The 113,043-nt window shown below is 31.7% G+C and overlaps 3 protein-coding genes across 8 annotated transcripts; 1 reads left to right on the forward strand and 2 right to left on the reverse strand.

Annotated features, from left to right (window-relative positions):
• The first annotated feature begins 9,807 nt into the window (after nucleotides 1-9,807).
• LOC127708499 (carbohydrate sulfotransferase 15-like) lies at nucleotides 9,808-12,942 on the forward strand. Its single transcript, XM_052213390.1, has 5 exons — nucleotides 9,808-9,874; nucleotides 10,210-10,366; nucleotides 10,938-11,097; nucleotides 11,422-11,569; nucleotides 12,562-12,942. The coding sequence occupies exons 2-5, from the start codon at nucleotides 10,224-10,226 to the stop codon at nucleotides 12,744-12,746; spliced, it is 636 nt and encodes a 211-aa protein (XP_052069350.1). The 5' UTR covers nucleotides 9,808-9,874; nucleotides 10,210-10,223; the 3' UTR covers nucleotides 12,747-12,942.
• Nucleotides 12,936-23,362, reverse strand: LOC127708487 (lysophospholipid acyltransferase 7-like). The gene is made up of 7 exons (XM_052213375.1): nucleotides 23,145-23,362; nucleotides 21,754-21,880; nucleotides 19,738-19,897; nucleotides 18,341-18,492; nucleotides 17,885-18,093; nucleotides 16,931-17,110; nucleotides 12,936-16,087 (listed from the first exon to the last, which is right to left on the reverse strand). The coding sequence occupies exons 1-7, from the start codon at nucleotides 23,351-23,353 to the stop codon at nucleotides 15,742-15,744; spliced, it is 1,383 nt and encodes a 460-aa protein (XP_052069335.1). The 5' UTR covers nucleotides 23,354-23,362; the 3' UTR covers nucleotides 12,936-15,741.
• Nucleotides 23,363-34,725: 11,363 nt separating this feature from the next.
• Nucleotides 34,726-99,396, reverse strand: LOC127708474 (myosin heavy chain, non-muscle-like). Of its 6 annotated transcripts, none has more exons than XM_052213345.1 (39): nucleotides 98,812-99,396; nucleotides 97,412-97,568; nucleotides 89,432-89,459; nucleotides 81,735-81,858; nucleotides 79,269-79,286; nucleotides 77,028-77,120; nucleotides 75,980-76,043; nucleotides 75,158-75,256; nucleotides 74,579-74,722; nucleotides 73,691-73,786; nucleotides 73,182-73,300; nucleotides 72,736-72,888; nucleotides 63,770-63,940; nucleotides 63,045-63,209; nucleotides 62,625-62,739; nucleotides 56,595-56,776; nucleotides 55,728-55,919; nucleotides 54,964-55,124; nucleotides 54,465-54,573; nucleotides 53,753-53,956; nucleotides 53,231-53,379; nucleotides 52,185-52,455; nucleotides 51,031-51,179; nucleotides 50,087-50,231; nucleotides 49,656-49,868; nucleotides 49,153-49,359; nucleotides 48,349-48,453; nucleotides 47,457-47,609; nucleotides 46,870-47,037; nucleotides 46,474-46,586; nucleotides 45,463-45,643; nucleotides 44,868-45,080; nucleotides 43,404-43,783; nucleotides 42,841-42,964; nucleotides 41,588-41,796; nucleotides 41,234-41,342; nucleotides 40,384-40,553; nucleotides 38,849-38,881; nucleotides 34,726-35,931 (listed from the first exon to the last, which is right to left on the reverse strand). In XM_052213345.1, exons 1-39 carry the CDS (start codon nucleotides 99,163-99,165, stop codon nucleotides 35,820-35,822), a joined length of 5,952 nt encoding a protein of 1,983 aa, XP_052069305.1. In that variant the 5' UTR covers nucleotides 99,166-99,396; the 3' UTR covers nucleotides 34,726-35,819. The 6 variants fall into 6 exon arrangements, with proteins under 6 accessions (XP_052069305.1, XP_052069304.1, XP_052069309.1 ...); XM_052213344.1 differs by lacking the exon at nucleotides 79,269-79,286 and adding an exon at nucleotides 79,841-79,870; XM_052213349.1 differs by lacking the exons at nucleotides 38,849-38,881; nucleotides 79,269-79,286 and adding exons at nucleotides 37,048-37,062; nucleotides 80,932-80,964.
• Nucleotides 99,397-113,043: the final 13,647 nt, after the last annotated feature.

Below are 113,043 nucleotides of genomic sequence, written 5' to 3' on the forward strand. Positions count from 1 at the left end.
TACAAGACAAAATGTTTGCCTCGCTCTCTGTACTGTACGGTACGGAATTGTTTCAAGTGTTCATTAAAGTACATAGAGTGGGGCACCAGCTTTAACGCTCCCATTCTGCCTGCACGTGAATGCGTATTCATACATCCCGCAAAGCCAAACGGACATCTTCTTTAACATGGGTTTCACTGTCGAATGTAATAGGGGATTACAATATTTTTTTTATCCAAGTCAGCCTTTGGGGTTTACTATCAGAGGCCAATGCTTTGGTATGGCATAAATTCAATGAAAACAACCATGGCTCTTTCTAAAAGTCAACATGAATAGCAGCTGGTTTAAAAAAAAAAAAATTTCGGTCTTCACAAATTGAAATCAGTTAAATAAATCATGATGGTACAGTTCCTCGGACTATCCATGCAATAGGATGGACATCAGAGGAATATAGTTCCTAATAATTATTAAATCCACGAATTGTATAAAGCTGCTTGGTGAATTTAGGGCAAACTTTAAGTGTTCGTCCATAAAAGTTTCGTTTTTTCTGTCGTGTACCCTTATATGTTTTATTCTGATTTTGTCGTATGTTCGGAAGAACTTTCTAAAGAATATGTGAACATCTTTCCATGACTTTGGTAAATTTGATTTAGATTACAGGTAAACTATCATAAGTAAAAAGCGCAAATGTTAGGACGTTTGGGCTTTTTTACCTGTAACGCCAAAGGACATTTGCGCTCCAACCACTCTGAACATTTGCGCTTTAAACTTTGATACACCAGAACTTAATTGACCGGACATTTGCGCTTTTTTACTTATGATACGTGTGACAAAAGAAAAAGACCACTATTGTATTTTGCTTTAAAGAGTAAATCATTATTAATTCACCACAACACCAGATGGAAAGATTTATATCAAGTTTTATTTAGCCAAATACAAAGATCCAAATGATTTTTTTAAATTTTCTAACTATTCCACAATTAAAAACTTACTATTTTGAAATACCTAACATCTTCTTGTATTCCTACTTTAAGAAAGATATACAAAGTTCATACTGTCATAAAAAGGTACTTATATATGAGGAGAATGTTATTGAAGTTCATAATTATAAAGCGTTTATAACTATGCAGATTTTTAACTTGTCAACCTATATTAGAGCTAGCTGTACAATGTGCTGATAGTGGTTATGACTGGTACCCAGATGAAAACTTTTGTTTCAAACTTTACACCACGACATTATTATCACAAACTGCTGCAATGGAAGACTGTATCTCAAGAGGTCAACGGCTTGTTAGAGTTGATACTGCAAGAAAACATGTACTATTGAAAGAGGGTATTCGTCAGCTAAATATGGGTAAAACATTATTTATTTGTTCTCTTTATTCTTGTTATTTCGTTCCTTCATTGTCCTTTATATTTCCTTGATTTTAAAAGTTCCGTTTTTCATATGAATAAATGAAGATGTGGGTTCTGTCAATGAGACAGCAACCCAACAACACAAAAAAGACATCTAGACGTCAACATACAGTCTAGAATAATTGACAGGTGCCTATACAATATGTCACGCTCATATCGCCCAGAGTCTAGACGATTCAGTAGATTTATTTATCACCCAGTTTTATCTCTATTTACATGGTATATGGTATACATTATTTTGCCTTATAGTTACCTGACGAACGTGAGATGCGCACACAAAAGATTTAGTACTTGTTAAATTCCACCACTTGGTTGATAACTTCGTCGTTATGGATTACTATTGACAAAAGGAAATATCATAAGAAACGGTGGATATGGGTGGCTGAACAGTGATACTATTCCTAGATAAATTGAGAAATTACTTTATATAAACGAACTAGGCTTTTTTTACTGTTATGGGAAAGGCTACGCGTAATCAATCTCTCGAACACTTCACGTAAATTTAAATTGATAGTCCTATCACACTTTCTTTAAGACTGGTCTTTTGTTGTTGTCTGTCATATTTGTTATCGTTGAGGGTATTAGCACGATTCAGGTTGTTGTTTTTCTTTTTTGAAATGTTGTCACATTTTGTCTTGCTGTAGCCTTTTATCGCTTACTATGCGGTATTGGTTTGGCTCATTGTAAAAGGCTTTACGCGGATCTGGTGCATTGTTGTTTCATTGGTAATCCTACCACATCTCCTTCATCCCTAACTACAATGTGGAAGATTAGAATCTCTTTTGTATAGTTGTCCTTCCATTATATATAACCAGTATCTTTGTATATCTAAAATTTAATATCAAATCTTTAGAGAAATGAGTGGTATGTTAATGAAATAGGATGTATTAAGAATGAAGATATTGCTATATTTTCTTAGGCTATCCTAAACAAGTGCAAAGTAAACGTTCATTAAATGTAAGCGTATATGCATATAGTTTCTTAAATTATTCAATTTTGAATATTTTTTATCGACTCCTTTCGTATGTGTCATAACTCCTTTTGTATGCGTCATTACTCCTTTTGTATGTGTCATTACTCCGTTTATGTGTGTCATTTTAGCCTTTAATGGATTTTGGATTGATGGATCTGATGAAATCACAGAAAATATTTGGATGTTTGCTGATGGTACTCCAATCACTGAATCTCATTGGGGTGCAGGAGAACCATTTGATTATGGAAATGAAGATTGTCTGCTCATGGGAGCTATATCCGACTTCAACTGGAATGACCTGGCTTGTAGCGAAATGAGAGAATACATCTGTGAATTTTTTTAATTTATTCTGTCGTCGAGTACAAATATTTGAAGGAATACCACGGTATGTGTGAGATCAATAATGCCCATCCAATCTTAAATTGCAACATTATAATTCTAACACCTTCATAAGTAGTTTTGCAAAATGTTTATCTAAATTTAAAAAAAAAGATAGCAAATTTAAAAAATAATGCTAATTTTGCTATCATTATTCAATTATTTCCTTTAGAACAACAAATATTTTCGTCTATTATAAAACAAACATTAATGATGAATACATGAGAATATTGGTAACTGTATGTTTTTGAAAAGGCATTTCAGAATTATTTTCCAAGGAAATCGACACACATGCATATTATTCTATGAACTACTATTTGTAGAAAACTAGTCTCTTTCTGAGTTCTTTTGTATTTTAAAAGATTTCAGATACGGAGAGGTACCATAATATATCTATATAATTGAATTATAGAGAACTTAATAAATGTAATTGATTCGGACCATAGAGTATTTAGACCATATGCGTAAGGTCCGGGTAATTAACACGATGAATTTGAAAAAGTTTCTTTTACAGGTGTCATAAATTAAGAGTTTCTAATAATTACATTATGACTTATTTAATCGTAAGGTATGAGAAGGTTGTGTGTTATTCAATTCCGTCTCAACCCACGGTAGTTTGTATACTACATGACTGGCATGTAGCGAACAGTGTTATTCCTTTGACTCAACTTGAAATTCAGATCGACAAAAACAAAATCAAATACATGTGGAAAAGACAAGAAATGCTTTTTTTTACCCTTAATGTTTTAAACTGTAATTCAACAGACATGTGTTTTACTTAACCTGTATAGTTCTATTGTGTTAGATTTAGGAATATTCACATTTCGGGTAAGGTGCCATATTTCTGGAAGAGCTTAAATTCAGACAACGGAACCACTAACTCCGAATTACGGGGTTCACTTGAGAACAGACGACTTTTAAATGTTGTGAAGTTGTATTGGAACTCAACCGTTAACAGACCGTTCTTTGGATTTCATATTTAAATATTAAACATTACAATTGTTTATACAACTTTAACCAAATGAGAATGAACAGTCGTATTGTATTCTCTTGGCAAACATGTAACAAAGGATACTAGTAATAAAGACACAAGTTTTCCAGACTACTTCCTGTACGCTGTGTTGTTGAATATAGCAGATAAACGAGAACCGTGATTTGGAGCACGGAGAGCAATTTCTTGAAACGTTCTTCTGCTTAAACTATAGCTTCTAGAATTTACTGTATATATTTTAATATTGTATTGTGTTATCTGTTTTGCAAACTGTTGTTACTTATAGTCTGGTTTCAGAGCTATAATGACCAGTACGACAAAATACTTAGTCTTTTTAGGATATGCTCTTGAAATCATTTCCATTTCCCTCAGAAGAAAACTGCTTTTTTATTGCAACTGTTAACAACATGCATATTTCGCAGTAGCAGGATTCGTTTTCAACATTTCTCATATTTCACCAGCTATATTGAGGGTTATTGACTTAAACATAGCTGGTAAAACATAAGAATTGTTAAAAACGAATCCTGCTTCTGCGATATATGTATGTATAAATTATTCACGTTTTATCTGTGATGAATTTTATGAGCTTATAAACAAATGTTTGCCTAAAAAGCTTTCAAGTGTGAAAAGTCATACGGACTCCAATTTAGCCGCAAAAACATAGAAATTATTTTTGTACAATATTCTTATCAAATCTTTGAATAAAAGGACATAAAACTATGGAACTAAGGCTAAACAAATTTTGATTTGAAAATATTGTTCTATACACTTATTTCCGATTGTAACAAATAATAGCAAATCCAAAGTCACTTTACAGTTAACATGTACTGTGTTACAACCCTAGATAAAACCACTGGGGAAGCTTTCGGCAAACTAACGAAAGGTATACATATTTGTTGTTGGTATTACCATTAATCACCTTCAGGAGCAAGATCGTCAACTCTCCGAATTTTTACGAAGTTCTGTGTTCCTTGCTGACATGATTTATAACAATCCTTTCTAAAATTGTTCGTTTATAAATTTTGAAATTATAAAGAAACTAAGGTTTCATCTCCCTCAGGTAAAGTTGGCCTTAGATGGATTTGGCTATTTTATTAGGTTATTTTTGGTCATATACCTCTTCAATTGTTTCGGTTCTTATAAATCCTTGGATTTCAAATATTTGGCTTTGAGCGTTTCTGATGAAGGTAAATCCAGAAAAGCGCTTCGGACGCATGAAATTTATATAACGTGTTGTTTTCATTTTTGCAAGTAGGTCGTTCATTTTTTTTTAATCCTTGCGCTGTATTGCTGTGTATGTTTATTTATTTGTATTTTAAATAAAATATTGTTTATTGGCCGTTCATTGATGTCTCCACTGCCTTTTTGTTCGAACTCTCGCGGGATCGAAAACGATATCTATTGGCAAGTTCCGAAAATGCCGTTCAAACATCGATGAGCTGAATCCAAGAAGGAAAGGATATATATACATAACGAAAGCCCTCTTAAGCCGTTTCTGTGGCTATCTGATAATTAAAAATATATATCACATACAGCGTTGTCGTCGGTAAGAGTTGAGTATAAGAAAAAAAAAACTGTATATGCCTGTGCGACAGATAAAATATTGTCAACTTGTACGATATAGGTATAAAAACGCACTTTACAAATACGTCATCTCCAAAACAATGTGCATCTTTTAACGTGTTGCATTTATACATTCCATACAGACCAACAGGTGCCTCTCTCATATGAGTCTTACTTCAGTCCTTACCGGAATTGTCTATGTATATTCATATTTTTACACCAAAATCGGCCATAGGTTACTGATGGGAATAGTATAAAGTCAATATATATATATATAGCATGTACTTGCAGCTTGTTCTCTGTAAAGTACTAAAATAAAGTAATTTTTGTGTTAATCCATGTTCGACATATTGGTCATTGTATTTAATTGTAGTCTTACATTTTCTTTCTTGTTGACCAAATTTAATCAATTATATAACATCTTGTTCCGACGAAAAACTAGATAAGGTTAGTGTGTCCTGTTGCAAAAGGATAATAATTTATAGGTCACCAAATACCGTCTTATCAAATTCACGACAAAGGCACCATTAGTATTAATAATGAACCGATTGCAGTTTATTAAATTATTATTTCAATGTGTCTTCGTTTTCAACTGCATATTATTGTACGGATTTCTCATGAGAAATAATCCAGAACAAGTTAGAGCATTGCATGCTAGAAAAACAGATACCAATGTATGTTATTTACCAGTGAACAATGGTAAAGGAAGAAAAATGGAAGATTTACTATCGATGGTGAGTATAAATTTTCTACCAGGTCAAATAGATCAAGCTTCCTTGGTTATCAAGTTCTTTTTGTCCAAAATAAAAAAATTTCACATAGAACATTTTCACGTTTAAGGCCAAGACATAATAGATGAGATGAGATTGTTTAAATCAACATTTTTTGTATTCACAGAAATTTCAGTATAATTGTGATGTTCTAATATCAATTATGACCTGCAATTACTCCTTTTGGCAGCAAGTATACAGACCATTTGAGCCGAAATACTACATAGCTACTTCTGCACATGTACTTTGTCAGCACTATAACTTCACATTTCTGAAAATGTAGTAAAATAGTATAGTACTTGTATAGTACTAAAAACATTTTTACTGTTTTAGTACAATAATTTTACAGTACTATATTTGTTCTGCAAATTTGCAGTACCAGTAGTTTTGTACCTCCGTTATGTAGTACAAAAAAAAATGTACTATAAAGGTACACAAATATATAGTACTTCATTTTCACTATAATTTGATAGGATATTTTAGTAAAAGTACAACAATTTAAAAGTACTGAACTGACAAAATAGTTTTTTTTTTCTGAGATGTACCACACATCAAAAATATACAAATCTAGAACTGTAAAATAATGGTATTAAATAGTACAATAATTTCGAAGTACTAAAAAGTACTTCATTAATTAGGTATCTTTTCAGTACTTCAAAGTTAAAGTACAAAACAAGTACACATGTCAAGGTATCTATGTAGGGATCCACAATATATTTCTTTAAGACGGCACCTGATTATGATAACAGATACAAGAACCCATGCTTCTATGAAACGTGCAAAACAAACGAAACAAGAACAAGGTTCCGATGTTTGCCATACTTCCATTTACTGGGAGTAGATAAATGTGGGTCAACGGATCTTTTCCTTCGTCTATTAGAACATCCACATATATTGGGCAATGATGGATCCCTGAACAAAGAGACAATGTGGTGGTCATGGAGAAGATATGGTAATATATTTAATATACAAAATTATTTACTTTAATTTTCAATAAAACAATAATAAAACCAACGGTCTAATCTATATAAAAAACGAGAATCGAGAAACACTTATGAACCACATCAACAAACGACAACCACTGAACATCAGGTTCCTGACTTAGGACAGGTGCAAACAAATGCAGCGGGTTTAAACGTTTTAATAGGCGCCAACCTTCACCCTTTTTCTGACACAATAGTGTAACATCACAACATAGAAAGACACACTATAAAATATCAATTGAAATGGCTTAACTCAATCAAAAGACAAGTGAACATACACTGAACGAATAAATTTAACTAATTCTTTTTTATAGAAAATTACAATCAATGTCATTATTCTTTCGGGTGTTTTGATCATGATAAAAGACCGATTTATTATATGAAATGATACATTTTTGGTAATCAATGTAACAGCGATTCCTTTGAAAATATTATTCATACAAATATTTCAATTATTGCAAGAAATTGTAGATGTTTCTGTGTTTAATGGTAACAATATCTTTCAAATCGGACAAGGAATAACTTCAGGACAATTTTAAAAAGTACATGTTTTATACAGACACTAGCCTAGTTCAATAGAAAATGAAAGGATATGGAGTAAATGTACATGAGACAAAATCGCACACAATACATAGAAAACATAGAAAATTATCAATGAACAGGGCTTTTATTCCTGTTCTTCATCTTGGCAGTTGATGCAGGGTCTTCAACAATGAACGAATCATTCATACCCTACAACAAGGTCAAGACGGCCCCTAGCGTCGACTTAAGCGGTACTATTGATAAAAATAAATCACATGTAAGTAACACTTTTAAGGATGTGAGGTCGTTGATACAAATCCGAATTAAGAAACTAAATGGGCCTATCAATACCCACGCTAAGTCAATTTTTAAAGACCCAAATGTTGCAAAACACTTGTCCTACCTCCATGACAAATATGTTGTTGTACCCGCAGATAAAGCCCCAAACAACATCGTTCTTGTGTGTAAATATCATTACATAAACTGCTTGATAAATGAATTAGGTATTGACAATTCACTTGGAAACTCAACATATACCCTCACGACACTTACCAAAGAGGAAATCCTGGATAATCATAGGTCTGTTCTATGTTCCTTTGGAATTTCAAGCAACGATGAAGAACTGGATCTTCCATCACTGTATACCTAAACTACATAAGTGTCCTTACAAACAACAGTATATTGCTGGGTCTTTCAAGTGCTCCACGAAACCTCTTTCTAAATTATTAACATCTATTTTATCATCAATCAAAGCCGGGCTCCAAAGTTATTGTGAAACTGCCTATTCTAGAGGTGGCGTGAATCAGATGTGGATACTAAAAAATTCCAAAGATCTTTTAGAGTACATAGAATCTATGACTCTCTCATCATGCAATAGTATTAAAACATTTGACTTTTCTACACTTTACACAAGTATTCCCCATTCCAAACTAAAAGACAAATTGAAAGAGTTGGTATTACTTTGTTTCATTTAAAAGAATGGCGAACGTAGATACAAGTATCTTGTCCTGGGGAGGGATAAATCCTACTTTGTAAAGAATCACTCTGATTCAAACAAAAAATTCTCTGAAACTGACATTATCAAGATGCTTGATTTCTTGATTGACAACATATTTGTTACGTTTGGAGGACGTGTTTTTCAACAGACTGTCGGAATTCCAATGGGAACCAATTGTGCCCCTCTTCTTGTCGACTTGTTTCTTTATTATTATGAGGCTGACTTCATACAGGAACTTCTTAGGAAGAAAGATAGGAAGTTAGCAATATCCTTTAACTTTACGTTCCGCTATATAGATGATGTTCTCTCACTAAATAATTCAAATTTGGTGACTATGTTGAACGAATCTATCCCATCGAACTAGAGATAAAGGATACTACAGATACAGTTAAGTCTGCCTCATATCTTGACTTACACCTAGAAATTGACAATGAGGGTCGGTTGAAAACAAAACTTTATGACAAAAGAGATGATTTAAGCTTCCCAATTGTGAACTTTCCATTTCTATGTAGCAACATTCCAGCAGCGCCTGCATACGGAGTATATATCTTCCAATTGATACGATATTCCCGGGCTTGTATTTCCTATCATGATTTCCTTGATAGAGGATTGCTGCTCACAAGGAAGCTATTAAACCAAGAGTTCCAAATGGTGAAGTTGAAATCATCCCTTCGTAAATTTTACGGACGCCATCACGAGTTGGTTGACCGTTATGGAATAACCGTTTCACAGATGATATCGGATATGTTCCTTATGTCGTAACTACAATACCCTTCCCTTTTCACGAATGTGACCTACCGAATTAGACTATTTACCGGATTTGTAATAACATAAGCAACACGACAGGTGCCACATGTGGAGCAGGATCTGCTTACCCTTCCGGAGCACCTGAGATCACCCCCAGTTTTTGGTGGGGTTCGTGTTGCTTAGTCTTTAGTTTTCTATGGTGTGTCATCTGTACTATTATTTGTCTGTTTGTTTTTTCATTTTTGGCCATGGCGTTGTCAGTTTGTTTTCGATCTATGAGTTTGACTGTACCTCTGGTATCTTTCGTCCCTCTTCTTTAATGAGCAATGTTTAGTTGTTTTAACGTTGAGAATTGTTGTATAAAGTTTTATACTGTTAGTGTCTCATATAAACTTAAGTCAGATTTTTAGGGCTGGATATTGATTGTTTCATGTGTAAATATTGTAAATAATGTAGATGTTTTATGACAATCAATATTCGACACTTTTATTTATGAAAATGTTGCTTTCAACGTTTTCGCGTGCAGTTGTGCTTCAGCTTCTAAGAAAATTATAGGTATTGGTGTTAATCTGTTTATTTGATATATTTTATTTTAACTATATTTTTTTATGTGCAGGTTTATGGTTAAGCCGGTACCAACACCCACGTGAATCCTTCGGCGATTATCTGAATTACTTCGATGGTGCTGCGGCAAATATTTCAAGCAACAAGGAATATAAGTTAGTTACAGGTATAGTTCATTGAACTTGTTTATATTACAGTAGTAATCTATTTTCACCAGGATCATTATACTAACTTTTATTAGTATAATAGTCACAGGTTTTCATCAGTTTACGGGTCAATATTAGTTTGTATGAATTTTTAAACCAAAATCTGTATTTTCAATACAGGTGATGGGACGCCCATGGATTTTTGGGATTTCTCAGGCTGGAAGAACATCAAACAAAACCATCGGTTAAACCATCCCAAAATATTAACACCTCACTTAATGCATCATATGAATCCAAAAGTCAAACTGATTATTATAGTCAGAGATCCAACCTATAGGTATGTATGCAAGTTCATGCAGTTAAGGCTTACTACAGAAATTGAAGATGCGATTTATGTTTGCCTACAAAAAAGCAACAAAAGATCTATATATGCATTAGTACAGAGAAAAATTGTATTCAGTAAGCAAGAAGTAGGTCGTAATTAAGCAAGCATCCAGGTGTCTTGTAGAAAAGAATTAGAAGGGCTTTTTTTTCTAAGAAAACGGATAATAAAACTGTATACTGTTGATTCGTGCACTGCATTGTCATATTATAAACATTTTAGTGGAAGATATGTACTTTACAATAAAGCATATAAGATGTAGTGGGAAAAACATGAACACAGTTACAAGAGCAAACCGTTTTTAATTGTTCCCAAACGGAATTTTTAGGGAAAAAAACAGTTTAAGGAGTGGATGATGAACCGGAAAAGATAAGACCTACATCTGATAGTCTTGATACTTACAGACAGAAAAAAATCATCAGCATTCAAAGTTAATAAACAAACAAACAAACAAAAATTTCTAAATAAAAATAAAAATTTAAATATTAAGGACAAACACATTAACCAGTACTATTTTTCCTTGCAGATTATATTCTGATTACATGTTCCTAAAACTTGGACAGACAAGAACAAGTAAAGGATTCCATGATGCTGTTCAGTTTTCTATTACTTTTCTCAAGTTTTGTATAAAAAGGAGAACGCTGGAATCGTGTCTGTATGATAGAAAACACATTGCGATGTATAAGGTAACGTAGATTCTACCGATTTACGAAAAATAAAATATCTTTATTTTCCATGGTCTGTCCTTTATTTTGTGTGTTTTTATGATTGGTGTTTGTATGTTTTATCCATTCTTTTTTTAATTTTGTTCCTAATATTTTCAATATTTGATTGTTAGCTTTATGTTATACCAATAAGATAACCGAAAATATTTTTTTCTCAACTTATATTTTCAATCGATTATTCACAATCTATGAATTGGTATATATCATCTATTACTAGTTCATTAATATACAAATCATACCGGAAACCCCTATAAACATGCCAACATTATTACTGATATTTTTCAGGCAAGAATACACGTAGGAGTTTATGCTGTCTACCTCAAAGAATGGCTGAAAGTATTCAGTAAAGAACAAATCTTGGTACTTAAGACTGAAGATTATGCAGAAAATATTAAAGGAACATTAAAACAGATTTTCAAGTTTCTGCAACTTGGTAACATTTTTGTCTAATCTATTATACATTTTTGCACATATTATTGAATGACTTATTACATATAAAAGGCTTACCATAGTTGCATCTTAGAAACGAACGTTACCAAAATTCAACCTTCACATAACAACTATTATTTAAATGAGGTCAAATTCAGACGAACACTGTCAGATTGACATGTACAACTTACAATCATTCTTTGACCTCTTACTTACAGTATCTGAGAAATGGGACCTAATCATAAAAAAATAAGACCGTTGTACTATGAAAATGAGGTCAAGGTGGTTTCTATCAGATAAACAAAATTATAAACCTTAAAACCATTATTTACACACTCATATAGTTAAACTATTGTCTAAAGAATATGACAAATGAAAAATGAGAATGAGGTCAAGGTCAGATTAACCCTGTCAAACGGACATTTAAACCTTACAACCATTATTTATACCAAATATATTTCATCTATTGCTTAAAGTTTCTGAGGAACAGACCTAATTACAAAAACCATGTTGACCAACAATTCCTATTGCTCATAACTGAAAAATCACATGATAAATTTTTTTTTAAGTGGTCACTGAACCATGAAATTAGTGTCAAGGACAACATATATATGCCAAACCAAAACCTTAAAACATAAGCATCTATATACCAGATATGGATAATCCTGCACTTCTACTTTCTGAAATATGAGCTTTATACAAAGAGCTACGGTAATAGCATTAGCATCCCTGTCTATCATTCAGTAACCTTTGTCAAAGTCAACACAATAAAAAAGTTACTTTAAAACATGTAACTTGTCTATAATCACAGTTAGTGAAGCAGTCATTACAATTGTCCATCATTTTCATTCTGTCTATGAAAAAAAAAATACCATAAATAACTAAATATAGCTTACTAATAAAACCTTATATTAACTGAGTGTAAATTTCCAGTTATCCTAATTCAGACACATCTGAAAGCCTTGCATGTAAATATAAATTGAATTGATTTTTCAGAAGAACTACCAGAACTAGATCTTGACAGAATAGTCAAAATAGAAAAAGCTCATAAAACAACACTTAAGACAAAACAGGGACCAATGCATAAAAGAACAAAAGATTTACTAAACAAGTTTTACAAGCCATATAATGAAGATCTAGCACATTTACTGAATGACTCAAGATTTTTGTGGGACAGCTGATGGACAATTGACAATGCATCACATTTACTACTATGAAAGAGGTCACTCCAAATTGATTTTCAAAGAATAAAAGTCCTTCAATGAAGGGCGAATAATAGTGGGATTTTATCATTACCTTTCCTCATGAGCAGAATCAAGGTTGATGACTTGTAATGTTCCTATATAAACAAATACAAAAATAAACTAAGATTAGATGTCTTGAAATGTCTTTATTGTTCATTTAAATGCCTTTCTTTCAAATAATCAACAATGTTAGTGTTACAGTACAAATGTTTTGCAATAATCAACAATATCAGTGATACTACATACAATAATCATATAATACCATGGTGTGGAAACAGAACTGTAGGGTATGCTGTCAATGTTTAACAAGAGGTGTGTAGGTACTTTCTGTCTTCTATGGAAAACAATAATTCATGTAGCTACTATACTGTAAAACAACCAGACATGATTGAAATTTGGAAATTGTGGTATATATGCATTTCAAATAGGTTTACAGTGATATGATTTGAACATGTTATTATGACCTATATTTCTAAACATTAACATAGTATTCTATTGAAAACAATGATTTTATGCCAAACACATTACATTATACAACTGCACAATTTTGCAGAAGAATTGACTAGTGAAGAAAAATGCAAATTAAACACATGCGGCAAGCTTAAAACAAACATAAATATTATCTAGACTTTCAATCAAGCATTATATGTTAACATGATAAATATTGAATAGCAAAAAATACACATTCGGCTGTTGTCTGCTCTTTGGTCGGGTTGTTGTCTCTTTGACATATTCCCCATTTCCATTCTCAATTTTACATCAATTCTTATAATTCCACGATGTAAAATGAAATGATACATTTAAGTTTTTATGTTTTCAGTTAACTCCAATACTTGAACCATTTACTCTTTCACCCCTATATTGCGATAAATTACATTAAAAGTGAAAATTTCCTTATTCATCTAATACAAAACTGAACTTAGTAATATGTGTGTGTTCTCTCACAGTATTTCTGAAGTAAGAGTAAGTGTTGCAATAGACCACTTTCGAGTACGTTGCATTTCCGTCAAAAACTTTGGTTTTAGTGAACATCATTTGTGTGTTTAGGGGCATCGTCACTTCCTTCCCATGTTCAGCGAGCGCTTGAAAAAATATAATGCTATATTGCACGAATTATTCGGCAAACTAAAATTCTTATAATTGATAATCAGCACTGCTGTCATTAGGGAATTGTGATTAAGTACCTACAGAACAAACATTATTTCTAGTTTATCCTGCATAATGATGATCACAAAAAAGATTGATGAACTTTAAAAGTGCAGGGATACAGGCCGTCCCCTCTATCTGATAAATGACGTCATAAAGGCACGCATAATTGACGAACTTTTCCCGTAAAGGACATAACTCGAAAATGGTCTATTGTTTTATTTTGTTCTGCAAGGCTTTAAATAATTTATTATCAAAATAGCAGCAAATATTTCATCTATTTCACCCCCATATTGCAGTCAGGTATTTCACCTGATCTCAGTCTTCATTTGTGCTCAAGTCATTTAGGCACAATAGATAAATGAATTTATTGACGTTAATACTTAGCCCTGTTAATTTGCTTGAAAAAAAAAATGCATGATGCCATTTTTAGGACAATTTTATAAACTTTTTAATTAATTTGAGTAATGTCATGTGGAAGAATATCAAGATCTTAAAAGCAAAAAAATAGCAAAACCTGAGTATTTTGACATAGTGCACGTACATTGGCCAAAAGTAAATAGATAAAAAAAAATCAAAATGCACCTCCAACATGTCAATATATTTTTGGAAGAGGGTTGAGCTCATACCTGTCAACCTCTGAAACTGAAAATACAGTTCATGATCTGCATTGAAGAAGAAAATGTCAGGTCATAACGCGTACAAACTTTTTTGGTCCAATATTAGTATTGAGAGGTTTTTTTTATATACTATAACATATACATGTACCACTGAGTTTCCTAAAAATAATCACTTTTGTATTTGTTAAGTATATAAATATTTATCATCAATTAAATATCTTTATAAAGCAATGCCCTTTTATTGTTTTATTCACACTAGTTTACTTCTTTTTATTAATGAATGTCATAAATCCCAGCTACACATATAATTAGAAATCAATTATAGCTAATGTGCTCCTATACACAGGAGGAAGATAAATAGAAAGAAGTTAATTTGTTTCCTTTCAGTGTAATATCTAGAGCATATGGATTTGATTTAAAGCTTTTACATTTAAGTGATAACAAAATTATTCTCTCTAACAGAAATGTATTAAAAGGTTCAAATTGTTTTCAAATGGTTTTTACAGGATATTTGATATTTGCAAACAGCAAATCTTTTAATCAGAACATAGATTGTATGTCAAGCTTGACTGGCTTCAACTTTCTGGGGTACAATTAACAAACAATCCTTGAATTGTTACTGTTCAATCAAATGTAATGTTTTGATAGCTGTCATTGGCACGGTAAATAAGCAAATTCTAATTTCAATTGTTTACTTTTCAAAGGAAAAACGCTGAGAAAACCCGAAAGTATATTTGACTTCTAAATACCGGAAAAAATACCGGTCAGAAATAAGGGTGAAAACAGGTCATTTTCTTAAATCTCTGGTTATTTGAATACCCGGCGGGTATTTAAATGTTTGCAACTTCATCTACAGTGAACAAACTTCAAACTTAGTTTCTTAACATTTTTCTATTACTTTTGCTGATTTCCCATAAGTCCAATTTTCCATCTTTCATTATTCATATTGCACAGTACCATATACTTATTCCTAGTCTTGTGTTGCAATCATTAAAGGCTCTGATAACCTTTGTTTGTATTCTAAGAACCGTTTCTGCAATACATGTATTTCTTTTTAACAATTTAAAGCCTGATATATAAGTGTATATGTTTAAAAAAATCTATATTAACAATTGTATACAGAATAAAAAAAAATAATATTCCTGTAAAAAAAAAATTCATAACATTTATTCTTTCTTTTCTTCTTTTTTCTTCTTAGGCTTAAATATTTTACAAATGATAATAAATAATATGGGAACTAAATGTCCTATAAAAAAGATGGATTTCCAATATGCTAAAGTTAAGTCAAGTTTAAGTAACAAAAATCCCATACACATGTAATCAAACCCTCTCATTTTAAAAAACAAACAAGCCCAGTCAAACCAGTACTGCATTTGTTCAGAACTATTTTTGCGGAATGTTGATATCATAGCATCCTCTGCATATACTATAACAGGAACTAACATGAAACTGAGGTAATATCCAGGATGTATACCATGCCAAAAGGCACTCACTGCCATTGTTATTGCAACTCTAAAATAAGATCATATTAGATCAGAATTAATCAAGTGAAGTTTTATTGAAAGCTATCATGTTCAATCCACTGTTTCCTTTAAAGGATCAATTTCAAGTTTTTTTAACAATGAGTTACATCATACAGCATAAATGACATCATTGAACAGTCAACTCTAATTGTTATATAATAACATAAGCATTGTGACATGGGAAATGTACAGGAAATGCACGAATGTGAAAGTCTTCTATTGTAAAATTTCAATAAGTTTTTTGTTTAAATCAATTCAAGGTATAAATGGAAGTTCGCGTTTTCTTTGTAATTAAACAAATTATCAAGAAAAGGCTAATGTAACCAAAGACAGCTAATTCCCTTGCTTGTCAAATGGAGGACAAAAGTATATCATAATATGCCCCATCTGTGAATATAAAAAGTAGGTCTGACAGTGTCTAAAATGGGATCATGACAAAAAAATGATCACTACTGTATGATACTTAGTTGTTTAGATCTGAAAATTTACCAAAAATTACAGACACAAAAGACGGCCCAACAAACAAGCAACTCAAGTTTCTGCCGGACGTAAATAATAGGTAAGTCAAAGAGTGCATGCTTAATTTTTTCTTCACATTAAGGAGTTTTTCTTCATGTTAGAGTTCTATAAAAGATTCTCTTTCAAGTAATTCATTTTATATCACTTTACTGCAGTTATTCTGTTTTTTTATGATTGCTTTCTTCAAAATGTTTTTTTCTATTTGCCTAGTCCTATTACAAATGTAAATGTGTGTACCCTGTGAGAGTGTTTGTATAATATACATATGGCAAATCTTCCTTAACTTCATGAAATTATTCAGTAAATAATTTACCCATAATTTTTAAGATGTTTTGGTATTCTTCGATGAACAAATGCTGCTAACCAATACTGAACTGTCATATTCCAGCTACGTAACCCTTCTCTGGTTGTCCTTCCTAATTCACACCCATAAATACTTAAATTATACACTGTCTGGTAATCATACTTCTGGTCTGATTTAGACATTGATAAACTAAAAAAAAGTTTTCATTTTTGTTGGCTTAATATACGTGGCAAATTTTCAAATATATATATGAGACAAGGATCAGTCATACAAAATATTCAATAGGTAAGTTATGGCCTGTCATTAAAAAATTGTTACTATTAATCCTTATGTTTTTTTTGTAAAATAATATTAAGTGGTATTTAATTTAAGATAATTAAGGGGAATAACTCTTGACTGGTAAATGTCACAAATGTCAAAATCAACTTGACCTGTATTTTACAGAATATGACATTGTGTTAAAATTTAAAAGGCTTTTGTCAAATTGTACATTTATTATCAACCAGAAACCTTAAAAATTTAGTATATTAATAAATTAATGGGGAATAACTCTTAAATTGTAAATGCCAAAACTATCAAAATAGATTTTGACTAGTATTATATGGTCTATAACAATGGTATTTGTAAATACTGATATATATTTTGTCATAATACTGATCATATGATATGCATTTAACTAGTTTCATGTCATATAACTGAACTTTATCAAGGTCATTTATTATGAGAATGTAGTATTTCTAAGGTTCCAACTCCATCAGGCAAAGTTGTTTTATAAAAATTTGGCTATTCTTTTTAGGTTTGTTTGGATCATATAGCTGTTTTTGTATTCAGATATTAATACATTCTTGGCTTTCAAATATTTGGTTTTGACCATTCCTGATGAAGGTGTTAATTCAGAAAAAGTGTTTTAGGCATACACAATTTATATAGTGTTATTTTCATTTCCTACAATGCATACACTACCTTTTGTCTAGACCTGTAAGATCAGTTGGACCCTGGCCATATTTTGCTTTTGCCTCTACTGGGTAGGCCCCTAATGAAGAAGTCATACACATACTTTCTGATACCAGCCAGGCCATGTAAAGTCTGGTACGGAATATCATAAACATAGGCACCATATAAAATAATCGGAACCAAAATGGATGCTCATAAAATTCTTCTGTTTCTACATACTGCAATAAATTTAAAACATAACATCATAATTAAGTAGTTTTTTTTCCTCTTTTAGTTACAGATATACCATAAGTCACCTCCATCTTTAAGAGATATAAAAAATATGCCTAATACAGATGCCTCTGGCATACTGCCACATTTAACAATTTTTTAATGGTTTTTATTAGAATAACATTCAATTTTTTTGAGTATCTGACAATATCTTCTACAAGTCACACATTTATCTGATAAATAAACTGAAATTACCTGTATACTGAAGAACTGGGACATACCCAGGAATGTTAAAGCTATCACAGGGATATACTTTAACCTCTCTATAACAAACTCTTTCACTGGTATATTGGGAGAGTTCCTATTTTGTATGAAGTCTTCATATGTTCTGTACTTGTAATACGGACCTGAAATAACAAAAATCTTTTACCTACATATCTGAAAATGTTTTCAAAATGTAAACAGAGATGCTAGAACTCAATATATCTACTGTACAGGTATTCTGTTCATCACCACCTGAAACCAGGTATCTATTTTTTTTAGTATATAATAAGTTTTATAACATTTAATTATTTCTATTTCCTATGCATTCTTGTAGTAAAAGAAAGCCATATACAGATATTTTTCTTATAAGGATTGGATGAAAATCATAAAAGCCTCTGATCAATAGCTTCACTTTTCTTGGTCATTATTGCAATATTAATTCACCCTGGATTTTTAAAATTTGTCAAGAAAGAAATCATTTATGTGATAAACTAAACTTTTCCAATAGACCCATATTGTTCACACAACTTTTAAAGATTTATGGTGAATCAGAACAGGACATATTAATAGTCTATTGTTGACTTTTACAACAGGGATCTAGATAACATAAACTGGCCAAAACTTTAAGGAAGTCCTCTAAATCTTTTTGACTAAATTGACTTGTTGCTAAAGATTATAATAATACTTGTTCAAATATCTAGTCTAGTATTTTTGGGGATGAAAATCAATTTGGTATTTTATTGTTAAAACAAAACTAAAAGTTTCAGTTATATTTGTGTATGAAGTCCTGTTCAGGTTTGTTCTGGGCAAAGCACAAGATCATGTCTTCCTGTATATGTTTATGACATTGCTGTGCAAAATCTATTCTGCAGTACAGCCACTGATATTCATGTGTAGGAAAGTATGATTTCATATCAGCAGGTTAAGCTTGAGCTTTCTTTTGGTTACTGTTAGCATACTTTGATATGGTATTGGGTTTTTTTCTTGTGTTTTTTTTCTTCGTCTATTTTACCTTTATTACAGATATTATTTTTTTTCAGAACTAAATTTATTTGTAACTTCTTTAATGTACCTTTTTGTAATTCCACTGATTAAACTTAAAAGGGGTAGACTTGATTTGTTTAATTTGTTCACAATTTTTTAGACTCAAATGATGTAGAGCATGATATGCTGTTAATACACCTGTCTATTGTTAAGACTGTTCAGACTGTATGTATGTTAACCTTACGATTTTTTGGAGGTTATTTTTATTGTTGGTATGTTATCATGCATTTATATTCTTTCAAGGAAACATAGCTATGTGCAAATCATCTCCAATCTCTCTGTAGAAAAGCTTCCTTAAAATTTACAGTGTGCATGGACACAAAAACACAAAACATTGTACTGACCTGTAAACAGTCCTATATAACAATATGAATATTGTAGTATATCTATTGATGATGGGTAAATACTTCTGTACTTTCTCTGTAAAGTCGATTCTTCTTCTGGAGTATCACCCTTCTTAGACAGCTCATGAGTATCATGTATCTCAAACCCTAATGCAACCAGCTGAAAATAAATAACATTTTCTTAGTTCCCCTTACATATACAAAACAATCTCACAAATATAATCATACATATCAAAATACTATTTATATGATTTTTTTAATTCAATTTCCCACCAGTGGCAGTAAAGTGTTTCCTTACAAAACATATCCCTCATTGCCACTATCATCTTATCTTAAGAGTAAAATAAGTCTTAACTTTGTCTTACTAATAAAACACAATTAATATTATGTGAAATAAATCTTAAATTTCCGGGCTTTGTATTAGCTTATTGATTGGGTCTGCTCTGGATTAGGGTTTGAATAAAAAGGGATTATTTGAATGAGACAGCAAAAATACAAAAATATAATCAAAATGAATGCAATAAGTCTGAAAGTAGATAAATCAGAAAAAAACTTGCATGACAGTACACAATTGTGTACAAAATATCAATAGATAAGTCCCAAAACCATCATTAAATCTTAATTATATCAATCAGTTCAACACAAATATCATATCTGAGTACAAATAAACTTTTAAATATCAAATAGCAGTATGATATTCTTGACAGTGGCTGAAAGCTTCAGTATAAAAATTGAAATGGTCATATGCAAAAACTAATCATGATAATGAAACTGTTGTGATTTGATTTTGATTTTTGGTGTTTTAACTCCACTTTTAAGCACCGCTTTTGGGCTATTTCGTGGCGGCCAGTTTTTATTGGTGGAGGAAGCCGGAGTGCCCAGAGAAAACCACCGACCTTCGATAGGAAAACTGACAATCCAAAGTCAATTAAGATTGGAGTCGAGTGCACCTGCACGAGCGGGTTGGAACTCACAGCCTCAGTGTTGACTGGCTAGTGATTACAGTAGTAACTACTTAGACCACTCGGCCACCGAGGCACCTGAAACTGTTGTGTAATTTGTAAATTCTCGTTATCCTATTATAAACTTGATACCAGCTGAACATCTGCTAAGGGGGCTAACAACAGAGGTAATTATTTTATTATAATGAAAATTCTACATCAATGGCCATAATTATGACAAAAGTATGTCAACTGGAATTATATTTATAGAATAATGTAATGTTTAGCATTGACTACCTAAAAAAAGTAGCTTAGGTTGAAGAAAAATTGCACGACCCAAAGTGACCTTCTATTATGAATGTGCTCATTTCATATTTTTTAGTAATAGTGCAATGTCAGCTGGAGGAAGTAAGTGTAATCAGGATAATTTCCTAAATATTCTTTTACCTGTCAAGGAAGTTCCTGTTGGTTATTTAAACCTATAACAAAACACCTTCTTACAATCCACAATGAGGTTAATAAATAGACAGCAACTTAAGAACCCAAAATTACAAAATAAGATAAATACACAATATTTGTACAGTGTAGGAAAATATAAAATTTATTTGATGAGCTTTAGAAACATAGAGAAAAGCGATTAGACATACTTTGAAATTAAAGATCATTAGGATTGTTATGGCTGAGGTTTGTGTCAATTTTGTTTCAGCCAATAGACAGGTCACTGATGCCAAGTGATGGCAACAGCTCATAATAGCCATTCAGCCTATGTGAGCTACATGTAACAACCAATTAAGATATTTTAAATCATTACCTGATCAATCATGTTTTGTGTGTTTTTGATTTGGTCAACTCCTGTGTAGGCTTTTGATCTGAGTGTCTACCATGTCTACTGAACTCTATCCTCTGGTCTATTCTGAATATCTATGTGAAATTTGTGGCCAATTGGGAAATTATTTTTTTTAAGTTAAAACAGTTTATGTTGTACCAGTATATTGAATGTAGATGACATGTTTGTTCTTTAATATTTATAAGGTTTACCTTGGAAACTTAAGGATTTTTTTATGCAACAACATACCTTCAATGTTAAAAATAACTGCAATGCATTGGACACTGGTGATGGCTTAGGTAAACCAAAATGATGGCAAGTTCTGAAGAAAACAAGGTACCCAAAACACCATATATATCCATACAGCTGACATTTTCTGTAAAAACAAATGAATATTTCAGTTACAGATTGATAGTTCATGTATAACCTGAAAATTTGAAATGCTAATTAGGAGATTAAATTTACTCCATTATCCATGAATAACTAACAACTGAGTACCGCTACTTAAAACAAGAGTCACATACTGGAGTGTCTTGCCTACTGTAATCAATATGATTTAATTTTAAGTTTGAAAATTTAAAGATCAAGGTTTTTCATAAATTGAAAATTATCAACAAAAATGAGGTCAAGATCAGATTTAGCCTGTCAGATAGACATGTAAAATGTACTTTAAGTAGCAGATGAGACAAAAACTAGCTAGTTTAAGCCTGCAACATGTAAATGTGGCTATCCCCCTCAGTGGTTGGTCCTTTTTTGGAATTTGCCGTTTGTTTTGATAGCAGATCTTTCATACTCTTGTTTTTAAATATATTTACAAATTGTCTTTAGACTATGGGTGATTTAGAGCTTGAAATAGGGTATAAATCTATTGTTGAGGATTGTAAATAAATGTGTATTGACCTATCACAGATGTGTTATGAGGTTTTATTATGTTTTTATATTGCTGTCTCTTTGACAATATACATCACTTTTTTATTCACAATTAACTGGCAACAAATGCTTCAAAGATTACACATGATCTACACCTAAGAAAATAAATATTCCAATGGATGAATTTTAACAAATCCTTTTTAAATGCACAAAACTTCATTTAATACTAGCATTGTTATAATTTAACACATATAGACACTATAAACATGATAAATATCAAAATTATATTCTATAATGAAAATATTCGTGGGTTCTGTTGGCAGGTTGGGTGAATCAGTTTACACCAATACATGTATACAAATTCTCTTCATCTTCCCCCTAGATGTCTTATGCCCATCTAGATCATATGTTGTAAAAGTATAGCACACAATACTCGTCAATAGAAAATCCTGCATGTCAAGCTACCAACAGAATCACCACTTCCCTGAACAAGGAAATAAGCAGACAGCACATAATTTGGAAAGCAGGGTCAACATGTGGTGGCTGCTACATTTTTCAGGTCATTAATAACCACTAATTGGTGCATTATACCTCAATTCAGGTATAATTCACTATTTGACATATAGTGAGATAGACCAATTAAGGTATAATACTGCTTTTAACCAAACAAAATTGAAGAGATATTGAAGCATCTTTATGGTTTTCTATACCAAGCTTTGAAATTTCGAATAAATGGTCCCAAAAACCCATATTAACTCCTTTTTTTATACCTGGGTCCACAGATTTTTATCAGTAGACAACTTCCGATGACCAATACCAGGGAGTGGTAAATATGTACGTGGCAATTTACAACAGCAAGAACAGCGCCTGCTATACTACATATTAGTCTCTTTCTCTCTGGGTCTGTTATTTGTCGAACAAATAGTCCGATGCCAAATGACACGACCAGTATAATTCCATAAATCACGTCGTCCTGCATTTTCCAAAAAACGCCTCCACACTGGAGATTCTACTGTACCTTAGTATTTTCCTCCTAATAGGAGCACTACCTAAGAGACCAAGGACTGCAGTTCTGCAGACCTAGCACATGTTACTGGAGGTTCTAGGGTAGATTGCTTTGATAAGAGAACGACCATTGGATTTTCTGGGGGGGAGGGAGGAGTTTTTGACGGTTGCTCTACCATTCTTATATTTTGCCGCGTGAAGATTTATTTTCACTTTTGTACACAATCGTTTCCTGTAGTTAGTGTTGCCGAATATTCGTTTCCATCGCGTCATATACAAGGTTATTTATTTTCAGCTCTGACCAGACCAGGATATCAATTTTTTAACCCCCCCCCTCCCCAACCGGGAAATCAAATGGCCTTGTCCTAACTAAATAAGCCCCCCCCCTTTTTTTTTAAAGAAAAAGAGCAATACACCTTATCGCTAATCCCGCTTGACCCGAGAATCAGTCCCGCTCGAACTTTTGACGTCATACAACAATCACTTTTCCATTGTGGCGTCAGATATTTTCTATTATGACGTCAAAATTTTACGGGAACTTGTGTGATGTCCAGTAATGGCGGACAAATAGCGATAAGGTGTATTCAAATGCAGTTACTTATAGAAGTCATCAATGAGACTATTTGCTTGTCTATCAATTTCTCTGTTTACAATTTCTCTCAATGATTTCTGTTTTAAAGACAATGATACAAAGGTGTTCCTCGGGGATATACGTACACCATGCCAAGAAATTGCCTCCGTTGAAATTTTGCAAACATCCCATAGAGCAAATTACTCGGATGATTAACAATGACCATTTGGTACATGGCCGTGTTCTAAGCGACACGTACATGCAGGTCATAAATCAATTTGTTGAATGAAATCAAATCTTTAACTACTCAGTAATGGGTGCCGTAGGAGGTCCACCGGAGTTTTGAGCGAGGATTTCTTGGCATGTAAATAAACTCATGTAACAGATAGAAAACTCAGGGTTAGAATTCCTATATAGAACAGACAATGTGCAGTGGCAAATTTTTTATTCATATTTTGAACACAGACATATGCTTGTGCTTCTACTAATGCTTTATTTTTTAATGGGTAGTGGGCATTCTTATGTATGTGTTTATTTGAATATGCTAATTTGCTTTATATGTTGCATGTGCTTTTTATTTATTGACATGTGTTACTTGTGTGGATAGTATGTGCTGTTTGTATGGATTGCATGGTGTGCTGTATATGGATCTGTTGCTATTCAATGATTGATCCTGTTATGTTATTATATATCAGTCGGTAAAAGAGCTCTTGATCTATGTTGATGGTATATATATGTTAAGCCCAGATCGACGTCAGGTCTCTAATCGACGTCCGTTCCTCAAATCGACGTCTGTTCCTCAAAGCGACGTCCAAACAAATCTGATATCACATCCTCAAATCCAATATTTTGACACTCTAATCGACGTTCAATGTGACGTCATGTATTGCCAAAACGACGTCCGGTCGACTGTAGTCTTCTCTAATCGATGTCCAATATCAATAAATAATACAATTACTGCACGTATACATGTACATATAAAAGACTTTGATTGATTTTGGAACATTCAAATACGAAATAAAAGATGAATTTTGGTCTGATTTGTAGGGTTCTTATAAGTCTTATAACAACTCAATTTTTTAAAACAGTTACAGACTTTCCATAGAGATAATTTCAACCCGAAATAGGTAACAGATGTATTGATAATAATTTGCATAAGGTCGATTTCTTTCCGATGCAGTATTATTGTTTTTAGATTGATCTTTATTTATATCATATGTATTGTTTTGTCTTTATACATTACGAATCGTAATGACTTCGTAGACGTATGAGAAGGAACAACAAAGTCTGTTACATCTCTTCCCACAGAATCAACTAAAACAAAATAGAAGGACTCACATCGATAAATGACAAGACAACCATCGACATCTTATAGAGCTATTTTCCTAATGCATGTAATTTCAAGGTTTGGGTGGTTTGCTTGCTTTGTTTGTATAAATGTTTGCTCAAGCATTGTAATTAAGATTGACATCTGCAATCAATAAATAGGCGGTGCTTCAGCTTGTATACATTATACTCTTCATTATACGTAACACCCAATAACATTGAAGTATAATGGATACAAGCTGAAGCCCCGCCTATCTATTGATTGCAGATGTCAATCTTAATTACAATGCTTGAGCAAACATTTATACAAACAAAGCAAGCAAGGCAACCAAACCTTTAAACTACAAGCATAAGAAAATAGCTCTAAAATAAAAGTGCATATTAATATTTATCTTGATAGAAGTTAATCCAATCGATCTACGTTGTCGTATGTCATTCATATTCATATTACTAGTAATAAATGACATGTGAGTATACGTCAATGAGAAAACAACCCAACGACAAAGTAAACCAAACGACATCTAGAGTGCAACATTCAATCTTCAATAGACAAAACAAAGAAGTACAGACAATGTTTTGAGAGTATTATAATTCGGACTGTAAGATATTTTTCAAAAAATTTCTGAGTTTTACACCTGGAGTGAAACAAATACAAAAGAAATGGGAATTATGTTTTTATGTTGTGCTGTTACACCACTGTTCCAGGTTAGGGAAGGGTTTAAGTGCTCACAACTGATATGTTTAACCCCGCCTCATGCTTGATGTGCCTGTCCCAATGCAGGAGCCTGTAGCTATATAGTTCAGTGGTTGTCGTTGGTTTATGTCTGTCATATTTGTTTTTCGGAATTGTTTTGTTATAAATAAGGCCGTTAGTTTTCTATTTCATCCTCTTCATTTGAACTCTGATGGATAGTTGTCCCATTGGCAATCATACCACATCTCCTTATTTTTATATAATCTCTTAAATTTTAAAATTGTTATCACAATCTGTTTGCATCGACAATAAATTTTAGAAAACATTTTTTTTTTATAAGATAACTTATTTCATTTGCCGCACACAATATGTTAAAAGTCGTAAAATTTATGACGTCATTGCGGCAAGTTCATAAAAGATAAGAGAAGCCAAAAATTGGGCGTCGATTTGAGAACAACAAAAATTATGTCGATTAGAGGGCCATAAAATTTGGCCGTCGATTAGGATCTTATTTCTTTGTGACGTCAGATTTGGACGTCGATTTGAGGAACGGACGTCGATTAGAGACCGGACGTCGATCTGAATCTTACATATATATACTCGAATTTAACACTTTAAATAAAGATTTCTGTCTTTTTAACTTACTAATTAGTTATTCAATGTCGAAAAATGATAGGTGGACGTACTCTAAAGGTTCATAAAATCACAATTAAAGGGCAATGTTATCTGATAGTTTTGATGAATTTGCCAAAGATCTTGACTTTTGGCATGTTAGCCTATGCCAGATTTTTTTCTGTTTACTACAGTTTTCAAGATATTAGACACTTATTTGCATTAAAACACTATGTTCTATAATTAGTAATTGTGGTCATCGAAAAATGGTTCACAAAATAAAGTACCATTCGTGTCAAGTTACGGCATTTGAAAAAGCCAAATATTGAAATAATATTTCGCAATTAGCAGTCAGTATGGTTTAATATTGTCACAGCATACGGATTCAGGGGGCGTAGAGGGTGTAAGCCCCCCTCTTTTGATCGAAAAAAAACCTTTTTTTTTAAAATCGTCAAATTAAAATTCGACTAGCTACGCTCAACATTGTTTTTGGTTTTTTCCAATTATGTATCCCCTTTTCCTCATACCATGGATCCGCTCCGATGTCTGCCTACTCGCGTTGCAGATACATTTGTAAACTTTGCATACTGGCAAAGATATTTGCTTTCAAATAAACTCTATGCTATATATAAAAGATATTTAATAAAATGATACCTGTCTCGAGAATGTCAACATATTATAAGTTATATGGTTCGCTACTGACCCCTTTACGGATCCATAGAGGGTTAGTAAAATCCATAGGGGGTGAGGTCGAAGGCCGAATCTCCTTTGGATTTTATTCACCCTCTATGGTCCGTAGGGGGTCAGTAGTGAACCGTATAACGAATTTATCGCACGCGGGACTTTGTCTGCTGCGTTTTGTAGAAAAATAAGCAATGAAACACAACATTAATATAGGTGACGTCACCATTAACAGTAGACGTGACGTCATGAACCCCCTATGAAATTTACTAACCCCCTACGGACCCATAGGGGTCACCACGTGACGGCATTAAATCAATCACAACGTGATAATTTACCCGCGGTGCGATAAATTTATAAAGCCATGTTCACTGCTGGTGATTTCACATGCAAGAACAACATGCCTTATACGCCCTGAGGCTTGAAAAGAAAAAAATATAATTTGGCTTGATTGTAGTAGAGAAAAAAAATCCAAACCAATCAAGGATTTGTATTGTATACAAATCCTTGAACCAATATAGAAAAAATATAACCCCTTTAAGTTTAATGGTTGTTCACTTATATTTACGCTTATACCGGGTCATATGACCATCGGTAGCCTTCGGACGTCATCTTGATCACAGGCACTTGTCTCTGAAAAAATTACTTATATACTTTATAGGCAAGTGCTTGTGATTTTGATGGTTAATTGGATGGTGACTAGTTTAAATACGCACAAAATTCTGCCGGATACAATTTAACGAGTCCATGTATTGTAAACTGTTTCTTTTGGGCTTTTTGTAATTTGGTTATATGATCATATATGTGCAATTATGTTACATATCAAATATAAGAATTTGAGTCAATTTAGTGAACATCAATATGACAGCTCATTGTTCTTTAAGGGAGACCGCTTCAATGAGTCAATTGATGGTTTCAGCCACATATGTATTTTTGTAGTTCATTTTTGTTGTTTACAATTAATTTCTCTCTAAATATGTAGATTCAAGATTATAGGCGGAAATGCCAAAATTCGGTGAAAAACCTGTATATTCTATAAGGAGTCAATTGATGGCCAACTTTTTTAATTCGAGCGCCACCGATGAGTGTTGTATTGACGGGAAGGGCGTCTGACGTGCAAAATTATAAACCTAGTATCTTTGATGCTTTTTTTTTTATGTCATATTGCATAGACATTTGTTTATTTTTTAAACTGTATGTGCCTTCAATATGTCGCTTGGTTAGTTTTGTTGTTGGACGATACCCTACATCTCTTTTTATTCATAGTAAAAAAAGTAGACAAAATCATAACTGTCAATGTAGACAAACTTGGTCCGTCATTGGCGGTCGTTGGAAACGCCAGTCTCTGCAGCCAGTCGAGTTGCATCTTGTTATGAAATATCTTGACCATTTTAGCATCAGTTTCAATGTCTCAATCTAATGCTTCTCTACTATAAACATGCGGCTTGAAGAAGTAAGGGTAAAGTCTGGTCAGTTAGGAGTTTGAATAATGTGTTCCGGTATATAGAATGATGTAAAATTGAGAATGGAAATGGGGAATGTGTCAAAGAGACAACAACCCGACCATAGAGCAGACAACAGCCGAAGGCCATCAATGGGTCTTCAATGCAGCGAGAAACTCCCGCACCCGGAGGCGTCCTACAGCTGGCCCCTAAACAAATATGTATACTAATTCAGTGATAATGGACGTCATACTAAACTCCAAATTATACACAAGAAACTAAAATTAAAAATGATACAAGACTAACAAAGGCCAGAGGCTCCCGACTTGGAACAGGCGCAAAAATGCGGCGGGGTTAAACATGTTTTTTGAGATCTCAACCCTCCCCCTATACCTCTAGCCAATGTAGAAAAACCAAACGTACAACAGTACGCACAGTAAAACTCAGTTTAAGAGAAGTCCGAGTCCGATGTCAGAATAGGAAACAAAAGAAAATAAACAAAATGACAATAATACATAAATAACAACAGACTACTAGCAGTTACTGACATGCCAGCTCCAGACCTCAATTAAACTGATTGAAAGATTATGTCTTCATCATATGAATATCAGGCACAATCCCTCCTGTTAGGGGTTTAGTATTATACCGTCATAAAATATATGAGAAGAACATAACCCGTGTCATGCCAACAACTGGTTTTAGGATAAATATATTTAATTCCGATGCAAAGACCCTATAAGTGAATCAATATTAAAGCCAAAATATGCAATTTTTAATGACCTGACAAGTGTCTTTATGTGGACTGTTATCTTGTGATTAGCCCTTTCACAAATCTTACCACATCACTTTATTTTTATACTGAATTGCATTTATTGTGTATGAATAAAAGGACAATTGGGGTATACGTTTTGGGACAGCAATCCAGGACATTTTTCTTACATAGCTACATACGGTAAATAATTCAACACTTTGTCCACCAATTACAAAGATGTTCAACATGTTTAAAAGTCTTTTTTCAGATAGGTTAATGAGGCACATGCAGGTTTAGTCTCTTTTCGAAAAAAAGTTAATTTCCCGAAAAATAATTATCTGTCAGAAACATTTGAAAATGTGCTGGAAATACAGCTTTCAGAATTGGTCGGAAATGTATATGTACCCTTTCAGGATAGAACATGCACGCCAACATTCCTTGCTAAAACTTTTGTAAGATTTGAAGTAGCTTTAGCCAAGGATTTGTAAAGTAAGACTTCTTACTATAAAAATACTATACAAATCCTTGCTTTAGCATATGTCTACCAATATATATGGGTTATTTGATAATGCCACCACATGGTATCCTATAGTCTGACAGAAAACAGCAGATAAAAAATGGGTGGTATTGTTGAAAGCTTGGCAGTTATCAAAAAGGTGTTTCATAAGGTTCGAGCTTAAGACAATTGCTTCCTTCATTGAAAAAGAAGATATGTATAATCACACATGACAACACTTTAACTTTCATTCACCAAATTTTGATGAACGTATTGGTACTCTCCAAACAGATAGCAATATTTTAACTGATTGGTTTCATTCTGAATGTAAGTAGACATATAACCGGAAAAGTTTCAGGCAATTGCTATTGGATAAAGTATGCTGGAAAAAAACTGTGGTCAAAATCTCAAAATGCATTTAAGAAATTTATTACTTGTCAAGATAAAGAAAATGTGGAAAAAGATGTCCATCCGATGATTATTTTGAAGCGTATTGGAAGTTGATTAAGCTAAACAGACGCACTATTTTCAAACTTTAAAAGCATCTGATTGCCAATGAAAGACTCAAAAAGACCACCAGAGACCAAATGCCGAGGATGTAAGGAACTTTATGCCACAATATTCAATAAGGTCTTCAACAATGAGGAAACCCAAACTGTATAGTAAGTAATAAAATGTCCCGACATAACAAAATGTAAAACTATTCAAACGAGAAAGCCAACGGCCTGATTTATGTACATAACAATGAACGAAAAACAAATATGATAGGCAGCGTCCAACGAAAGCCACTGAAATACAGGTTATTTGACTTGGGACAGACGTACAGTATGCTTGAGAGCGCTCATCCTTCAAACATGGTCGGGGACTGAGGCGGGAACCGGGAGTATAGGGGAGTATAAAATATGGATATGCTAGAAAAGTTTCTTTTGAATGATTTTTGTCTAGGAAGAAATTTAGGGGGAGGAAGGGGGGAAATTTGGAGTTGTTGCAATTAGGGATGCCCCCTTTCCATCCCTGAGACAGAAGTGTGACAGCACAACATAAGAATAAACTGTTAATTTAAGCTGAAAAAGACTGGACGCTTCAGATCGACACAAAGAACAAAAGACATCTTAAAAAAAAACAGACACAAGGACCGATTTAAGAGTAAGCTTATAAGCAAGAAGAATACATTAATTAATGTGCAAACTTTTGAATAACGGACAGCTTAGCACCACATGTTTTATCAGGCTTGATTCTAAAATAACGTAATAGATATACAATTTTATTGGCATTTATCAATGCAGTCCATAGGGTATGAAAATTAACTAGTCTTTCAAGTACACTACAACAGTTCTCCGGATTTGGCTACCGGAAAAGTGGGAAAAGTTCGGTAATTTGTTGGTAAGGATGGCACTTGTTTTTTTTTCTCTTTAAATATTATATAGGCCTTTAGGCATTGTGACTTAATTACAATGAGGAACTATGCTTAAGATTAATGGTTGGTGTGCTTGTTCTGCAATTATGGTCTTATTCAATGCTTTCTGCTTTGTGTTTAATCTGTAAATGCATACATGTGTTTTACTTTATAAGTATGGTTTGTGTGCTTTTAATTGCCACTTCGTGTTTTTGTATGTTCTGCAGTTTTCAGTAAAGTATAGTGTACATAATTATTTGCATGAATGTCTGTTGGTTTGAAAGCTCAATGCAAGCTAATGTCCATTTGCTATTCGCCTTACTGGCTTCAAATAAAGCTTATTTGACTTGATATCTAAATGCTCGTCTTTAATAACTGTATTAAAACTATTACTGCTTGTATTGTTCTTTGTTGCAGCAAGCCCTGATAAAAAAAAATAAAAAAATCATTGGATATTGCCAAACTGCTTTTCAAAGTTTTCCGCTTACAGATATCAGACCTACTGAACTTCCAAGAAAAGTGCAATTTTAGGTAATTTCTATGTTAAGTCAGCAATTGAAATTCTAATATAGAAATAAAGTAGGTCCATTACTTTTAAAAAGCAGAAATAGAACTTTACCTGAAACTAGGTTAAAATAGTATATTTCCAATATAGCTGGAGCAGAAATTGCTGCAAATTTGCCTTTCTTCACATACTTGGTCTTCAAAAAAATAATATTACCTAGTGTTTATTTTACATGCATAATATATGCTTTTCCCTGACAGATTAACAAAAATTTCACAAGAAACTCGAAGTATAGATAAAAAAAATTAAGAGTTTGAGGGAAATCCAGATACATTTCTGTTTATTTCTTTCTTCCGCCCATAGATTTATAGATCAGTTTGTATTGTTCTTAGCATCTTGTATCCTTCATTTTTTCCTTCTTTTTTTTTTTATCTTCAATGAAACTAAACAGTTTCATGTTCACTTGATTTGTAAGAAAGTTTGTGAACAGTGGAGAAGTAAGTCGTGTGTTAATCAATTGACATTTGCCAGATGTAGGTACCCTTTCTGAAGAGGAGTTAAAACAGGAACATATATATAGTTAGATATACTGTTCCCAGGTTAAAAGAAACAATGTTGGTCTGTTAGGATGAAGTTAGAAAACGGCTTAAAGGACAGTGATGTCGCGTGAATGGGCAGACTGGCGGATGGTGAAAAGTGGATTTCTTATTTGTGTAATCAACTCCACCCAGATCCCTTCAACTTCACAGAAAGATTGCATACATGTTGAAGCACCTGCTATTATGGAATTGTTCACAATATTTACAAAAGATGGTACTAGTACCATTTTGTGTAATCAATTCCTAGTTTTCAACTCCGATCCCTGAACCGTCAGAGATATATTGCACACATGTTGAAGTTGCGCAATTGTCAGAGAAATGATTTTTGCTTTTTCCAGATTTGTGAACTTGGTCGTTTTTCAGCCAAATTTACAAATCAGGATACCAGTTTTGTGTAATTAACTCCTCCCAGATTCCAGCACAGATCATTGAAACTTCACAGAATGATTGCATATATATATTGCATTTGTGCAGTTGCTTTTAATGAATTGTTGGAGGATTTTATTAGTTCTTTGGAATTCACAGAAAGTTTGAAAAGCTTTTGAAGTTGTGAACCTTTCATTATTGAGTTGTTTTATGATTTTTTTTCCCCATTTTATATTTCTACACCAGTATATTTAAATGTTCAGTATAAGACTATTCTCTAGTGTTTAAGAAACATTTAGTGCAACCCTACAATTTGAGTCTTTCATCCATTCCTCCATCATCAAATCAATACCTTATTACTAATTCTGTATAATGATATTCTTTCATGTCTTGTTTCTGATTTAGAGCTATTTTCCTAATGCTTGTAGTTTAAAGGTTTGGTTGGCTTGCTTGCTTTGTTTGTATATATTATGGTGGAGTTTTGTAATTAAGATTGACATCTGCAATCAATAGTTAGGCAGGGCTTCAGTATACATTATACTTAAATGTTATTGGATGTAAAGTATAAAGCAGAGTATAATGTATAAAATCTGAAGCCCCGCCTATCTATTGATTGCAGATGTCAATCTTAATTACAATGCTTCAGCTAACATTTATACAAACAAAGCAAGCAAGCAAACCAAACCTTTAAACTACAAGCATTAGGAAAATTGTTGGTGATTGGTGTAGTCCGTTGTATTGTCTAATATTTTTGGTAATTCCTGTTATTCTATACATGTTTCACGACTTTTTTTTTTAAATAGAACAGTGTAAAATCACTTAGATCAACGGGAAAAATTGTTATATTTTGTTTGACCCACTGTGTAATGTTACAAAAGAGAAGAAATTTCAAAATATAACAATCATATAAATCAAGGATTTCTTCAGATAGGGTTAATCATGTCACAAATAGGATCTGCAGTTTTGTCTATGAGTTTCAATACTTTCTACCCCCAATGTTTGAAACAATATTGGTCAAAAGAAAAATATACTGTTCAACAAACAGACCACCAGATCAAATTCCAATTAAGGCTTTTTAGTTTCCTAGCAAAGAAAAAAATGCCATAACTGATAGATTTAAATTTAGAATTAACTCTGATTACCATCTTTTTTTGTGATTAAAATGAAATGATCAATTCTTGTATTGGGCCTTCCATAAATAGATATAAGAAGATGTGGTATGAGTGCCAATGAGACAACTCTCCATCCAAGTCAAAATTTATAAAAGTAAACCATTATACGTCAAAGTACGGTCTTCAACATAGAGCCTTAGCTCACACAGAACAGCAAGCTTTAAAGGGCCCCAAAAATTAATAGTGTAAAACCATTCAAATGGGAAAACCAATGGTCTAATCTATATAAAAAACGAGAAACACTTAAGAACCACATCAACAAACGACAACTACTGAACATCAGATTCCTGACTTAGGACAGGTGCAAACAAATGCAGCAGGTTTAAACGTTTTAATGGTACCAAACCTTCACCCTTTTTCTGAAACAATAGTGTAACATCGCAACATAGAAAGACACACTATAAAATATCAACTGAAATAGCTTAACTCAATCAAAGGACATATTAACACCTGTGAACATACACTGAACAAATAAATTTGACGTACTCTTGCCAACTTAATTCAAAGTGACCAAGTGGTTTCATGAGTAATTATTCTGATGTTCTAGATTTTTTAAAACCATACCAAGACACAGGACATGAAAAATAAATACTTTATTTAATTTGGCTCTGATGAAATTAACGATCATCTGCTTTCTTTAATAAGAAAGAAATTCTTGTAAATATTACAATAATATTGATAAAATTCCCATTTTATTTATGACAATTATCAACCAGAAAAATGAAACACAAGAAGTTGGTTACATTTCTTTATTCAAGATGTCCATCCAAATAGCAGAGCTATCACCATGAATATTGTTTTAGCTAGCAATAAGCAATGTTTTATTAAATATCTAAATAATCAATGTATATCAATTTATACAAAAAAAAATAATGATGACAAAAAAATATTCAAAATATTGTTCCCTATATTCCATTGCATATCACTGACCGATCACTAACAATTTATAAAAATAAGATTATATTGTGGACAAATAAAACTCTGCTGGAATGCATGTATGAAAAATGGTTCTAGGTTAGGAAACTAATGTACATGTAACATTCTTCACTTTAATTTTTTCCCCCAAATTAACCATCAGGAAGAACATTTAACTAGCAAATTTATTGCCTAATAATAAAAAATGAAATTCCAGCATTTCAAAATGTCAACAAATGTTTTCTGATATGAAATAAATACTGTTAAGAATGTCAAGAATGTTAATTTTCAATCACATAAGAAGGCCCCAAATACAGCCCATTGTGAGCCTTCATGTGTCAGTAGAGGTACTAGACATATGGTCCATATAAAGATGAAACTTTTCTAATATATACAACTCAATAGCAACTATTTAATAGTTATATAGCACTTGATAGAATATTGCATTTTGCAGACATGAATCAATTTTTTTTTCTTCAAATTTCAAATTTTATATTTTTTTCATAGTTTGAAAGATCTTCAGCGGATGGAAATCATGATAATGATATATTCAATTATCATATAATAATATGTCCAAAATCATGAAATATGATTCAAAATATACATAAATATCGTTATAAGCAATAATATCTATAGCACTGCCATACAAAATGCTTTTTTTTTAATTATTATCTGCTTTGCAACTTTACCATACTTGGCACACTTCTTTAGAAAACCTAACAAAGGCTTACAGATCTCTTTTGTATAAAAATACTTCATTCACATAAAATTAACAAAACAAAGGTCACATAAGACCATACAAAAAAGAAACAAAAACAAAAAGACGATTTGTTTTTATCGGCAAAGCTGTGAGAGCTATAATAACATTTAAATAATATAAACAACTAAATAATTAAATATAATAGTTATTATGGTTATGCTTCAGCATTTTCTTTAGTTTCATCAGCATCGTCATCATCATCAAGATCACCAGCTCTAAGGGAAGACAGGACAGTTGAACGAGTTCCAGCTCTTGAAGCACTTGGTCTAAAAATAATAATAATAAACATTAAAATGCTGATTAAAATGTAAATAAGGTATGTAAATATCTCCTTAATCATGCTCCACCCATGCTGTAAGTAATTTGTGACAAATCCAACATTATTCTAGTGTTTCAAACATGCAAAAATATTTTAAAGACACCAGTTAACCTCCAAGACATCTTTATGGAGTAGAGACTGAAAAGGTGATTAGACTTCACCTCCATACAAATAAATAACTGCCAAATATTTCAAAATACAGATATATGACCATGTGTGACAAAGAATTTCCCAACAAATAATGCATTGAATATATAAAATAATCTTTTAAATTCTCAATGACATTTTAAGTTTTCTTCTCAACACAAAAAGTTAACAGTAAATTATTTTATATAAAATGTCAATAACACCATTCTAAAAGTTTATACCTTGTCGCTACTGAACTAAAAGTCTATTAATAGATCAATGCATTTTATATTTACTAAATACTTGAATATTAATATGATCAATATACATATACACTACATAAAGTTTAGGCACAGCAAGAAAAATTAATCACACATCACATTCATACAACATAGAGAGACAACACAAGAAGATGAACATAGTTTTATTTTAATGAAGCGTTTTGCACTTCTGATTTCATGAAAGTTACAAGTTATGTGCACGTTATTTTTCTAGCCAAAAAGATGCTATTATCCAATCATGGATGCTCAAGCTTGGTGATGCTATATGCAGAATTAATTTGTATGAAGATCTGCCAAACAAAACTGCTAGGCATACCAACTAAAACTGCTACCATATGCAGAGCGAATTTTTTGGCAAAGGAAATATACCACTCATAATTAATGAATAATTGAAAAAGGATTTTTATTTGATTAATTTATTGATGTTCAAGCAAATACACATCAAATATGCTATTTTAAGTAAATGTCTTGTAAAGTGTTAAAACATTTGTCATATAAAATATAAAAATTGAGGTATGAACAGAATTTTGAAAAAACAAAAGTAATACTAAATAAGGTTTTTGAGGGAAAAAAAACCCATGCACAAATGATTAACATTTTACCAAACAAATTTGCAGAAACGGGCATGTGGATAATGCAACATGCAAAGAACTTACCATTTCGCATTAACACTAAGAATAATATCAAATCTTTATAAATGTGACCATTGACTATGGATCACTTCAGATTTTACAGTGGATACAATAATTGTATTTCCGTGTTTTCAACTCCAGTTCCATCTTGGAGCTTTATTAGCCTAGAAGAAGTGGTCAAACTACACTTTGGATGCAAGAAATTATAATGTGTAATTCCGTTTACAACCTTACCAAAGAAGCTTGTTAGAGAGGGCTACATTGGAATCGGGGTTACTTTTTTCATACTTAAGGAACTACCTAGAAGGTTTCAATTATTTATTCTGTTTTTATAACAAATTCTTTCTGAGATGAAAAATATGACACATAACACGTTTATTAAAGTATTGGAAATATTGTTGTGTCCTTTTAAAATGTCAAGAAAACACTTTCTCAAGTTCATTATAATTTAAACGATCAAAACTGGTTAAAAAATAATAAGCTTACAAAAGTTTATAATTTTAGAATTTCAACACATCTACTTTATTATTTTATTGGCTACCAACATATCATCATGCAAAATGCAAAATTTTTCTTCTTAAATTTATGCTAATTCATAGATGCTTTCTCTTTTGCTATATTTACTCTATTGATAGCTCAATTATTGAAATATTTAAATGTCAGGGCCAACACCCCTCTCCTCCCGTCTGCATCTATCATTTAAAAAAACCCCAAAAATATACATTATTCTCACTTCAGGTGTTAATGTATCATAGATATACTTTATGTATTTTTTGTACTACTTCTGTATGGTTTCAACCATCACATACTGTTTTAGTAAGTAAAATTTAAACATTAGAATTTTTATCACTATCAGATTAATATTAAATTCCTCTAGGATTGTACTAATCTCCTAGATGAAATGGAATTGAAAGACAAGTAAAGTTTCATTGGATCCACTGTTTTATAAATTTTCATACAAAGTTTACAATGAACAATAAACTTCATGGCAGCATGTTTTGAATTTATTAAAGTTATTTTGAACAAAGGGCTGCATATAAGTAATGTGTGGCAATATTAATCCACTGTTTGTCAAGGTGATGTTAGGGAGACAACAATCAATAAATCAAATCACAACAAGTGTACTGTGTTCTTACATTTTGTTGATTCCATGTCAAATATTCAATATGAAATGAAAACTTCTGATTCTCATTTACATCTGAAATTTGAACTGTTTTAATTGAATTTTATTGAAATCTTGGATAAATAATGGATAAATTGAATTTTAATGAAGTCTTGTAACTAATGGGTCATCACAAAGTTTTTGTAAGTCACACATAAACATATATCTGAAGCTACAACTGAACACCATTTTTAGATATGTTAAAACTTTGTAATGTTATTTCCATATTAACAATCCTCTGTTATCTACTATTACAATGTAATATTGGTTATTACATTGTCATACAATGTAATATTGGTTATTACATTGTCATACATTGTAATATTGGTTATTACATTGTCATACATTCTTTAACACTATACACTTATAAAATGTGATGTAAAAGAGAGGGTCAAAGATACCACAAAGACATTCAAGGTTCAAAAAGAAAAACTTATTTTAAAAAGTATCTTTTTGATTATTGTTGAATAACATAAATTTATCAGATAATTTGATAAAGCCAGACTTTAATCTCATGACTTCTACAGAAATAACATTACATAAATTTAATATGAAATCCAACACATTTTTAATCTCAAAATCTACATGTTTCAAGGTTTTAGAAAACTTGTTATAAAATTTGTCACACAAATTAAAAAACAATATATACACTATGTTATTTACATGTATCTCAAAGAGTGAATGTAGCGATCAGACCTGAAGATATAGAATTTATCAAAGTATTAAAATTGTAAAAATACATCAAAATCTCCAAACCAACCCATAGGTAAAAAAAACCTGTATAAACTTATATCTTGTATAAGGACATAAATCATTCAAATCAATTGAAACAGAACAAAATGTTTAAGTTCCTAAATGATTGGTTTTGGCAGGATTTGCACTTTCATTATTTGTGGGATACAAATCTGAATCATTTGATTGATACAATGCACCAAAGGAAGGCTAGTTTCAACCATGTATAACAGAAGATGTAGGTAAACTACAGTTTCAAAGGAGATACTTGCTAAAGCATAAGAAAAAGAAGAGTTTAAGAATATCCACTTCCATCTGGAGAAATTTATTTCACAAAACAGGTCCTTTGTTTCCCTTATTCTCCCATAGTATAAGCCTGATATACATGTGAAACCACGGCAAAATCTTTCAACCATATGTTCAACAATACCAACACCAGTTGTGGAGATCCCCTGCAACTTGTTATTGATTTGATGTACATGTATATATCTTTTTTTGGCTATCCGAAAAAGTGGTTAAATGAAATTTCATTGACAAATATATTTTCAACAAATAAAAAGTAGCTTTCTAATGGGTATGAAGATTGGGCCACGCAGTGACCTGCATTCAGAAAATTGGAAGTAAACAAAAACAAGTTTGAAAAAAAGAGCTATAGAGTGTAGGCAAGCTTGACATTTTAATTTAACTATAACTATTGATATGAAGTAGCTAATAAAAATGGGACAACTTTATTTCTTGCTTTAACCGATATGACATAGATGCATTTGTCGAAGAGAAAGTATATGTGCAAGTTTCAAAAGGTATAGCAAACCTCAATGAAGCTCACTACTAACAACTAACTTCTTATAGTTAGTTGTTGAATAAAATGCAATGGAAACTATAAAACTTTGGAAGGCAAATGTTAAATAGAAACAAATATGAATATGGGTCAAACAGTGATGATGCAGTTCACTGACAAATATTAAGCTCTTCTAATTAATAGTTGAGAAAACGTGGGACAAAAACCTAGGAGTACCGACTTTTACATTGATTGAGTCAATTGGATACCCGACTTCAACTTGAAGTGGCCATGCAGGAAATAACCATTAAACCCTTAGAAAGTTACCCTTTTTTAAACAAACCAAAAAAAATTGGAATCCACACATTAAGAATCATACAAGTCACATTTGAACACAGTGCTTTTTTCAAAATATATGTGTAAATATTCAAAACAGTTAAATAACATGCAACTATGTGTTAATTTATACTGCTGTGTAATCGTCATGCAAATGTTTGAAACAATGACTTTAAACCAATCTGAGCTTACCCCCAACATTTTACTCTAATGATTTTACCATTTTAAATCATATTTACTCTCTTGTTTAACATGTCAATAGACTCCATATCTTTATCATTTCCAAATAAGATCTCTTGTGCAAATTTTTGTTGAAAAACTGATATATGGGCAGTTTCAATTTTTTTTTTACCTGTATTTCTTTAATTGATTAATTTCTCTAGAAGCTGTTTCATTCTGTTCCATTTGTTCATCTAATTCTCTCTGTATCTTTCTCTTCTGTGCATTTAACCGTGTGATTTCTTCTTCCGCTTCATCAACTTGACGCTTCAGAGCTTTAACACGGTTCATCATTTTATCAGCCTAAATATCATAAAATTCATAGTAATTGCTTGTACATATAGACACTGAAATTCAGTTTAAATTAGAAGATGAGGAATTTTTGTAAAAAAACAGTAAAAACTAAACATTTCTTTTCCATATTCACACTGAAAAAGCTATGTAGATAAAATCAGAATTTTTTTTTAAATACAGTTATCAGAAAAATCGTTAACAATGGCTATTTTGGAAACTTTGCCAACATTTATTTAATAAAATCATGAAATTCCCATCCATGCATTACTTCTACACAGTTCTGTGTTAAATAATTCTTTCAGAATATCTTTAAAATTCAGCCTTTTACATGTGATACGAAATTGATTGTGTTGTATCCAAGCCCTTCTGAAAGTACAGTAAAGGGCCTTAATAACATTATACTGTCCAAGTTTTAGTTCCCAATAATCTAAGGGTGAAGTCAAGTATTCCATTAAATCCTTTGTAATTTCTTTAAAGCAAAAACTGTATGTGCACCCTAATTATATACATACATAAAATAATTGATCAGATTTTGCTAAATACAAACTGGAACTGACATTAGAATGAAACTTCAAAATTCATCTTACTCTAATTATTATTTTTCTAAAATATACTTAAAAAAACGGTCTGCTGGTGAAGCAATAAACAACATATACATCTACGTATGATTATAAACTAATGAAGCATACCTGCTCTTTGTTTTGATCTGCATGACGTCTCTCTTCCTCAGCCTGTACTGTCATTTCTTTAAATTTCCTTTCTAGTCTACGATTAACCTTTTGCATAGCATTTCTTTCTCTATAATAAAATATTTAAAAATATTATTTAGAGACAGATTAAACTATGTGTGGTTGGAAATGTCAATATCGGAAATTACCCCAAACTCCATTTAAGTATAAATGTAAAGGGTGTCAATATCAGCTTTAGATTTGTGCCATATTGGTCAAATTTGTATTGGATTTGCTTTTTTTTCCATCATTTATCAATAATCTCAGTCAAAAAGATATAAAAATGAGGGACCAAATTTCAAGTTGTGAACTTACTTGGATTCTATATCTAATTGTTCTTCTAGACTACTAATCTTTCCTTCTAGTGATGCAATAGTAGCTTTAGTTCTAGTACGTAATGTGTTTTCTAATTCATTTAATTTCTCCTTCATTTCCTTATTTTGTCTTTCCAATGAAGTCCTTTGGTTGTCTAATTTCTGTGTTACTGTTTTCTCAGAATTCAAGTCAGCTGTCAATTGATCTACCTGTATAAAGGAAAAGAAATGAAAGTTGTATGTCCATCTACAAAAACCAATATTGGCAATTTTCTTAATTATATTTCCAATTAAAGTAGTATAACACATATTTATCTAGAATATATACTATTGGTAAATTCTAGAACAAAGATTTAGCAACTGTTATGTTTACTCCTGAATATGAATGTTCAAGGAATAAAACCCACAACCAGTAAATGAGCCCTGACCTTGCGGTCATAGAACTTTCGAGCATGATTATCGTATTCAGACTCAGAAATCAACAGATCAAAAGTACTGAGTATAGGTTTATGACCGAGGATCAAGATGGGCGGCTATGATTATGATGAATGCAAAGAAAATGGAACATGAAAATGGACATATTAATCTCAGATCATGGAGAATTTTGTATATCGCGTTTTATTCAAGATCCACTGAAATATTACCTGTAACTGACTTCGTCTAGCTTTGTCTACCAAGCTTTCACTATTGGTTTGTTCACATTACCTGTAACTGACTTCGTCTAACTTTGTCTACCAAGCTTTCACTATTGGTTTGTTCACATTACCTGTAACTGACTTCGTCTAGCTTTGTCTACCAAGCTTTCACTATTGGTTTGTTCACATTACCTGTAACTGACTTCGTCTAGCTTTGTCTACCAAGCTTTCACTATTGGTTTGTTCACATTACCTGTAACTGACTTCGTCTAACTTTGTCTACCAAGCTTTCACTATTGGTTTGTTCACATTACCTGTAACTGACTTCGTCTAGCTTTGTCTACCAAGCTTTCACAATTGGTTTGTTCACATTACCTGTAACTGACGTTGTCTAGCTTTGTCTACCAAGCTTTCACTATTGGTTTGTTCACATTACCTGTAGCTGACTTTGTCTAGCTTTGTCTACCAAGCTTTCACAATTGGTTTGTTCACATTACCTGTAACTGACGTTGTCTAGCTTTGTCTACCAAGCTTTCACTATTGGTTTGTTCACATTACATGTAACTGACTTTGTCTAGCTTTGTCTACCAAGCTTTCACTATTGGTTTGTTCACATTACCTGTAACTGACTTCGTCTAGCTTTGTCTACCAAGCTTTCACTATTGGTTTGTTCATCTTCTAATTCATCCTCCAACTGTGCAATACGAGCTTCGAACTTCCTCTTTTCATCCAGGAATGCAGATCTGTAATAATACATTTATTTCTGAAATAACTTTTATGATTCTGGATATGGTAGAAATGCTTATATAATATGCAAATATTGGTTTGACACATTTGTCTGCATTTACATTTATTTACTTATAGGCTAAAGACGTAATGAAAAGGAACTTCTATCCTGGCATTGCTGTTTGTACTTGCTCAACAACTCTACAACATCATTTTTTGTTTCAAGAAATAGCCCACGCCAGGGTTTAGAAAAGGTAAAGAGTCCCTACTTTTTTGATTTATTTATGTACAAACTCTTTAGAAAAAGCAATAATTTTTATTTTTTCAGTTTAAAAATGTTGATTTTCTGATGGACTCTTAAGAAAAAGTAATAAAGTCTGATGCTTTTTTTTTTTAATCAGTCCAAAAACGTTAACTCCAAAATATAAATGTCTGATATTGCTACTAATAACTAACCTTCCAGCAGCACTGCTACCAATCTCATCTTGAAGCTCATCTCTTTCAGCCTCAGCATTTCTTCTCTGTCGCTCAGAAGCTGCCAAATCTTCTTGTAATTTCAGTACGTCAGCTTCATAATTCTTAAGTTTCCTTTCTATATCCTTCATGGAGGCTTGCATTTCATCCCGAGACTGACGAGCGTCGTCAAGTTCTCTCTGATTGTCCTTCATCTGAGCCTGAACACGTTTGAGCTGTTTGACAGCATCTTCCTTTACACGGACAGCTAACTCTGCTTGTTGTTGAAGATCCTTAATATCATTTTCTAATTTCTTTCTGCTGTTGACAGCATTAGCCCTCTGTTTACGTTCATCTTCTAATTCAGCCTCCATCTCTCTCAACTGAAAAATATTTATAAACAAATTACAGAATGTTCAACCTTTTAAATGTGCTGTGTTTTTGTTATGAAAGTAATAAATAGTCACTAGAACTATTAAGATTAATTAATGAATGATTTATAGTCACTAGAACTATTAAGATTAATTAATGAATGATTTTTTAAACTTGTTACTGTAACTTCAGAAATTATTGTGAGGTTTTTATTAATGTGAATAATGCGATTAAGTGAGTCTCGCAATAATAAGAACTCGCATTCTGATATCAGATATATACAAGCATTTTGTGAGTATTGCATGGCAATACATAGTCCCCTATGGGTTACAAATTCATTGTAATGGAACGAAATTCTAACTTGATCTATAACTTGTCATGGTGTAAACTACATAAAAATATCAAGTCAAAATCTTCAAACATGACGAATAAAACTGTTGAAAACTGATTATTTAAGTGAATTTTCTATGTCCAAAGATCATAACTCTGCACAAAATTATCAGACTGGAACAAAATTCCAACTTGATCTGTAACTTGTCATGATAACTATATACTTATTATCAAATCAATATCTTCAAGAATGACAAACAAACCTACCACTAAATTCTTCAAACAATTTACCAAAGAAAAGGGAAAAAATCCAAAATGTCATTTTGTCTTTTAAAAATCTTTAAAAAAATGAGTTATTTCCCTTTGAACAGAAATCTACTAATTAATAATTATTTCATCAAAAATTTAATTTTAGGGAAAGGGAAACTGAACAAAGAGAAAATCTAAAATCGTGAAAATTGACCTTGACCTGTAATTTGTCATGATAAATCAATAAACCAAATATCAAATCAATATCTTCAAGCACGAAGAAAAAAAGTCTGGAAAACTGATTTGCCGGACTGACAGATGGACAGACAGACAGACAGATGGACGGAGTGCAAACCTAAAGTCCCCTCGACTTTGTCGGTAGGGGACTAATAACTGTATTCAGATTTTCCTGCAATTGCAATAATTAATTGCGCATTTTTGTCCTTTCCACAAAAATCACAACAATAAATGCACGCAATAATTTCTGAATTTACAGTAAATCATAAAAGTAATTACCTGTCTAAGAAGAGATTTCTTTTGCTCCTCAACAGTTTCCTCTTTAGCAAGTAAATCTCTGTCAAATTGAGCCCGCATGGCCTGCATGTTGACTTCCAAACGTAGCTTGGCATCTTCTGTTGTCTGCAGATCATCTTCCAGCTCCTCTATCTTCTGTTTCTGTTCTTCCAACATGGCATCCATTGCTCTCTTGGCTTTTTCAAGGTCATGAACCTGTAATCATGATTGACAATTAAGTATGCACCTAATAATTTGGAAAACTATCTGAATACAAAAACTGATATAGTGTAGTGTAAAAAAATTGAAATCAGACAAAATTTTCCTGTCAATTAGGTTATTTTGACCAATTTACCTACTTTGGTACAAGAAAGCAATGTTGATCTGAAAGCTGAAGCAAACCAAATTTGAAAGCATGTGTCTGGTGTTTTTTGCTTTATTTTTCTTGCCTTCATTTTTAAGCACATAAAAAGTTTTGCAGATTAGCAAACATATGCATATTGACATATGAAGTTTTATTGATTCATCACAAAATGAGTATGGAGTACTGTATTTCTATACAGTGTACATCTAAGTATATAAAAAGGTAAAATCTTACACTCTTGCCAACATCATCCTTAGAGGACATAAGGTCATCCAGCTCTCTCTGTTGAGATGTAGTTAAAGACTTCTGTTTGTCGAACAATTCCCTTAGTTCATCTAATTCTCTAGTCAAGTTCAGGATCTTTGTTTCTTTTTCTCTGCTATCTCTCTCAGCCAAATCTCTCTCTTGTGCTAATCTGATAAAACAGAAAGATTCTTCTTTATCCATGAGTTTTTTCTTTTTTAAATATTACGTTTCGGTAAATTAATCACAAACTAAACTGTAAGACAGTATTTTTCCCTATAGCAATGGTTATATTTTTACCAAAGGTTTCAATAAAACTCTGCAAAGTACCCTTATTCTACCAATCAATCAAATTGTTCCAACTTCTCATTAAAAACTGAGTCAATCACTAAAATTGGATGGTAAGAATATTCTTATTACAGTGCACTTGCTTTATACTTGCAACCTTTCACTAGCAAAGGACTAAAAATGTTCATCAGTTGATCAGTTTGATTACTGTGGGTTCATCACTATTTGTAGGGTATTATTACTCCTAATATTGTGAATTTTCCAGTATAAAGGTGAACCAGGAGTATAAAAGTTCTATAAAATACAAATTTCCTATACGGGTAATCTTTTATGCAGAATTTGTGAAAAAAAACATGAATTCAAGTATCCACGAAATAACTAAGTTTCTTAAATCTGCAATAAATTGATAACTACAATATAAATTAATCCACAGCAGATAAATTCAAATTGCAACATGAAAAAAAATTTTGAACAATTCGTATTGTGAATGGGCAGAGCTTTTTGGATGTCATCGAATGGTTTCATTTGCAAGCCCAAACCACATGGAATTCATCTTCATATAAAAAACTACTCTATAAAAATAAGCCTACTTCCAGCTAAAGCCAATGAAGATCATTTTAACACATTTCACAGGTCAGCCTTAACAGCTCTATGTTAATGTACTATATACCATAATACATTTGTTCATTCAATCATTCTTAAAATAAGACTTACTTCTCAGACACTGCCTTTTCTTCTGCTAATGACTGGTCAAATTTCCTTTGTTTTCTTTCGCTCTGTGTAAATGCTGACCTTTGACTCTCTAATTCTACATTAGCATCCTCTACCTGAAAACAGCAAACAAGAAATGTAAATTAGAGATAACTATTGGTTGTAGTTTTAGTTTAAAGACTGGGTACACTAAAAAAAGTTTACAGCAACAACGCTTTCATTGAATTTGAAGAAACTTGATACATTAACTGTAAAGTTGAATAAGTGAACAAAAGTTAATAAATGCTAATGTTATGTAATTGCAAATAATAAAAGAAAGATTTAACTACCAAGAAGAAATCAATCCCAATTAAATTTCAAATTTGGTAAATCAGCTGTTTTTCATAACCAATATATTACCTCTTGCTGTAGTTTCTTCTTGGATTTTTCCAATCTGTCATTTATTGCTTTAGCTTCTTCTAATTTGGCATTCATTGCTTCCATTTCTCTGTCTGTCTTTTTCTTATATTCCTCCAAGGCTTCTTGTACTTTGGTTTCGTCTTCAGCCTTCTTCTTATATTCTGTTACCTAGTGATCATTTTGATATTATTTATTAAACAAGAAAAATATATGTACATTTCAATATTTCTACAGATGATATACAGACATGTTTATTTTCATTGAAATACAAATGTAGATCAGAATAATTACCCACACATTACTGTACTTAGGAATAACAATATCTGCTGACAATAAACTGTTAAAAAATGACAAAGAATAAAAATTCATGTCTGTTCTGCATTGATGGAAGGTAAATACATCAACCATTATATGACAACGGGTAATCTCTATTCTTATTAAGAAAAAGTCAATGGGATACCATTGTATATGACTACTATAAAGGTGACAAATCTTTTTTTTTCCTCCAATTTTGATTCATCACATTCTTTGACTTATTTTTCAGAAGTCTCTGATATTACAAACTGTAAAAGATTCTGTGCACAAACCTTAAATTGTAAATCAGATATTTGTTTTTGGAATGCTGCTTTTTGATCCTCTTCCTCTTCTAATTGGTCCTTAAATGCTTGGTTGTCGTCCTCGGCTTGTCGTAACCGGGACTGAACTGCCAGTTTACCTTTGGTCTCCTCTTGCAATTGTTCCTGAAAATAATATTACTTATTGTAAACCTTTGAAAACAGAGAATATTCAAATAAATAGACAAACAGTGAAAATATTTCCAGACATTTTCAGAATTTGAAAGTTATTGTTGATTTCATCACTTTTTTGCACCTCCATGCATTAAAACTTCATTTGATATTAAAAAGAAATCCAGTTATGATAATATATGATAAAAGCATGGCATGTTTTCCCTTTTTATAGAAAAAATTGTAAAAAGTCGACAGTTTTTAAAATTACAGATTTCTACTACTATAAAGTATTTTAAAGTTTTGATACATCACATAGGACAGTGCATACCTTATTGAAAAGATTTGAGAGAAAAAAAGGACATAGATTTTAAGACTTCTATGATGCAATATAGAATAGGACACAGATCTGAGAAAAGGACAGATTTGAGCCTGGGCATAGATTTTAGACTTCTATTATGCAATATAGAATAGGACAAAGATCTGAGAAAAAAAGGACAGATTTGAGCCTGGGCATAGATTTTAGACTTCTATTATGCAATATAGAATAGGTCAAAGATCTGAGTCATTGTTGCAAGTTCTCCTGCATTTTGGTATTTCAAATTTAAATCCATGATCCACATCATGCAATTTACATAATCAAATCTCCTTCCTCATTCTCTTTCCACTTTCAACATAAAAAGATAATCTCCTTAGATGAAGACCAGGGTTTTTTATCTGTCTCTTTTACAAACTCTTTTTAAACACGACTTACATTAGCTTCAGCCAGCTGAGCTTCCAGAGAGGAGTTCTTGGCACTGACTTGTAACAACTTTGCATCAGTTTGCTCTAATTGTGCAGTAACTTGGTCCAACTCATTCTGTAAAGAAATATAATCAAAATAATTTACACAGGCAAAATATTCACTTCTTTATAAAACTTTTACTTTCTGCAATGAAAATGTTGTCTTGTGAAATAACAAAGTTATGATACTTAACGAATAGTCATGCATAAAGGTTAGTGTACATGAAATGGTTTGATGAATGATACAGTGTATATAGTGATTTCATTGTTATTCATTTAATAAATGATAACTAAAGAAATCAAATTGCCCAAAAACTAATAAACTTTCCTTTATTTGAATACATTAGACAACAAAACAATAAAATCTCACAATTCTCAGAGCAGAAATTTTGTGTTAAATATAATAAATATCCCCTAAAACTACTGAATCAACAATAATCAATATAGCATATGCATTTACAAATTTTATATACATGAGCTAACTTTGTACCATATTTCAATTCTCATCATCGGTGGTGGGGATATTCATAAATAGTTTCATATTCATCAAGAAGTTAAAATATGATATGTACAATCAACTTATCTGGACATTCTGTGTATCATAATAAAAGAAATTAAGTCAGTGTGTTCACATAAGCCAACCCCAATACTTTATCGAAGAACTAGATCACGGACTAGAACATTTTGAATAGAAAGTCATTCTTCAATAAAAAGGATTTGACTCGTATCAACTCTATACCAAATCTTATTATAAAGACTAGTGACTTGTACTGACCTGGAGTTTTGATGCCCTGTCGGAAGAATCACCTTTCACTCTCTCCATTTCTGTTAATTTGACTGTCAACTCCTGACAATTTTGTTCTACTTGTCGACGTTTACGTTCTGATTCTTGTTTAGCCATTTGAACAGCCTTTAAATCATTTGCTAAATCTGCATTTTCATGTTCTAATGTCTGTTTCATTTTTTCTAATGAAGATTTACTCTAAAAATAGATAAGTGTAAGATGTAATCATTTACTTCATTAGTTATGTTTAATTGAAATAGAAAAGTTCTGTTATTTTTTTTAATTTTCATTATCATTTTAGTAAAAAAAGGTTTAGTGCTTAGTAATTTTTCTTTCTGTTTAACTACACTAATTCAAAATTGAAATTAATATTACTTTTTGATTGTATCCTTTTGCTTTTTCTGCTCTAAAAGTTTTATATTTTGTCCTTTCAAACAACATGTCATGACTATCTGATGGAAGTTATTCCAGAAACATGTTTTTACATCACTTACCTTTTTAACATTTTCTAATTCTTCATTTAATGTTTCTGTTTGTTGGTTATGTTTCGATCTAAGTTCATATAAATTGCCTTCATATTTCTTTTGAGAATCTTCTAAGCTCTTTTTTAAGTCTCTTAGTTCATCTTCACGTTTATTTCTGAGTTCTTGTACAGCAGCTGTAGCATCTAATGATTCTTCAAATTCTGTTTTCAAAGCCTCTAATTCCTTAAAATTAGACACAACCATTTTATTTTATAATTTAATTAAATAACTGAAAATAATGAGCATGGAATGGCAAACTTTTTACCATATACAGACTTGTATTTTCCAATCTCAATAATTACATCTCTTCTTTATTTTTTCACAAATTTTAGGTCAGATTGTTTTTGTTCTAAGAAGATTAATTTCATTCTTTAATCTTAAATTAAAAGTGAAATTTTTACCTCACTAATATCTCTTTTTTGTTTTTCAGCCCTGTTCCGACTCTCCCGCTCAGCTTCCAAGTCTTCCTGTAATTCTTGGATTTGATTCTGTACCTCTCTCATTTGTTTCATTGAGGAAGCTTTACTGACACTTTCTTCTTCAGCACTAAAAAACAACAACTTACAGCATAAATGTAATTTTTGTACCACTAATAGTTATTAATTTTTTCAAGCTGTAAAAGAAAAATAACCTGTTATCTGTTACAATGAAGATACCATTGAATCTTGTACCCTAGAATGTTTGCCTTTTCTCTTTATTCCTTTGTTTAAATCCTTTTGAATTTCTATATCTCAACAGTGCGGACATTTGCTAGTTTTTAACCCATGTTAATGTGCTTGTCTCAAGTCAAAACCTAGTCAATGGTTGTCTTTGTTGTATCGTATTCCCCCCCCTCTTCAAAATAAATGGGTGTAAATGGCAGATCTTTGGATTGTTTCTGTTAAATGAAATCATAACAAACTATCGGAAATTGAGAGCATGACATTTAGTAGACGTTCTTTTTTATATTTGAAGACTATATGTTGATGTCTTGTCTAGTTTTATTTTGTTTTTAGATTGCCATCTCATTGACATAAACATTACATCTTATTTAATTCATATTCCTTTGAGTTAATCTTTTGAATTTGGTAGGTAATCAATTAATTTATATCTGTAAATCACTTAGCTCTGCCCTTTACAAAATTATGTCTGATAGATCATTTTTCTATTAGAAATATAACATAATCCAAGTGCTCAAGAATATTGAATATCAAACACTGTGTCCTTAAAAAATTCTACCTTAAATGTTGGATAACAAAATATGAATAATTCTAAGTCTTCTTTAAATAGAAAAAAAAAATGTCCATGCTTGCCTTCCACACAACTTGTTAATAAATATTTGAAAGATAGCCATCACATCTTTTACCTCTGAAGTGCATGTTGAACCTCTTCTTCTCTCTTGGATAATTGGTATTGTAGATCTTCAACTTGTTGTCTCTTTTCATTTAATTGGTCTCTAAGATCATTTAGCTCAGACTCTAATCTTCTCTTTATTTTTTCTAATTCTTGCCTAGCCTGTAAGAATTAAAAATGTCATTGTCAGAAAAATATCCAATATGATACACAGCTAATATAATCTTAGTACAAAAATTTTAACTTTAATATTAAAACTATCTACTTTCTTTATCTGAATTTGTCGCACGCACAAGCCTAATGTAATGTTTTAACTATTCTTTTATAAAATAATATTTGACTCAAGTAACAGTTTGTTTTTTTACTATTGGTTAATCCAGACTTTTTGACAAAAAGATGGGAGGGAAGCACTTAAACAAAAATATACCAGGAAAGATTAACATTTATTCTAACCCTACCACTTATATAGGTCCAAAACTTAAAACATTCCCATGGAACATAAATGCAGAAAACAAAGAGAAACTGCAATACTGCACTGTATATTAAGCATGTTGTATAAGTTTCAATTCACGTGGTTTGGAAGTAGTACATTGCTGGGTGTTTCCCTTCCAAATGGCATGTGAGGTATTCGAATACAATTTTACTTCCCTCGATGAATCTTCAAAGCAGAAAATAAATATATGGTCATAACTAAAACATATATTATGTTATTTTAAACCATTGACAGGTTAAGGAGAGTTTGCAGTGTTCTCCTACATCACTTCTTATTGCTTAATGATATAGGGACTTTCACCTTTTGGTCCCCAATAGCCTAACTACGGATCCTCAATGCAGAAAACAACTATGTAAGGGCTATTCCATTATAATGTATGTGGGAGGGTAGGTAGGGAAGTTTAATTATTGAATGTGGGTCATGGGTCTTTTTTCAGTATGCGTCTATTACCATTATGCAAAATTATCTAAAAAAGGTTCTTGGTTGTAGGGATATTTTGAAAGTCCCTTCCTACCCTCCCACACACATTTTAATGGAATAGCCCTAAAGCACAACTACACAACCCACATATCAAGTTTGGATCAAAAGTTACAAAGGGATATGAGTTATTTATACAACATGAATACTACATACAAACAGCTTTCATTAGTAGGGATATAGAAAAAGAAGTATACCTGTTGTTCTTTCCTAAGTTTTTCTTCTAATTCTTTAATAATTTGTTCATATTTATTTTTCAATTTTGTCATTTGTTTTGATTTTTCCTCTTCCTCCACAAGTTGTGTTTGTATTTCACTGACTCTCTCCTCTAAGAATCGTCTTTCTTTAGACAGTTTTTGGTTAGAATCATCTTGAATAGCTAAGTCTTCTTCTAATTTCTTGATTTTAGAATCGGCTGACACTTTCTCTAATTGTAGTTTTTGTCTAGCTTGTTCCTCTTCTTCTAACCTGAATAAGAAATCAGCATGCATTAATTTGTACATAAATCAGGCCGTTAGTTTTCTCGTTTGAATTGTTTAACATTTGTCATTTCATGGCCTTCTATAGATGACTATGCGGTATGGGTTTTGCTCATTGTTGAGGGCCATACGATGACCTATAGTTGTTAATTTCTATGTCATTTGATCTCTTGTTGAGAGTTGTCTCATTGGTAATCATATCACATCTTCTTATTTTTATATTGTAAGTCATATTGACATTAAATCATATTAGTGGAAAAAGAACTTAAAATGTATGAGAAACCATACTAAACATTTTCAAAGAACGATGTGTTCTGCAATAATATTTTGGCTCAGACGATAAATAATCTATTCATGATGATATGTCTGATTTTATTTGTTAAGATGTAGCTCTTGTTTTGTATCAAATGCACGACTGACTTAAAAATTTTGTAGTGTAAATTTGGATCTGGATGTGTTGGACCTGCATTGGATGCAAGTTTAAAGAAAAATCTATTTTCTTGATGACTTTTTCCAACAAGCTGGGAATCCCAAACAAGATATTGATTTGGCATGGTCTTAATGTCACTTCCTTTATCTTCTGAAACCAAATTATTATTTAGTTTAAAAATACCGCTTTTCCAGTGTGTTCATGTGAAACATTTGGTGGATTTCAATTTGCTTGTTTATCAATTTTCCTTTTAACAGTTTCCATCTATCCCTATTTGTTTTCAAGATTTTACAGTTATATCAAACAAAACATTATTTGCTAACTAAAAACCTACTGTTCTTCTAAATCAGCAACAGTTTGCATGAATTTTTTCCGTTCATCAATCAGTTGATTGCATTTTTCTTCTTCCTCCTCTATCCTAAGTTCAAGGTCATGTAAAATATCCTCCAACTCTTGCTTCTTTGCTGACATCCTTGATCGAGACTATATTAAAGAGAAAACATTGTCCAACTTCATCATATGATTTTATTTTATGACAAATACTACATTTTTTTTTGAAGAGAAAAATTAAATATATCCTTATTGCACCAATTTTTCTTTATATCAGATAGGGCAAAAATTCTGAAAGATTCAGAATGGTGGAATATAATCTCATAAAGGATTAACAAAAACCCATCTATTGAATTGTATTTATGTATCATACTAAATTTAAGCCACTTATATGCAGCTATTTCCATGACAATAATGATTCAACTATTCCAATATTTTCCTTTAAAAAAAGTAACTTGTGTTCACTTGAAATGATAAAAATAATTTTTGTAAAAATTTTGATATTCCTGATATTTTGATAATTTACCTCCTCTGCCTCAGCACACATTTCTGTCTCAGCCTGTAGTTGTTCTGCTAAGATAGATTTCTCCTCTATAATTTGAGCATATTTCCTTTCTAATTCCTGTACTTCTGCTTTTGACCTATCAAATGCTTCAACAACTTTTCTCAATTCTTCCTCCTTTACTGTTAATTTCTCCTCCTGACCTGTCACAGGCAACAATGGTTTCACCTATAATGTTGAAATTAGACATGATTAACAAAACACTTCACAAGATAGCCAGTACAACATTTCAATGCTTTGGACACCATCAAAATGATAAATTAATATTTAATTTTATTGCATAGCAATATAATATTTCCCACAGAAAGTAACCAAAAGTTAGCGTGCAATAAATTCTAATATTGCACTAGTGCAATAAATCTTCAAAATTTATGACATCATCAACGACAAAATATTAGTTTAAACCAATTTTTACTTTCAAATATTATATTCTATCTGTTTATTATACTAAATACTAAAGGTCATTAGTTGTACTTCTTTCTTAAAACATTAAAAATAATTCCTGTAATGTCAATTTTCAAATGAATGTCTTTTCTCAATCTGTGAGAAATAAAAGTTAAAAGTTTGTTTTTCTCAACATTTTACAATTCACTGATTGTTTTTTTGTTGTTGTTGCAATAAATGGCATAAGCACAAAATTTGATTTTGGTTGTGAATGCAAAATTTTATCTATTACCTTTGTAAACAGTCTCCACCATGCCCAGTTTCGTAGCTTGAGATAAGCTGCACAATTTCTCTGGATAACTCTTATTGCACTTAGTTGTTGTAATCGTTTCTGGTAATTTCTGTAAAAAAAACAGTAGATATCTCCTTACTTACTCAGTATACTATTGTTGTCATTATTTGTAGGAAAAGTTCATGATGCAGTTGGAAACTGTAACATCAACACATATAAAAGTAGAAACTATATGTTGGTTGAACTATGCAAAAAAATCTTTTTCAGGCCAGGGAATGTTCCTTTCATTGCTTTTTTTTTAATCCTTTTTGTAATAATAGTCTTTTTTGTACTTGACAATTTTTTCTATGGTTTTACAGTATTTCAGTTAATTCAATCTTTAAAGCTAATGATAGTTAAGCAGAAAATGTAATAGAATCATTTTACACGGAATGCCTTTTATCCTCCTATTAACCAAATTTAAACATTAACTGTTAATCCATGCCTGATGGTGTCTTACCTCCTAGCTATTAAACCTCTACACAATGACTGGAACTGAATTATTACATCTGTCAATTTGAGATCTCTTTCCTCCTCTAGGTGAGCCAATACACCAGCTCTGAAGAAAATCTTACTTTGTCCTACTCTGTAGAGGTTAGGGTCTAATTCTAGTGCCATGATCTGAAATATTGATATTAACTTAACATCTAGTTTTCTAGAATTTCATAAGAAATATAAAAACAAGAATAAATGTCCATTTGACACCATGCCCCACAACAAACAAATGTTTCAAGTTGACTTGACCACAACTTCATGGTATACTACCTTAAACCTGATATGGGACAAAAGAACTAACAGACTAATGTATACACAGATCAAAAACCAATAGCACCCCTAACTATTGTAGGTAAGGTAGGGCAATCAAATCTTAAATACCCTAAAATAAGAAATACACCACAATAGTGTATGTCTTAAGCTTTTGCTTGTTCATTGCAGATAACTTTGCAGTACACATTTACTTTAACAAGAGTAAAACTTCCAGAATGTGAGTGCACAAAGTTTTCTAATCTAAATATTGACTCAATCCTTTAATAGATGTTTTTTTTGGGAAACACATGATGTTTTGAATTCTAGTTCACAAGTAGGCCATGAATAATTCAAGACATTTCTGATATTCAGAATTTGAGTAAACCAGTAGAAAATCAATATTAGAAAACACATCTTTTCAATCATTTCAATTACATAAATAAAATGTAGTTAATATTAATAAAGTTAAAATCTTACCATTTTTTCTACAGCTTTCTTCCCATCCATGAATCCTTTTGGAATGGTATTTGGACATAATATTTCATATCTTTGACGGAATTCTTGGAACAAAATTCTATTGGGAAATCCCTGCCTACAGATTCTAATACCCTCTAATACACCATTACATCGTAACTGTTCTAATACTAAAGGTGAATCTATTTTACCAGCCTAAAAAATAAAATAACAGAGTTTTTACTTTTCATAGCCTTTTGGAAGGTAATTCAATGTCCTTTGAAAGAAAGTTTTAAGGTTTAAACTTCCAAATCAAAATCTTCAATGAAAGAACCTCAATGAGCATATTCACTTTTCCTTTCCTTCACACCAAGAATAACTATGTTAGGCTCAGCATGCTCTAAAGGGAAAGTTGAACATCTATAAATTAAAAGCAAATATCTACACATTATTATGTTTGACATGCTATAGTGTTGGACACAATTTGTGGTGCTTTGTAACTCAATAACTGTACACATGTCTTTTTAAAAATAATTTGTAAGATAGTACACCAGAATATATAGAATAAAAGAAGAATGTGTCTGAGGACACAAATGCCCTGCTCAAGCTTTGCAACAAAAATGGGATGGACGGAAAGTCAAGGGTAACACTTAATGCCCCGGTTGCTTACGAAGGGGGCATAAAAATAAATTACCATACAAAATTGGTGCAAGTCACCTTCCCCAATTTAGTTTTTTTTCTGATAATTGAAAATTTTGGTGAAAGTAAACTATAATTTAAATTCTAGTGGGATCTGTCAAGAAATAAAAGTCTATTTCAATAAAAAGTTGTCAAGTAGACTTTATACATATCAAAAAGGTTTATACTTTGCAATATTCTGATTATTAATACCTTCTTTTCATGATTTGGAATGATACATCTAACAAAGTTAGGATTTGTGTTGCGTAGAGTAGCCATCAGTTTGGCCAATTGCTCTTTATATAATTGTCCAACAGTACGGAACATTCCCTTTCTGGTCCTTGAACCAAACATTGTGTCTCCTCCGGCTGTAGCTCCCATACCAACAATCTCAGCTGTAACAACAAATTAAATCTATTAACATCTAATATTACCAACAATCTCAGCTGTAACAACAAATTAAATTTATTAATATCTTACTTCAATCAATCTCAGCTGTAACACCAAATTATTTCAATTCATATCTTATTACAAACAATCTCAGCTGTAACAACAAATTATTTCTATAAATATCTAATATTACCAACAAACTCAGCTGTAAAACCAAATTAATTCTATAAATGTTTTATTACAATCTCAGCTGTAACACAAAATTATTTTTATTAATATCTTATAACTAACAATCTCAGCTGTAACACCAAATAATTTCTATTAATATCCTACTACCAACAATCTCAGCTGTAACATCAAATTAAATCTTTTAATATCTTATTACTAACAATCTCAGCTGTAACACCAAATAAAATCTATTAATATCATATTAACAACAATCTCAGGGTAACACCAAATTATTTCTATAAATATCTAATATTACCAACAAACTCAGCTGTAAAACCAAATTAATTCTATAAATATTTTATTTCCAAATACTTCAGCTAAATCACCAGAATTATTATACTAATATTCTATATCTTCATAAAAAGTCAGAAATATACAACAGCTTTAACTATATTTGTACAGTCAAAAATTCCAAGGAATTAAACCTTGATGTCACAACAGAAATCTATATCAGAGTGAAGATATCTTTGTAGAAGTCATTCAGGTTTACAGTTAACTCCACTTAATAGCATAATTTTCTATTCATCTAATGTAAAAATCTCGATCATTTGCATAGCCTGACAAGTGGCCTTTCCGTTAATTGCATAGAACAAATCATCATCTAGATATGCTTTGTTCAAATCTTGATTTTTTTTTTAAATGGAAACGACAATAACGACAATTAGGTAAGTACATTTGTAAAAACATCATTCTTATTTTTTTTAAATCTTATATTCACTTTTGTATTGAATGAATGAATCTTTATTGCAAATGCTTTAGCAAAATTAACAACAATCTCTAATATAGACAAGCATTCTGAGAGTATTGCATGGCAATACATAGTCACCTACCGGGTAAAAATTCATTATACTGGAACAAAATGCTAATTTGTTATATAACTTGCCATGGTGTAAACAAAAAGTAAATATCATGTCAATATCTTCAAGCATGACTAAAAACAGTGTGGAAAACTGATTATATGAGTGAATTTTTCAATTCCAAGGACCATAACTCTGCACAAAATTATTAGACCGAAACAAAAATTTGAACTTGATCTGTAACTTGTCATGATAAAACTATATACCAATTATCAATCAATATCGCATAAGCATGATGAAAAAAACATTAGATATGATTAATAGTTCTCTAAAATTATATATGATGTAATACAGTGTATATCTATTTTCAAATTATAATCAAATATAATTAATAGTTCCAAATATTTTTTCTTTCATTTGTCACAAACTAATATAGAATTGTAACTTATCTATAAAATGTCAACAACTTTTATCTACACAATGTAATGTATTGAAATATATACATAATAAAAATAGATTATTATCTAATTAAAGGATTTCTCTTCATAATTTTTTTTTTTATATATATAGCATTCAGAAAATTAGTTTATACTAAATAACTAACAAACCTGCCAAAAAATTCTTCAAATAATTGAACAAAGAATGTCTTTTAAAAAATTAGTTATCTCCCTTTGTACAGAAATATGGTTTAACATAGAACTCTAACATTAGATATGGTCCAGAGTTATGGTCCATAACTCTGGATTAAATCATCAGACCGGAACAAAATTTGAACTCGATCTATAACTTGTCATGATAAAACTATATACCAAATATCAAATCAATATCTTCAAGAACGAAGAAAAAAGTGTGGAAAGCTGATTTGCCGGTCTGACAGAAGGACAGACAGATGGACAGACAGATGGACAGACAGACAGAGGGACAGAGTGCAAACCTAAAGTCCCCTTCGACTTCGTTGGTAGGGGACTAAAAATGAATAGACAGCAGAGAACAATAGTAAAATACTATGACTAATGTAAAGTTATGAAACTATATGAGATCTTATATTCCATGCAGTTTTTATACGACCGCAAAAAAATTTTGTGGTCGTATATTGGTATGACGTTGGCGTCGTCGTCGTCGTCGTCGTCGTCGTCGTCGTCGTCCGGCGTCGTCGTCCGAATACATATTGGTTTTCGCACTCTAACTTTAGTTTAAGTGAATGGATCTTTCTGAAATTTGACCATAAGGTTAAATACCACAAAAGGAAGGTTGGGATTGATTTTGGGGGTTATGGTACCAACAGTTAAGGAATTAGGGGCCAAAAAGGGGCCAAAAATGAGCATTTTCTAGTTTCCAGACAATAAATGTGGAACGGTGTATGGATCTCTCTGAAATTATACTACAAGTTTCCATACCACAAAGGGATGGTTAGGATTTGCTTTGGGGGGTTATGGCTCAAACCGTTTAGGAATTAGGGGCAAAAAAGGGGGAAAAACAAGGTTGTCCTGGTTAATGGACAAATACTTTAGTACAAAACATAATTTAAAGCAGTGTAAGGGAGATAAATCAAATACATCATTGAAATTATCTCCCTTACACTGCTTTTAAATTATGTATAAAGTAATGGTTAATGAACAATAAAGATAATCTAAAACAGTGTAAGGGAGGTAATCCAAATACAACGTTTTGGTTACTTCCCTTACACTGCTTTTAAATTATGTTTAAAGAAATGCATATTTATAAAGGAAGACCAGTAAAAATATCTGCAAATGTTTTCATCTTTTTTTATTACAAAAAAATCCATATGAAAGATTTGACACTATATTTTTATTAATTCTATTATAAAATAGATTAAGTTAGCACTATGGTAAATTTAAATGGGTAATTATGGTTGCCAACTCCATTGGAAATTAGAATTGAGATTATGACCATATCTTGAGGGAAAGAATTTTTTGGGGGGAAAAAGGGGGGGGGATAAAAAGAAATTGTGGGGGGCCAATTTTTTCTCATTTCAGATTTCAGAAATTAAAAAGAATTATTCTTCAAATATTATTTTTTTTTCAAATTTCAAATATTGAAAAATTTCAAGAAGTAATCTTTAATTGCACAGTATGGCGCATTAGATTTGTAAAATCTTTGATCACATTTATTTATTTGTTATGCCGAATCTAACAGTGTATTTAGATTTTTAATTTTGGGTCCAGTTTTCAAATTGGTCTACATTAATGTCCAAAGGGTCCAAAATTAAACTTTGTTTGATTTTAGCAAAAATTGAATATATGAGGTTCTTTGATATGCTGAATCTAAACATGTATTTAGATTTTTGATTTTTGGCCCAGTTTTCAAGTTGGTCCAAATTGGGGTCCAAAATTAAACTTTGTTTGATTTCAACAAAAATTGAATATATGGGGTTCTTTGATATGCTGAATCTAACCATGTATTTAGATTTTTTATTTGTGGACCCCGTTATCTAATTGGTTCATATTGAGGTCAAAAGGGTCCAAAATTAAACTTTGTTTGATTTCATCTAAAATTGAATTATTGGGGTTCTTTGATATTCCAAATCTAACCGTGTATTTAGGTTTTTAATTTTGGGTCCTGTTTTTTAAATTGGTCTACATTGAGGTCCAAAGGGTCCAAAATTAAACTTAGTTTGATTTTAACAAAAATTAAATTCTTGGGGTTCTTTGATTTGCTGAATCTAAACATGTGTTTAGATTTTTGATTATGGGCCCAGTTTTCAAGTTGGTCCAAGATAGGGTCCAGTATTTAAACTTTGTTTGATTTCAACAAAAATTGAATATATGGGGTTCTTTGATATGCTGAATCTAAACATGTATTTAGATTTTTGATTATGGGCCCAGTTTTCAAGTTGGTCCAAATTGGGGTCCAAAATTAAACTTTGTTTGATTTCAACAAAAATTGAATATATGAGGTTCTTTGATATGCTGAATCTAACCATGAATTTAGAATTTTTATTTGTGGGCCCCGCTATCAAATTGGTCTACATTAAGGTCCAAAGGGTCCAAAATTAAACTTAGTTTGATTTTAGCAAAAATTGAATTCTTGGGGTTCTTTGATATGCTGAATCTAAACATGTGTTTAGATTTTTGATTATGGGCCCAGTTTTCAAGTTTGTCCAAGTTGGGGTCCAAAATTAAACTTTGTTTGATTTTAACAAAAATTGAATATATGGGGTTATTTGATATGCTGAATCTAACCGTGTATTTTGATTTTGGACATTGGACCATAATAGGTAAATTAAAAAAATTCAAGTTCTTAGACCACATTCTTTCTGTGTCAGAAACCTATGCTGTGTCAAATATTTAATAACAATCCAAATTCAGAGCTGTATCAAGCTTGAATGTTGTTTCCATACTTGCCCCAACTGTTCAGGGTTCGACCTCTGCGGTCGTATCAAGCTGCGCCCCAGCGAAGCATTTTATTATATAATAACATAATTTGATAGTGACTTACAAGACGCTTGAAGTAAATAAAAAATGTTAATGATTATTAGGCCAAGAACATTAATACTTTGGTAAATATTGTGTTTGCACAGATCTATTAACTGGACAAACTAGAACAAAATGATATTCATTTTCAATAACACACATTTTTTAGCATCTACATTAACGATCTTCTCTCGGAATACTATTGTTAACGACCAACTTCAACATTTAACTTTAATGTTCCACTATGTAACTTTGTTAACAGAAAAACATTATTGTTATTAAAGGCAAAATATTTTTCAATACAAAAGGTCAATTTCAATATACTATAAATCAAAGTTTGTTACATTCTTGGACAGTTGTTGACCAATTCTGCAGGTATTAATCTTCAATGCGAGTTTTAATATCACCTATAGAGATAGTGCTAGCATCTTAATATAACAATACATAAATTTAACCAAAGATCATATAAAATATCATGTATTTAAGTTAACATAAACGTTGTTGGCAACTGGTTTTCGGCAGATAAAAGTTATCCGGTCTCCAGCGGATATCTTAACAGGATCAATTCTCCTTTCAGCTAAATTCCAGTGGAATTTTCCTTAGTTATGGTGAACTTTATTTGACTGATTTACATGTTATGGTAAACATTTAACCTAATGATAAAACCTGAATTTGGGATATCCTATGATCTTTTCCACTGACATAAGAACTCTAAAGCTAAAACATCAAGACTGCATGACTACCATGTAACACTATTATAAGACTTGATATATCGGCCAATCATACTCCAAAGATCAAGACTGCATAACTACCATGTAATATAAATTCTTTTCTAGACTTGATCTATCGGCAAATCATAAGCCAAAACGTCAAGACTGCATGACTTCCATGTAACACTAATATTAGACTTGATTTATCGACCAATCATAAGCCAAAACATCAAGACTTGCATAACTATCATGTAATTGAATTTCAGTGAAGACACCCTATACCACAATGTAGAAGCCCAAATTTGGGTTTATATCATTAGGTTAAATGTTTACCGTAACATGTAAATCTTTTGCATAAAGTTCACCATAACTAAGGAAAATTCCACTGGAATTTAGCTGAAAGGAGAATTGATCCTGTAAAGATATCCGCCAGATACATAACTCTTATCTGCCGGATACAGGACAACTTTTATCCTCCAGATACCAGATCTATATAAATAGGGTGCAACTATTAATCTATCACTCTGCCTCTGAAGAAGGTCCATGAAGGACTGAAACAGGTCATGCTATGCATTATCACCAGGTACTGTTAATTATGTGTTTTGTCATATCCTATATTTTATAACTTTGTGATAATGGCTTAAACCTATGACCATTTTGTCATTCATATATGTCAAAACTTACCATCTTTCCAGATAGCACTGACAAAGGAATCTGATGAATTCTGTAGAAGGGATACCACATTTTCATTTAGAGGGTCCATGTTCTTCATCAACCACTGTTGGGCACTGTAATCGACCTGTGAAACAAAATAATAATAATATAAAAATAAAATAATTTTCCAATTTGTAAAATTGGTAATTATTAAAAACTTCAGGTCCCAATTCATATTCATTATTTTGAAAAACCACAAGTTACATGTATGAGCATTAAAAATTGGAGGTACCAAGAGGTACATCATTTCAATTTTAGCCAGAAATTCTCAATGTACTACTTTTCAAAATGTCAAGATCCTAAAATATTATGTACCATAAGCAATTTTGCATTTCCTTTATGCAGATAAACTAGGGAAAATCAAATTACAGATTAAACATTAATCCCTACCTGTCCAGCATAATGGATAAGACTAAAGTCAGCATCTGCCCTGAAGTCTGGTTTCCTGAACTTAGGGTGTTGGGAATGTTGGGAAACAACTTTCTCAATGAAAGATTTATCTGTAGCTTTAGGGAACCAGCACTCTTCATCTAATAAGGCAAGAACACCCATTGGCTGTATAAAAGAAAATTTATTTAGTTTACTGTAGTCATTAAAATATTCAATCATATAAAAAATCTGAGTTAAGAAGAACTGCAATTGATGACTTATAATATACAATCTTTAATATCATTATAAAACATATATCCTAAAAAGTGTGATATTTGATTGGCAACAAAAATCTCTAACACTTTTTGATTAAATACAAACTTCTAAGAAGTTCTGAGTTAATTTAGGATATTTGTTTATGTCTGTGTGTATTTTAGGCAGTTGTTGTCATACTAATAATAATCTGCAAACTGAAGCAACATTTTTTCTTCCCTAGTTTTTTTTATGTCACGGCTTGAATTCATTTTTAGGAGTAATTTAATGTATATATCAAAATTCATGTTTAAATTTCCTATTGATTTTGCTTTGTGTGTTGCAATCAATCACAAGTCCACCTACGTAAACAAGTGAAAAATGAAAAAAACACCAACTATCTCTGATAAATTAATGACAGGTTGTACATCTAAAATAACATTGACCTTTTCTCATAAATCAATGGCATATTTTAAATTTCAAATACCACTAACCTTTTCTAATAAATCAATGGTAGGTTGTAAATCTAAACCAAAGTCAATAAATTTCCATTCAATTCCTTCTCTCTGGTATTCCTCTTGTTCCAAGATGAACATGGTATGGTTAAACAGCTGTTGCAGCTTTTCATTGGTGTAATTAATGCACAACTGTTCAAAGGAGTTCATCTGAAAATAAAAACACAAATTATAGAAAAAGGCAAATTTAAAGAATTAGCAGTAAAATATATCAATTTTAGGGTGTATCAACTAACATTTATTATATACACTTTACACTCTAGTCTTTAGCTCAAATTTATATCATTCAAGGAGCACATATTTTTCATTAGTGACATCAAAGGACAATTTGTTTTAAATTTTGAGAAAATATTCATCAAAAACTACAACTTAATACATTTTTATATATTTCTAAAAGATTTTTTTAGAATTGAATTCTTATCATAAAATTTACATGTTTTAAATGCAGTAGTTTCTTTTCCACATTGCAAACACATTTTTCTTACTGTAAAGATTATAAAATGCATCATTTTATTTTGTGAAACACACCAAGAAACTTTCTTAAATTTCAATATGTAACATGCATTTCCATGCAATTCAACACTTAACAAATGAACACACTCAAAATTACAAATATAGGAAAAAATATATAATTATAAAATTTCTAACAGTATAATTTCACTGTTATTTGTTGTGTCAAAAAGTACATTAGATTCTAAATAATACTAAAGGCTCTAAAGAGCCTGTATCGCTAACCTGCATCTTCAACAGTGGCCACTTTTTAGTAAAAATCATCATTAAAGGAGAATAACTCTATTAAGAGTGAACTGACAAATTCAGTCAAGTTGGCATACTTGTAGATCTTATCCTGCTGATAATTTTTCCTGATTAAAGTTTCTATTGATCTATTATAGTTTTCAAGATAATAGGCAAAAAACGTTAAAACTTATTAAACGGCAATAACTCCAATAATGATTCAACTGAAGATTTCTGCCAATATGGCTTATTTGTGGATCTTGTCTTGTCGGATCATTTGTGCTATTTAAGTTTCTATCTATCTACTACAGTTTTTATGATAATAGACAATAAAATGCTCTGCAGGGCGCAGCTTGATACGACCGCAGAGGTCGAACCCTGAACAGTTGGGGCAAGTATGGACACAACATTCAAGCTTGATACAGCTCTGAATTTGGATTGTGATTAAATATTTGACACAGCATAGGTTTCTGACACAGAATGAATGTGGTCTAAGAACTTAAAAATTTTAAATTGGACATTCACCTATTATGGTCCAATATCCAAAATCTAAATACATGGTTGGATTCAGCATATCAAAGAACCCCAAGAATTCAATTTTTGATGAAATCAAACAAAGTTTAATTTTGGACCCTTTTGACCTCAATGTGGACAAAGTTGATAATGGGGCCCAAAAATCAAAAATCTAAATACATGGTTAGATTCAGCATATCAAAGAACCCCATATATTCAATTTTTGTTGAAATCAAACAAAGTTTAATTTTGGACCCCAATTTGGACCAACTTGAAAACTGGGCCCATAATCAAAAATCTAAATACATGTTTAGATTCAGCATATCAAAGAACCCTAAGAATTCAATTTTTGTTAAAATCAAACTAAGTTTAATGTTGGACCCTTTGGACCTTAATGTAGACCAATTAGAAAACGGAACCAAAAATTAAGAATCTAAATACACGGTTAGATTCGGCATATCAAAGAACCCCAATAATTCAATTTTTGATGAAATCAAACAAAGTTTAATTTTGGACCCTTTGGACCTCAATGTGGACCAATTTAAAAACGGGGCCCAAAATCCAAAAACTTAATACATGGTTAGAATCAGCATATTAAAGAACCCCAAGAATTCAAGAATAAAACCCCATTGAAATTGGTCAAGAAATAAGCAATTTATACGAAGTATCTTCTATTGCACAATACTGTGCAATTGAATATTTCTTGCTATTGCGCAATACTGTACAATTGACAATTTCTTGCTATTGCGCAATATTGTGCTATTGGATATTTCTTGCTATTGCACAATACTGTGCAATTGAAGATTTCTTGCTATTGCGCAATACTGTGCAATTGAAGATTTCTTGCTATTGTGCAATACTGTGCAATTGAAAATTTCTTGCTATTGCACAATACTTATTATATAATAATTTACACATCCTGTTTGGTGTGTATCTCCTACCATATCATTATTATTTGCTTTTAAATATAAAACAGAAATAACCAACTTAAAATGGAAAATTTAATAAAATGCTCCGCTGGGGCGCAGCTTGATACGACCGCAGAGGTCGAACCCTGAACAGTTGGGGCAAGTATGGACACAACATTCAAGCTTGATACAGCACTGAATTTGGATTGTAATTAAATATTTGACACAGCATAGGTTTCTGACACAGAATGAAAGTGGTCTAAGAACTTAAAAATTTTCAATTTACCTATTCATACATGTGATGGACTGTGAAACTCGGATCAGGAGATTGGGAAATTTTGGTCAGGAGATTAGGACTCGGATCAGGAGGTTTTTAATCGACATTAATTTTGTTGTAAATGTAACCGTGTGCTGTAAAAATGGTCTTTTAAAGTGTGTTTTCTTCAACTTTCCAACCAATTTATTATGTTTATAGTACCCTTGTACTTATAAAGTTTCTCCATCTTTATATTCTACATGTTCAATCTAACATTGTTTATTTCCAGTATGTTCTTTAAATTTTTTACTTCATATTCTATAAAACAATCATTGCAACCAGAACATTTGTTTAGCTGTCTGCAAATAGTTTTTATTTTTTTTTTTTTTCTCTTGCAAATAGTTTTTATTTGCAAACTCAGAAATTCATTCAATCTGTAAAGTTAGGGTCATAGTTATTATATAAATTTCAATTTAAGCCTTAAAAGGAAGTATAGAATCCTCAAATAATTTTCAAATTATTATTTTTTTATTTGTCCTAAGACATTTAAAATCATTTAATAACCATCCTTTTATGATTATTTGTTCAATTTATATTTTATTTATATTCTTTTAAAAATTTTCATTATTAAAAGGAAAGTAACTTAAAACAGGATAAATCAAGGGAAGTAACCCAATAAATACACAGTTTTTGTTACACAACGGCAGTTAGCCTGAGGTAAAAATCGTTGCTTACCAGTATGTTTGACACCCAAGCTGACAAGTGAAGCCATATAATTATGCATGTTAATTGATTTACAGGTAAAATATAACTTCAGGTAATGTCAGTTACACCAGATGCCTGAGATGTTATGTTGGGCAGAAATTTTTCATTCATGAAAAATTTCATACACGGGATTTTTTCAACGGGAGGGGGGAGGAGACCCCTGAAAACGGGATTATTGTACTCCCGTCGGGAGGTTCACATGTATGCCTATTCAAACCATATCATTATTATTTGCTTTTATATATAAATCAGAAATAACCAATTTAAAATGGAAAATGTTAAAGAAAAAAAAGGAAAAAAAAAATCCCCTCCCCCAATTTTTTGAACCCCCTTATGATTCATCGCCCCCAAACTCAATCCCAGCTTTCCCTTTGTGGTATGGTACCTTGCAGTACAATTTCAGAGAGATTCATACACTTGAACACAAGTTATTGTCTGGAAACTAGAAAAATGCTTGTTTTTTTGCCCCTTTTTGGCCCCAAATTCCTAAACGTTTAGGGCAATTACCCCCAAACTCAATTCCAGCTTTCCCTTTGTGATATGGAACCTTGCAGTACAATTTCATAAAGATCCATACACTTACACACAAGTTATTGTCCTGAAACTAGAAAAATGCATGTTTTTTTTGCCCTTTTATGGTCCCTAATTACTAAAATTTTGAGGGAAAACCCCCAAAATCAATCCCAGCCTTCCCTTTGTGATATGGAACCTTGTAGTACAATTTCATAATGATCCATACACTTACAAACAAGTTATTGTCATGAAACTAGAAAAATGCTTGTTTTTTGCCCCTTTTTGGCCCCTAATTCCTAATATTTGGAGGAAATTACCCCAAAAATCAATCCCAGTATTCCCTTTTGTGATATGGAACCTTGTAGTACAATTTCATAAAGATCCATACACTTACAAACAAGTTATTGTCATGAAACTAGAAAAATGCTTGTTTTTTGCCCCTTTTTGGCCCCTAATTCCTAAAATTTGGAGACAATTACCCCCAAAATCAATCCCAGCATTCCCTTTGTGATATGGAACCTTGTGGTACAATGTCAGAGAGATCCATACACTTACACACAAGTTATGTCTGGAAGTTACAAAAATGCTTATTTTTGGCCCCTTTTGGCCCCTAATTCCTTAACTGTTAGTACCATAACCCCCAAAATCAATCCCCACCTTCCTTTTGTGGTATTGAACCTTATGGTAAAATTTCAATGAGATCCATTCACTTAAACTAAAGTTAGAGTGCGAAAACTAATGTGTATTCGGACGACGACGCCGGACGACGACGACGACGACGACGACGCCAACGTCATACCAATATACGACCACAAAAATTTTTTGCGGTCGTATAAAAAGAAAAAAAAAAGGAAAAAAAGAAAAAAAAGGAAAAAAAAAAAAATCCCCCCCTAAATTTTTTGAACCCCCTTATGATTCATCACCCCCAAACTCAATCCCAGCCTTCCCTTTGTGGTATGGTACCTTGCAGTACAATTTCAGAGAGATCCATACATTTGAACACAAGTTATTGTCTGGAAACTAGAAAAATGCTTATTTTTGGCCCCTTTTTGGCCCCTTCTTCCTAAACATTTTGGGCAATTACCCCCAAACTCAATTCCAGCTTTCCCTTTGTGCTATGGAACCTTGTAGTACAATTTCAGAAAGATCCATACACTTACACACAAGTTATTATCATGAAACTAGAAAAATGCTTGTTTTTTGCCCCTTTTTTGGCTCCTAATTCCTAATATTTTGAGGCAATTACCTCCAAAATCAATCCCAGCATTCCCTGTGTGATATGGAACCTTGTGGTACAATTTCAAAGAGATCCATACACTTGAACACAAGTTATTGTCTGGAAACTAGAAAAAATGCTTATTTTTGGCCCCTTATTCCTAAATGTTTAGGGCAATTACCCCCAAACTCAAACCCAGCTTTCCCTTTGTGATATGGAACCTTGTAGTACAATTTCAAAAAGATCCAAACACTTACACACAAGTTATTGTCATGAAACTAGAAAAATGCTTGTTTTTTGCCCCTTTTTTGGCCCCTTATTCCTAATATTTTGAGGCAATTACCCCCCAAAATCAATCCCAGCATTCCCTGTGTGATATGGAACCTTGTGGTACAATGTCAGAGAGATCCATACACTAACACACAAGTTATGTCTGGATTATTACAAAAATGCTTATTTTTGGCCCCTAATTCCTTAACTGTTGGTACCATAACCCCCAAAATCAATCCCAACCTTCCTTTTGTGGTATTGAACCTTATGGTAAAATTTCAGAGAGATCCATTCACTTAAACTAAAGTTAGAGTGCGAAAACCAATGTGTCTTCGGACGACGCCGGACGACGCCAGACGACGACGACAACGTCATACCAATATACGATTGCGGTCGTATAAAAATGGGAAAAATGGTCATTAAAGGGCAATAACTTCAATAAGGATTTGACTAACAATTTCGGTCATGTTGACTTATTTGTAGATCATGTCTTGCTGATCATTTATAATATCTAAAGTTCCTATCTATCTAATATAGTTTTTAAGATATAAGGCAAAAAAACAAAAAACAAAATGTAAAAATCGTCGAGTCAACTGAAGATTTCGGCCATGTTGACTTATTTGTAGCTCTTGTTTTGCTGATCATTTTTCCTATTCAGGGTTTCTATCTATCTATTATAATTTTCGAGATAATAGGCAACAAAATTTTAAAATGGTAAAATTCATCACCTAAAGGCAATAACACCTACAAGAAGTCATCTGACAGTTTTGACGTAAATGAAAAATAGGTAGAGCTTAACATTCTTGTCCATGTCAGATATCCACTTTTCATAGCAGTTTACAAAATAAAATGCAAAACTTGCATTTTACCCCTATGTTCTATTTTTAGCCATGTCGGCCATCTTGGTTGGCAAACTGTGTCATCAGACACATTCTTAAAACTAGATACCCCAATGATGATTGTGGCCAAGTTTGTTTTAATTTGGCTCAGTAGTTTCAGAGGAGAAGATTTTTGTAAAAGTTAACGACGACGACGAAGACTGATGCCAAGAGATGAAAAAGGTTAGTTTGTCATTCAAAGTAAAAAAAATATTACAACTCTATTATTCTAATATAACAAAAAAAAATCATATTTATATCAAAGTCATTTGACAACACTTTAAAAAATCTTAACCAAAAAAAATCCACTTAGCATTCCAGCCATAAAACACATTGATGAAATTATTAACCATGACAATCACATATAACATCAAAAGTAAAATTAGAACAATTAGTGAATCTCTTAGTCCTACAGATTCTTATGGTTTAAAAGTATGTTATAGTTTTCTAATGAAATGCCAGAATTTCCTTGGTAAGACTGTAAATGACTAGATCAAAGACTCTTATTTTGACTCACTCCAAAATGACAATTACTACTTTATGGACTTTTTGGACCTTTGTTAACCAAAGTTTAAAGTACATTGAAAGTGATGTCATTTATATACAAGGCTTGAAGCTTATGCATTCTTCACAGAAAAAATAAAAACACAAAAAAATAAATATTAGGTTACGAAATTGGAGTGATTTACAAATTATAAAAATAGACGACAAAACAATGAAAGGGATCTATAGAAATTATGTAAAATAAGTTTGAGGACAAAATTGGTATGGAGCAGAGTTTATAGACATAATTGTCAGATGGACATTAAATGATATAAGATTAGTTTCAATATATTGTCATACAGTCACACTTTTTATCATGTATTTCTGTAGAGTAGGTTCCAAAATTATCGTAGTCATTTCTACCACTACACATACCTATGTCGTGTCTCTAATGACATATGTCACTTAACAAGTGTCTGTAAACTTTTTTCTCCTAAATTTCTATTTTGAGCAATTGTTTAAAGATAATCCCTAGAATTCAGCATAAATTTAAATTTTAAGACAAAATGATTTAAGATTGAACAGTCTACTGAGGTCAGTTATTCAAGATGTAATTAAGTATCAAAAACAAAAAGCCGAGACAATATAAAACAATATCATTAATACACACACACACAACTACAATGTTCAGTGTCTACTTCAGTGATTATTAAGAAAGTATAATTCAAATGTCCTCATGTCTTGTCCGAGTGACTTACCCCACCCCATTAAAAAATATACAGTGCAATGCATATACATTTGTGTATTACTATGGGTTATTAATCAAATTATCATAAACGAGTATCAGCTTTTTCTTCTTAAAGGGATCAGCCAGTATAATTTAGTCTAAAAGTGGACATGAAGCATTTCAAATTTTTTATATAATGTGGTGTGCTGCATTCTCTCTCTTGAGCTTATAAGGCCATACTGGACAAAAATAATTTTTACATAAATTTACTCTTGGAAGATGGTTTGTACATTTTCTTAAATATTACCTTGTCCAAGATTCACTATTTTCCTGCCATAAACCTCTGTAATACTTTATTCCCTTAACACTTTTGCTATAAAACAATGGATACTAAGCACACTTATTTCACTTAAAAAATTTATGGTTGTTGGGTGGAATTCACAGCTAATAAAATTAAACAGTACCAATTTTACTGCACAAGATGTGCACTTCAACATATAATGACTCTTCAATGATGCTTGAGGTCAAAATATTTGTAAATCCAAAAACTTAATACAAACGTTAAAGAGCTGATATAACCAACAGGAAGTATAGCCAATGTGCAAAAAAGTCATTAGAAACCAAGTTAGACAGCAAGTTTATAGCAGGTCTATCTTCAAAACAAAACTGGACATTATAACACACATGCTTCAGAAACAAATCATAACAAATTTACCGGAGCATTGGTTACCTTGCCATCTGCTCGCTGTGGGTAAACAGACAACAAATATGTCAGTTTACATGTCTAATATACATATATACACGTGTTATTTTGTCACAGTCAACCTTTCTTCAAATCATTTTGAATTTCCTTAAGGTAGAATTATTACTTGCCTGAATTTTTATTGAAAGAACCATAAAAAAAATATTGGAATGTAATCAATAAACTATTGTTGACTGTGACGTTCAAATAGCATACATTGTTTTAATAAAGATATATTTTCTGTATATTTTCTTTAACATACTACTGATAAATATGGCTAACAGCAACATAACATAAAAACATTAATAACAATCTCATTTCTAACTAATTATATAATAAAAATTATAAAATAAACATTAAACACAATTTATCGGTTGACATATTTTGACTTGAAATCTCACACTAACTAACCTATGCTGGTCTCCGTCTGGTCTCACATCTTATTACAAATATATCTGCTTTTGAGCTTTAGAACTTATCAATAAAAATTATATACAACTTAAAGAAATACAAGTATGCCAAGAGTAATTTAAAATCTGTTCCCTTCAATAGGTGTCATTCCTTCTCCTAAATATAATTTGGAATTATCTTTTGTCAATGTTTTTATTTAAAAAATAAAAATACAATAATTATTACTGCACAGTAATACTTTGGATATTCCCCATAACATATGACACTCAAAATCTTGTGACGAATGACCGGAATTCGAATTTTAACATGCATCACTACCAATTAGATTATGCAGTGGCAACATTTTTATTATTTTTTCTTTCTTTATTACTCAAAAGCCATGACCTCAAATATAAACAAAACCAATATGCTTATGGACAGCTGCCATAGGTATATGTACAACACATGAAAAAACAGTCCTTCACCTGATCTTATGTTTGTATACTGTATACACATAAAAATGAATGTCCAGATTGAACATAAACCCACCTTAAAGATTTCAAAACCTGCTATATCCAGGATACCAATGAATGAAGCTCCCTGTCTCTTTGTTCTATCTAATGATCTGTTAATTCTTGTAACCAACCACCTAAACATTCTTTCATAACAGGCTTTGGCAATAGCTTCTGTTGCAAATTCAACCTGTCAAAATGCAAAAATTAATGTGTTTATGGTTGGAGATAAAAGAATAATGAAGAAAATGTGTTCTCTCTTGTTGGTCTCAATGCAATGATAAAGATTCTTTTCATTCAAGAAAGTTTCAAATTAAGTTTCAAACTATGATAGCCATGGACCTGAATTTTTTTTTTACTAAAATGATGACTACTGTAAATCAACTGATTCAATTCTAGGATACTTTTTTTCATGTAAAGCCCTCTGTAGCAGACTTCACAGCAATTTATTTTTCAGTCAAACAGAGTATTTATTTGTCTCACCTGTTCTTTGGTCTGGGCCTTAGTAACTTGGTCTCTACCAACTTTAATTTTAGGTCTTAGGAATGCCTGGACCATCGTTGTAACTGAGAGACCAAGTAAGTGGCATGATTTCTGGGCGACTGAAAAATTTAAAGAAAAAATTAAAAATAGAAATAATATAAGTATAAACAACAGTTTGGTTTCCTCCTAATCAAGAAGTATGTCAAGTAATACTAAAATCATTCTTGTTTGATAATGATATATATACAGTCAAACCTGTCTTTACTGTCACCCACCCAAACCCTTCTCTATACAAATCAAATCTTTTCAGTGGTCACCTAAAGTTTTGAACCAAATTGTCATTTCAAATTTTAACAACAGCCAATTAAATGTTTATAACAACCAATATGATTATGAAGAAAAATATGTGTGTTCAATACATGGTCGCCTGTACATTTTTAGGTAGCCATTATATAAACAATACATTGAAGGTCCTTTTATTTCACACATTTTTTTGTACTATAACTTACCTGTATCATCAGGCATAGTAGCTTGATCACTGCTCCTCTCTTGTTTGAATGTCATATTACCAAACAAGAGTACTGCTGATATTACTCTCAGAATGGCTGAAAATATAAATACATAATCATTGTCTTATGTAAAACATTTACATTTTATAGTATAATCTGCATTTGTTCTATTAAGGTTTATTTCATTGCTTATAACCACTGTGAAATGGTCCCCTCTTCCCCTCTTGCTTTTAATACATTGTATTAGTTTCCAGGATCATCTGTAGAACAGCTAAACACATTAGCTTATCACCTAAATTTGGAGATTTTGCAATTATTACCCAAAACATTGCCATTTCTATGGAAATATGGTCATCTTGAGACAATGTATATGCCATAATGATATTTATTTTCAACTTCTTACTGAGGATTAACACTTTTTCCAGTAGAGGGATTGTTACAGCTTGGTATTTCATCATACCAAATTTTAAAGTTTTTGAAATATTACTCAAATAAATGAACAATTTTTTTTTGGTTCTAGACAATAATTCTGATTCACTTGATAAACAGAATTCCACTAATTGTAAGTGATAATAGCATGCTAAAAGTCTTATAAAGATTCCATTGTTGTAAAATATCCTTTGCATTATTTTCAACATCAAATTGTCAGAATACAGTCAATATGCCGGAAAAAAATTGAACATTTTTTCTCCAAATAACATAAGGTTTTTTCCAGAGAAAAAGCAAATATAGTCCGCTCATTTGTTTAGATTTACAAAATTTTTAACAAAATTGATTTCAAAATCAGCCCAGACTACAAGGTAATGTTATATTCAAATACAACAGCACCCACATCTGTTATGTCTGGATATATTTTCTTATAACAACAGCACTACAAAAGTATATTACCTGCTTGATCTTCAGGTGAGATACCCATGATTGTCATGGCTTCAATTGTTGATCTGAATTCAACTGTATCATCAATACCTTGTACAGGTACTCTGCCACTTGTCATAAAACGGTAGTTCTTGTAGTCGTCCAACAGGAATTCCTCTGGAAAAATAAAATCCACAAATTATTTTGTTAAAACATAAAAGATGTTGTTGATCAACGGACAAAAATACAAAACTCATTAATGTGACCTCTGGAAATGTTGAAATTAATAATCCTGAGAGAATATTAATTATTGTGATGTTTATCCAATAGTATTATTCAGAATGTGAAAACATCACAAAACTTTCTGAACTTGACATTGATAAAAAAAAGCTGTAATTTAAAGTTTGCTTGTGAGGCATTCCTCTTTTAAAAAAAAAACAACAAAAAACAAACTAGATTACTATCAGTTAGAAAATTGGATTTCTTTAAGTTGTCTAAGCAAAATTCCTCTGCAAATTTTGAAGTTTCTTCTATGGATTGATGTCATATAGAAAATTGTAAACTTCTTCATAAAATAATTATTCATTAATATTTGAGCTTGGTCTGACTTACTCCTTTGTTGTGGTGTTGCACCAGTAAGAAACTGGTAGAAGATATGGAAGCATCTCTCATCAGGGGCCTGTCTCACTGCTCTTGATTTCTCTAACAGATCTGTAGGTTTGGTCAAGGAATAAAGCTTAACAACTATTTCGACAAAAAAGACTCAAACCATTTCTTTTCCCATTGACCCCTTTACTTAATAGCATTATGTGGTTGTCTGAAAACCTTGTTTTGGAGCTGTTGACAAGTGGTAATATAATGCTTACATGTGAACAAAACAAAGAAATAAAAATAAATTTATTTAGAAAAGATTTTTTGATAATACTTAAAATGCAGATTCCAATCATTACTAACTTATACTAAATACTCAAATATTTTCTATGTTCATCTCTATCTTTAAAGGCTGATTAAAGTTTTGAGTAAAAAAAAGGGAGAATATGTCCATGGGACATATTTGATGCCCCTGCTTGCATATAATGTTATAAAGGGACATAATTCAAGAACAGCAAAAGTGATGCAACCTGAATTCGAGTTTGATCTGTGTTTTGTGGTAATTAGCATTGTGTATAAGTTTCATATCATTTTGTTGAAGCAAACTAAAGTAAGACACGGAAACCAATTTTAGGACGTACAGACGGACAAGGGTAACACTTAATGCCCCCTCCACTGTTGCTGGGATATAAAAAATACTCATTATACATGTGTTTCTCTCTCCAGAAAATGAATAAATGACCTGTTACATAAAATTTCAATAAATACCAGTACAAACTGAACATTTTGAGTAATGTCAATTTAAAAGCTCATTACTACAGTACTACATTTTTTCAAGGATACATGTCTCTATGTTAGCTCCTGATATGTAACCTGATAAGTCAAAGTTGATTCTGATAAATTTACCCTGAAATATAAAACATTCAAATTAGACCTATATCATCTAAAATAAATTAAATACAGTTCTAAAGGTAAGATTATTCTTTAAGGACATATTAAAGAGTTTTAAAATGCTCTTGTTACAATTAATAGACAAAATGTTTTAGGTTCTTTTCATATGTTCTTAATTATGCATAGTCTAGCAAAGATCTACTTACAATGTAAATGACAAATACATGTTGGATATGACAGAAAGTATCACAATTGAGTTGAAGTCATTAACATGTTGAAACTATAAGCACATATGGCAGTCTGCACTGTAAGACACTAGTCTGATGCCGTGGACTAGTAAAATTTTATTCGGACTAGTAAGTATTTGCAAAAGTTTGTTTAGACACATAAGGCAAATGTCAGAATATTGGTTTTTCGGACTAGTATTTCGAAAAGATTTTGGTGCAGACTGTGATGGCAAAATCAATATTGTTTTACTTAACAGAACATAGCATCAAAAACTAGCTTTCTATTCCTTGATATAGTACTATTGATGTTTTACTTAAAGCTGTGATTTTGTTGCTTAAATATATGTATATACCAATAACTGGTTGATTATTCTGGTCATTTTTATTTTGCTCTCTCTGTATGTTCTGTTATTCTACTGAGATTTAGATAGAAAGGGGGAGATTTGAGTACTGAAAGTAAGTCAACTCCATCACATGCTAATTGTGCTACTACACACCAGGACAGTAAATGATATTCTTTGAGTTTTTTTTGTATTAAGGGCTTTAGTGTTAAGGGCATGCCTTTAACAGTCTCTCCTAAATTTCAAAACATGTTTTTATTAATGGTGATTTGATGTCAGATGTATAAATATTTGTCTATTGTTGAAGACCATATTTAACCTCAATAGATACTATATTTGGTTTAGTGTTGTTGGGTTGTTGTTTCATAATTTTCCATTTAAGTACTTTTCCAACAAGCAGCATATAGAAAAAGCAATGTTTTCTTTACTTACAAATCTAGATGAGTTGTCATTCTTAATGGTTTTAGCATTACCAAATGCTTCTAAGATAGGGTTTGCTTGTAACAACTGGTTTTCTAACTCTCCCTAAAATTTAAAAACAAAAAATAAATGCATATTCTAATTAAATTCACAAATATTTGACTTCGGTATTTTTTGTTGTTACGTTACAGTCTCATTTTCTAATAACCCATCTCCTTTTATTGACACAAAGAAGCAAATATATAAATCCTTCAAAACATTTTGGCATCCAAGGAAGGCAATCCTAATCACCAACCAATCAATTGTAATATCATGTATTCATCCTCTATTGGAATAATTTCATTATCAAGATTTTTCCCTGTCAGAGCCATGTAGATTTCAATTGATAATTTCTAAAACAAATCACCTATTCAACAACAAATACCAAAGATTTCATTTTCTACAAGAGACAATTAAACACATGTGAATACAGGTGTAAGAATAACAGATGCAAAATATGTTCATTCACTTTTTCTTCAAAACAAATAGAAGTTTCCAAAATTTCTCATGCATGGTTTTCTGAGGAAGAAAATAAAAGTTTCATTTTTTCTTATGTTTTGTTATCTTTTATTAATTTCAGTTGTCTTATTAAGGTCCACTTTACATCATTTATTGTATGGGAGTACCGGTATTTGTGTTTTCCTAAAAGGTTCCCATTGAAAACTATTAACCTATAGTTGGTTGGTACTGTCTAACTTTTTAGCAAATAATGGAAGACAATACTACAAGTAGTTCATATCTCTTTAGAAACTGGCAGACATGAATGAATTACCAAATAAATTCTTTGTAATAAGGTTATACCATTAAATGTGTGTGTGGTTTTGATTGTTTTATCACTGTCAGATGAAAGTTTTGTGGTCTTGTAAAAAGATGACACACCTAATAAATTTTCATTTATAAGTTTAAGCAACTTTAAGACATGCAAATTGATTTGCAGTATGTAATTTACTTTCTTAAACAGTCATGGATTTACATTATCTGAAAATATTCTAACAAACAAGATTTTCACTTATAAAATTTCACACAATAAGCAAATACATAAATAATCCATCAACTCAAATTGAAAATTTTAGCATTTACCTTCCAGAAAGGTAGACAGATTTAATATGTCTCCTCTTATGTAATAACAATTGATAAATATTACTATCTGAACCTTTACTTGATAACTTCAATTGGAAGCTTTATGGGATATCAAATTTAAAGTGCCAGTGCTAGACACTTACCCTTTCTTTTCAATTTAGTTTGATCCTTTTCTTTATTCATACTGATAATTTCCAAGGAATATTTAATTGGTCATAGTTCTTTATGTTTGTAGAGTAAGTGCAAAATAAAATATTTTATCATTATCCAAATACAAAAACTTGGAATAACTGTGAATTGTGATTTTTATACAAATACTTTGAGCAATTTGACTTATGATTTTTCTTGGTTTTGGAGTAAGTGGACCAATTCAACTTTTACACTGATGTACCTTCCAAATGCAAATTTGTAACATGACATTTATAACATTAAATTTTTAACACTAAAAAAAACCAAATGTTACACAAGCACACCAACTTTAGAGCACTTTAAAAACAACAAGAGGCATTGAAATTTATATATCAAAATATAAATTGTAAGGACTTATTGTCCAAGTCATATTCACTGTTAGATGTAGACTGCTCTGAAGATTAATGCCTCTATTCCAATAAAACTGGAATTTGCTATTGAAACCCCCTCAAATATTTATCTTTCATCAAGAAATAAATAAAGTTGCACAATAATATAACCAGTGGATTGATTGGTTTGAAAGATCTAGATTTGAAAAAATAGCAGTCAATGTTTGCTATGGAATACCCCAAAAATCCATTCCCTTTGAAGGTTTACAATACCATGTATTAAATAATCTATGAAATTTTTCAGAACTTCATTCCCTAGTTTACAGGAATTGTGGAGGAGAGGCATGGAGAAGATACATTCATTAGCAGGATTTGGAAATGGTTATTTACAAGTTGAATTATGGCAAAATCCTTTTGTCAACAGACAAATTATTCCTATAGTCTTTAGAATTTACTCCTATTACCAAATATAACTTCCCTGGTAACTGAAAAGGCCTAAAATATTGGTGGATTTTAGCACCTAACTTTTGTTGTTGTTTTCATAAAATTATTTAGTGTTCAATGCCTCTTGATTATTTCAAACAAGAGTTGTCTCCCTTTGATAAAAAGTACTTACAAGGTTTACATCCTTGTGCTGTCACAAGACAGAAAAGAAACAAGAAATATTATTCATGCTTTACAAAATCAATAATTTACTCATGCTTTATATATTGATATTTTCATTAATGAGAAAAGTAATATTTTGAAGTAAGCTTAACTGATCAAAAATTTTCATAAATTTGTGATTACATTATATGTCTCATAAAGATGAAAAAAAAGTTCTCAAATCTAACAAATAAGTCTAGAAGTATAATATTTTCCTTTACTTAATACAGATGTACAAAGTACGAGTTCTAGCCAATTTCTTTTTTTTCTAAATCCAATCTCCATTTTTATTTCTACTTCTATTACACAATGAGAGAAGAAATAAGAAGCAAAGCCACACATGCTCTCTGTACTGCTGTACCATGCTACTTTTGAGACATGTTCATATGCCAGGGATGAAAGTAGGTTATTCTCAGAAAATTGTATATCACTGTCTAAATGAAAATGAGCTTGCAAAATAATTCTTCAGATATCAGTGTTTATATATCAGGTTTAAGATTTTTCAGTAATTTATGTAGATCGTGCACACGTCTTTAAACTCACCTGTACAAATGCATTACTAGTATTCCCAGACTATTTACCAACAAAAAGCTAATGTTATCTTTGTCATAAATAAACAATGCCATTCTGCAAGTAGGACTAAACAGAAATGGTAACAAAAGTTTAAAGTTAATAGAAATTCTGATTGCTCAAATTTTTATTCAGTGGAGACTTAAGCCACAACAGATCAGATTTAAAATCATTACCATGTGTGATGAACTGATAAATACAGAATTGGAAAATACATGAACAATATTAATATTTCCTTACAATTTAAAAAAAAAATATTTTTGAATCTTTTCCCTATACTAAGCCTATTTATTCTCTGCTGAACTGGAAATATTATAATACCGGTAGATGAGTCAGGCCTAAAATTAAATTTCTTTCTTCTACATCAATCAGGCACCTATCCTCTGGCACTTCCAAACTAAATGCCTATCATTGATAATTTCATATTACATAATTTCATTAGCTTAGAATTATAACCAACTTGTTGAATAACACTTGAGTAGGCCAAATTAATGACTGGGACGTGACCTTGAAACTTACATTTTGTATATTTCAACTTGAATTTGAACTGATCAAAAGCATGTCTGACACCTCATAATTTAATATTTCTCACCCGGTAAAAAGCTTGTAGTATTTTACATACACAAACAGTCATTCTTAAAAAGCTGTGATGCATGCATTTTTTCTCGAGTACAAATATGTATGAGTAATTTTATATCCTTGGGTTTTAAAACACATTAGTTTTCAACAACTGCACATGTTATTAATACAACATGCAATTGATAAACACTGAACAATTTATGACACATGCACTGATATGGAGACGTAAATTTGAACATTTTAGTTAACACCATACATTTATGGATATCTAATTTTGCAGGGTTGATGAAAAAAATATAGTGGAGATTTGTCTTCCTTTCTAACTTAAGAAAATTGATGGGCACACTAGCTCTTCATACAAAAAAATTTCTTTGATTCAAATAGGATAAAAAATTCTGACAGCCAAGAAATACCCTGCAGAATCAGTTATTTCCCTTTTTGAAACAGTTCTAAGGGTTAATACATAAAAGTCTACTATCACCTACCAAATGATGGTGATCTGACCCACTTGAACTACCCTTTAAATAAATAGCACAATTGTTCACTATTTCATTGTAAGGAATTTTCAAACCTCTGAAAAAGGACAAAGTGATTAACAAGAATTTTTTCTCAATTGGAACAAAATTTTTGGGACTTTTTCTGATTTAAAAGGTAAGTTCAATACTCATGGATAATAATGAAATACAAAATTCAACACTCAAGGACAATTTTGTGAGACATATTCACTACTCAAGGCCAAGAGACATGTTCAAAAATTGCTTGTTGGCAGAAAAGCTGTATTCCTGCTACTTTTCCATTCAATACAGAGGCCTGAATACAAATTAGCATCTACAATTTCTACAATATGAATATATTTATCACAGCAATTTTTCTAATTTCCCATAACCAATGTGCTTAATATAAAACTGGCAATCATGTGCAAACTACAATTTTTTAACTAACTGCTCCTTTTTTTGTGAATACATAGGCAACAACAAGTAATAGCAAGTTGCTTTATACATTATCAACATTGAACAACTGAATCTTGTAGGATCTGGATTCATTCTATTTATCAAATAATTATCTAAACAGAAAAACTGATAACCAGTGAAAACAAACAGAACAAATCTTTGCTTTTAATGAGTTTTAAAACTTTGCATTCAAAAAAAGATCAGATTTATTGGTTCCCCTGTTTTTCCTTTGTAAATATAGTTTTCAGTTTGTGGTTAATGAGATTAAATCAAAACAAATCCACTCTAAACCAAACCAACCCTGACTTGCTACAACCATCAACCAAGCCAATACTTACGGGTATATGTAAATTAGACACTGATGAACGTTGTTGTGAAGAGGTTCTGTTAGAAGCAGCTACGTAGGCTAAGTATTGGATAACTTTCTTGGTGTTCTCTGTTTTACCTGCTCCAGATTCTCCTCTGCAAAATAAAGGAATACATACATTTATATATAACAATGTTCAGATTATGTCACCTGAAAACCATGGTTAAATACACATTTGTAATACAGTTCAGGTTAAGGCATTTTGTCTATTTTGATGCATTTTGAATGCTTGATAGGTGGAACACTAAAAAATATATAAACCAAGAATTGTCTTATTAACATGAACGTCTATATAAAATCACATGTTCTGTCAGTTGTTCAAATTATAATGGTATACTTTCGAAGAAAGTCTATATAAAATCAAAAGATTTTGCTTTTCCTGTTTAATTGTAATTTTAACTGGCTATTTTCCTTCTTCACACATCAAATACTTATTCATTTGAAAGGGAAAGGAAGCAACTTAATGTAAACCAGATATATATAAAGTAAAAATCTTTTAAACCAAGCATACATATATACTTTAGAATGCTAAGTAAAAATCTTTGAACCAGAGGTAAATGTATTATGTAACTTGAATATATTATGTTTCTCACAGATGTTAATTATGTGTACAAAATGTAATTATTTTCTTTCATTCAGCATAACATTTTTCAATGACAACAAAGACATTATTGTGGAATTTACAGTATTTAAAATACATGTTTACCAGATACAGAATACATTAAAATCTAACAGTTGTTTTATATATAGGTAGTGTCATTTGTCAGGGAATTGTTTTTATACATGTATTGTCATCTGTCAGGGAATTCAAAGTTACTGACAGATAGGGATCAGCTGTTCAAATTTCATATTTAGTAATAAAAAGAATCTCTCAGAACTGTTCATAAATTTTTATGTTCACAAATAATTTTTAAAAGCAACATTCTTTCAACGCAAGTAAAAACATTATACAAGCTATTATGCTCAAGAAAACACATGATTTGAGGCACAATCAACTCAAAAATAAATTTTCAGGTGTAAGAGGTCAGTTTTATATCTCAGCAGATTAGGTACTACCTGTTTGTTTCATTCTTTGAAAGAGTACTATTTTATATAATTAATTGAATATTTTTAAGGATTTGTGATTCGTTAAAACTTAATCACATGTACATTTGTATTAACTCAGTTTGCACGCCAATACTGTTGTGATTAGCTTTTCGCAGGTCAAAAACAGCATATTGCACAGGGCATACAGCATGTCCCCAATTTTACATTGTTCATTAATAATAAAACAATTGTAGCCTTTGCTTGAGGTCAATACTATGTTATATCGACCTCATATAAAGGCTATAATTGTATAATATTGTTTTACATTAGTGTATTGGTACCTATTTTCCGTTACTTATCTACAACACCTACATCATTGACTTATACATTTAAAGGGGAAGGAACAAGTTCTTGAAAAATAATTCAATCCCCACCAGATGACTGTGTGACAGTCCAATTTCGGGAACCTCATCATCGATTGTCCTTCATAGCTACATGTACATTTCAATACTTTATTTTTTAGAGAATTTGATGTAGACTGCAGATCTTTCATGCTTTCTGTTCAATTAATTAATTGAAATTTGCACTGAAAAGTGCCGGATATGATGAACTATACCATTGCAAATAAAAACTTTTGCACTAAGAAGCAGATTCTGCTTAATCAACAGAACTATATGAACAATCATGAAAGGTGATCCAATGTGTTAACACAAAGTTATAAATTCTGATAAAAACCAGGTCTGTTTCACTGAATATTTCAAGTTTTAAATGGGCAGACATGAAAATATGCAATGCACAATCTGACCTAACTTTACAAGACAAATTTCAGCCCACTCACGGAATTTAAACTCTATAGTACAATTTAAATATCAATATCCTTCATGAATACACAGCAGTTGTAATCTATAGAGGTCCAATGACCTGCAGACTTTTTATGCCTATTACACAGGTTAATAAATGAGAAAATGTGGGAACCCCAATCAATCTTATTAAAGCCTGTATACACAGGTGTAGTTCACATAATTATCATACACTATCTTAACATATAAATTATATTTTGACAAAAACTATTTTTCTATCATACATGTAGAACAGCCATTTCATATTTAATATGTCAAGATTCATGGGATAATGGATATATAATATAATTTGTATTTTTTTGACATTTTAATTATAACTCTCTTGTACTGAAACAGATACTTCAAAACTTGGAAACTCTAAAAGAATAAATGCAAGGTCATTTGCAGGAAGTTATATGGGATGGGCTTTTAATGGGAATCATTTAAATTATTTTTTTTAAATTGTGTTTCGTATTTGGTCTATTTTTATTTCTTTTCAAATAGCTGGTTACTAAAACTACAATATATATACAAACAGCCATCCCATCAAAAGTTATAAAACAAAGAGCAAAAATTCATAGGTATGAGGATAAAAGGGACATGACTTATAAAAAGAGGTTGGACAGGAATATCATATATGACCATTCACAGAAAAATAGACATACAAGTATGCTTTCTTAAATTTGATTTAAAAAAAACAACCTTTGAAAATCTTTACAGTTTGACAATACATGTAACTACTGAGCATTCACTTGGATGTTAAGTGCACTTACATACACTGGAAGACTGTACTAGCCTGTTTAGTCAAAAATATGTATCAAGAAGCTAATTCTATCAATTTTAAAATTTTTAAAAGGGAATTCATTTTATACCATCAATAAACCAATTAATCCAATATGTTTACATCTATGTAACTTTAATTACCATCCTAAAGTTACAAGAGTTCAATGGGTGTCAACTTGTTTATATTTATATCTTTCCTCTTAACAAAGATGATAATTAGTATTTTAATGAAGGACCTAATTACATGTGATCTTTATCTATTACATGTTACTTTAACACTCCTAATGACAGACTACAGTATGTTGTGTGCTATAAACATGAGTCAACATCCTATCCAATACCAATGAATCAAACATATCCTGAATCATTATTCTGTCTAAAAGGAATCTTATCTAATTTTCTACACAACTTATTTATACATAAACTAGTTCATAAACACAATTTTAAATATTGGACAGGATGATGCCATATACATTTAAGAATGTTGGAGAAAAAAACTACTTTGTACTATGCAAAATGCATATGTAATTTTAGCACAAGACTATATTTTTTTAAATACACCTGTACTTTAAGCTCTGTTTATAGCCAATACATTGTACATATTGCTCTTCACAAGGGATAATTAAGACAAACTCAAGTCCACTAAGAGTTTAAAGTAGGTTTAAAGTCAAGTACTTTTAAAACAATATTTCATTAACCTCATAGAGCACCTGCTACAAACAATACAAACAGTCATACAATATGATAACAATCATTACTACAATTCAATCATTATGACCTAAATTTGTACACAGATCAGAAAAAAGATAATGTTTTTTTTCTAAAAAAGCCAACATTAGCATTTTTTTATTCACATTCACAGTGAAGAAGGTCAGCAGGTGGGTCATTGTTATACCATTAACACACATTTTTAGTTGTAAACAATGTTGTTTGTGACATTTAAAGTCCAGGGAAAGTCCTATATCCTCAGTTTACTAAACACTTGGATGTCACAAATATCATAAAATCCTCCTAACAATATGAAATATGAAAAGATAAAGATAAGGGCTCTCAAACAGATATAAAATTATCCCTACATCAATACCAGATGAAAGTGATCAATTTCCAGTCAATCATCAGTAAAATGACTTTGATGTAGGTGTTAATCTATTCTAATGAAGAAATGGGACCAATTCTCTGATTAAATGCAGATTCAGCTCTTTTCATTTCCATACCTTATGTGATATTAAGTTTAGATTGATTACCAGCATCAATGTCAGAAACTGACAACTTTTATTGATCAAATTCTAAATTTACAAGGCTTTTTAGATAAATGTAGAATTGAACATAGATATATGCAGCAGATTATTTGCAGGATGCAGTAGAAGTGCCTTGTTGTAGGTGTAACACACCTGAATATGAGCACCACTTCATTTGGCTGTTTATTGAGTTGTGATCAGAGAAAAAGGATATGAAAACATTACAATATTTCCTTTTGAAAATTAAAACACGATGCTAATGAACAAACTGATTATAGATTATCAACCATATTAGCCACAAGTTTAAAATATAACTAAGGAAATGTGTGATTTTCTTCATCCTGTTAAATGTCCGCTTACTTATACCGGTACAAGCTTCTTTATATTATGAAAAATTAACATGTTTGTTATTTTTTCTATTAATCTTTTTTTGTTGTTGCTATATATCTTTCATAAAAAAGTTGTGATCGATACCAGAGGGAGAACAAAAACTGAGAAGTTGAAGAGGGACAGACAAAATCATAGCAATAAATGAAAAACCACAAAAATAGTCTTTCAAAGTACAAAACACTAAATGGTAGTAGCAGCACCACTGAATTACAGGTTCCTGACTTGGGACAGGCACATACAGAATGTGGCTGGGTTAAACATGTTAGCTGGAACCCAACCCTCCCCCTAACCTTGGGACAGTGGTGTAACAGCACAACATAAGAACAAACTATAAAAAATCAATTGAAAAGGGCTCTACTCAACAGATCAAGCCTTGTACCTAAAGAGTGGCCTACAGGATTAAATGGTCCCAGTTTTTCCCAAATTTTTCACCTATCTGTAGCCTGAATGGACTGAGAATGGACAGATCAATGATATGTTTGGAAAAACATTAAACAATATTAAATATTATTGAAACTGAAATTTTTATTTCTTATTTCTCCAGACCACGTTACAAATGTATCTTCACAAAACTTTAAATTAGCCTCTCATTCAATAGTTGAAACGGACATTAATAATTCCAAAGGACTATCATCCCACAACAATTTGTGTTGTCAGTTTCAAGTTCATGTTTAATCAATTTTACCTCAGTTTAACCCTTTTTTCAATAACAGAAATGACAGTGTCATGAATGTACTTATCTGAAGGTAAACATCCCATTAGATAAAATCTAGACATAAAAAAATAAGTGCATCATGAAATTGCAATAATTTATGACCCAAAGTGATGTGTCTATGTTATGAGTATCATAAAACACTAAGGTGGTTGATAGAAGTTTCGTCAACATTTCAACCACAGATGTGCTACCTGCCTATCGATAGTTATTTTTCCATATAAGGGAAGGCTGACTAATGAGTCATTACGTTACTATCAGTTAAAGGTAAAAGACACACAGCTGACCCATTTGTGGTTATTATATCATTAGATCAAGAATATTTAAATATTTGTTATATTGTGTGACGTATTTCTGGAATGTGAACCACTATATATGCTTTATATGTAATGCTTGAATAAGTCTGAGAGCATGTTTGTCTTTTTTATGGGATAAGCAAAATATTTTCAAGTCTGGACTATGAATATGAATAAAAATATTTAAATTTAAATCTAATTTTGATTTTTAAATGACTCCTTTATCATTTTATAATCTTGCTTCTTGTAATAGTGTACCACATGAAAGTTTAATGATAGGCAAAGTTTTAATATATTTATTTCAACAGACCATAAAGAACATTTTAAAAGATTGTTTACAAATTTATATTTATATTTTCCAATAACATTTATTCTATATTAATGATAATGATATCTCTTCAAAGTCAACCGTAAAACAGGGTATTCCCAAAGTGACCTTCAGGATTAAATACCCTATGCCATATGGCTAGAAAACTTGTCTATCATTTCAATTATCCTAATCCATTTTTCTGCAAACTTTCAATATTCTAGGCCTAAGTAATTTCCCTTGAAATTAATTCAATTAAAATGTTTTATTTCCCCCCATAGTGAGTATTTTGATAGTGTTCAAAACAAAATTCAAGTAGATTGATTTGAAACTACATCAAACACAAATCTAAATTTGGTCCATGGCAGTGCTTCAATATAACCATTGTACGTGTAAATTAGACCTATCATAGATATAATACACTAGTGTGGTTCATATACATTCCTTTGATATCTAACAATCAAAAGTTTATCTTGTTGGAAGATTTAATTTAAAAGCTCAGCAAAATATCTAGGATGTCCAGGTCTGAAATGTGAGATGACCATAAACAAATAGCCGATTAAGACTTTAAATTTAAGTGGTCATTATTTTAAAATGGGTCAAACATAAACACATCATGTATGTTGACAATTAAGATCTTCTTCCTTCAGGCTTTACTATGACATATATAAACACCAATAATAATAGGGTATTTAGAGGGTATATAATTAGATGTGTAATTTTGACATGCTCATGTTATTCGATACAACATGACCAATACTGAAAATAGCGAGCGTATTATAAATCTAACATTATTACGCTTTCTTGTCTTTACTTCATTTTTGATCACAATTATCTTGTATGTATTTGAAAGTTTACAAAAACATTATTTTTTCAATTAACAAGGATAAGCCTATGTTCTTTAGAATTTCTTTCTCTTACACCAATCTTACAAAAAAGCTAGATTTAAAACTATGACAACACAAATGTCTTTGCTTAGGCCAAAAGATTATTATACTATTTCATCATGTGACATTTTTGTCCAACTCTGCAAATAAGATCAAAACTATATTAAAAATATACAAAGGATTTTTTGAAAAGGTAGAATTTCAAAGTTTGTTATATTTACATGTCATGCATGTAGCATGAAGGTAACAAAGAAACTCGATCAATTTTTTAAAAATCATTTTCCAATGCCATCTCCAAAATCTGAATTTTCTGTATTTTCAGTAAAAATAAGTCATCATTAATCACTCTTGTACCTGGCTACATGTATAGGTTGAATAACCGTTATGACGGAGACCACTTCAGCCCAAAGCTACATCATACCAAGTCAACATATCTAATATTTTTATATCAGTCATAAATTTCTGTTTAGGAGCTTCTCTATTCTAAAACTTATTGTGAAATGACATTGACAACATTTCTTTTATAAAGGTCATAAATAACTTGATGGTAGATGAAGTTCATGTCATAAGACAAACTGCTGTCAACCAAGTCCATAAGAAACACATTCCAGAAAAATAAAAGTTCAAACTGCTATCACCATATACATCAAAACCAAATTTCATGAAAAATTATTGGTCAAACAAGCCAGGAATCAATATATCCAAGTGATCAGAGCAGTAAATCATGAAGTTTTTAAAGGTAGATTTTGAGAAACTCAACAATTTTTATATCAATTTAATGTTATCAAATAAAAGAGAAATATGTTATCTAGTCACTTTGGTTTTTACTTAGAAAATGCAGCAAAAACCTGACCCCTTAGTTATATTGGCTTCCCATGTCTTCATATGAATATGATTTTATTCAGATTCATCTCTGAGGTTTTCTTGAAGGATTTAGGAACAAATCATAACTAAGTTTTGCTTGTCTATTGCCTATGTTTGGAATGAATAACTGGAACTGGTTGAAAAATCAATGTCAAACATTACTGGTATATATATATATATTTTTTATGAATTCATCTTGAATAAGGCCATCAGTTTATTGCAGTCTTGTAGAATTTGAAATCCTGACTGACATATTATTTACCGGGTAAGCAATTTTGAGAGATTTGGTATTGCTCAAGATCAGTTATTTATTATTTCATACATACGTGCAAAGAATGGACTGATCTTCTCTATCTGAAAAAAAAATAAGCAAACCATTTATTAAGTTATAAAAGTAACTGCTAGGCAGAAGTAAACAAAACCATGTTACTAACTCTGTTCTACAGGTTAGATCTGGCTGTTTAACCTCCAAAAATAATGCAAACAGTAAACAAAGAGGGTTTTCTAACTCTAAGGTAAACAATTTGATCAGGAAATGTCAATTCATTTTATGGTGTTCTGATACTGACAGGTATATGTATCTTTAGAAATATGCACATGTCCATTTATATCTCTATTGAAGCATGCACTTCTAAACAACCAATAAAATAAAACGAAAGTAACCGCTGAAAACCCTCTCTTATATATAACACAAACAAGTCTCAGCAATAACTTGGGGGATGGAGTTTACAAATGTTTTAAATGTCCATTTAAAACATGTTTTTATTAAGTCTGAAATAAAAATATCTCATTTAGCAAAAAGTATTCTAGAGTTACAAAATCCACACTTATACAACTTAAAAGGTGAAAGTATGGTCTATACATGAACAAACAGGAAATATTTTCACTAAGCTGGGAAAACAACTTCCCCTCAGGCTGAATAGTTTTACTGACAAATTGTTTATACTTGAAGAAGTTGATTAAATAACTTTCAGTGTTTTTAAGTGTTCAGGAACTTTATCTTCTTGTATCAGGGCTTCCTGATATAGCTTCTAAAAAAAAAATATATATCTTATGATATTACATGTACAGTGACTGCATTCAAAATCTTAATGCAAAAATTGAAAAAAGACATATGCTTTTCAAATTTTTACTCTTTTCAGTTTTTGAGAAGAACGTTCCGAATGTTTTATTGTTTTTATTTAGGGAAATAAAAGACAAAATTTTAAATTCAGGTGAAACTGGGCCAATTTCAAAGATCACATGGAGTCATGAACACAACAAAAACAGTTCTTAAATATCCAACATGTACTACATGTTAAAGTACATATTAACCAAGCCTTTTGATGTACCTGTAAACTTTCATTAGGTTTCTGTATTGATTGATCTAACTAAGGAGAGAAACCTGTATTATTATACTTTTGATTTATACTGTATTGATTGATCTAACTAAGGAGAGGAACCTGTTTTATTATACTTTTGATTTATACTGTATTGATTGATCTAACTAAGGAGAGGAACCTGTTTTATTATACTTTTGATTTATACTGTATTGATTGATCTAACTAAGGAGAGGAACCTGTTTTATTATACTTTTGATTACTGTATTGATTGATTTAACCCTCTCATCCTCTTACCTAAACTTTATCACATTCCTTGAGAGATAACAAATTCATACCTGATAAGTGTACAAACAATTACTCTTGTTTATATATCAAACAGACGTTTACCGCAACATCTGACATTTGGAACCAGAGCTTTTACAAATAAAGGGTTGAACTGCACCTGTACACACATGTATGCTTTCAACAATTACATTTCACATGGTACATGTATCCCATTTACAGCCAATCACAGAGACAAAAGCTGGTATGCAGCTTGACAACTAATTGGACCAAGTTGTTTCCCAAATATAAATTTTTTCAGGGTCACACATTTATAGAACGTTATCGAAAAATTAGTAGTTTATTGCTTTGTCATTTTTACAAATTTCACGGAGCCAAACTCAACTCTTAGAGGACTTTGAACACTTCACCCCACATTTCAGTAGCAACCTTACTCAGTAGATAAGTATCTGGTGGATAATTTTAACAAGAGTCAGCATTTTATTTGTAATAATCACTTTTAAAAGGGAAGATATGCAATGAACTAATTCTGAGAAAAAAAATGTTGCAATCCATTTGCCTTTCATGCAATTGTTTCTTTTACATGTACACAGAATTTCCACTACATGTACTTCATAAAATCCAGTCCGGAACCATCACATCATAACAAAGTCATACTTTTAAAAAAAAAATTGAAGTCTAGTTAATGTTTACTTCAAACTGCTTTTTAGATTTGTTATCAGTCCTATACCAGATGGCAAAATATATAAAATTCTGCAATCTAATAATAAGATTTAGAAATGCTGATCAAAAGATTTTAAAAAATAAAATGCTTTGCTGGGGCGCAGCTTGATACGACCGCAGAGGTCGAACCCTGAACAGTTGGGGCAAGTATGGACACAACATTCAAGCTTGATACAGCTCTGAATTTGGATTGTTATTAAATATTTGACACAGCATAGGTTTCTGACACAGAAAGAATGTGGTCTAAGAACTTGAATTTTTTTTAATTTACCTATTATGGTCCAATGTCCAAAATCAAAATACATGGTTAGATTCAGCATATCAAAGAACCCCATATATTCAATTTTTGTTAAAATTAAACAAAGTTTAATTTTGGACCCCAACTTGGACAAACTTGAAAACTGGGCCCATAATCAAAAATCTAAACACATGTTTAGATTCAGCATATCAAAGAACCCCAAGAATTCAATTTTTGCTAAAATCAAACTAACTTTAATTTTGGACCCTTTGGACCTTAATGTAGACCAATTTAAAAAACGGGACTTAAAATTAAAAATCTAAATACACGGTTAGATTTGGAATATCAAAGAACCCCAATAATTCAATTTTTGATGAAATCAAACAAAGTTTAATTTTGGACCCTTTTGACCTCAATATGAACCAATTTGATAGCGGGGCCCACAAAAAAAAATCTAAATTCATGGTTAGATTCAGCATATCAAAGAACCCCATATATTCAATTTTTGTTGAAATCAAAAAAAGTTTTAATTTTGGACCCCAACTTGGACAAACTTGAAAACTGGGCCCATAATCAAAAATCTAAACACATGTTTAGATTCAGCATATCAAAGAACCCCAAGAATTCAATTTTTGCTAAAATCAAACTAAGTTTAATTTTGGACCCTTTGGACCTTAATGTAGACCAATTTAAAAAACGGGACCTAAAATTAAAAATCTAAATACACGGTTAGATTTGCAATATCAAAGAACCCCAATAATTCAATTTTTGATGAAATCAAATAAAGTTTAATTTTGGACCCTTTTGACCTCAATATGAACCAATTTGATAGGGGGGCCCACAAATAAAAAATCTAAATACATGGTTAGATTCAGCATATCAAAGAAACTCATATATTCAATTTTTGTGGAAATCAAACAAAGTTTAATTTTGGACCCCAATTTGGACCAACTTGAAAACTGGGCCCATAATCAAAAATCTAAATACATGTTTAGATTCAGCATATCAAAGAACCCCATATATTCAATTTTTGTTGAAATCAAACAAAGTTTAAATACTGGACCCTATCTTGGACCAACTTGAAAACTGGGCCCATAATCAAAAATCTAAACACATGTTTAGATTCAGCATATCAAAGAACCCCAAAAATTCATTTTTTGTTAAAATCAAACTAAGCTTAATTTTGGACCCTTTGGACCTTAATGTAGACCAAATTAAAAAAACAGGACCCAAAATTAAAAATCTAAATACACGGTTAGATTTGGAATATCAAAGAACCCCAATAATTCAATTTTAGATGAAATCAAACAAAGTTTAATTTTGGACCCTTTTGACCTCAATATGAACCAATTTGATAACGGGGTCCACAAATAAAAAATCTAAATACATGGTTAGATTCAGCATATCAAAGAACCCCATATATTCAATTTTTGTTGAAATCAAACAAAGTTTAATTTTGGACCCCGATTTGGACCAACTTGAAAACTGGGCCCATAATCAAAAATCTAAATACATGTTTAGATTCAGCATATCAAAGAACCCTAAGAATTCAATTTTTGTTAAAATCAAACTAAGTTTAATTTTGGACCCTTTGGACCTTAATGTAGACCAATTTGAAAACAGAACCAAAATTTAAGAATCTAAATACACAGTTAGATTCGGCATATCAAAGAACCCCAATAATTCAATTTTTGATGAAATCAAACAAAGTTTAATTTTGGACCCTTTGGACCTCAATGTGGACCAATTTAAAAACGGGGCCCAAAATCCAAAAACTAAATACACGGTTAGATTCAGCATATTAAAGAACCCCATGAAATCAAGAATAAAACCCCATTGAAATTGGTCAAGAAATAAGCAATTTATAGGAAGTATCTTCTTTTGCACAATCCTGTGCTATTAAATATTTCTTGCTATTGCGCAATACTGTACAATTGACAATTTCTTGCTATTGTGCAATATTGTGCTATTGGATATTTCTTGCTATTGCGCAATACTGTGCAATTGAAGATTTCTTGCTATTGCGCAATACTGTGCAATTGAAGATTTCTTGCTATTGTGCAATACTGTGCAATTGAAAATTTCTTGCTATTGCACAATACTTATTATATAATAATTTACACATCCTGTTTGGTGTGTATCTCCTACCATATCATTATTATTTGATTTTAAATATAAATCAGAAATAACCAACTTAAAATGGAAAATTTTAAAAGAAACAAAAAAGGAAAAAAAGAAAAAAAGGAAAAAAAAATAAATCCCCCCCCAAAATTTTTTGAACCCCCATTATGATTCATCACCCCCAAACTCAATCCCAGCCTTCCCTTTGAGGTATGGTACCTTGCAGTACAATTTCAGAGAGATCCATACACTTGAACACAAGTTATTGTCATGAAACTAGAAAAATGCTTGTTTTTTGCCCCTTTTTTGGCCCCTAATTCCTAAAATTTGGAGGCAATTACCCCCAAAATCAATCCCAGCATTCCCTTTGTGATATGGAACCTTGTAGTACAATTTCAGAAAGATCCATACACTTACACACAAGTTATTGTCATGAAACTATAAAAATGCTTGTTTTTTGCCCCTTTTTTGGCCCCTAATTCCTAAAATTTGGAGGCAATTACCCCCAAAATCAATCCCAGCATTCCTTTAGTGATATGGAACCTTGTGGTACAATGTCAGAGAGATCCATACACTAACACACAAGTTATGTCTGGAAGTTACAAAAATGCTTATTTTTGGCCCCTTTTTGGCCCCTAATTCCTTTACTGTTATTACCATAACCCCCAAAATCAATCCCAACCTTCCTTTTGTGGTATTGAACCTTGTGGTAAAATTTCATAAAGATCCATTCACTTAAACTAAAGTTAGAGTGCGAAAACCAATGTGTCTTCGGACGACGACGACGACGACGACGACGGACGACGACGACGCCAACGTCATACCAATATACGACCACAAAAATTTTTTTGCGGTCGTATAATAACATCTTTGGAAGAGAAATTTATTGGCCATTGGTCTAAAAAATATTAGTGGTGGATTCAAATGATCAAAGAAATCACCAATCTGATGGACAATGCTTTAAATTTTTGTAAAAATGCTGAAAGGTCAACAGCTTATGAAAAAAAAAATATACTATCAAAGTTGACAATTGATTGTTTTTGATTACTTAATGTAAAAGGATATCTAATGAAAATTATTATTCATAAAATGAAAAGATGTTTATTATATTTTCAACTTAAAAAGTCTATAGATTTATTTGCAAAATGTGTGTGCATGGCAACTTTATAATAAGACATTCACTACATACACATGCAATTTATATTTCTTGTAAAATGTATTTTTAGCAGTTGAAAACCTTCATGTTATTTTGGAATGCTTTTATTTTTTCTTAAATCTGATAAAGTTGCCAGATGATCCAATGAGCAACATCCATCTGTTAATATTTTAAACAAAAATGTCAGATTAAAATGTCAGGTCAGAAATAAACAGATAAGAATTTTATTAATCTAATCAAGAACCCATAAAGGGCATCATTTACAACAATATTAAGCACAATATGATTGGAAAAAAGAAAAACTATATCCTAATATAATACTATCATATATTGGACAGGATCAGAGCCTAACACATCATGTGTCTTACATAACATTAACAATAATTGCATAATAATTTTATATATTTTGTATTTTTGTATATTTTTAAACATTTACTGATAATAAACTAGTCATTAAATAAGTTCTTAAATTTCTTACATAAGAACAATGTAAACATTTACATGTAACATCAGTTCAAACATCATTGAAATTAACTAAGTAATCAAGCTAACCATTTTAACCATAATGACCTTTCCCATAAAAATCTATTAGTAAATGCTTATATTTAAGACAAATAACAATGACCTAGCTAAACTGATAAAAGGTAAACAGGTTAATACTTTATTACCTAGAAATTGTAAATCTCAATTATTTTGTAAACAAACTGTTTGTAAATTGGAATTTTCATATTCAATATGTTTATTAAGGATATAAATCTCCTCACTTATTTTTCATATCTGTAAGTGTATAAATTTTTGTACACATGTAGGATTCATTTAATCTGAAACTTATCATATTAAATCTGCCTATCCAGTTGACTACTTTAATGCACATATATATGATATAACATTTTTAATCAAATAAAAGAGATGTGCCTCTTTTGTTCAATGGTCTAAAAAGTTCAATCTTCAAATACCAAATATAGAAAAGATACATTGGAAATAGCTGAATTGTTTTCAGTGTAATTTGACATATCCCACTAACTGGATTTATGTGGATTTAGTAATGTCAAAACCAAAAAAACAATCTTATCAAAAAACAAAACAGAGGGCAAATGTGAAAAAAAATCTGTTTTAGGATGTACTTTAACTTAGGTGAGGTTTAAGAATTTTTGTCAGATGTTCGGACTCCTTGGTTTTTTTCCTACGATATAAGGTAAAATTTTTTGCCCCATAATACTCATTTTTCTTTTCATATAAGACTTCAATAGCTCAGAAAAGGTCATTTTTCCAAAATCTAAGCATATTCTAGATTTCTTTTCTTTCGATTTGAGACCCAAATAATACCAATGCAAATATAAGGTAAAAGTCTGAGTCAGCCTTTTCCCGCCATTTTTTAAAAATCAAATATCTCGAAAAGGAGCTCCATAACCTATCAATATTTTTAGCTTATTTTGTTCCTTAACTAATGCTCTTCTGACTTATGGTATCAATTTTAAATTCTAGATTTTTTGAATTTCACCTTAGTACATCCTTAAGTTTCACATAAATCCAGTAAGCAGCTTAGGAGGAGTTACATCTATGTGCATACATGATGGCTACCTCATTTTGTGAATTTACACTAACTTTTCTAAAACATACCATTTAATTCAATAAAGAACTTTAGAGCTTATTTTATGTCCTTGTTATAAAATGAAATGGGCGATACTATTTTTTATAAGAGTTGCCTTTCTTTTATCAGAAAAAAATATCACATAAGTTAAAGTGATCAGACAGCTCTGGAGTCACTGTTGTGAAATATTGTGATACATGTAGATATACATGCAGTTCAGTCTATAAGCTACAAGCCTGAAAACTTGTCTGTCATAGAATGTCTTTAAATATATACATAAAGTTGTGTGATTGCAAAATCTGTACATAATAGCTTTAAAAACTTTCATCTTAGTGCAATCATTTGTCACAAGATTAACAAGGACAGCCTACACAAATGTAAACCCCACATCAGATGGATAAATAAATAGAGAATGTGTCCGTGTGTCCATGGGACACAGATGATGCCCCTGCTTGCATATAGCATTATAAAGGGACATAACTTAACAACGGTAAGAGTGACACTACCAAAATTCGAACTCAATCTGAGTTTTGTGGTCATGGGCACTGTTTATAAGTAAGGTTCATAACATTTGGTAGAGGCAAACTTAAGTGAGAACGGAAATGAAGAATTCAGCACTTTTTCCATTTGTAAAGGGGCATAACTCTAGCAGGGTAAAAGTGACGCCACCTTAATTCAAACTTGATCTGTGTTTTGTTGTTTTAAGCATTGTGTATAAGTTTCATATCATTTAGTTGAGGCAAACTAAAGTTAGAGAACCCAAACTAATTTTGGGACGTACAGATGGACATGGGTAACACTTAATGCTCCCTCCTCTGTGGCCGGGGCATAAAAGTGTCAAAGTGATTAAGCTATATATTATTAACAACTAACCTTGCAACATGCTTCTGTATGCAGTATCTGTAATGGCGAACACATGAGGGGGAACTTCATGGCGTTTCTTTCCTTTGTAAAGTTCTATCACTTTATCTGTGTAAATTGGTAATCTCTTGTATGGATTTACAACAACACAAAATAAACCTGAATATGTCTGAAAAGAAAGCATCAAACTTAATTCATTATCAAATATCGACTTGTGTCCTTTCTGTACCTCAAGAATAAGCAGGAGTAAAATAAATGTACATGCGCAAGAGATAAAATGAACCTTTTAAAAAATAAGACTTCCAACCAACTTCATGAACTTATGTTATATTGTACATGCTCATCATCTTTAAAATTAAACAGAGCAACAAAATTCCTTTGATAAACTGTCTTTTACTTAATTCTGTCTAGTGCAAGCAAAAGCATCCTTTTTTTTTTTGACATTTGAATTTCTGTGAGTTCTTTAATGGAAGCTTACAATGACACCAATTCCTTGTTTAAGGACTTCACTATAGTTGACCACGGATTTGTCCAAATTGAAAGGATATTTGCCATTCAACCACTTATGTTGTTAATATGTTTGTTGGTGTTTAACACAATTTTCAGCACTCTTTGCTATAATACTTGTACAAGTAGGTTACGACTGTAAAATTTTAGCAAGGGTTACTTCCCTTTTGATGCCATGTAACGATGTTGGAGTTCTATATGCACATATTCCTTATTAAATCAGCCAAATTCAAACTGTCTACTACTAAGACTTTAGAAAAACTTGTTTTAATTTCCTTAGCCTTGCTTGATTCATCACTAGGATCTAGCAAGGATCTATTTTTAGACTTATTTGTACCGCAATGACAAACTGGTGATCACTGAAGACAAAATTTACTTTGACCATTCGTTCACTGAGGCTCCATCTAAGGTCTGGGTTGCTAAATTTTTCTGTTGCGACACTTTCTGCTTCTGTGGTACATGCATGTGTGTTTTATTTAAGTATACAATCTTGGCAAGTAGTTTTTTTCTATACATTTTACTTTTAAGTAAACACAATGCACTTATCACGACAGACAAACTTACGGACCAGACTGTGTCATGTGTGTGTTCGAAGCAGACATTCATGTAGACCTTATCACTATTTGGGAATCTGCGACACTTGATGCCAGAACTTATATAACAGACATTTTCTCATGTGACATCAATATTTTACATAAATGTCTGTGATGGCCATTAATAAACAAATGGTGATCAGGTGTATTAAATATGTGTTAAAAGGGAATTTTCAGGGAAACAAATGTAGTTTTACACCGTTACCATTGTAAAATCGTGTAATGGTACCTTATTATCAGCATTTCAACTGACTAAGCTTAAAAGATACCCAAACTGCCAAAGCCAGCTGATTTATTATATCCATTACTTACATAAATCAAACCAGAGTAGTATCGATCTTTCAGGTTAAACAATACGGATGCCTCATTTAGACAGGTCAATTCTGCCATATCCTCAACTTTGTTAAATTTAGGTGGATTCATTTTCTGACAATCATCCCTGTGAACCCGAACTCTTTTTCCGGATTCTTCCAACTCCACTTCCATTTCTTCTCCATGTTCGCCTTTGACACTTGCAGCGCAAAATCCATGCTGTTCATGTGGGACCCATATTAATTTTTTGGAAGCCCATTCAGCCTGGATCATAGGATCATTGATAGTATTTCTATCAACTGCCAAATACTTCAACTCTTGTGCACTCACGCTTCCGTAAGGGTCGTCCGCCATTTTCAATGTTGTCGGCCTTTTATTTCAGAAAGAAACTACTCAAAGTAATGCAAACTTAAATGTCTCTTGAAGCTAAATAAATGTCTTTTATCCTAAAGATTAAAATTACTGATATAATCCCTTTTCATGTACCAAAAACTGCACTTATAAGACACATTCAAATCTGTTTTTGGGCCGCCGCCCGCCTTGGTTGAAAGAGCGAGAAAACTTGAATCAGAGAGTCACGTGACTCTTAGGTGCAACAGGGAAAGTTCATGTGCTAAAAATAAACGTTTCCTGTGAAAAATAAACGTTTTCAAATCTTCTTTTATCAAATAAAAAACGTTTTTGTACCAGTAAATATCCTTTTAAGTCAACACAACCTAACTTATATTGCAAAATAAATTAATGACACGCCCCTTCGACGCTTAAAATTCCAAAGACATCAACTATGATATCAACTAACTGATCAATGACATTCTTTCGGTCGCAAAATTTCTTGGTTTAACCCGGAAATTGTGATTACGCACGGTAATGTCATTATGATATCATAGAAAAGGTGTAGTGGAACTGATCAATAAATCGTGGAAGTTGAGTCTTCGGTTTTATACTATTATAATAATAGTCCCAGGTTAGATTGTCTTTATTTAATTACTTAGGGACGGGATATTGACTTATTGTCCTTTGTATGTAGCTTCGAATTTCTTTTTTAATTCTGTTTTTTTTTTATGGTGGAGAGGTGGTCTTTTTGTGTTTTTTTTTTATCTAAGTATATACTTGATAAAAATAAACTGAATTCTGTATCTTCAACAATCGTGACATATAGTTTGAATGATCTTTTAATTTTAATAAATTTTCGGTTTTGATTATGAATGTCCCGGCTTAATTATCATAATTGTTTGGCTTTCAACGTATATTTGTTCCGCCTAACAGAAGTTTACCTGGAAACTTTGTTATAAACAATGCCATAATATCTCAGTTTCCTGTTGGAACAAATATCCTATACCTTTTATTCCCTTAGAAACAAATACTGTAATATTTGTTCCAGTAAAAATAAATTATTACAGAATGCTTCTTCCACTTGGAACTTATCCTGTGAAGGAACTTCTATTGCATGACAGACCGATGACAAATTCGGCAATCATTATCAACATTGCAGTTTTGACCACTATCATCTCTGTGGTAACATGTTCACTGAAAAAAAAACCCGCCACAATGTTGAAAGAACTTAAAAAGTATACACGTGAACTGCAATACTGCGAATTTTAGTAAAGATTCATATTGACTTTTCATCAAATACTAATAATTCTCTATTGTCATATATAAGTAAAACATAATACTTGTGACAAATACAACTGGTAAATAACAACAAAAAATAAACTGATTTGAATATTAAGTCCTAGTTTGGAATAATTTTAGGGACACTATGCTCTACCCCTTACGACTTAGTATAAAACAACTGTATATTATAGTAAATTTTGATGTTAGAAAATACAGATGTTTTTACGGATATTGAACGAAATGTTTCGTTGTTGTACTAAAGAACTTTGGAATTGACGAAAACAAGTATTGAGTATACAACCAAACTACCAGAAACATGTTTATAATCAGGCCGTTAGTAATTTCGTTTGAATTGTTTTACTTTTGTCATATCGGGGCCTTTCATAGCTGTGACTATGCGGTATGGGTTTTGCTCGTTGTTGAATGCCTTACGGTGATCTGTAGTTGTTAACTTCCATGTCATTTGGTCTTTGGTGGAGAGTTGGCTCATTTGCAATCATACCACATCTTCTTATCTTTTTATTTATACTATACCATAAACAAACAAATTTATACTAGAGAACAAGTACTTTGCATTTCATTAAATTCATCGTGTTTTAAGCAAACCATATGGGCTAGCCCGGGTTTCAACTATTTATCCCCGATTTGGACGATGTAAAATATATCAACGCTATTTCACTACGAAGTTTTGTTATTGGTTTTTTCCCCGGAGCCTTGCAAAGTAACTAACAATGCAGACATTTTTCTGTCTGAAAACTGTGCGATGAGTTGAGCGATAAAAACACACTTTTCTTTTGAAGATGTTTGTATGGCCACCAGAGACGCACAAAAAAAAAAATTCTTGCAAACATAACCGTTTGTATGACTACCAGAGACGCACAAAAAAAAACTATTCTTACAAACATAACCGTTTGTATGACTACCAGAGACGCACACACAAAAAAATATTCTTACAAGCATAACCGTTTGTATGACTACCAGAGACGCACACAAAAAAACTATTCTTACAAACATAACCGTTTGTATGACTACCAGAGACGCACAAAAAAAACTATTCTTACAAACATAACCGTTTGAATGACTACCAGAGACACACAAAAAAAAACTATTCTTACAAACATAACCGTTTGTATGACTACCAGAGACACAAAAAAAACAAACTATTCTTACAAACATAACCGTTTGTATGACTACCAGAGACACACAAAAAAAAAAACTATTCTTTCAAACATAACCGTTTGAATGACTACCAGAGACACACACAAAAAAACTATTCTTAGAAACATAACCGTTTGAATGACTACCAGAGACACACAAAAAAAACTATTCTTACAAACATAACCGTTTGTATGACTACCAGAGACACACAAAAAAAACTATTCTTACAAACATAACCGTTTGAATGACTACCAGAGACGCAAAAAAAAACCCAACTATTCTTACAAACATAACCGAAGGCAAAGAAGGATAACTCTAACGGAACCCAAGCGGATATCTGGAAGCAATGGGTTTATGAAGAAAAGGAATGGCATAGTTTGATTGTGTGTCAAATGATACTCATTCATCCAAATAAGGAAAAACATTAAAGCATTACATATGACAACTACGGATGAGGTTCCTGATCTGGGACAGGCCCTTGAAAACGTTTCGAGGTTAAACTGGTTTTTGTTTAGATCTCTACTTTCCCCTCAGCAAAATGCTGATGGTCTAAATGAAAAAGACGAGAAAAGATACAGGAAAGATAAAGAATAATTTATTATGTAGCATCGTCCTTAACATCTCCGTAATATTGACCAATGGACGTTGCAAACTTACCTTTACTTCAACAATAAATTATCTTGAACATCATTCAAATTTTGTATTTATTTATAGCAGCAAAAATTCACTGTACAATGAGCTGCAAAAGTTTCTTATCTGCATCCGATTCCACCTGGACAGGATGGATGCACGCTCCGTGAAGCTAGTTTGTCTAGCGAAATATTGCGTTGATTTTTTATCGCCTTGTAAAATTTTTTTAACATTTTAATATTTATATACTAAATAGTGTGTTAAAATTACACTGTTAGACAATTTATATATATATAGTGGTTCAGTTACCACAATACAAAAGGCAGATTGCTCATCTGCTGTTTCAATGACATGAAAATGTAAAGAAAATGTATAACCTATTGATGCACATTTGATTAAAAAAAGGTCACGATGTGAAAATGTTTTGAAAGACATTATTAAAAAATATTTGCAGACAATGAAGAAATTAAGAAAGGAGAGAATATTGGCTTTAATAATTTCTTCACATTTCCAACTGATTGGTTGATTGGTGTTTACCGCCACGTTCAGCACTATTGTGCTATTTCGTAGCGGTCAGTTTTTATTGATGGTAGAAGCCGGATTACCCGGAGAGAACGAACGACCTTTGGAAGGAAACTGACAATCCTGGTCTTGCAATTAAGATTGGAGTCCAGCGCACCTGCAACATGCGTGATTGGAACTAACAACCTCAGTGTTGACAGGCTAGTGATACAGTTCGACTACAGGTGAAATTCCAAATTATTGAAATATGAATGTTCGTTTTGGAGCTGAAGTATAACGCCATGAATTTGTATGCCGATGGAGACTCACCTCATTATTCTTTACTGTTTATGGCAATCTCCATAAAAACCCAAACATTTGGAAAAATTAATCAGCCTGCATGAATTTAATAAAAACTTGTGTTTCTCATCGGTATAACTTTGTATACTACTGTTTTGTTAGAATTTGTGTTTTGTTATCAATAACACAGTTATTTTAGAATAAAGTATGTTTTCCGAGGCTGTACTGATTTTAATTGTATGTTTGTTATCTAACTGGTCGAGATGGTTGAGATCTTAATCAATGAATTTAACACCGCCAGATCTTCATGTGTCGGTCCCTTTTTTGGAACTCAAATAGGGGTTGTCTGAACTCGTATCATAGTGTTTTTGTTATTGATGACAGATCTTTGATAATGTCTGTTTAATTTATAATAATTTTTTCAGACTTGGGACGATTTTAAATAGAGTTGGTCTATTGTATAGACAATTTTCGATTGTTGAAGGCTTATGTTGAAGACTGTATGTTGACCTATAGACGATTTTGTTATCCGTGTTGTTGACAAAAAAATAAAATTTTCTCTTATTCAAACCGTTTATGTAAATCTTTAATGCTTCCATCTTAAATACACAACACCAAAATTAGTTCTTAACGATTAAACATCATGTTCATTGTGTTGTAATTTTCATTGTTAACTAAGCTTCTTTATCAAAATACATCGCCTTTTATATGAAAAACCTTGTTTATTATGTTGTTAGTGCAAGCACCACCTTTATTGTTCCAAGCAGCTAACATCTTATTTTCTCATGCATATAAGGTAGATGTATATGGTCCAGTAGCAGTGATCCAAGATTACTCAGATATCTGATAGTTTTTATTAGGACTTGTATGGGTAACCCCCCTCCCCCCCCCCCAAAAAAAAAAACGGACCGTCAAACTTAAGAGAAATATATGATCACACCTACTGGACAAATAGCTTGGCAGAATAGACTAACAACGTGGTGGGTATGAAGAAAGATTGGCTGCAATCTTAAATTGGTCAATCGATTTCAGACAGTAAATACTCTGGAAATTCTAATGATAGCCTTTCGTGAAATTACAGGACACAGTCAAAATTAAATTGAAGCCTAAAAAGAAAAGAAAAACCATTAATTTCAGTGTTACAAGGAAAACAACTTTCTTCAGTCTTACGGGAATTGAATATCGTTCAGCTTTAAATTAAAGAAATTTCAGAGGTCATTAGAATTTTAAGTATACCGTGTTTAATTCAAAAGTAGAACAGTTTAAGTAAATCTCATATGTATCTGCATTCCTCATTGCAACGTGGCATTACATTATATATCAAATATCAGCCCCATATTTACATTCATGGCTAAAATCGGAGCAGTGATTCTCAGATTGCATAATATCTATCAAGTACCATTCAGCATCCACAAGATTGAAGAAGGGTTGACAATAGAGGGAAAACATTTTTTTTGTGAAACAGAAGAATGTCTATGTCCAGTGGTCGGTATTTAAATATTAGGTCAATAGTATGCCAATCAGATTTTAGTAACCTATTATAGATCTACACAACAAGCATTCGCTCAAGAATTGCAAGGAGGAAAGATGGCTTACAATTCCGAAAGTCTGTAACTCAGGACATTTCAGACTGGCCATACACAAAATGACAAGAGATAGGAGTTAAAAATTTGACCAAGGGCGTAATGCTTGCCAAATAAACCAAGAGAAAAGTCGTAACTCTATTTCATATCAGCTGGGCCACAATGCACCACTGACATTTTTCTTTTTACCTCAAAACTGAACGTTTCATAAGAAAAATACGAGTTTCTCCAATTGTTGCTGTAATTGACAGTTAGGTTGGACTCTCAGTGTTCTAGGCGTCACTGAAATATTGGGACAAAGACAAAAGCTATTGGTTGGCCAGAAAAATTTAAAACCGCATGAAGGCAGAGACATATATACACATGTGTATATATGTCTCTGATGAAGGCATACTTATGTGTTTTTTTTTGTTTATTTCTGTCCAAGGACGCAATCAGGTTAAAAGGTCAACTTATCTGTTAACAAACCATAAGTCTTGTTTGCTGCTATAACAGAACTTCAGGGGAATGAACTCTCAAACTGAGGTCAACCCACCGGTCAAATGAAATCTGTTAGATTTAAAGGTACATGTTATTGTCCCCCGCGCAACGCGATGGGGGACATAGAAATACCGGGTGTCTGTCCGTCCGTTCGTCTGGTCCTGTTAGCGCTATCACATGTGCAATTCTTGCCAGATTTTTATAAAACTTATATCATAGGTTTATATTAGCAATGTCTCGGACGAGTTCGAAAATCAGTGCAGATGAACTATTTTTAAAATAGCTATGCCTCTTGGAAACATTAATTACATGGAAAATTGCATCTTTAGCGCTCTCATTTGTACAATTATTGCCAGATTTTTATGAAAATATATTGTAGGTTTATATCAGCTATGTCTCGGACGCTTTCGAAAAAGTGCCAATCAATTATTTTGAAAAGAGTTCTGCCCCTTAGAAATATTTATTATATGGAAAATTGTAATGTTAGTGCTCTAATGTGTACAATTCTTTCCAAATTTTTATGAAACTTATATCGTGTATTTATATCAGTAATGTCTCAGATATTTTAAAAATCAGTGCCGATTAATTATTTTTAAAAGAGTAATGCCCCTTAGAAATATTTTAAACGTAGATGGAAATTTGCATTGTAAGCGCTCTCACATGTACAATTTTTGCCAGATTTTAATCGAATTCATATCAAAGGTTAATATCAGCAATGTCACTGACAATTTTCAAAACAATTGTTGATCAAATAATTTTAATGGGTTATGCCCTTTGAAATATTAAATATATCAGAAATTGCTCTCAAGTCTTTAACTCTTTAAGATTTTTTAAAAAAATTTAAAAAACAAAAAAAGATTTTTTTTGTATAGTATTGACCTTGGACAGGTGCAATGTGGGGGACATTGGAACTCTGTTTTTTTTATTTTATTATATCACATGCAGATAATCAATCATGTATACTTGAATTAAACACTTAATCTGCAAACTAATTGACCACTGAAAATGAGGTCAAGGCCATATGCCATATGTTATTATTAGACAGATAAATTCTCCTTTTTTTTTTTAGTTTTTTTGACGCTATCAATCAAATTATTTTTTTCAAAATTTAACACTATAAAGTATGGGGAAAATTGGATTCAGAATTTTTTTTTTTCATCTACTTGACCACATATTTTTTTTCATCAGATTGTGGATCAGAATATTTTTTTAGGAAAAAACCATAACCCCCCCCCTTGAAGTCAAATGGTCGTTCCCTAACCCATCATGTATTTTCTGACTCAACATGACTAGTGAAGCATCGTATAAGTGACAAGGTCTCACTATGAACTACCTCCATATACACTATTGATTAGCAGGGTCACAATAGGAGATAGGAGCAAAATAGTCTATGTAACATCTTGCATCCTGGAATTTGTTGAAATAAACACTGTTTTTTTGGTATAGCTTTATAAAGTAGTATATTTTGACTGAAAGGGTTTGGACAAATGTAATAAATAAAGTTTAATCTAATGAAGATTGTCACATCTCTGATTTCATTGTCTAAAGGTACAAAACTTTACACAAAAGTGCACATGCTGAAATGTCTTACCTGTCTATTTGATAAAAATTAATATTTTTTTTACATGATGAGATAACGGTCATTCTACATATACCCCTGGTATCAGGAAAACTTAAACATATTTAACAAACCAGGAATGATAGGTCAAGTAAAGTTTACCACATTCAAACAGACATGTGAAAACTGAAGATTTTCTACCTTAGGAATCGATTACCTTAGATGTATTTAGCAAAACCTTTCAAAATTTTGGATCCTCAATGCTTACATTGTACCTTATTTTGCCTTTAACTTTTTTATTTGAGTGTTAATGAAGAGCCTTTTGTAAATGAAGTGCACATCTGACATACACAATTATAAGCATGGAATCTTTGATAAGTTTTTTTTAATTCATTTTATCTACCTAATACTCATAGTGACAGCAATTTACCAAAATGAAAAAGCTTTACTTTTGATTTTGAAACCATGAAAATCAGGTCGATGTTGGACCACTTGTCTAATGAAAATGTACTCTGCAGTGTTTCTATGAACTAAAGATAGTCGATTTCTTACTCAGACTTGATATACTTACACAAGTACTTGAAATTTGATTTTGATCATATAACAACAATAAAATGCTCCTCAGGGCACAACTTGATACAACTGCAGAGTTCATACCCTGAACAGTTTGGGCAAGTATGGACACGATATTTAAGCTTGATACAGCTCTGAATTAATTTGGATTGTGATTAAATATATGACACAGCATAGGTTTCTGACACAGAATGAATTTGGTCTAAGGACTTGAATTTTGAAATTGGACATTTACCTATTATGGTCAAATATCAAAATACATGGTTAGATTCAGCATATCAAAGAACCCCAATAATTCATCTTTTGATGAAATCAAACAAAAAGTTTAATTTTGGACCCTTTGGACCTCAATGTGGACCAATTTGACAACAGGGCCCAAAATCCAAAATCTAATTAAGTGGTTAGATTCAGCAAATCAAAGAACCCCATATATTCAATTTTTGTTGAAATGAAATAAAGTCTTATTTTGGACCCTGATTTGAACCAACTTGAAAACTGGGCCTAAATTCAAAACTTTGATTTACTTGTTTAAATTCAGCATATTGAAGAACCCCAAGAAGTCAATTTTTGATTAAAATCAAACTAAGTTTAATTTTGGACTCTTTGGACCTTAATGTGGACCAATTTTAAAATGGGGCCCAAAATTATAAATCTAAATACATTGTTGGATTCAGTATATAAAAAAAAACAAATAATTCAATTTTAGATGAAATCAAAGAAAATTTTAATTTTGGACCTTTTGGTCCCCGATGTGGACCAATTTAAAACTAGAGGCTCTCAAGAGCCTGTGTCGCTCACCTGTATTTACTGATGCTTTGGAAATCATGTAAAATAAGGTTAAAATCATAATTAATAGTATTAGATATTAGATATTATAATGATCTCTAAGATAATAACAAATAAAATGCTTCGCTGGGGCGCAGCTTGATACGACCGCAGAGGTCGAACCCTGAACAGTTGGGGCAAGTATGGACACAAAATTCAAGCTTGATACAGCTATGACTTTGGATTGTCATTAAATATTTGACACAGCATAGGTTTCTGACACAGGATGAATGTGGTGTAAGAACTGGAAAAAATTTAATTTACCTATTATGGTGGAATATCCATAAACTAAATTGTTTGTTAATTTCAATATATCAAAGAATATGTAGAATTCAATGTTTGATGTAATGTAATAAAGTTGAAATTTGGACCGTTTTTGTTCAATGTGGACCAATTTGGTAACATGTATAAATAATCAAAAATCTAAATACATGGGAGCCCATTTAAATACATCATAAAGGTATTAAAATAGAAAGTGACATCATAGTCATGGCTAAAAATAAACAAAAATCCTTAATCAGCAACATTTAAAGTAATATCTAAAAATAAAATTCCTTTGTAACCATAAAAGCCCATTTAAATACATCATAAAGATATTAAAATAGAAAATGACATCATAGTCATGGCTAAACATAGCTAAAAACCCTTAATCAGCATCATTTAACAGTAATATCTAAAAATGGAAATTACATCATAAAGGTATTAAAATAGAAAATGACATCATAGTCATGGCTAAAAATAAACAAAATCCTTAATCAGCATCAGCAACATTTTATAGTAATATCTAAAAATAAAATTCCTTTGTAACCATAAAAGCCCATTTAAATACATCATAACAGATATTAAAATAGAAAATGACATCATAGTCATGGCTAAACATAGCAAAAACCTTAATCAGCATCATTTAACAGTAATATCTAAAAATAAAAATTTCTTTGCAACCATAAAAGTAAAATAGAAAATGACATCATAATCATAGCTAAAAATAAACAAAAATTTTTTTTATTGGCAAATTTTAAATGGAGTTTATTATACTAAAACAATAAATTTGCAACCATAAACATGATAAAACCCCATTTAAACACATCATAAAAGTATTAAATAATTCAACTACATCATAAGGCTATAAAAATAGAAAATGACTTCATAGTCAAGGCTAAAGGTAAACAAAAAACCTTCATCAGCAAAATTTTATATTGGCAAATTTCCAATGAAGTTTATTACACTAAAATTGTTGGCAAATTTCCAATGCATTTATTAACAATAAAGTTATTGGCAAATTTCCAATTTACATAATTTAAAAGCAGTGTAGATGAGATATTTAAATGAGTTTGAATTACCAACCTTACACTGCTTTTAAATAATGTTCTTTACTCAATTATTTGTCTATTAAAATGGAAACCCTTGTTTTTTAACCTTTTTTCCCCTTATTCCTTAAACATTAGAGCCATAACCCCCCCCCCCCCCCCCCCCAAAGCCAATTATTACTTTCCAATGTACCCTAAATTTCCAATATACATAATTTTAAATTTCAATTCCTCATGATATATAACCGTATCATTATTATTTTCTTTCATATATAAATCTGAAACAACCATCTTTAAATGGAAAATTTTAAAGAAAAAAAAATGAAAAAAAAAATCCTACCTCCCACACATTTTTTCAACCCCCTTTTGATTCATCACCCCCCACCTCAATCACAACCTTCAATTTGTGGTATGGTACATTGCAATACAATTTCACAGAGATCCATACACTTGAACACAAGTTTTTGTTGCAAACTAAAAAAATCCTTATTTTTGACCAATATTTGGCCCCTTATTCATAAATGTTTGAGCAATTAACCCCAAAACTCAATTCCTACTTTCTCTTCGTGATAAAAAATAACTAACTTAAAATGTAAATTTTAAACAAAAAAAAAAAGAAAAAAAAAATTACCCTTTTTTTGACCCCCGCCCCCCTTATGATTCATCACCCCCACCCCCCTTTCCCCCCAAACCAAGCTCAATAACAGCCTTGCCTTTGTGGTATGGTACCTTGTAATACAATTTTTCTCTTTAGAGAGATCCATACACTTGAACACAAGTTATTGTCTAGAAACTAAAAAATGCTTATTTTAAACCCCTTTTTAGGCCCCTTATTACTAAACGTTTTGGGCAATTACCACAACACTCAATTCCAGCTTTCCCTTTGTGAAATGGAACCTTGAAGTAAAATTTCAGAAAGATCCATACACTTACACACAAGTTATTGTCATGAAACTAGAAAAATTCTTGTTTTTTGCCCCCTTTTGGCCCCTTATTCCTAAAATTTTGAGGCAATTAACCCCAAAATCAATCCCAGCATTGACCCTTTGTGATATGGAATCTTGTGGTACAATGTCAAAGAGATCCATATGCTAACACACAAGTTATGTCTGGAAGTTACAAAAATGCTTATTTTCGGCCCCTTTTTGGCCCCTAATTCCTTAACTGTTGGTACCATAACCCCCAAAATCAATCCCCACCTTCCTATTGTGGTATTGAACCTTATGGTGAAATTTCATAGAGATCCATTCACTTAAACTAAAGTTAGAGTGCGAAAACCATTGTGTATTCGGACGACGACGACGACGACGACGACGCCAACGTCATACCAATATACGACCTCAAAATTTTTTTGCGGTCGTATAAAAACTGCAAAATTTTTGTAAAATTACTAACTCAGAGGCAGCAACCCAACAACGGGTTGATGGATTTGTCTGAAAATTTCAGGGCAGATAAATCTAAATCTGATGAACTTTTTTGCCACCTGTCAGATTTGCTCTAAATGCTTTAGTTTCAGAGATATAAACCAAAAACTGCATTTTACCCCAATGTTCTATTTTTAACCAAGTCAGCCATGATGGTTGGAAGGCGGGGTCATCGGACAAATTTTTTAAAGTAGATACCCTAATAATGATTATGGCCAAGTATGGTTATATTTGTCTCAGTAGTTTCAGAGAAGAAGATTTTTGTAAAAGATTACAAAAATTTACAAAAAATTGTTAAAAATTGACTATTAAGGGCAATAACTCCTAAAGGGGTCGACTGACAATTTTGGTCATGACAACTTATTTGTAGATCTTACTTTGCTGAACATTATTGCTGTTTACAGTTTATCTCTATCTATAATAATATTCAAGAAAATAACCAAAAACTGCAAAATTTCCTTAAAATTACCAATTCAGGGGCAGCAACCCAACAACCGGTTGTCAGATTTGTCTGAAAATTTCAGAGCAGATAGATCTTGACCTGATAATCAGTTTTACCCTATATCAGATTTACTCTAAATGCTTTGGTTTCAGAGATATAAGCCAAAATCTACATTTTACCCCTATGTTCTATTTTTAGCCATGGCGGCCATCTTGGTTGGTTGGTGGGGTCATCGGACACATTTTTTAAACTAGATACCCTAACAATGATTGTGGCCAAGTTTGGTTAAATTTGGCCCAGTGGTTTCAGAGGAGAAGATTTTTGTAAAAAGCTAACGACGACAGACGACGACGACGGCGACGACGCCGACGACGACGGACGACGGACGCCAAGTGATGAGAAAAGCTCACTTGGCCCTTCGGGCCAGGTGAGCTAAAAAGGGGTCCAAAATAAAAAATCTAAATACATGGTCTTGATTCAGCATATTCAAAGAAAATCATGGATTCAAGACTTTGAATTAAACCCCATTGAAATTGGTCAAGAAATAATCAGTTTTTACAAAGTATCAGAAAAGTATTGTTTTTGGCCCCCAATTCCCAAACAGTTAGGGCTATAACCCCCAAAATCAATCCAACCTTCCTTTTTTGATATTGAACCTTGTTTTACAATTTCATAGAGATCCATAGACTTATACTCATGTTATTGTCTGGAAACCAGAAAATCCTAGTTTTTTGGCCCTTTTTTGGCACCTAATTCCTAAATGGTTTGGACCTGAAAATTCAATCCCAACCTTTCTTTTGAAATATGGAACCTTGTGGTACAATTTCAGAGATCCATACACTTATGCACAAATTTTTGTCGTGAAACAAGAAAAATGCTTGTTTTTGGGCTGTAATTCCCAAACAGTTAAGACAATAAACCCTGAATCCAATACCAGCCTTCCTTCTGTGGTATGGAACCTTGTGGTACAATTTCATTGAGATCCATACACTTATACTCAAGTCTGGAAACTAAATATCTTTGAATGATGACGACGACGACATTGCCATACCATTATAAGCGAAAATTTTCGTGGTCATATAAAAAAGTTCAAGTCAGATGACTGATATTACAACTCCTCATTACAAATATAGTTGATTGATTGTTATTTGCTTAACATCCAGTGGCATCAATATATAGTCTACCTGTTAATCATAGTAACTGACCTAAGCACTAAAACTGATAAAGGAAATTGAGGTAAAATATAGTGGACTCCTGACATATGTTCCATTTGGTCAATATTGATGCTAGTGTGGTATGTCATTCCGCAAGGATATCATGCTCTTATTTTGGCTTAATTTTCATTTACCTAATCAGGAAATTGTTCTAAGCCTAAGGTAGAAAATTCCACAGCAAAAGTTTTTTTGTGATTCTATTCCAGCCCTTTTTGTTTGTATGCATTTGGTTTCTCTAACCTTTGGTCACAAGTAAACCTGTAGAAGGCTATTCCAGAAACCAATGTCATATGTTTTTTTTTAAAGGAAACAATAGGCAAAATTATTCAGTTACTGAGAAACTGACTTGAGTGAGAAAACTTAAAACTGATCACTGAACCATAAAACAGTTCATACATGAAATGAACACGTTTTTTAACGTGATACCCAAAGTTGCCCTATTTTTCATGGTAAATAAGGGACTGAAGTGCCAATAAATTGCTTCGCGGAGTGCAGTTGGATACGACCGCAGAGGTCCAACCCTGAACAGTTGGGGCAAAAATGGACACAATATTCGTGCTTGATACAGGTCTGAATTTGGATTGTTATTAAATATTTGACACATAATAGGCTTCTGACACAGA

This window comes from Mytilus californianus, unplaced genomic scaffold, assembly GCF_021869535.1.
Source record: "Mytilus californianus isolate M0D057914Y unplaced genomic scaffold, xbMytCali1.0.p SCAF_7, whole genome shotgun sequence".
Taxonomy (NCBI): Eukaryota; Metazoa; Mollusca; class Bivalvia; order Mytilida; family Mytilidae; genus Mytilus; species Mytilus californianus.

Excerpts from the sequence above, each read along its gene's own strand:
- LOC127708474 (XM_052213343.1), bottom strand. The coding sequence starts at position 99,165 with ATGGCGGACGACCCTTACGGAAGCGTGAGTGCACAAGAGTTGAAGTAT. Across the intron at positions 54,574-54,963 it reads AGAGGTTTAATAGCTAGGAG|AAATTACCAGAAACGATTAC; the intron begins GTAAGACACCAT and ends TTTTTTTTACAG. Across the intron at positions 46,587-46,869 it reads AGAAGAAACTACAGCAAGAG|GTAGAGGATGCTAATGTAGA; the intron begins GTAATATATTGG and ends TGCTGTTTTCAG.
- LOC127708487 (XM_052213375.1), bottom strand. The coding sequence starts at position 23,353 with ATGCAGGACGACGTGATTTATGGAATTATACTGGTCGTGTCATTTGGC. Across the intron at positions 18,493-19,737 it reads TTATATAGGACTGTTTACAG|GTCCGTATTACAAGTACAGA; the intron begins GTCAGTACAATG and ends TTGTTATTTCAG. Across the intron at positions 16,088-16,930 it reads AAACATCTTAAAAATTATGG|AGTTGCAATAACAATGGCAG; the intron begins GTAAATTATTTA and ends ATCTTATTTTAG.
- LOC127708499 (XM_052213390.1), top strand. The coding sequence starts at position 10,224 with ATGGATTTTTGGGATTTCTCAGGCTGGAAGAACATCAAACAAAACCAT. Across the intron at positions 10,367-10,937 it reads GTCAGAGATCCAACCTATAG|ATTATATTCTGATTACATGT; the intron begins GTATGTATGCAA and ends TTTTCCTTGCAG. Across the intron at positions 11,570-12,561 it reads TTTCAAGTTTCTGCAACTTG|AAGAACTACCAGAACTAGAT; the intron begins GTAACATTTTTG and ends TTGATTTTTCAG.